Below are 144,179 nucleotides of genomic sequence, written 5' to 3' on the forward strand. Positions count from 1 at the left end.
TGCTGTGGCCGAGTGAGCAGAGGCGTTGCCGATACTAGCACGAGGTATAAAAGTCTGAAAGTGAATGTAAATTTGGTTGCTATATTGATATAATTGTTCTTGCCAAGAATCTCCAGGCAGGCGAGTTGAACAAGAAGTATATTTTGAGTCGGACAGGCATGTTGAAAAATAAGCAACAGTATTAAAAAATGCTTCGTGTAAAATGGGAAAGTCATTTGTGACATTTGTGGCATTTGGCTTTCCATAAAAATTGAATTTCACTGGCTCAATGATATAAAAAGGCCATCGAACCTACAGAACCATTATGTGTGTGCCTAGACACCACTTAAAACAAGTGCTATGAGGTGGGAGACTTCAACACCATCATTAACTTGGTCTTAAAGAATGCCCATGTGATCACACTCGGGAATTTTGAGATGAGCTGTTTGGCGCCTGGGCTGCAGATTCACAGGCACCCGAGTCCATCGTTTCTCTGCCAAAAGAGCTGCATCTCTCCTGTCTCCCAGAAGCAGGTATTTCTCCCTCTTTGCTCACCGGACCCTTCACCGAGCCATGTTACCTTACTAATGTAGGAGAAAACCATCCAACTTGTTGGCTAAGTAAGTTGTGGCGTGAGCAAGTGAAAGCTCTTGGAGATGTCTGACAAGTGCTGAGGCCAAAACAAGGCCAGTGCCAGGAACTGCAGTTTTGGCAGCTTGGGGAAAGATCATTATGGTTCCTGTAAGGAAAAAAACCAAATGTTATCCTATTGCTGATAACCAGCTGATGATCTGGAATACTATTCCAGCAAGCAGAAAAATACAAAAAAGGCCCGAATGCATCTCTGATCTGAGCATTCCTGTAATATTGTCTACATCACTAAACAGAGAATGGATATTCATGAAGTTACAATAACTCCAGCCACTTGCGGTACAAGATTCTATGATTCTATGATTGTTGAGCTGATCATCATCAAATCAAGATTCAAGTAGTACTAGCGACAGTCTCTAATGGACAACAAATTACACCTGTACAATAATTTAAGCTGACGATTCAGGTATTGGCAACAGCAGGAATATCACTAGAACCTAAATTTCATGCCTGGTAAAGTGACAATAAGAAGAAAATTTCCAATTGGACTGAATTCTTAGGAACCAAGGTGGACAATGCAATGCCTCAGCTTTGTTAAACACAAACCGTCTATGGTTTTACATGAACGTCTGTGTCCAGGATGGCCAGAATGGTTTAATGGTGTCTGGAGGCAAGGCAGCAGCCAGCTACAGTCTTGCCAAAGACACAAACATTCGAGTCTTTATCTTCCCTCCCTATATTATTATACAGAATAAGACAATTCCTTGGAGATTTGAGAATGGGAATAATGTTTACCTTTACAAAGGGAAAGTGGCTGCTTATATCCCACTCCTGGTTTCAGCCTTGCTTCCTGAAAACTAGATTGGGCAAATAGCTTATCGTAGCAAGCCTTAGTATTGTGACAAGGAACCAGAGTTTATGCATCAAGACTGTCTATACACAAAGTGGCAAAAGCCCATTCACCTTTCAGAGAATTAAAGCATCGTTACTGGAATGGCAGAAGCATCTAATTTTCAAGAAAAGTGCAAGTATAAAATAATACTGTCATTATCATAGAATGGTTAGGGCTAGAAGGGACCTTCAAAGGTCATCTAGTCCAACCCCCCTGCAAGGAACAGGGATATCTCCAACTAGATCAGGTTGCTCAGGGCCTCGTCCAACGTGGCCTTGAACGTCTCCAGGGATGGAGCATCCACCACCTCTCTGGGCAACCTGTTCCAGTGTTCTACAACTCTCATGGTAAAAAATTTTTTCCTAATATCCAATCTGAATCTACCTCCCTCTATTTTAAAACCATTACCCCTTGTCCTATCACAACAGGCCCTCCTGAACAGCCTCTCCCCATCTTTCTTGTAGGCCCCCTTGAGGTACTGGAAGACCACTATAAGGTCACCCCGGAGCCTCCTCTGCTCCAGGCTGAACAGCCCCAACTCTTTCAGCCTGTCCTCATAGGAAAGGTTATCCCTCTTTCTTACCATTCTGCCCAACTTGTCAAGCCAGCTCCACAGCCACTGTGCCCTAGTTAATACGGGCAAGGTGAGAGCCCAGACAATGCCATTTTGTAAACCACAAAGGACTGAAACAACAATCCTGCAGGTTCAGGTATGCAGCTCCCATGGCCATGGAAGGACTGAAAAGCAGACAAATGGCACGTTTCAAGGACATGATTCATGGTAAAACCTTAATTCTGTGAACTTAGTGCCATAATAGGAAAGATTGCCTCTAAAAAGCATCTGCCCTGGCAGGAATCAAGCATCAAAGCTGCGCAAGCCTGCAGGCAAAATCAAACTGGCACAATGAAGCACAAAAGTTGCTGCAAACAAGTGAGTGCAGTGAATAAATACATATACCCACACCCCTACGGTTGTTACCATTGTGAAAAATCAGCCTAATTTCTCACCAAAGAAATGACAAAAAACTACATTCAGTCTTTCCGTGCTAACTAAAACAACACCAAATAAGTACTTTAAGCTGTCTAGCAATGGGGAGTTAAATTCAGAGGAAACACAGTGATGTATTCACAGACCTATACTTTCTGTCTGCTCAGTCATGCCAATCAGCGTGTCTGAACATCCAAATGCTCCTGACAAATTGCTCACAAGTAATCCCTAATTGCCATCCACAGTATTTGAAACGCAGTTTTACACAGAAAATGTCAAGAAAGCAATTTTACAGGTAACAAAGAGAAATGAATCAAATTCTAGGCATAAGCCAACTACCCATAACCACTAGCTACCCTGATTTGACAGCTCTAAGAAATATTTGAATTTGCCAACTCTTCTTTATGAAATAGTTGAATTTTAGAAACTCAACTGTAATCTGATCAGCTCAGTCTCCAAAAACATAAGTCACCAGAAAGAAACCTCTCAGTTCAACGATTAATATTAGCCAGATTTAATGAAAAGAATCCGGTAAGAGTGCTTTCAGATCTAATGTCTAGTTCCACACTTGCATTCAGGAATACAGAAAAAGCATAAAAACAATCCTATCTAAAAACTCCTAAATTTAGGCACAAACTAAGGCATAGACAAGATGCCTTAAGCTTGAAGAAAAGAATATGTATCTTAATTTTACTTGCAACCTGGAAAAAATAATAGAAAATTTTAACCACATATAGTTGAATTTAAGAAGTCTTCCTGAGTCTTCAGATTTTCCAGTGTACGGAAAAATGATGGGGGCAGGCACGGGAGTGAGGAAGAGAGCTACTTGGCTCTGCACTCCCGTGTCGGAGCTGAATGAGCACTGGCTATTTGTGTGCCTGCGTTTGCAGTTCTGCTTGATTAGAGGCTGCACCATCTGAGGGGTCATGGATTGCTTCAGTTTTCCTTCACAGCACGGTGTGTCCTCATCTTTGCAATACACTGCACACACTGTTAGCCCCAGTCCCGCTTCTGTGGGCTGCGCACGTGGAGCCATCTGCTTGAGATGAGAATTCCTCTCTCCTTTACGGAAAGGTGCAAGAACTCTAGAACACATTTACATCTCAAGAACACATTTACATTAAAATCCCATCTTTTGGAATCAATAGCAGGATTCCCACTCAACTCAGTGGTTTTATGTTAGCTGGAGATCACAGCCCTCCTGCTTTTGAACAGCCTTCGCTTCTTTAGCTAGTTCATGCTTCTGCACAAAGTCTTAATCTCTTTCAAAAAGTATCAGTAGCAGATTTACTTGCTCATTTGGGGGCTGAATTTCTCAAGACACTTACAGGTTATGCTTTTGTTACTGGAAACCAGTGAGACGCTTCATATTTTGTTACCTTCAAGTCTAAATAATTTCCCTATAGTAAATGATACAGTGACCATTAATGAGTATTTATTAGGTAAAACCTCACCAATTATATTTTGTAGTAATGTAGTGCCATGAATGCAACGTATGCCCTCTGAGTTCTTAACAGTATACAACAGTAAACTAATTTGTGATGTAGCATCCCATTTCTGATTTCATTTCCTTATTTACTGAATCATCTTCAACTGAACTCCAGTGCTAAATCAGTCAGATTCTACTGTAAGATATGTGAAAGGTAATATTAAAAAAAATCGCTTGCTAAAAATAAACTTACTATGTTAGCAGTAAAAGATCAAAAGCATCTATGTAATTAAAAATTATTGAGAGTGCATACGAAACGTACTCTGCATTGTGCTTTTAATTAAAAATATTACCCTGTAAATTAAAACTGAAGGCTTAAAAATAATAATCAAAGTCAAAAGAATTACTGGAGAAAAGTATCTTTGAATAACTTTGAAATTTCTGAGTAAATTTATGATTAAACACAGGAAGTTCTACTGGAAATAAAAAAGGGCAAAAGGGATCTAGACCAAACAGTTGCTAAGTAGATGCATTATTCTTTTTAAGAGAATAAAAAGTTTCCATTTCAAATTGAAAGATGTCACCAGCATACTGCCGCAGAGCAGGCTAACAGCTGTCTGTAAGAAATTACTCTTGATGGAGGGAAAGGGGGGGGGGTACCTTAGCAACAGCTTTGGCAATTTTGACTCTGTCGCCCTGCAGAAAGCTGCTTCCTGACAACAGCAGAAGGAGATGAGGAAGGAAAACAAACAAACAAAAAAATGCTGTCCTTGCTCAAAGTTTTCCTCTTATATAAGACAACAGCAAATTCTTCTCGTCTGATAAATCCAATGTTGGAGCTCAGTACAACTGTTGTTTACAGGATTAAGAAACAAGGTAAATAACACTGTCATTTTAAGAACAGTGTTAGCTACCCTGAGACTCTAGGAAATCAGAGGATTTATTCCCTGTGGGCACCCCAGAAGGGTGTAACTTGTGAGGTTTCAGTTGTCTGAGCATCAAAACTGAAATTAGGAAGCTTTGCCTAGCTGAGGTGGTGGCTGCCTGGGTAACCAAAAACTCCCCACGCTGCTAACACAGCAGCTTTACGGTAAGTTGTCCCATATATTTGATATTGCTTTGGGAGCTGGGAGAAAAGGCAGCAATTTCATGGTGGATGGGTTTTCTATTGCAACTGTGAACATCTGAACATTGTGCCCCGCTACCGAGATCAGCTTGTCCAGCAAGAGAAAGGAGGCATTAAGTACCTGGTGGCTGGATTTCTCCGGGTTCTCCTCGTGTGATCATCCACAGGTATTGGACACGTGGTGACGTCAAGATAGGCAAAGTTTTGAAGCACTGCTTCTTGGTGAGTTGATTTTAGTAGCTACTGCCTGTATTCTTTCATCTCTACCAGGAGATAAAACCTCTGTGTGTTGGAAGACACTGGGCTGACTGCATTAAAAGTTAACTGTTAGCATAATTCTAAATTCAAAAATATATTGATGTATAAATGAAATACTAGAACTCCAAATGGATCACATCTGACCATTTTAATAGCATTTCAGTGAAGACTCATTTGTAAAACAGAAGAAGAATAAATCCATCCTCCATAAATCCATAAAAAACATCGTTTAAAAATACAATGGGCTTTCTAGAAGCTCGACAGTTGGATCTCCTTCCCCGCCGATTATGAAATGGCACCTGACATTTATTGTCCTTTTTGAGAAGTATTCTTGTTAGAAGTATTCTCATTACCTGTGACTGGCTGGTCAACAGAGGGAACGTGGAACAGACTGGGACTCTTACAAAAACTATGGCTAAAAAACCCCCACAACTCTCAGCACAGAAATAGTATCAAAACCAAAACCATCATCTGTATGATTTTCCAAGCCATACTAAAACCACTTCAACTCAAATACAACACATAACGTCTTTATTAAAGAGATTGCTTTATAATAGGGAAACACTTCCCCGAAAGTTTCAACCTTTCGCATGCCAAGAGTCAGCATTAGTCTGAGATCATAAATCCATTTGTAAATTGGCAACTTTCTTATTATGCTGGCAATTCTTTCCCAGAAACTCTCACCATATGTAGCAGAGAGCAGATGACACGTTATTTATGCTCAATAATTTTACATGTGCACCACTTTCATTCTTAACTTTTGAAACACAGAATAACAATCAATATTCATGTACCCTTTATTTGCTTTCAGCATAACATTCCATGCTAATGGCAGATGTAATATTCATGAGCGTAAATATAAGAATTAATGACTCAGGGTTGGTGTTCTTTTTGTTTTTACATGTGAATATTTTGGCTTACAAAATTAACAGCATACAGTAAATAATCCTCCCATTCTTTGTACAAACTACATGATTTTGATATACAAGGATTCTGTTTTTATTACAGTGACAATATACAACCATGTCTATTTACAATGCAAAAAGTATATAAACCACATTTTAAACATTCTGCTACTGGCAGCCACTATTGTTTAGGAGGTAGCTTTAATTAACAAAATGAACTGAAGCCACATTTCCCCATCATGTGTTCTATCAAATAATTTACAATACAAAGATAAAAATTCATTGTATGAACAGTATATACAGTTTAATTCTCAAAACAGCAATCTAGCTTTAAATCTTAACAAGAATGTCTCCAGAGTAACTGGGATGGCAGTGGATTTGCTCTTGATTCAGCATATTGTTCGAGAAACATATATAATTACTTAATCATGCATTCATAACTTTATTTTGATCAGATTTCAAACTAAATATAGATAAATGGATCACCGATTGTACTTAAATCATTTGGGTCTCAGGACTTGAATGGTTTAGAAATGAGGCACTGATTTACATGAAAATCAGTGACTTTGCACAGTGTACTTCACTCTCAGTAAAATCATTTGCAAAAATGCTTTTGTTTTATTGCAAAATTGCTTTCTGTTTTCCCTTCCATTTGCTAAAAATCTCAGTCTATTCATAGATATTATTGGAGTGCTGTAACATTCACCAGGCTGCAGAGTATTAGCCAACCTTTCTACAAAGACATGAACTGTCTACATCGACAGTACTGCTAACCCCCCGTGCCGATGCATCGATATTCCTTCCGACAGTGTGACCCAACTGTGTAATACTGAAGAAAGTTGCTGTGGTTCACCTGAAGTAATGCATCATCACTGGAAAAATGTGTTCAACCCTTTCATTCCTGACAGCTGTTAATACCCTTATCTCATAGTCTACAGGTATTGTGGATTACGAGTGCTTTATTGCAACAAAACCTTTTTTTAAAATTGAACGTTGGCTTGAAATACAAAACAAACACGGTATTCCTATATTGCTGTCACAGTTACGTATGGGAGAATTAATCCCTTTTTTGGCCCTGCAGTAAAAAATTCATCCTGAGATTCAATGCTGAATACACTATACAAAGCTAGCAAGAGAGTATTTTGCTTAATTATAGAAAAAAGTCACATTTAAAAATAATTTTTTTTCTATTAAACAGCTGTCCTTTATATTGTGCTTTGGCAGAAAAAAAAAAAAAGAATCAACAGAACTTACCTCGCCAACAGCAGAAGCAAAGTACAACGTGGAAACACACCACTAGCATGTAAAAAACTGTATAAAAGAAACCACTATCGCGTGGAAAGAGTAAAAATATTGGGTAACAAATTTGGTTTACCAATGATTTACAGTCAGGGCAATCAATTTATTTGTTTAATTTTTTTTAAATGTATGGCTCAAGAAGTTACTGCCCGCTTCCCTTCTTTACAAATGACGCTAAACGATGATTACAAAAGTGCTTCCTGCTCGAAAAGTCAGAACAGGCAACAGTCTACGAAGCGTTATACCTCTTTATTCGAGCAGCTGGTGGCAAAAAGCCTTTCAGTCTTTAATTCTCGGTATGTTGTAGGCGTAACGAACCAAAGGGAATCCTCGGCTTTGGTAGAAACACGCACGGCCGCAGGCCTGCACTTGGTCTGAGCTGTCCGACACGAAAGAGTCGTCCTCGTCCGCGTAGTCGGAGTGGGCTGACTGGGTGCCGCAGTCCGACCAGTAGCCATCCGGCCTTTGGCAAGGCACCACTGCCAGCGCGGGGCAGCTGTGTGATTTTATTAAGTGTTTACAGGGCACGGGCTTGGACAGAAGGAGCGATTCGCAACATTCACACACAGCGATGTTGCCCTGCAAGTGGGTGTAGACGCCACAGTCGTAGTAAAAATCCTGCGTCACGCAACCCCCTTGAGCGTTGACGGCGATTGCTACCGCTCCGTTCTTCCTCGTCATATGGCGCCTGAGCAGCTTCCAGTCTTCCTTGAACTTTGGGTTGAAGAACACGTACAGAACGGGGTTCAGGCAAGCAGGTAGCGGGAAAAATATCAAGGTAACAGACTTCATGATCTCAGGGCTGATAGAAATCGCAGTGATCAACGGTGCAAATGAGAAAAACGCAACAGGGCAGAAAAAGATGCAGTTCGTGAAGATTAGCCAAGCGACATGCTTAATCATGCTGGACTGCGAGTTTTCGGAGAGGTCCTCTTTTTCCAAGTTGCAATACAGTTTAGTGTAGATAATAGCCATTAGCAAAAACGCTAATGAATTCAGGAGCACTAAAGTTACTGTGAAACCTAACGAAGGTGTTTCTCCAGTGGGGAAGGGCAAGCAAAGGGGTGATGCCGAGTACTCCGCTTTATAAAAAAGTGGTAAGCATCCCGCTACCACAGCACACAGGAAAGCAAAAACTGCCGCAATTTGAAATTGTTTTTGGCGATTGCTTTTCCCTTTTTTAATGATCTCCTTTGCAGAGAAGCTCCGTTCGACAGCTGCCAACATCAGGAAAAAAATGGCACTTTCTGACGAAAAGACTGCAAGAAACCCAGCAACTCTGCAACCACTGCCGGTCTCCCACCATATGCCAAATTCAGCAAATCTTCCCCAAGAGACAGCATCCAAGAAAGTTAAAATACCAGTATAGACTCCCATAAATAAGTTAGAGACAGAAATCAGGCCTATAAACAGTTTGGAAGATGGCAATGGAGTACAGGATGCAAATATTGTTAACATGACAAGCAGGTTGAAGAACAAAGCAACCAAAAAAATAAACCAGACAGTAAGTCGAATCATCCAGCTGCCCAATAAATATTCACAAGGCTTAAAAGCACCTAGAAGAAAAAAAAAACACACACAAACAGAGGGACAATCAATTTAGGAAAAAAATCGTGCCTTAGTAAGCAAGATTTTCAAAAGGTTGTACAAGAGCACTCCTCATTAATTCATGAATAGAGTACACAGCTGAACTGCTAAATAGGTCAGCTGAAAGTAAACTATTCTGCTGAAGCTATTTACTAATTAATTATGCCTGAAATAATAATTATGGCAATGAATGGTCACTTGAGAATACTTTGTACAAACAAGCTAGCTAAACAAACTTAATTACCTTTTAGCTACTCAAAATAGCTTTTATTAGTGCCACCTAAATACTTTTTATTTTCTTTAGATTTTATACTTCATTTTAAAAAGTTAGTAAAAAAATAAAAGCAAATGTTCACAAATAACTTATAAGAGGAAAGGTTTTCAGGTTTTTTTAGAAGTAACATGTTCTCCCAAAAAAAGATTCTAGAGTAACTTTTGGTCACAAGGAAACATCTGTAAAACAGCTGACAAATTAAATTTAATCAGCTTTAATAGGGACAGGAATTCACCCCAAATCCTCTCCCCCACCCTCATCACTGAGAGGCACTGTGAGCTTGAGAAGTCATATAAGGAAAATGATTTTTTTTTTTCTTCTTTTGCCACTTAAAAAACTTAAAGAATAAAAAACGTTCAAGAAGGAAAATAACATGAGGCAAGACAAGGAGAAAAGGTCACCACTTCTGCTTACCCTTCTAATCCTTCTAATTGCTATTTATTCCATGGGGAAATCCTACTGATTTTAAGGAACAATTAGAAGAGTTTAACCTCTCCTACATCCCCATTAGGCACTGCTAATTGTCCAAAGCACAATAGTTGGGATCATTCCCTGCAGTCGGGCACTCTGGGAGCTGCAGGCAGAGCAGAAAAATGCCAAACTGCACTGCTGCCTCGGGCTGGAGCTTCGGAGCCGGATTCAGCCCGTGACTCCCGGCTCTGCACAGCTCGTGCCCTCCCTTTAGGGAGGTAAAAGGTAAGTAGAGCCCATCCCTAGCGCGGGCTGGAACAGCAACTGTGCAGAACGATTGAAAGTCAGTGCAAAAATCTCCCAAGGCCTGAAGCAACTTCCAGAAATTACCAAACAAACATGTCAAACAATCTTTTTGTTTAGATAAGCAAGCTTAATTTCTGGGCAAGAAATAACGGTGCTAACTGGATTATCAGACCAGTAAAATCAGCAGTAAAATCCCTTTTTTTGTATTCCTGAGAAAGGCATCCTTGTCAGAATAATCATTTTTACAGTACATTCACATGATGCAGCAGTACCTGTTAAGCTGAATCTACTAGAAAATAAAAACAACTTCCTACTTAAGAAATTGCTTAAGTCAATGCTGTGCTTCCAGAACAAATCTGAAGTCTGTTTTCTAGTAGCTGTACAGTGAAGTATCTTTATACAAACAATAAAATCCATCATGCTTTCCTGTCTTTCTCTCAAGGCCAAACTGTCCTGAAGAGCTAGAAGTGACCCTTCTCCCTCGCTAATATTCCCAGCCCACCAGTGTAAATTCATGCTCGGAAGGATGAGTTTCACAGCTTTCAGTGCTATGCTACTCAAGTGCCACTGTTCAGCAATCCAGGAAAGTGGATCTACGAGATGAGCAATGATTCAGAATTTACACAGTGGGTGGAGTGTCCTACTTATGACCAGACGACAGCATGGCATAGAAAATAAGTTGTTAGTATGGGAGCGACTGGTGAAAAACAAGGCAAATTGTGAACTTGTAAAACAAGCTCGTCATTCCTTTTAGAGCTACAGCCTCTCTGGCATGGGCAAAACGAGAGAGCTAAAGGTTTTAAAGATTTAACCCATGTAACACACCATCTGAATTCTCATTCTGTGAACAGGAGATCAAAAGCAAATAAGCAGCATTGGTCGAATTAATTCTCAGATCACGTACAGTTACATTAATAATGTAAGTGACTTTCTGACCACAATTTTTTTTTTTCTCTGTGATCAAGAAATCCTTGTGATATTCTGTATACTAAAGCTGGAGCTAGCCCAAAAAGATGAAGAGCAAACAGATTTTCCTAATGGATGTAAAATACCAGTTTAGGAGAAGAGGGTGAAATAAGACTTGGAAAACATGTGCTCATCCAGAAGTAACTTCACTGGAAGCATACTGTTCCCCCCACTTATGTGTTCCTGTTTATGCAAACAGGAGGGTACAAGATGTATAGAAGGAATCCTGTTGGAGAGCCCGTGGCAAACGCAAGGAAGTAGGAGGCACCGCAGCAAGCGCTTTAGGAGCAGAGTGGAACTGTGTGTGGAAATTTGCAGTTTGAGAAAGATAAGCAGAAGGGCAGCAACAAAGCTGCCTACAATGAAAATATTTGTCTGCAAGACCAAAGACTTACAACACTCCTGGACTGTTTAAGCCTGAATTGGAGTAGTTCTGGTATGCCAACAAAACTACTCACTGCACAAATATCTGTAGCAGTTTAAGATGCTACTGCCTGCTCCAGCTACTTGTAGCAGCCCTCTGCTGTCAGTTTACGCAGCTATAGCAGGGCTGGGAACAGATCATGTGAGCATTCCTCATTCTCTCTCCTCCAAAGACATCAAGCTTAGTTGAAACCACCAACGTCAGCAGTTGGAGTTAAGCTTTTAAAGCACAGACTGACTTCTCACTGAAACAGATGAGCATTCATACAGTCTGCTCCACAGACATCTCTTTGGCAAGAGTGATGCAGAATTAGGGGGCAGTGCATTAAACACAGCAGGCTCCAAATAGAAGTATTACAGTCTTGACTGTTCTGCTTATGGAAACAAACTTCTGTTTTTTTTTTTTCCTAGTGCAGTTCTCCAATATAATGCTATGTGTCTAAAGCTGGGCCAACTCTTTGTGATTGCTCATCCAAAACAACACTGACATCAAATGAAGTTTCACCTAAGCATTGTAGAATTTAATCTTCTGTGTACAGAATGACTACGAGGAATGAAACATGTAATTCTGCAGACAGCTATTTGCATAACACCATGTCTGAAGTTCACAATGCAGCTAAAGCACATAAGATTTACCTGTTGCTGGTGTACAGTGAATAATAGTCTGTCCCAGTTCCTCACTTTCCTCATTTCTTAGAACATCTGCATCAGCTGTATCCAAGTAAAAATGAAAAACAGATTAGTTGCAGGAAGAAAATAAAAGCGAAATGCAGTGAAGCTGCCTAGGATGGAAGTACTCCTTTGAAAGATCAAAGGTCTAACACTTCATCAACGTTCAAGCCTTTAACAGGAGGAGCTGTTCTGGTTTGCCACATAAGGCCGAATGCTCAGTGCAGAAATGTCTGCAGTAGTTTGAGTTACTGCTGCCTGTCCCAGCTACTCACAATGTCTGTAACAAAGCAGTAACATCCTTCATCACTGGAGTAAGATCTATGGGCCTTGAAGTAGACAGTGGAAGGACAAGCCCTTTCTGAGCAGGAAGGTCAAAAGACTGAGAATCATAAAACATTTTCTTTCTGGCAGAAAATGACAGAAACAATACTAGCAGTTTAGAATCTAAAAAAAAAAAAAAAAAAATTTTTTTTCCCCTTAACCAGGCAAATCTTACACATTTAGAAAGAACATGACACTGCCTATCTGTAAGGAGTCACTAAGCACTTTCAGAAACAGCTTTTGTATCTGTGTATGGATTTACATTTTCAAAATTTCCTTATTCAAAGACAATACACACTGTTATTTGGTTTAGTCTGGCCCAAAATAATACCATTGGTTTAGTACAATGAACCACTTACCCTTCTCACGATCCATCAAGGTACCTTGATCTTGGTGACTGGAATCTTCAGCATTAGAGTTTAAGTAAGAATCACAACCCCAAAATGCACAGCACTGGTAAGCGTACGGTACGGAGAGTGACCTTAAACACAGGCAGAACAAAGAGTGTTACCCATTGTAACCTGAGTTAACATTAACATCTGTTAACAATATTTAAGTGGCACACTTCAGTACTTAAACCGAAGCTTCTTTTTTTCATGGTGACTAATAAAAAAACATTTCAAATTGGAGTAGTTGCAATCATTTCTGATGAACTTTTGCACTGAGATAAAGGACAGGTGATGCATCCAACTCATCTGCTGCAAGGAATACAAAGAAAATTCTGTGATGTTTAGCTTGCTCTACTACTTATTTTACTCCATGCACAAAACAAATGCTGATCAGTTTGTGGCACTGCTGTACAAATGAAATTGCGAACCAATTAAGCAAGTTAACTGAAGAGTAACTGTTTTGTAAGAAAGTTAATTCCCAGATGACCACAACGCTAAAATTTACATCTTTCCTTCTCACTCTTTGTTTTCTGGCCCCAAAATAAGATTTTATTTTTTCTATTTTTTTTTGGTGTATTTGACAGAAATGGTACATACTATTATTCCTGGTAGAGAAGTACAGCTGCATATAGAGTTTCAAAAAGTCCACACGAACAATCAGATAATAGCAGATTAGAAGCTAATTTTTCTGACTCAAGGCTATGATATCAACTATCTGCACTATTGTTCCTGAATTCTGTTCTTGTAAATATTTAGGAGGATCATCAGTCTAAAGGATCCACAGTGCATTAGTTCTCAAACACAGATCAAAACCTAAAAACCAATCTGCTGTTTCCACAGAACTGCTGAGGCTGGACAGTATGGGAAACAATTTTTAACTGCTTCTTGAGGACTGAAATATTAAAGTGCAGAAAGATCTTTGAAAATGCAAAGCAGTTAATCACTTTCTGATCCACCTCCCACTGAAATCAGTACCAGATTTACATTTGAATGATTACTGTTACTCTTATCATTTGCCTCCAAGAATAAACAGTACATGTATAAAGCGTGGTGATTACAGAATCAGGCACCTGCGCGTCTTCTCCCGTCTTTCGCACTCTGAAAGACAGATGTGTTCAGTTCAATACCAAAAGGAATCCACCCTAACCACTACCCAAAGTCAGATGGTATCTGCCTGAAAAGCGGTGCAGGAAAAATATAAAAGGTTCCAAGAAAATTGTCTGCAAATGGTTTCTATATCGGAATAGTCAGATGCTCTTTCATATCCGTCAACATTGAGGCCCTACAGGACTCAGCAAAGGGCCTGATTATTTGTCATGAGTATTATCTAAGCCGGCTTTGTTTACCGTCATGTTGCTTGTTACTGTTGAAGTAAGCAAGGCACTCTGTAGTGTTATTTACCAACGTACCGGAGCTTTGCAAAGTTCTTTGCTGCTAAAGCTTCTTTCAACTCAGAGTTGCCTGCAAGTTTAAGCTGGTTCAGTCCACTCAATCCTTCAGTTGGAACTGACGTGAGTTCGTTGAAACTTAGGTCTCTGAAACATCAATATTAAGATAGTCTTACAACAAAGTAGGTTTGAAGGTCAGTCTTAAAACAAGTTTGAAAGTCCTACAGCATATACTTCATTGGAGTAGGGAAGCTTTTTAAAGCTTCACACTGAGGCTATGGTCTGGCAAGCGCCTACCAGTGCAGCAGGCACTTTCACGAAGCCTGCCCTGCGTACATTCAGCTAGTGAGAGGTTGTGTGATCCACGGAGATCAAACATCGATGGGCAAATACCAGTTTTCAAGCTAAAAACATTTACTATCTCAGCAGTTTAATGACAGAGAGAGGAGGTCGCTGCACAGAATCACCTACTTACAGGTTAACAATAGCTCCAAGAGTGGCAAAAGCTTCCTTGTGGATCTGACGGATCCGATTTCTACTGAGGTCACTGCAATGAATGCCAAATGACACTATTTTAGCAGTTTCATTAGAGCTTTGTAACAGCCACTGTACTGAGAAAAAAGCTAAGGTGACAAATACATGATGCTTTTGACAGAAAAGCTGAACACTGCTCCCATTTCCCCTCTCCCCCCAGTCAGCCAGGTGCAGCAGCAGCCCATTCCCTAGGTAAGGCAGCTATATCCTGCTTCACCTCATCCTCAAAGTGGAATCCATCTCCCATTCCTGTCCCTTCCCTTCCTTCCGATAGTGGCTCAGCCTGCACTCCCAAGGCAAAGGCCGGTTCTGGCACCAGCCGTTCCCAGGCTGAAGGGGCCAGGATGATCGCTTCGGTGACAACCGCATCTGTGACAGGGCACGTGGGCAGGGGTAGGGGAAGACAATAAAAGAACTGGCAGAAGGGCATCTGCTTTGTTGGATTTCGAAATCCAGGTCCAGCTCCTGCCGGACCACCATGACTTATGCCATTCCTTTTAAAACACTTGTCAACTTGTGGATTTTTTTTTTTGTTTGCTTTCTGATCATGTCGGTGTTCCTATATAATCCTCATATAGCTAGAGATGTAAGCGGAGGGGATAATTTTGTTTACCGGTCTGCTCCTCTTGAGGAAAACAGATAGGATCTCTCCAATAAATACTACATAATGGAATAATACAATAGTAATATAATGCAAAATAGTGGACTACAAAAAAAAAGCTCCTTTTTAAAGTCCATATAGATATATAAAAATATCTTTATAGTCTATAAAAGCAAAATGGAGAATAGAAAGAACAGGACTGAAACTGGCTGCTGATGGTATCTCTTGTATATGGTTTGCTTCACCTTCAGATCCAGCAGACATGGCCTTTTGCCGTCAATTGGATTTGTAGCATCAAACTCTGACACCAGTTTACACGGCAATCAGAAACATTATCTTGTTTTACTCAGTATGCAGCTAAGTACACTTACAGGACACGAAGGGAGGACAGTCCTTGGAAGGTATCCTCTGTGATTTCATGGATTTGATTATGCTGTAAGGAACTGCAAAGTGAAGAAGTAGAAACAGAACTTTATTGGCAAACTGGGCCAACTTCAAACCAAGGGATAGCTCCACGCCTGCTAATACACAAATTTAGCCTTACCAGTGGCAAATTTTTCTCATTTTCCCTTGTAGGCAAACTATTTAGGCATCTGCTCCACACTTCGCAATAGCCACATTAATACCAAGTTCTTTCCTGGCACCGGTGCCCAATCCCAATTTCCAAATTAATTTAATTTAGAAGAGACTGTTAAGTGCAGACTGAATTCTTTCCAAGCTAAAAGTGACACTTTGTGAACTGTGAAGAGTCACACTGAGATGTAAAACAAATCTACTTAATTCTGCAAGGAATCTCTAGGCATATTCTAACCCTGGGTGCACTTTTATTTCCCAAAATATGGATGTATTAAAGGGAAGAGTTGAGAAATGCTTCAAGAGCTACCAGGCAAATTATACTTCCAGTTCACTAGCTCTCTTTACAATGAGCCATGTGTGCAACGAGCCTGAAGATGTCAAAAGTACAACAGCAAAGGCCTGTGAGAAGCCTATTAGCCCCACTGTGGTTAAGGGGAAAGAAGTTTGAGTGCAGTAGAGGTGGAAGGAGAATTAGGAACATACATGGGCAGAAAAATTGTGTAGGGTCTGGAAATTAAGCTTAGGAAGCTTTAAAGCAATGAAGTAAGGAAAAGCAAAGATGGGGTTTGAACGTGTCTTACAGGTACTAAAGGAAAAAACATTTTACAAGAGCATAGGCTGATGGCTGGAGGGTGGAAGAGATAAGAGGCAGGAAGGAGAACAAATAAATGTTCATTCCATTTACACGTATAGCAATACAACTATGAAATGCAGGATTAAGCTGTCCTTCATTCTTTTTTGTGCCACAGGAACAACTGAACTTTACCTAATTGAGGAAAAAACAAGTGGTTGAATTGTCTGTCCAGCACATTGCTCACGAGATGGTCATATTATTTCTCTCTGGCCTTAATCTTAGAATTATATTTATGATCAAACATGAAGCAAAAGTTGTTTCTGGAGACTGGGACTCAGCATACTAAGGAGGTAATAAAGATAAATAACATGTATTTCTACTTACATTTCTTCCAAGGACTGGCAGCCCTTAAAACTTGGGAGGTCTTTTATATTGTTATAAGACAAGTCCCTTCAAAACAGAAAATGGGAGAAAGATGCTTAGTTCAACTCTCTTCTACTTGAAACATCTCATCACTCATAACCATTAAATGGATTGGCAGAAAAAAAAAATCTTCCTGTTAGGAACATTCTGTGGAAAAACTAAGCACAGCTTAGAGAAAATCATGGAGGGAATCACAAGTGTGATCTCTGCACAGTCATCTTAACTGGCCCACTATGCATTTGATTATACGTATATACACTCAAAACCATAGAAAGACATAACTGCTATGTCAAGCTTGCAACAGTCAGCAAATAGCAGAAATAAGGCTGTCTATATGTAATGTTGATTTGTTGCCTTTTCTTCATACTATTCATGTAACTTGTTTAAAACCTACGTTTCTATATCTCTTTCCCTTTTCATCTCTGAATTCAGTGGACAATTCATTGATTTATTTTTTTTTTTTTTACTTTCTTGAAATATTCACCCAGTGACATCAAGAAAGCGTGAAAAAAAAATTAATTCCAAAACTGTCTTTGGCAAACATTAACAACTGAAACTAGTGTCCTGTAATTCAAAAGTAACACAGAAACAGGCTGTGCCTTTGTAGCGGCTTCAATAGCTCCTGAGATTCCTCCCAACCAACATTTTTGATTTGATGGGCACTGCTTTCAGCTCTGCATCCAGATATACAAATACCCTAAAACCATACTGTACAAATTCTGAGAGAGTTGTAATCTAATAAGGTTTACTGATAATCTACTTTTTTCAAATAAACTGGACATATGGTATGCATTGCAAGAGTTTGGTGCAAATTTTGATTTAGTGTGCTGGTTCCAACCTAAGGGGAGCTAGGAATTTCCTGTGAAACTATGCAGCAAAAAAGGAGACTAGAAACTTGCGAACAATCTTCAGATTTCTGTTCAAAAGATAAACTGCCATTTGAAAATAAATCCTATCTCATCATTCTTTTCTCCCAGTTTTTCTTCTATTAAAAAAGCCCATATTTTTCTCCTCAATTTTTCAACACTTGCTTTTGTTCCAAATTTTCCTGCGTGTATCCTTTGTAAGCATGGCTTTGCCTCTCTCCCACAACAGTTTCATTTTCCAGTTTGGGTTTTTTTTGCATTTATTTTAACACATCCTTACTGCTTTTTCTGTCTCACTTTTCTGTATCACTATCCTTTTCCTAATCCTCATTTCATTTCTCTCGGTTTCTAATGCTCTCTCCCATGTTCCCAAACACAAAAAGTCAAAGCACTATAACTAAACTCTTCCTTAACCTCTGAACGTAGATGTTTATTGTTGTGTTAAGAATGAGAGGCGGCAGAGTGAATTTGAAGATGCAAAGACTGTTCAGCAGCACCACTTTACATATCTTTTGTAACGTGAAAGAAATAAAGTGCACAAAGGGCACCCCATTTCAGGAATATATGGCATTACATCAACTCTGCCATAAATCATGATTTGAATAATCAAGAAAACAGAATCAGACTTCTGACTTTGACAGAACTTTTAGGACGAGCAATTCTAAGCCATACTTTTGCTTTATATTTCTTTTAAGAACATTTTGATGCAGATGAAAATAGGAGCACAAAGTGTATACTTACAAAGTTCGTAGCACCTTTTGCTCTTGACATAAATTAACAGGAATGCTGTTTATCTTGGTCCCTGTTAGAGTTCTGTGGAAAAAAAAAATATATAGAAATGTTTGCATTGTTGATAGTAGATGGTATAACAAGCACATGTAAGAGCAGAAGAAGGATAGTGTCTCAGCTATCAGGGCACCAGATTAACCCACCATAATATTTTTTTGTTTGGTTTGGTTTTTTTTGGAAGAGATTAACTTTTCTGTTTTTCAGTTCTGTGAGAGGCAGTTTAGTATGGCCTTTTCATAGGCTGTTGGCAGTTTGCCCTATTAAAAAAAAAATTAAGATGCACGCAGGTATTACAGTAAGGAAAGCTATATAGTTACATTTATTGACAGGAAGACAAGATATCTCCACAGTTGCTCTCCAGATTCACTAATCATATTTCAATCACTTCCCAAGAGGCCAGAAATTACCAGAAATTATTTCTGCAGAAGATACTTACAGACTCTCCAGATTAACGGTTCCTGTCAAATTAGGAAACCACTGCACCATGCTGGCACCCCGAATGACCCTAAAAAAATCCCCGTGAAAATCAGCTGTATTATGTAAAGAATTGTGACGTTCAGTGCTGCTTCAAGTAGATATTTTCACTAAGGAGACGTTCTAACATCCTTATTGCTTTTGATTAAGTTTTACACGATAGTCTGTTCACTGCTTCTTATACTAGTAATTTGCTTAATAAATTACTCCTCCATTAGCAAACAACTGGAATTCATCAAGCTGGAATGAACCGTATCAATACATGTATGAAAACTCATAGGTAGTTTTGTAGTTCAGAGTTTGAAGTCTCACTCCATTTTGCTTTCTCCTCACCCCTGGAACTGATATCTTTTGAGAGCATGCATGCACTAACCTGAAAAACATTCTCACAATGTACATCCCTGTTTAAAAACCACCCAGGACATATTGCAGTTTGTTTAAGTAAGAACCTGAGCATTTGGCCTGAGGTTGTGTGTCTTATGCAAGGTAATGAAGATTAAAAAAAAAAAAAAAAAACACCACCACATTGTAGAGCGTATTTACTAGAGCTTCTTAAGAAACTGGATATTCCCAACAGTAACAACGTTTACTAAAGCTTACTGCAAAAAAATTATAAGGTAAGAGGCAGTCAGAAAGCTTAGTTATTTTGAGTTCTTAGCCACAACATCTCATGTCCATCTACTGTACCATATAGTTGAAATGATACTTACAGGGAATGCAGATCTGACAGATTCTGAAACGCTGAGTTCCCCACAAAAGACAAAGGATTATCATACAAATGTCTGGGAAATGAAAAACACATTTGAATCACTGTTCTTACAGTCACTGTCTGCTAAAGACTAAAAATAGATGCACGAAAATTACTTACATCGTTCTTAGAAGGGGGTTTCCTGCAAACGCACCATCAGGAATTATGGAAATGTAGTTACTGTGAAATCCCCTAAAGATATTAGCAAAGAAGAAAACCAACATTTAAAAATATACTGCCAGTAGATTCAACCAATAGTCATTTTCTTCACACCTACTCAATTCCCCGTCCTGCCAAAAACAGGACTGTAGTTAAATAGGAATAAGTCAAACTGTAGGAATAACTTGGAAGGTGTGATTTCTGTCTACTGCACATCAGCTAAACTGAAAACATTTCATTAGAAACAAACTATTCTGTCCAAAACATGATCCTGTGCTTTCTTTATCCTTCTTCTTTCCCTCTTAAGGAGGGGACAAGGAAAACATGTTTGATCAGTGAATACTTAATTCTGCCACTGGAGGCCAAAATCAGCTCATGATTAATATCTATGCTAATCATTCTCCTGAATAAATTGCTTGCTTATATAACTCCAAGATCATTTTCAATAGGTTCCCTCTAGCTGATGATTACATTTTCCTTTAATTATAGCATCACTTAGCATAACTTAATCTGATCTAGGCTGCTGCATAACGAGGCAAGCATTCTTAAATCTGGGAATTTATTTTCTCTTTTTATTTATGGAAAGGAGAAAGAAAACTGGTGAAAAGGAAGAACAAGTAATACTCACAACTCCTTTAGACTTGGGAGGGATTTTATGGCTTCAGGGAATTCTACCATGTTATTATAATTTAAATCTCTAGAAAAAACAAAGCAGGAAAATTATAACATTCTTAATAGTGACCATGAATTGTTAAAATAATTTTTACTTAATGCAATTCAGTGAAAGTCAAAAGTTCTCATAACATCTTTAACTAGACCATAGAATAACTTGATTTTTAAATTAAGATTTAGCCTGCTGATGTTTTACATACTTTATAACTAGCTAATAACTTAGGTAAGATATTTAATAATGTCTAGAGGATTATTCGTATTAAGTCAAATGACATTTCCTTACAGCAAAGCTTAGTATTTTTCAATACCTCACAGATCATTCCTCAACAGAATTTACATGGAAATGAACTCAGATTTCAAAAGTTTAGGGAAAAAAAAAAATAGAAACAAATGAGTACTATTTATTGGCTTACTCAGAAAACTTTTCTTTCAGGTTTTAGAAAATAAACAGTAAATAAGTCATTAGGTAACAGCAGACCTTGTAGCAAAACCAATTATAAATACTGAACAGAAGCAGAAGGAAATCTCATTCCACTGAATCACTACACGTCAGGGATAGGGATCTGTTGAAATCTCAGCTAACCTGTCACTGTTCTAGCAGATTTTTCTGCAAAAGCGATTCCTTATGACAGGGAAAAACATTTTGAGAGTCCTACATCAGCTGTGCATATTTACATAGCATCTAATCATTACTTAATAGAGGTTCTAAGAGAATGACAAGATAGTCAGAGGAAGCAGCATTCCTGGACTCATTCAAACTCCTCATTTTAAAAGAGGCTGTCACTGGCTTGCCCTTGCTCTCCTTCTTTTGTTTCATTTATTTAGCATTCTCCTGAGCATAACAAAATGCACCACCGAAGGAGATACCACTTATTACAGTCACTGGGAGAGCTGAAGGGAAACAGAGAATGCAACCAAAACTGCTGAAAGCCATTCCTCGCCAAGGAGGCACTCCGGAGGTTGAAAAGCACTGTGGAGCTAGGATCTGGACACTACGGACACCCATTTCAGAGGGGGGATGACAGACATGGGGTGAGGGGAAGGTGATGTTTCCCAATCCCGTCCCCTGTTTCTGTCCAAAGGAACATAAGGCTCACTGTTTCAGATAAACCAACCCATCATCTTAATCTTTGCCAGTATTCAGAGTGAAGTCAGGTGAACCTCTTGTACGAGAGGCCAGGAACCAGGAGCTGGGCTGTTTTCTACCAGCCTGCACAGCATCGGTTCAGGAGCTGCACGGACGCATGAGTGACAGCCTCCTTGGTAGGCAGCGGTGCCTGTCCAGTTAGAGAGGAGCGGTGGAGAAACAGCTCACTGGGGCCCTCTGAGAAACCACCTATTGTCACACAACAGTTTTGGCAGTCTATTTTAAATACGCTTAATCCTACAGTAAATCTGAGAAACAAATATTTGTCCCTTATCACCCACAGGGCCACTCAAACACTTCTGATATATCCATCTGACTCAGTGGAGTGCTATGCAAAGATACACCGGTTAGATCAGGGCTAGGAACATTAGAGTCACATCATCCAGCCTGACATTTCACCAAGGCTAATATTTACCCGCTTCTCAACATAGTTAATTAGCTTTGGTGGAGCACTGCACTGATACTAGCCTACAGTTCCAAAACTTGAGCTGGATCTAAGTGTCCATGGTACGTGGTGCACACATGCCTCATTTGCAAAATCTTGACCGTACCAGTAAGGTAACCTTGATTAAGCTGGGAATGAGACAAACGCTGAACAACTAATTACTTTAAGAAGCACACTTACAAGGTTTCAAGGTTGTCTAATCCGTCAAAACAGTGTTTTCCTATAGTTTTTATTTTATTATTATGAAGATGTCTAAAAAACAAAAAAAGAATGAAAATAAATGAATGATTTCATATAAATTGATAAATTAGCAGATATTTCTATGAAATCAAGATAATTAAATAATTTAGAAAAAACATTGCATGGGGTGGATTATGCAGAAGAATGCCTTTCACTTCCAAACAGAAATATTTCATCCTCATATGGGAACAGAATAGATTGCCTGCAGTCAAGACAACCTATTTTAAACCTTTACTCGCTATCCAGAAGTGCAATAAAAATGTAATTTAAACATATAAATGAAACTAATTTTTGGTATTCATCCTTGGAGATATTTAAGACTATGCAGAATCAGGTCTGTGGCAGATAATATTTTCTTCTTTTAATATCTCTGAAAGTTTTCTCTGACAACCATTGGTTTGAAATACTCGTTACTGAAACGAGATGTCAGGAAAGTACATTTCAATCTCACTACCCATAGCCCATTTGACTTTCTGTTTAGGAGAAAGTCTTTAGCAAACCTTTAGCAGGTTGGCTAGTATGCATGGTATCATCCTGTATAGGCTGTTACTAAACAACTGAGCTAAAACATAGCAAAATACCATTTTCAGTGCCATTCTAGATTAATCAGAACTGTAACTGAGAAGAGAATCAGTGACCTATGAAACACGGTTACAAATACTCACAGAACAACAAGACTCGAAAGGTTTGTAAATGCATAGTCGGGAATGTGCGTTATTTTGTTGAGAGCCAACGTTAACGCCTGCAGAGAAGGCAGGTTGCTGAGCGGATAGATGGGAACTTCTGTCAAACTGTTGTCATCCAGCCAAAGGTGACGCAACTGCACCAGACCCTCAAAACTGTCTTCTGGTATGGCAGTAATATGGTTCGCATCTAAACGCCTACATTAAAACAGAAAGAATTCACATAGTAAACTCACAAACTACAGGCAAGTAAAAATATCAGTTAAAGTCCTATTACTCCTGAATATTTTTAAGCTCAAATATACTTTACTGAAATAATTTGATATCAGAAGGTTTGAAGGTTTACTGAATGATGCATGAACACCCTTTCAAAGTAAATGAAGAGCCCATAAAAGAAAGCTTCATAAAAAAAGCTTTTCCTCAGACGTTTTTAATAAAACATTTCACAAATTCTTATGCTTATAATCAGCATAAAATGAATTGGTAACTCTATAGACATCTCCCCTCTACAAAACCACCAGCTGCTAATACTAGAACAAGTCTTTAAAATGGTAGCTTGATAGTGTATCAAAGATTGCAGAGGCGTGTACTCCTTTGAACTGATTATCCCTGTAGCTACTTGTCGATAGCATTGTGTACTCTCACATGCTTTGTTTTGTGGTACTGCCACGCACCTTAAGTGACTACTTTAGAGAACAGGATTATTAAATGCAGTTCTTGAAGTCTGAAATATGAATGACCCTGGCAAATAAAACATTATATCATCAACTAAAATTGAGAAACTTGTTTCACTCTTGCACCTAATCCTTTCTAACATGCTCGACAACAAAATGCAAAGTAGCACATTAGCCCTGTTGACTATCGTACATTATTGGATTTGCCATCACGTTTTTTCCCCAAATGAACTCCGACGGCAAACGTTAGCGCTAGTAACACACATGGAAAGCGACTTCACTACCTTTCATACAGAAAGTCAAACCGCGTGCAACAATTAGCTCTGCTCCAGTTACCGGCTCACCTCTGCTATTGAGTTTCACAGCTTCTTCAGGTTTCAAAGCATCAAAACCAGAACTCCACACCTGGAAACCTAGGAGGCTAAAATGCACGTCCTCAGCTCCAGCTCCAGATGTGAAGCCCTCACGATGGGAGGGCGCAGGTGTTACTGTCAAGAGTCTCACCCAGAATCCTGATCCATAACAAGTGACAAACCTGACACCGCAACTCCTTGACTGATGGCTTTGTCAGTGACAAAACTCATGTAAAATTACTCGTGCTTTTTCCTCATGCACTATGCTCTAAACCAATTTGTTTCTAAATCTTCCTACCCTAGCAGTGTAGTTACTTGGATAGCATCACTGGTAGGCAAAAGGCAGAAACGGGCATGGGTTCAGGTTTGCCTACACTACGCCATGCAACTAGATGTGTCAGGGACAAACATGGAACACCACCCATGCTAAAGGCTTAAGCTTGGATTTACACAGATGGAAGCCCCAGGAATGTCCAGCAGCAAGGGACGACCCAGGAAGAAGCAAAACATTAATAAAGCACTATTCTTCCTAAGGCGATGAGAAGTAAGGTCGGCAATGATAGCCCAAGAGATAAAAAAATGGACTGTAACAGACCCAAGCCAGTGCAGGGCTCAGAGCAACAGGCTATGTTTGACTGTCCTCTGACCTAGAGGTTGTCTTCTCTAGGTCAACACACAGCTGAACCGTGGTGACTTCGCTTCAAACATGGAAGAAAACACCTTGCATAACTGCTCTGAAATGACTGATGTACCAGCCACGGAATGTACGCTGCTGTCTGGGGAGACAAAACACGTACAGGCTCCTCCATTAGCATTGATGTTCATTACGATACAAATCAGCACAGGTTTTGAGTTACATTAAGCATTCACTCCGTTTCCAAAGCCATGATCAGACACGCTCTTGAAAATCTAGTTGGGTTAGTTTAAGAAGTCATTGCCTCCAGCTGTTCATCCCATCCCTCTCTGGGCTGGCAGAGTGGACCAAGTGACTGCATTACTTTTGTCCCTGGGCACAGCCTTGAAAGCTTAACCAGTAGTGAAAGAGCTTCTAGACCTCGACATTTAGAGGACGTGCTGAATTGAAAGGAAGAAGACAAGCTCGATCAAAAATTGATGCACTTAATCTATTTCTGTGAAAGAGAGTTTTGTTGTTGTGATGTACATGGTTTAAATATTTTGAATTTTTAAGGAAAAAAGTAGGCAGCTGAATTTCCATGTAATAAAAAGTCAAGGAATACATCAAATTAGGCAACAAATAAATGAATACAAGTGGGAACTTAGAAAACTGTCTGCAGACAAAGGTTTTCTCCTCAGATGAGTGAGGTGCCATCAGTTCTAAAGCTAGACATCAAAGAGCTAATTCCTAGGGTTCATATACTGGCATTCCCTTATCATTTGCCCCATGGTCTGACAGGTGTGTACGCTATTTTGTTTGAATGCTTTTAGGCTGCACTAAGACTGGAACGTTTCAGAGAAATGAAATGTATGATGATAATAAAGAAAAAAAAAAATCACTAAGTGGGGGGAAAGAAAAAAGCCTGCGGCTCTGCTTCAGAAAAAAAAAAAAACCCACTAGAAATTACCCGTCTGTCTTCTCTCTCCTAAATTCACACACCTCCCTGAAGATCAAAGGAATTATTTTCCAGTGGAATAAACATATCCGAGTCTTCTCTTCAACTAATTTCTCTCTGCCTCCTCGTTTTTTTTGGGGGTGTGGTTTTTTGGTTTGTTGTGTTTTGGTTTTTTTTTTGAGAGAGAGAAGCAGTGTACTCGAGAGGCAGGACTCAGTCCTTGTGACTACTTGTCTACATCTATGATTGTACTTTCACTGTGCTCCTTACTAAATTTCTGGAGACTCCGGAAAAGAAAAGCATGCACCGAATCCCCAAGCCCTGCTCCTCCCCTCCCACTGTTAAAGCAGAAGATGATCAGAGGAAGGACGGATGCATGCAATGAGGGAGTCGAACTCTCAGCCAGGGAGAACAAAGAGGGTCATGGAGAAGATGATGGACCCTTCATCCCTGGCTTGCTTTGTCAAGACCTCCGTCTCCCAGCACCTAGGTAACTCTGCATCTTAAACTGATGACTCTCCACAGTCATCCAGTCTGTTATGTTCATCTTCTCCTGCCCACAGCAGTAAAACAGAGGAGAGAAAGACCACCACCACCCACCGCTGCCACTGAGCAGGAGGGTTTGGAAGGTGAAGGAAGGTGCTTTTCTGTCTCTCTGTCATTTCTTTGCAAACACTTGACATCAACTTAACAAATACGATGTCTGAATAGAGCTGAAAGCAATTAGTAATGTCAAATCATAAAGCCAAAATCAAGGAGAACGACAGGACATTGTGCCCTGATTATTTGTGTCTCCCACTCTCCATTTGCATAGCGACTTCCTCATCTCTGTGCCTGAAGACCACTGTGCTAGCCCAAGCTTTTCCCAGAAGCTAACAGATATATCAATAAAACAGTTGAAAAGAGTTTGCCCGGAGTTTTCATTGAGCTGCATTTACAGTTTTAAAGGGAAAATATGTGATTTACAAATGTTATAGGAACAAACACAGCATCAAAAGAATCAAAGTAGGTATTATTACCATCACACAAAAAATATCTATTGGTGCTTGATTTCCATTACTAGTTGCCATATCTCAAGACTTATTTTTAACTAATTCGGTCATTTCTGCCTCATCCACATTTTTTGTGTTCCTTCATGCCTCTTAGTGTAAGCCTGATGTGCCACAAGTGTTTTAGTTTTGTTTTTTTTTTTTTCCTCTTCCCAACAGTCAAAGCTTATCCACATTATGTTTGATGCACGAAAAACTCAGATGAAATGCTTCTATTCAATGTGAAATGCACATAATGGAGTACTTTGTGAAACAACTGAAAAGTAAATCTAAAATATTTGGCAACTTCCACAAAATATTACAACTAAGGACCACACCTTTTCTTTGAGATAGGATAAGGGAGCATTGACTAGCTTCAATAACTAGTAAAGTACAAGTAATATTCTTTGCTTGGAATGAACTTTTACAAAGACTGTCTTTTTCCATCGAAGTGTTAAAGATAAGACTATGCTCTTTAAATTCCAGCTTGCAGCATGTACTTAAATTCCTTAATATTTCAGAAGCTACTTCAATTCCAGCTTCCCATAGGCACTGGCTTGTGAGACCGCTTAACTTTTAGTCTATAAATTCAGAGATCACTTGCAGAGCTGTCATCGTCACTTTTATTACCTGTCAGGTTCCCTCCTTCCACAAACTCCAACTGCACAAGAAGAAAGAGCAGGAGGATGATAGAAACCTATATATCCAGCTGCTCTTATATCAGTATTTGACATATTGTTAAAACAAGTAAAGAACATAGTAACTTAAAGGTCTTCAAACAATTAACTCAGCTTTAAGGAAACTGTAAAACTAGTATGAACTCCTACCTCAGTTCAAACAAATAGAAATTCCAAAGTCTAACACACAGGTATATATGATTTTTTATATTTACATAGTAATATAAACACACACAAAACTACCATTGCGACTCCAGCATATTTCAAATTTTCATCATGTTTTTTTGCTACTAATCTCAGGCCAGGCCTGCCAAGAGTACACTAGTGCATGGAGAGCATATACCAGGGAGATGGCATGGCACAGCATCCTGCTTTGTTAATACATTACAGTTGAGGGAGGCCAGGAAGAAAAACTTTGATAAATTTATTAATTTCTGGAGCATCGAGAGCTTAAGGAAAAAAAAAACCCACCCAATCTCCCCCAGCATTTCTGTGGGAGCTCCCAGGATCCAGCCAAGCCCCCTCCTGCCCTGGTGTCAGCAGCACCCCTACACCACACCAAACTGCAGCTGAAACTGCTGTGCCAGACACTCACACAAAAGCAGGTGTTTGCCAACGAAGTGGGCACAGCAGCACTGTTACTGGGCACAGTGTCTACTTACAAGGCTAAAAAGTCTAAAAGGGAAGGACATTCGTGACCTCATTTGGGCTGGCCAGTGGCACTGCTTGGAGTAGGTGCCCTACAGCCTCCACCCCTCGTGGGTGGCACCAGGGAGGCATCCAGGACCACGCTTGCATATCTCCTCCAGCTGCCAAGTCCTTCCTGTGCTGCTTCTCTGGCTTATTCTTTTTCCATCCTCCGAAAGATGCCAGATGCTCAGCAGCAAGCGTGCCTCCCCATCGGAGTGGGACCAGAGAAAGCAAGGCAGAGCATCCCGCGGCCGCACAGGCAGGGTCATGCTGCAGCCAGGCTGCGAGACCTGCAGCCTTGCATGATCCCAGCCAGTCTGGACGAAGCAGGAACAGACTGGGGAAAGCTGAGTACACAGCTCACTAAGGGGAGGGGAAAAAAAAAATAAAAATCCTGTGTTTTACTCTCATCCTCTAGTCTCTCCAGGTATGCCACAGTCACCCCTTGCTGTACTGGGACAAGCCACTAACAGCAGGCCAGTGGCCATTGCTGTTGTGGCATCCTCACCACGAAGCCTACCTGGGCATTGTGGATGCAAGATATATCTCATAAATGTCATCTTCATAATAATATTCATTATGAACATACTGCCATACATTTTGTTACCACTATTTGCCTGGGAAGAGATCACCACAGATTTGTTTGCAGCTACTGTCCCAGCCTCACTAGTTCTCATCTGTGACCACACTCAGCCTTCCAGGCTTCAGCGACTGCCAAATTTTAATAGCCTTGTACTAATAGCAAGAGTTTAATGTTAATGTTAATAAAAGGAAAAAAATCACTCCTGACTTGTGTTAAACCACTTCTGCTCAATGGCAATCATTAAAGAACTTTGCTCTTTAAAGTGCTCCTTCAAAAACCACAAAGAAATCACTCAAATAACACTGGAGTAGATTTTTAGGTTTTGAAGTTGAGTACTGATAAGCCTTGTACCTAGGAAATTCTGCTACAATGCAAGGCAATAAACCCACCATGTTAACAGAGGTACTTTAAAATACTCAGCGCGTTTGCTCACTGTGTCGAGCAGCAGCTCTCTGTACCGTATGTGTTGAGAGCATCAATACAAGGATTTGCTTTATTCTAAGACAAACTTAGAGCGGCTCTCAGAAACTAATGGTGTGTGCCAAAGCTATTTCAACCATCAATATGGATGTGCCAGCACATCTATTTTTTCCATTTAAATGTCTAAGAGGGTACCAGTCAGAGATCACACAAAGTTTGCTGCAAATTACCCATAGAGGATTCAGCTGATCTTTACCTACATGCTGTGTAACTTCCACCATCCTAATTAAGTTTCTGATTATTCTGTTTCTAAATAATTTCCTACATCTTAAACATTAACAATTCCCTTAAGCAAGCCCAGGCAGTTAAAAAGGCTACAAACATCCCAAAGATTCCTGAAGCTCACAAGAAATGTCCATACGTCACTTTCAAGAAAACCAGAACAGCCTCTCAAGATGGACATGGCGTAGAAAAATGAGATTCTTGTCATTCAACAAGTAAGTAAATACACAGCTTCATTCAGGAAGCAGTATATTTAAACTGCTGCATATTTAAAGATTTTTCAGCACAATCAAATGTGCTCAGGAGAGCTCTTACACATTCTTTAAAAAAAAAAAAAATCAAGGGAGAAAACCATATTCAACATATTGAAGTCTGTATTGTTTTCACAGGTTAAAAAGAAAATGTATGTGAATTTTTTCCTTTCCCATTCCAGTGCCAATAGTTCAATCCTATAGCTTAACACAGACTCACTTGAGGGCAGATCTCCTTTAAACCTTTAATAACAGCAAAGCAAGGAACTAAAAAACCTCTGGAGAAGACAACCCATTAAAAGTTGGTTTGTTGAAAAATCACCTGCCACTGTTAAAGGTGCCTACTACATATAAGACCATATGATGCTTCTTAACTTCCTCTAGTCATTGCTGTTAGTGAAATCTTCCACAGTCTCCCACACAAGTTTATCCCTGCAGATAGCACTGTCCTTCAAAACTCTATACTCCAGAATCACGAAGTTATCAACAGAAGCCACAAAACACACTTTAAGAAAAATTAGCAGAATTAGCACAGAACTGTGTATTTTTTGTCACAACACAGCGTTTGCATTGTCCTCTTTCAATGTGCTTATGATTTACAACACTAAAATTGTCATCATCTATGTGAACTCCTGCTTAAAGCTGAGTGGTTTCATTATAGTACCAGCAGAATGTTTCTAGATTTGATTCGGCTTTTGTTTTTTTTATATAAATACAGATAAAACTTGATCCGTATAAGGAATTCTTCCTAAAATAAGAAAAAACTAGAAATGCAAGGCTATAGCAGATATGTGCTATAGCACATTTAAAACATACTCTGACTGACTGAAATATGCCTCCATCCTCTGTCCCCACTTTTTGTTTTGGGGTTTTTGGTACATTTTTACCCTGCAAAGCAAGATCCTGCTCTCATTTCTCTCCCAGTCTTTCCTGTCTGGGCCAAGCCAATTCCCTCTCCGAGAAAATATAATCACGTTCCAGATCGGCACATTCATGCCTCCTGCTGCATCCTGCCTCGAGCCTGCTCCAGCCTTCTGAGATAGGAAGGCAGATTGCAAAACTGGTTATGATCCTGCAGCGGAGGCTGGGGAGCCAGAGCTGCTACCGGGTACCGTAGAGAATTACTGCTGACCACACGCATGGAGACTCTTACCCTGCAGCTCAGGCGAACACCCACGCAAAGAGAAAGGCAGGAGCTATCGCGGTTGAGTACCACGCTGGCACAATCCCAATACCCACCATTTGGCAATCTGGCATCACAGCGTAGCTGCCGTGCTTTGAACTCCTGCTGCAGAAGGCTCTGATGTTCCCTGCATGTGGGCATGTGCACACATGTGTGGGGACAGTAACTCGGCGATTCTTGAACTACTATTATAGTAAATCGCCTCCAATACGTTAGCAGCTATTGACAAGCTTTCAAAAACGACTCCTGGGTTTGGTGGCAACTGTCCACTAAAATTAGCATCAACTATGTTTTTCTGAGTTGAAACGGAAGACAGTTCTCCTCCCAAAGCATCTTTGTTTAAATAACGTAGTTCCAGTATTCATCACATACTGAGGATTTTACTAGAATATTCTGTTCTATGACTTAAAACCCCTATGTAGCTAGGGTTCTGAGGTGAATTAGAACAACTCTAAAAGTTGCTGTAGTTTACAGAACCATTTTGCAAATCCCCACGTTCTGGGTCAAAGCTCAGAATAAGCAGTGCCACCAAAATAAGTCATCGCAGTCAAATATGTTGAGGCACTTGAAGTGACCCTCTGAAATGGCTTCCCAGTCCTTTCACTTCACTACCTCCAGCTCTCCCTATGACCCTTGGATGGCCAAAAAACTCACCATTTCTAGATCTAAAGTATGAAGTACGCCACTTCATTACCTTGTGATAACCAAAATGCACTGTCGATGCTTTGCAGTAATTGAAATGCATCAAGACGATCATTTACATTCGTGAAGCTCCTTATTTGTCAGGTTTTTCTGCTACCAAAAGCCGCGGGCACAAGCTGGGCAACCAGAGTCGTCTGTCTCAGTAGCGCAGTCCCACGGTCCCAGGTAGCACGGCATCTTGCAACAGGAGAACACATCCTGCCAGATAGAAGTTTCCTAGGGTGCTAAGCATCCAGTTTCCACTCACTAAAACTCTTTAATTTTGCTAAATTTCACCTCCATAAATAAGGACTCTATTCGAACTCTCTTTTGAAGGCCGGAGTTGGGAAAATATCCAATGTAAACAGACAATAAAGATCTGTCGTTTAGTATTCTGAACCAGGCTGGCTACTTGCCAGCTAGAATATAAACATTGGAGATGATGAAGCTCCTGTAACCATCATCTTTATTTCCACCCAGGTATGTTTATGGGGCTCATTAATACATACAATGTAGCAATCGTCTTCCTACGCAGCTAGAAATTGGAGCACATTAAGAAAGAAATTGGATAGTTCTACAGGAGTTGCAAACCAAATGATTATCAATATACCATAAAGTTTTATGAGCAAGTAATTTGTGTCTTCATCAAGAAAAAATCCCCCTAAAGCCTACTTCAGAGCAAACTGGGAAACTGCCAGAAGAGAATCAGCTAAATGATGTTTAAACTTGCAGATTTTGGATGGAGATTATATATTAAAAAGGTAGAAGCAGGTTTTCTGACATATATTCTGCAAAGAGTTATCTGGTTTAGAAGAAGGTCACAGCAGCTCAGGAGCTTTCATTCCACTTTTGACACAAATTATTTTTGGGCAAAAAAAAAGTTTTCCTTTTATCTTTTTGTTAAATTAATAAAGGAGCAGGTTGGCACTTATGTTTCCATGCTCACACAAAATTCAGAGGACCAGTCCTACATTCCTTTGCCAGGTGGTGCTCCCTACATTAGTAGGAGATACGGATAATTACATTGTAATTTTATAAGTGACGTAATAAACTGAAAGTTTTCCTGAAATTCATTAAAATGACAGAAATGCATTCTGGTGAAGTAAGCAAACTGCATAGGAAAAATGCTTTACATTTCTTACCACACTTGTCTCAAAAAACAATTTATTCTCAAACTGCTGCCAACTCTAACAAATTATGGTGATCTTGCAATGCAGACATATCCCTCTTGGGAACAGAGAGAGGGGCAGCACAAAAATCCACATCCATGGAAGAAATATCTTTCTGAGCTTCTGACTATGATACTCAACGACTACCAGACTGGATTTGCCCACTATATTTCTAAAAGCAATTCCGAAAATATAATCTGGTTTTCCTCAGAAAAAGAAGTAACAAGTAGCTTGCTACTTATTAACCCAATTTACTCCTTTTTCACCTTCCTAAAATTGATACAGTTTATCATTTGCCTATGAACAATGAAGCTCCAAGAAAGGGAAACCTCACCTCACCACACTTTAAGTTGTTACTATTATATTTTAATTACAATGATGTTATGTCAAGCTATTATACTGGTCACATTATACAATATTGAATGTATAATGCAATTCCACAATTTTTTCAACAACTAAAATGTCTGCTTTAAATGGCTCTAACATGATCTTCTTTCCAATCATATTAAAAATGTATCAGTTTTTAAAAAGAGAGAGATGCCAGCTTAATTCATACACTTATTATGTTTCCCTTAATTTTGTCCCTTCCTTTTTGCACATAAAATTATCATCAAAGCAGCAACTAGAGATTTAGTATCTTAAACTTTAATTAGAGAGCAAACATTACCGTAAATAAGTAGAGGGGAAAAAAGCACATTCATTGAAAATGAAACGGATTGTTTGTAGACGACAAAAGTATTTACTCAAGTAGTTTCTTTTTTGGCATCTCAGAAATGCTGGAAGCCAGAAAGGAGTTTTGTTTTTTTAAATAATTATTAAAGAGTTATTCACATCGTGTAATTTGAAGGATTTTTATTACACTGCACAGTATTTGCTCAAAGCAGAATACGGCCCTCAGACCGAGGCATTCTCTCTCCTACACACACGCTCAAACAAGAGGGAAATGTGCACGTCAAATTCACAAAACAGCTGCAAATGGAAACCTGCATCTGTCCTGCTCTTTGAACCAAAACCCTGGAAAAGTCGATGCCAACTTGTGCCATCAAAACTCGTTGCTCTCTTCTGCCATGAGCTTCCCTGGCTTCCTGTCATGGGCAGGAGACCCTTGCTGGTCAGCAGCCCAGCAGAAGGCTGCACTGGGAGGTGGCATGTCCGTCCCCACACTGCACAAGCTCCTGCTTCCCAGTGGGATAACCTGCAGCCCATTTTATTCCACTTTGTGCTGTTCAGCATGCTTTCTTGAGACCGAAAAGGTGGGAATACCCGAACAGCTATGAGAAGGTGGTGGCCAAGATCCAAGTTCAGGGAATGCAGTAAGCACCTTTGCAAAAGTCACATAATAGTTTGCAAAGCTATTTTGAAAAACTTTTTTTTTTTTTTTTTTGGCAAAACTACTCCAGAATCTGATGCAACACAGAGAAACACGATTTTAGACCAGAAACCTGAGTTTTGGCACAGAGGGAATAGATTATCTGCCCTCTCTCTCTCTGTAGGTAAGCAGAAAGGAGGAAAAGTTTTGAAACCCTTCCCCTCTCCACCGCCTCCTCACAGTGATAAGCATCTACCACCTTAAAGCACTGTAACTAACTATTAAGGTCTGATTAAGATGCTTTATAAAACATAATAAGCCATGAGATAGTATAAGCACGTATGAAATATCTTATGAGCAACTGGCAATAATGGCTGAGGTGTTCCTAACTGTTTGTGTGATTTCAACACCTTCCAGTAAAACCAATACTATGCATGTCTCAAGCAATACTCCTTCCCAGAAATCCCTTTTCCTCCTCCAGATACAAAAGACTCGTGCATGATTCATTTTTGCACAACGTTTTTAAAATTGCTTAAACACCTTAGGACATGCAAGAAGGATGATAAATGTTTAACTCCACCACCACCGCATTTGTACAGCAATCTTGTTACCTGCATTTGGGTTTTGAAAGAGTTTGGATTTGGGTCACCCCACCAAAGCCGACAAATAAAATTCCTTATGAACTTTACTTGAGAAACTTTGCTCCAGTTGCAATTGCAGTATCAGAAAGTCCAGGGACATTGTTACACATACATGATAATACTTCCATACTCTGTAGTATGAAGCAAACAAGTACAAAGTGACTGAAAGCGGAACTTGGAGAAGAAAACAAGAAAAAAAAAAACACAAAGTAAGAAAACTTACAAGGACTGTAAACCGCTTAATCCTCTGATGGCCTCATTAGGTACAGTCTTCAGCTGATTGTTCTGTAGAGTTCTGTAAAAATCCACTGTGTTAGTAAAGTAGAATTTGACAATAATACGTATCAACAGTAAAGGTGACAGAAAAGCCCACAGTCATGTTATGGTTTCACAGATTTCCAGTGCACATAAAAGCATGTAGAATTATCAAGGCCAGGTACCCAAAGGCAACAACAAAACAAGAAAATGGTCTATTTCGGTTTTATTCATAACTCATTAACTAACTGCATTAATTTGCAGAGAACGAGCTTCTGACATAATACACTGAAATTTCCCTGGGAACTCACTGAAGAGGTTAAACAACTTAACACTAGCACAAATTTGCTACAATGAATGATATTTTATTATTTTCTTGTGAAATCATCCTATATGTGCTACAAAACACAAAAACCCTCTAATTTTTCTTAAAGCCGCATCAATACACAATGCATTAACAACCTAATTTACAAAGCATGTTCACAACAAAGCACCTCTGGGCACAACATTAAAAAGACACAGAATGAAACTAGAACCAAGCTGAATTAAGTTATACTGGGTGGTTGGTTTTTTTAAAATAAAACTTGTCTTATGGGACAACGTACTATTGCACAATGAGTTATTTCATAAAGAGAAGGCAAATAACTGAGATCTCAAACATTATAAAAAATAATTAGATTTTGGTGCATATTGGGGTAAAACACAACTGGACAAGTCAACTTTTAATTAATATCCAAGTCGCTAATTTTTTAAGAATTGCTAGAATTTCAGGCACCTCCACAGTGTTGAATATCCTAACGGAGATAACCTTCAAAAGCCTTGACGTGGCATTCAATCTACAAAATATCATTAAGCAGCACTGCAGATAGGCAGTTTCCTAATCTGTACCCTGCTTACACTGTTTATGCTTCTTTCTTTACAACCTCAGGTTCTTTTCCGCTAGTTTTTTTAAATATCTTTTTAATTAACTATCTATTACCATACTAGCGATTGGAAATATTTGCATCAGCATAAATACTACAATTTCTGGATACAGGTTTTTGAAACTCCAAACAACAGAAAGCTCTTTTTATCCTTAGTTATGGGAAAACAGTTGAAATGAATACTCTTATCCCAGGAAAGAAAAGAGGATATGGAAAACAGGGCATACAATTCTAACTCATTTTTATTAAAACCTTTTTTCTAATAGAGACATTTTCACCTAAAGAAGCATCAAACTATTGAAATTATTTCTAACACCAGTAGGGGATGATTCCAAGTTCAAACAGTGTTTTACATCTCTAATTACTAGTACTACCTGATAATGTCACGTCACCTGATGGAGTAAGCTGAGAGGGTGGAGAACAACAAAAAGCTTTACAATGTCCTTTTTAGAATTTTTCCTTCTTGGGACATTCTGCTACCAGATACACTCCGGAAGCAAGTATTCTAATTAAGTAAAGTAATTACAGTTTAGTCAAATTCACCACTGCTCATCATCACCATTTACAGTGGGCTTTATTAAAAAAAAAAAAAAAGTAGCAGAGCTGCAATTTGGGGAGGGGGAGTAGCAGCAGAGAAAAGGGAAAAAAATTAATCCAGCCTACTAGTAAACAGGCTGGCTGTGCACTAAGAAACATACAGCTAGCTATGAAGCTCTAAAACCCGATTACTTACAGAACTTTGAGTTCTTTCAACCCAGACAAGGCCTTTGGATGGATAAAAGAAAGGTCATTGCCAGCCAGTCGCCTGGAAAAAAATTGCAATAATAATTTCGGTCACAAAATACAGTACTTGTACAATCGTCTAACAATGAAAAACACCAATGTATCAAATCTTGCAGGTAACTATGCATTTTGCATCCAATTATGGCATATTCATGATCTTCCAAGTTTGCATTGGTTATTTAAGTCATTGCACATTTTTGACAATGAGAACACAGATACACTTTTGCAAACAAGCTAGAAAAAACACATCTTAGAACAATAAAGAATCTTCTTATGGTACTAGGTTTGAAAAGCACATTTACCAACTATTAACATGATCCTCCAGCTTTCAGTATTGCTCTGCTGAAACACATGCCCTGGTACCCATGTTTTTTTAATCTATACAGTAGTTTCTAAAGAAACTAAGCAGTTAAGCAAAAATAGCTAGATGTTGGTGTGAGGCAGGGAAAAGTTTCTATGAGAAATCCAAATGTGAAGATGATATTCGCAAGCAGGTGGTACGTTCATGGTGCTGACAATTGACAAGACGCCTGCTGACATTACGAAGACGCAATCTTGGTAATCTTTCATGGTTTTGGTCAGTTATTTGGAGAAACTTTTCAGGAAAGAAAACTGTTTTGGGGGAGGAAAAAAGGGAACAGGATCCTCAGCTGTACTCACTCCCTCTCAAGACGTGGCCAGTTTCGAACTTGGACTGCTAGACACTAACACAGAGTAAATTGTGAAAACCACCATGATATTAAAAGTAATAAATACAGGAGACACTGTAGAAGACAAAGCAGCAACACAGAAATAGCAGCCAAAACAGCTGCTTTCAAACAGCTCATTCCTCCTTCCTCTCTTCCTCTTTTTTCTTCAACTTTTTTACCTCTATCTTGACCAGCAGACCATGTGTGGCCCAAGCTTTGTTGAGCTGCTAATAGTTGTGACAGGAGGTATTTTATTAGGGGTAGAAGACAATGATGCAGAACACCTGGTAATCCATAGGTGCCAAAAGATGCCATCACTTCAGCCAAAGTATTTGCTTTCAGAGTTGGTTTCATACCCGAGCTAAGCAAAAGCAACGTTGAAGAAGGCTGTACAATGAAATCATCCGGTGGAAATACTACGTACAATGCAGGAAGTCAATGTGCTTTAAACAAAGGTTACAGAATATCAAAACCTACCTCTACTGTTAACAGGGCACTGTGAAGCAGGCCAGCCATGCTAAGTGGAAAATATTCTTTCAAAGAGGCAAATGAAGGCAATAACAAGAGCATCATCTAAAGTATTGGCTTGCCAGAACATAGCAATGTTATTAGGTTTTTATCTTAGTCTCTGTTTCTAACTACATAAAAGAGATTATCCAAAGCATTTGATGCCTGCATAAATCTGCTTGCAACAGAATTAATGACTTAATAAAATGCTGCCTGATAGAGAGCATGCTAGTTATGTTTATCAAATCCATTTTTCAAAGGTAAACGGTTTTATTAATAAACTAAGGGAGAAGAGGACTGCTTCTCATGAACAGGAATGTGACAGCAGCAGCAGACAGTACTCAATTTTAGAAAACTCTGTTACTATTTGTTAGAGTAATCTTGGTATTCAGTCCTTATGTTCTCACGCACATCCCAATTGCCACAGCTATGGTTCTGATATCATCACAAGCGTGCTTAAAATTCAGTGTTCTGTCCTTAAAAAAAAAACAAAAACAAAAACAAAAAAACACCTCCTGACTGCTGAGAAAAGTTTGTCTGCGTGGCTTATGTATAACCAAACAGCTCTGAAACTAGAAGAAAAATAAAGATAATCAATGTACACTGAAGTTTTGGAATCTCCTGTTTGCAAACAACCTTGGGATTTTGAAGCTTTTTCAAATTTTCAAATTTGATTTTTCAAATAATTTAAATTTTTAACATGAATGAAAAATTCCAAACAGTAACTAAACACTCCCTTAAAAGTCATTTTGTTTTAAGTAGCTGCTCAAGTCAACTATACTAACTTCATCTGGGGGGACACGGAGGGAGGTTTGTAATACCTCAGGGCTTCCTTTTTAACGATTTCCTAATTATTTCATTGTAAACAGAAAGAAATAACAATGAAACATGCTGGGTCTCTACACCAGAGAGCCAGTGATCTGCAAAACCCATTTATTTTAAAAAGCGTTCAAAACATCCAAACACAAATCCTTAAATCAAGCAAAATTTAACTGAGGCTATAGCACCGAACTATTTCGGCACTCAAGCACCAGTTGATGTTGATTTCCTACCAACACACACATCAAAAAGCAGCAGTTTGTCAGCTCTGTCGAGGCTCCCTGTTAAATTGGCCAGCGTGCAGCTCATTGGGCATCTGCTGTGACCTCTCCCTCCTCCTGAAGAGGCTGGGCATTATGATTTGTTTTAAAAAAGCTAAACTAAATCCAGTTGAATAGCCTCACCGACTGTCACTAACACAACTTACAGAGCACTGGAAACAAACTACAGCTGAGCCAGAGCAAGGCTTGCGTGACTTCAAATAGCAAGGCTTCGCTTACCTCAAGGCAACTCCTGTTTATTCAGCCTTTTTTGCAATCAACCAACAGGGAAACAAAAAAAAATAAAACACACCAAACAAGAAAAAACCCAAACCCCAACCTGCAATCCATTCCATTTCCGTTTCTCCTCGATCTGGCACCCTTCCAGGCAACAGGATACAACTAGCCAAGTGTGCGAAGGCTTTACTAATCAGTTTGCCAAATATCCATTTATCATTCCCGTCCTAGCCTTGGGGAAGGTGGCTGCTCCTTAGGAGGTTTCAACTGCAGCTCTCCAAGCAGGCAAAGACCAACGTACCATACGCCGCTTTCAACACGCTTCCCTCTGCCGCAGCATGCAGCAGCTGGGAGGACAGCAAGATTTCTCTTTACATAACCAGGTTCATTTTACAGAGAGACAAAAAAAAATTCATAGCATATAATATAGCACACGTACAGCATATAAATTAAGACATCACTGAAATCATCCAGTTAGGTTTTCCACGTCATCTCCTTTCAGCGTGTCTCAAAAATAGTCACATTCAGATTTTCAAAAATAATGCTTAAAACAATTAAAACATGTACAAAGCACCTCTGTTTCTCTCACACATACATATGGCAAATGGGCTAAGGAAAATCACAGCTTTACCATGCCCTAAACTCTAGCACAACAGAAAGGAAACAACTTTCATCTCCCTGCAACAAGACTCACTGGCCTGCTTGGGTCCAGCCCATGGTGCGACAACTCCACGCTGCTACAACGCAGCACGTGAACATGGTGCTATATTTACGCTATCGAGAGCTGAGAACCCATCCTTCCCTTCCTCTTGACTGGAAACAGCCTCAGAGACCTCGTCTGAAAGTCCATCTATCATCACTGAGTCAAAGTGCATCACTGTTAGTACAGAGCTCTTTCTCCAAAAGACAGATTCATCCACAAAAATAATAAAGACTTAATTTAATAGACTACAGTAAAGTGCCCTGCTATGTTATAGGCCACAAAAACTCAATTTCCTGTCTCTTACTTACTCCTCTTGTTTGGAAACTCTGCCCAGGACTGCAGGTATCCTGAATTAGCACATCCCAGTTACATCTTGGAGGTTTCTGCAGTGGAATCACAGTTCTAATGTGTGACCACACCAGGTGTCTGTCTTCTGAGTTGGCAATCTCCTTGTAATTGCTTAGTATTGAAAATTGTAGCCCTCTACTTTTACTTTAAAAAAACCCAAACCTAAATGTTTCAATAGGACAAAATTTCTGCAAATTTGGACCAATGCAAATAGATAAAATCAATTTCAGCATAGCAGAACAACAGAGTAGGACATACAGAAGACAAAATACTTCTGCTATCAAGTCATATATGGTAGGTGAGCAATACCCTCTAATCGTTATTTTAAGTGACCCAGTAAATGATCTCCAGATGTAGAGGGCATCTTGTTCCTATTACAGAAATCCGGATACAATCTGGCTGGGGAATAATCTTCCACGGTATCTCATTCCCAGAGTACACAGCAAGCATAGCTTCTTGCACTGAAACTCTTCTGAAAGCAGCAAAGACTGTTTTCTCTCTTTTGGGAAATTAAAACTTTTGCAATTATGAGTCTGGCAACCCGGCTGCATGTTAACCAAGCCAAGTTAATCACTGGTGTCACTCCAAAATCAGGGAGGATGTCCCACGGATACATCTTTGTCTGTAACAATTAAAACCATCACTCTCGTTTTGACAGGATGCAATACAAACTTCCTGGAAACCTCTCTGCTTGCCTTGCAACCCAGATGGTGGTGAACCTCAGGTTACTTGAGCAAGGAATTAGGTCTCCTTCTGCCCTTCTGAAGATCTTGCACGCACGCGCGCACACACACACAGGGAGAGAGTGTTCTTCCTATGGGTTGGTTTGTTGTTTGTTTTTTTAACCCTTGGTGGTATTGTGGGATCCTCCTAACCTTAGCTTTCTGTCTTGTCTGAGACAACAACACATTGACTACTTTTTCCATGAATCAACTGTAATCCTACTTCCTCACTGAAAATTCAAGTATTGACACAGACTGCAATCCTGACATGTCATAATCAATCAGGTGATTTATTACTATTATCTCTACATTAGCTGCTTTCTAGTAAGACCCAAGACTCCTAATTCAAGATCTAGCCAAGGCTGAACCTTCCACAGACTCTTACAGACTATCCACCACTGCCTCTTCGCTGATTCAACATCTCCTTTTAATTCTCCATTTTTTATTTATCTATTTTCATCCCCCTGGAAAACACTCCATCGCTTCCCCATGTGCACTTTTGCAATTTCTCTACTTTTTGCCTGTCCTTAACATGAACTTTCTCAGGGTTCTTTGTGTTTCACACAACTTGACTTCTTCATGTTCTCCTGCAACAGAAACAATCTTTGAAAATGCTTGAAAGACACGTTTGCTGGGTATCATGGATTACGTTTTCCCTAACCTAAGAAAAGAACTTGAGGTTCCACCTATTCCAGAAAAGCAGCCACTTTGGAAGAGAATTCGGTTCTCTTAACAGATGAAGCATAATTACGCGCTACAATTTATTCATCAAGGTTTGAAGCTTTACACGAGAGGTACAGCCATTTGCAGGAAAATACCAGGGGCTCGCTGCTTCACCCAGTGCAGAGAGATGTCCTGCCTGGCGCGGGCACGCGCCTCTGCAGCCAGCTCTGACCCCAGCTGGGCAGCTGCAGAAGGGGATGGGTCGGTAAATGGAAGCCGTATCGCTGGACTAAACTTTGCTTTACTTACCTGTGATTAGCAAACAGCCCCTCTGGGACTTTTGTCAGCTGCAGCCTGCTGCACGGCTGTGAAGCCAATCAATAACCTACAGATTACTTCCAATTCTTCCACGCCAATTTAGCATAACTAAATGGATACTTTATTCTGCTGCTGCTAATGGAAAACGCGTTTGTCCCCTTCTCCTTTTCTTGCCATAGTTTCAGTATCGTACAACCTCAACTGCTATTTACAAAACCATGAGTATGTAAGCCAAGACACATCAGGACTGAAAAAGGAAGCCCGTAACTACAACCAGCACTGAAACTGCACCAACTCCATCCAGCTGAGTAGGCATTTCTCATCCCAAGTCTTCCATCTCTAGCAGTTACAGCTCTCTCAAAGTTATACTGAACTTCAAGGTAAGAGTTTGTTTTCAAAATGCGCTCCTAGTCTAAAAATTTCAAATGTCTAAGTAAACCAAACAGATTGATTAAAAGAAGTCTAAAGCCTGTCCATAAGCTCTGCTGTTAAAATTGTCAGCAAGAGTCACCAGCACCTACTGCAAGACAAAACATGGCTCTATAATATTCCTTTTCATGGATTATCAAAGAATATTTATAATTATATTTTCTTCTTGTTAACAGGAAATATGTTCTATCACTCAATTTGCAAGCAGTATCTGTACTGGGGCAAGACCTCCTTGAAGTAAAACCCACAGGCTACAACACACATGCACCGAAGGAAACACATATAACCTAAAACAATTATTATACAATATGAGCTGTTGAAGCAAGCTGTCTTTGTAGTTCTAACCAGTATTCTCCAAAAAAAACCAACAGAAGTTTTCACAAACTTTCTAACATGGACATGTCTTAAAAAAAGCAACAACATTGTATTGTCCTGAAAATTGGTAACATCTAGTCTACAGCAGTAAAGGCAAGTTGTTGCAGTTTGCAACTCTGATTCCTCTAACCTCCACAGAAGAAAGCAGAATAAATTTTATAAAATGCACCTTCTCCCTAATTGCCTTTGCACATCTTGCAGTGTCACAATAACCTTCCTTTGCTCTACCATAGGCCAGGTAGACCTTTCCATCAATGGCTATCTCAAGGCACTTGGGTAAGTCCGCATATGCTGATCTAGGTTCTGCCACTCTGGATTTCTATTTGCCTCTAACTTGTCGCTGGACAAATAGCAATCATTACAGGTGCCATAGTATTTACTGGAGAAGGAGCTACCCGAGACAAATATTCCCTATTCCTCACAGTGATGCAGAAACTTAAACACTTCAGTTGCAGAGTAGTGGGGAGCTGGGTGGCTTTCAGGATTTTATTTCTTCTTCCTGTCTCCTCAAAAAGCCAAGTCTTACATTAACTTATACTTTTTGCTGTGGATGCCGAGAGATCAGGGGCACTTAGCTGTACTATGGGAATGATTTCACACAGCAGTGAGCCAGCTGCCGAGAAAGCAGAGGAAGAATTGTGGCACATAGCTCCAGTTCAGAGGACTTCAACAATTTGAGAGGGATTTGTGGATTCAATACCAACTTCATCACAGGTCAGTCCAGAGAGCGGCACCGCAAGGGAGACAGACTCTCTGTTGCTGTGCAGATCAGCAGATGGGCTGCTACAGTGAACCAACAGGAGCTCTTCCAGCATCAATGTGCTCCTTCCTAACTATAAATATGTTTCACTTACCTAATCTGTAAAGCAGAGACACAAATATGAAAGTAGAATCATAGAATGGTTTGGGTTGGAAGGGACCTTAAAGATCATCTAGTTCCAACCCCCCTGCCATTGGCAGGGAAATCCTCCACTACACCAGGTTGCACAAAGCCTCATCCAACCTGGCCTTGAACACCTCCAGGGATGGGGCATCCACAACTTCTCTGGGCAACCTGTTCCAATACCTCATCACCCTCAATGTAAAGAATTTCTTTCTTATATCTAACCTAAATCTGCCCTCTTTCAGTTTAAATCCATTGCCCCTTGTCCTATCACTACACGCCCTTGTCCTATCACTACACGCCCTTGTCCTATCACTACACGCCCTTGTAAAAAATCCCTCTCCAGCTTTCCTGTAGGCCCCCTTTAGGTACTGGAAAGCTGCTATAAGATCACCCCAGAGCCTTCTCTTCTCCAGGCTGAACAGCCCCAACTCTCTCAGCCTGTCGTCATAGCAGAGGTGCTCCAGTCCTCTGATCATCTTCGTGGCCCTCCTCTGGACTCGTTCCAGTAGCTCCATGTCTTTCCTGTGTTGGGGACTCCAGAGCTGAACACAGTATTCCAGGTGGGGTCTCACAAGAGCTGAGTAGAGGGGCAGAATCACTTCCCTCGACCTGCTGGCCACGCTCCTTTTGATACAGCCCAGGATATGGGTGGCTTTCTGGGCTGCTAGCGCACATTGCCGGCTCATGTTGAGCTTCTAGTAACCAAGCTTAGTTTTGATCAACTGGGATGCAACAACTGAATCAACTATAGATTTGTGCTTTTAGCAAATACTGCTGTGTGGATGCTCACAATGTTTCCGAGATCATGAAGTATATTGATGGTTAGACATGAGAGAGGAAAAAAATTCGAGGTAGTAAATCCTCAAAGTTGCTTCCATTTGTCCATACTGGCCATCTCCTGCCCTGGCATTTATTTGCTTTCCAGGCATGGGATCTTTTGAATGACCATGCATCTAGCAAGCGATGCTGCAATTTATAGAAGTGGATTAAATCTATACATATTTGGCAATTAAACCGCTGTTACCAGTTTTCTAACCACTCCAGACACATAGTGGATAAATACAAGACCTAGGTTTTGTAGATGTCTCCACAGTGAATGACCTTAGCGAAATGGAAGTGATTTTCAATATGACACTTTGTTTCAGATTTAGGTCAACAGTTAACTTTCCCCTAGCTGATAAAAAAGCAAGTATTTTATCAGAATCATCTAGAATTTTACTTTTATATAGGAAGGGCAGGACAAGAACATCACAGGAGTACAGGTTACTACTTCTGTGTCAGGATAAAATCTGCCAATGCTAATTAGGCAAGAGTACCTCAGTACACACGAAAAATATGCCAAAATACAACCACTGAATAGGAGGGGAAGAAAGGAGGTAAAAGAATGACTTAATTCCTTACCATGTCTTCTTATGGTAACATATAGCATCATACCGAGACATTATGATGACAGAAAGCACTCAATTACTTTCTCAGAGTCCAGGGATAACGCATTTACCTCCAACATATAGGATTTGCTTTTTCTGCTTTTCTGTCTGAATACCTAAGGCTTTTGCTACTCTTCTTGAAGCTTGAGCCTGGAACTGGCTGCCTGCTCACTTGCATACTTACATCTTCTGTCCCATACTCTTAACTCTTGAAACAGAAAAGAAGAGATGGGCTGCACAGTATGAGCACTGTTTGGGGGACTCTACCTGGAGAGACCCAGCCTGAGAGCTTCTGAGGCTACTGCTCAGCCTCCAGAAGTTTCTTATCTGGTTTATATGTTCAGACAGCCCCAACCTGGCAGCTCAGGCAGTGTAATAAATTCAGGCTCGTAAGACGGGTCTTGAATCGTAACACCGAACAGTTCAGCCCCCAGGCCACTTAGCTAAGCCAGCTTCTGTATGCATGCGCACGTGGAAATAACGCCGAACACAAACTCAAAGACAACAGATAAGTAAAAAGTTTTGTTTCTCTCTAAATGTACTTGCAGTAGAATAATCAGTCTTGGGATCCTTATACACAACCATGCCAACTTTTGAAATTAACACGTAGAAACAGAAACTGGAAAGAAACTTCATCTTCTAAAAACCAATGGAATTTACTCAACCTACTAGCATCTATCCCCGCAAACAGCAAAAATACGCAACTGTTAAGCACAGCGAGAACCTTCTAAACTACAGAAATATTATTCTCGTACCAGCAGGATTGAAACTCATCCAGAATTAAACTTATTTAGGACTTGCACAGATAAGAAAACAGTAATTAAACACAAGTTGGCCAACATATTTTTAAACATCATTTAGCATCTAGTGCAGACCAAGTAGGTGATGTTTAAAAATATCTTAGCTGACTGTGGTTAATTCTACTTGGGAGTCTTTGCCTAAAGGTTTGTCTTGACTAGAATTTGAAGGTGCAAGTTACAACATGCTGACGTGCTTTCTAAACTCTGGCGCACACAAGGCAGCAAACGTTTCTAATGTATGCTAGCTGGTCAAGTCGAAGCTTAGGCTCTTGACTTGCTACCACACGTGAAACCTACACCTCACATTTTCTTCATTAGAACTTTACCTCTTGGAATTCAAGCTGGAGCAACTGAGGAAATTATCTCCTCCAGCTGGACAAATATTCAGAGCTGGCAGACAGATGAAGAGCGTTCATCAGCTTCCAGTCCAACATCAGCTGGCTATTTTTGAAATACCAACAGAGGACATCTACAGTGGCTGCCTTTATAACACCACAGCTGAAGAGAGCTCTTGGCTTGCTCCTCAGTCTCTGCTCGTGGAGCTGAACAAACAGATATGAGGTGGCAATGTCTCCAATTGTACCAGCTAGTTTCACAAGAGGATGCTTAACCACAGCCTCAGTTACCACACGTCAGCTAACACAAGGCATCAGGACAACTTTTCTCATGAAGATTCATTCTTACCTTTTCTACTCGAAACAAGTCCTTTACCTCCAGCCTCCCACTACAAACCCTGGGGCTGCTCACGTTTATGAAAGGGAGAGGAATTATACTCTCTCATCAACATCTGCATGCTACCTTGAAAATACTAATTTAAAAGATCTCGCACTGAAAGAAAAGAGCTTCCTTCCACCAAATGCTCCACAGCCAGGTGAGGAAAGACACTGCATCCCAAACTAACAGCTCAGCCTTGGTGGCCTTGGCAGAACTTCAAGACATGCCTTACTCATAAAACCAAACTAATAAAAAGATAATCACTCCTCCTTCCTCCCCAAGGATAATACAACTTGGTGCTGAAGCAGAAATTAAAAGGAAGGGGACCATCTAAATTACATGCTGAAATAGATACTACAAAAGCAAGCAGCTGTGACATTTCAGCCAGGTGGTCATCTTCAGCTGCAGTCAAGAGGAAAAATAACTCTAGACATTTCCCTTGCAGATTCTTCCTGATTACAACCTTATGGCAAAACCACCTCATTTTCATTGCCAGTGTGTGTTTTAATTAATCCTTATGTTCTTAAAATATACTTTGTCAATTAAAAGCCATGTTCAGAGACTCTGGCTGAGGGTGGGGAGAGGAGTTTGAGATGTTTAGGCAAGATCTCTTAGTGCTGTAATCAACATGGATATAATAATCAAACAAGCTGTCGGTTGTACTACTTATTTTCCTGAAAAATCAGTTGCATACGTGCTGTCTCTTGATTACTGTTGCTTCGTCTCTCAAAAAGCAGATTAGGATTGTCTTTCAGAAAAGAAAACTTTTATTGATCTAAATCTTCCTTTTATCACTTTATTTCCCTAACCATTTTCACCAGCCATTAAAATAAAAACCTTAATAAAGTTTTACCCTTGACTGATTAAAAAAAAATAAATATATATTTATATATTAGAAGGTAGTGTCACAGAAAAGAGACTGTTTCATATTATATATGAGCAAAAACCAGAAACACAACAGACCTTGGCATCAGCACACATCTGGAAGGTAATCGAGCACTGCTGTCTCTTAGTGCTTTCAGAGGGGATTATTTTCCGTGGGATTATTACCGGGCATGAGATGGTCTTCAAAACCCCAACAGTGAGAGAGCAGAGCGCATCCTCTCTAGCCCTCACTAGAGCCCTTCCCCAAGGCTGACTGGCTGGGAGGTGATTGGTGCTCCCTTTCCAACAACCATGTGCTTGCGTCACAGGCAACCTACAGATGGACAGCAGGACAGCTTGCTGTCCTCTGCCTTCCTACCAGCTCCTGCATGGACCAGCAGTCAGACACCCAAAACCTTATCATCTAAACCTTTCACCACTGCAGGGCAAATAAGATAGCAAAATTTTAAAGGGTTAGGAGTGGAAATCAAAACAAGGTTAAAAGGTCACTAAGTCGAGGAGACTTTTGTTTTACTCGAGTGGTTTGAGTTTCGGAAGCCAGACTGAAAAACCTGCCAAGAATAAAAACAAATTTGATTTGCCTTCCTTTATGAGAGTGTGCCTTTTTAATTAATCCAGCAGATCATTCAGCAAATATAGTGAATGGAAATCATATCATTAAAATCCTTCAGACTACTTTAGATAACTCTAAACATTAAACCGAACTGCAACTGTTTAGAAGAGCATCAAAACATAACACACCCTAGCTCTTCTAGTTAAAAATTCACACTGGAAAATGGTTTCTGCTTTCTAAAAACCCTGCATTATCTAACTATATTTCCCCCTTCTAGCTTTCTATAAATACTTTAAGGTGTGGTTAGAAAACTGTGGCCAAGTTCTTCAAGGATTTCTAGTTTCCATATCAAGTTCAGGGTTGCAGTATATTTACATTAACATTTTCTGAAGAATACACTTCATTAACTGCTGTGGCAAAACCCTTGGTGGTCTGCTCCTCGCTGACTCTGACCATTGCCGTTTCAATCGTTTGCAAATTACTTCCAGATGGGTATCGGTTACACAGAGATGGAGCATTTTTATAACATTTATAAATAATGCAAGAATCCTACAGACACACGATAAGCATGCACTGCAGTGACACGCATGACAAGGCTTTGCAGAGGGGCACGTGGAGCACATAACCCAACAGGCGGATTTTGCCCACGGACAAGCTGGAATCCCTTTGCTTGTACCTCTGAGTAACACTCAGGTAGGACACCATCTCAAAGGTACAAAATCTCAGATTATACCTGAAAATTTTGACTTTGCCAGGGATCGGTTCCCTAAACACCGCCGTTTAGTGTCATGTCAGATGCCCTCTTCCACCTGGCTCCAAACGCCATCGGTCTCCCATCTGCGTCAGACCTGCCGGTCTCGTGTGGGTGTCTCGGATAACCCAGCACATCTGAAAACAGCATGGGATGTATACATGGAAGCACCCAGGTCACTGTCCCTTAGGTGACACAGAAGGCGCCTTTTAACTGAGCAGCCAGCTTGTACAAGTCTGGTACATCACTTCTTTCGCTTTTATTCACTAGTGTTCATTGTAGGATTCGGAAAATGATCCTCTGAAGTCTCTACACGCTATCAAATAATTCCTTGCATTAAGGAAATGACAACCCCCATTTTAAATGTCTCCTACTGCATTTTTTAATCCCATCCTCTTCATATGTGCACTGTGTAAGACTGTTGCCTACATAACACATTTAATTGCCTCTTACTTACATTCAATTAAATTCTGTGATTCTCTTTTGCAATATTAATTAACTAACTCTGTCAGGGGGTAATCTCCCAGAGCATTTGACAAATGGCAGGTTTAAAGCATGGTATAAAGACAACGGTGTCTGGGGTTGCCTCCTGGATGAAGAGCTACTACAGTCCATGGTGGTGTGGGTACTTACTGCATTCCCATTACGATTGCGGGATTTTCATTTGCCTTGGCATGTAATTCTTGGAAAAAGTTCTAGACGGAAAAGTCACTTCTAGCATAGATCTCAACACCACTTTGCTTTAACTCTGTCTCTTTTTCTTTGGTGTGGAGACTCATAGCCAGGTTTCTGTGCTGAAAAAGCAACTTTGCTGGTGCCTGCCAGTCAAAATTTAGATCTGTTCAACTATAAATAAAAACCAGGAAGAAGGTTTGAATATTGTCTTAGAGTGGAGAGGGAAAATTGTGGTTGTACAGTGGGAAGTACCAACAGTTTGTTTTTTTTCCTGTCTGCAACCAACAAAAATAAAGCTCAAAAAATTTCTGTACTCTGTCCCATAGGGAAATACGAATGGGTAGAATGAAGCAAAAACACATCATGTCTGGTGGTGGTCATTTCTAATAAGAAGGTAAGCTGCTTTTGTTTCAATCTACTTTAATCTATAATATTCCTTCTAGGAAGAATGTGAACTTAAGCAAGGGAACCTGGAGTTGACTTGTGCACAGATGACCGTAACCAGGTCTTTATAGACAGGAAGAAACCTTCCTTATTTTACTGCTGGTGGGCACGGCCAGAGTCTCTGAAAATAGGCTTCAAATTCGAAGCAGGCTGCTGCTGCAAAATATTGCTAACAACTCACAAGTCTCGGTTAACGTTTTTCAGCTGAGAAGTGCATTACACAGATATTGTCTACTTATGGCTCTGCTCTCAGTCATTTTCCTGTCTTTCTGCATCCATAATAGCTGTTAAATTGGAAAGAGTGTTTTTCTTTTTAATCTTTCTGGAGAATCTCCCACCTCTGCAGCTGTAGGAGGTAACTCAAACATTAAAATGAAAATTGTATTTTTTTTCTATTATACTAAGGAATTATGACTGTTTTGAACACACCCAAACAACTGGCAAGTATCGTTTTTACTGTAAAGTTGTTGGGGTTTTGTTTGTTTTCCTTCCATCACCCCTGAAGTTGCTTTAACATACCAAGTAAGCAGGCTAGCAATGATTTAAAGCTTCTGGATGTTCACATATAATTCTGAGATTAATGCCTGCCTATTTTTTTTTTTGCTAACTGAAATGCTAGAATTCAGGGGGACAATGAGGTACATGTAGCAAAGGGCTCTTAGGCAATAAGTACAATAGATGATGGCTGAAGGCTCTGCCTTTTCTCTTTACCTCCTGACACACCCCAGGGTTTATGGAAGTTACACAATATGCACACCCACCAGTTAGGTTTTATTGCTTAATTACCTATAGGGGAAAAATGAAGTCTCCCACAGTCACCTGAAGTTGCGAAAACAGAATTGTTTGGTTTTTCAACTTTTAGTGTGAAATATGACTGTAAAGAATATATTTGCAGTCCATTTTTTTTTCCAAAGTCTAACAAAACAATACACAGACATATAGCAGCGCATATTATAAAGCACACAGGGAATGCTGGTTAGTACGTATTCTGAGCCAAGCAAGCCTCCCCAGGCCTAATTTATTTTTTTTAATTGACTACTCATGTCATACAGCCTTTCTTAAATTGTGTCAGTTACACATGTCCACCATCTGAAATCCTGGTAAATCTGTTTTCCTTCATGAGGTATTCTTGACTATATTGCAAATTTAATACCTAAAATCAGAGGGAATAAGCCAGAATCTGCTAAACATGAAATAAGATACCACACATAATTCAACTGACAAATAAGTTCAACTGCGCTTCACAGTTGTACTGACCTGAGTAAAGCTACTTAAAAAACAGGGGAAACAGTTATTTAAGTGTATTCATAATGGTAGCTGCTATATTATCAGGATATAAGAAAGACCAAAATCATAAGGAGAGGTAGAACACGTTATTAGACCAACCAACATAGCTAGGGTGCAAGGAAGAAAAACAGAGCAGCTTTCAGGAACACAAGCCTTTCTTCAGGAGCAAGTTGTCCATCTCTTACAAATTTCTCAACGTCCTTGTTCCAGTGAGGTGCAGTGGTTGTATTAGTTATAGCAGATAACCAGAGTCAAAAGGTTCTGGGCTTTATCTGTAGTTTTGTTACAGGGTTAATTTATCCTGTTGCCCTCTACAAATGGCTTTCATTCTTTGCTTCAGTTTCCTCATCTGTAAAGTCCGAACAACACTTCCCTACTTCATCAGGGTTTATCTCTTTGGAGAAATGAGCTGTTCTTTCCCTTAAGGTGCATTTATTGAAAAACCTCTCAATACAACATTCATAGTTCCAGTCTAGCCAAAGTCACAAATAAGGACAGCCTTACTTTGTATTTTAAATGCTCTCTGTCTTATCTATTGCTTATTACTGGAAGTTCTCAATGCTCTCTGACAAAGGTTGAACAATTACCCTCTCTTCATAGATAAGGAAACAAAGGCACACGGAAATCACTTGTCACATAATAGTACTTACTAAAGTAGTAATTCAAAGTCAAAGTCTTCTCCCTGTTTATTGACTCTGAAACCCAATCTAATTTAGGGTTACACTCTGAAAGGGTGCTTCCAACTCTGCAGAGACATCTCAGTTAAGACTTCAGTTCAGCAAAACACTGGGCACATGTGCCTTAGCACAGCTCAAGGATTCAGAAGCGCAAGTATTACTTAAGTTAAAACCTAAAAATAAATCTAGAGAGCAGGACAAGAGGGAAATGGAAACTGGAGAGAGAATTTCTGCAGAGCAACTAAGAACAAGAAGCCCTGTACTACAGAACTTGAATTTCTAATGCAGGTCAGGATGGGCTTGTGAGCTCTGCATCTGCAGCCTACAGGGGCAATGGGAGCAAGCTGCTCAGTAAATGAAACAACGTATATTTTATGGAACTTATGCAACGGCTATACTGTAGCTCCTTTGGAAACAATGGTAATTACACACCTCTCGTGTTATCTTTGGATAACACTGTAATTAGTATGTGTCATCACTCTAGCCACGATTACAATAATTACCGTAAAAAGTCCCTTATAAGTAACATTTACTGTTCCGGTTTCCAAACATGTACAGGATTATTTTTTTTTAAGTATAATTGCTCTCTCTGTTCACAGCTCAGATCAACAGTTTCCTCACCCACCTTCCACTTTACGCAGCCATCTAACATTGTAGCAAAAATTTAACGTGTGTGAAATACTTACAGCTCTTCCAAGTAGGGAAAGTTCTTGAACGCATCCTCTGGTAGCCTTGTGATGTTATTCATGCTGATATCCCTGGAGAAGAAGAAATACAGGTTTATCAATAAACAGTAAGGGATTTTTATGCTCTAGGAAAGGATGAGGAAAAAAAAAGCCCAATCAGATGGTAAGTTAACAGAAAAAAGTATTCTAGCATTACACAGTAATATCTCTTTCTAGAAATTTCCACGCTAAACTTTCTAAGTACAGTAATTTAAGAATCCAGTCGCAGCAGAGACGTATACAATAGAAAGTTGATAAAAATGTTTTCTGACACCTAAGCCAAAAAAATTTATGGTAAAACTACAGGCTATGCATGCATGTAAGACGCTCTAAGGTACTGTTATCCCCAGCACTAATTTTTACCAACTTACACATGCATACAATTTTAACACAGAGATTAAGACTGCTCTAAAACCACAGCACATGAAAAAATAATAATAATAAAAAAAGATTGTGACCACCCACCATGACAATTTTCATCCCACAATGTCTTTAAAAAAAAAAAAGAATACACACATTGAGACTTAATAAAGAGCTTCTGGCAAACATGGCTTCTGGAACAACTGACAACAACAGCAGAAACATGTCCTAGCTCTACCACAGTCTTTTTTTTTTTTTTTTTTTTTTTTTCCTACAAAACCTGTAGAAGTCCTTGAGGTAATAGTTTTAAGCAGATTTCATTCTCAGTCTGTGAGCAGAGACAGGCCAGTAGCAAGTGCTTACACGATCGGTATGCAGACCTGTTTGGCTCTTTTCTTTCCGAAGGAGCAGTAAGTGGCAAACGTGATGCCATCACCTCAGTTCACACCTACATAACCATCACAGATAATCCAGTCCTAAAGCAAGTTATTACTCAATGTGAGTAAAAGTAGCACGAAAACAATTCAGTTTGATAATTAAACTAGTAACTGCCCAACAACTAATGACATAACCCAAGTTCTTACTTTCCACTTGGTTACTGTTTTTTGGGGGTTTTTTTTATATGCAGTTTAACAAGCAATTCTGTGAGACTCATTAGCACAGCCCTCCCAGCTTCCTTCTGCTCACCTTCTTCCACACGTTATTCTCCAGCATCTATGTGCCACCTCCCCATGTACTTTGGGTAAAAAGTAACCAAACAAAACCAAACCACCCTTTCCATCTCACTGATGGTCAACAAACACCACTGAAGCTCCTGCATGAAGATCTGAAGGGCTGGTGACTGCATGCAGGTCAGTACATTTTGTTTGCCACCCAAAAAGCTCAACCTTGGAATAAAGTACTAACCCTTGTCTACTGCTGGGGCAGATGTCCGTAGCCCACTCACAGCCACCACTGCTTCGCAATCATCTGCCTCAACTAGAACTATCACGTCTTCTGATGAGACAAAGAAAGATCAATTTAGACTTTTCCTGCTATACTGGAAGGGCACAAATCCCTGAAGTACCATTCTGCAGCAGCAAAAAAAGCCCCCTTGAAAAATTAAAAAGTTTCACATTCAGGGTATCTTCCATGGCTCCCACCCGCAGCAGGACTCGGTACTGATCTTGGGAGGTTCAGAGTCAGGTGCCGAGGATGGAGCACGTGGAGGGGTTGGTGCCACTTCTGAGGAAACGGTGTCTCGTGACATTTGTGCCTTCTTTCATGCTGTGACAAACCAAATGCCATGTCAGTACCATATAACCTACCCAAAATGTTGCAGCAGCTAATTAAACCACTTTCTGCAAAGAGTGGCCACATTATTCCTCCAGTTGCCAGACCATAATGCCTAACACAGCTCATTAAAAAAGTTTCCTTATTTATACTGACAACAGAACGCACTACGTAAAAAAACCTCACAGTTACAGCAGTTGACAATGTCAACTGATGTCAGTGAATTTATGTTGAGATTAACAAGTAACTGGCAACCAGTCTGCTGGCCCCGACCGAGCAGCACCGGCCCCGGCTGCCACCGACACGAACACCACACTCACAAATCTAGAGGTGACTGTTTCTTTGCACTAAATGTTTATTAAATAGCAGGCTGAAACTCCATTCCTCTCATCCCAGTGTAAACCAAGAGAGTTATTGCTCAGCAGCTGCTAAGGGTACAACTAACGTAACTCAAGAGCGATGGCAAGCAAAATAAGGTTCATGCACACACAGAACAAATCCAAGTGTGAGGGATGATGAAGAAAAACCACTGCGGGACAACAGGCTCCTTCACTAAGCTCCAGAAGGAGCTGAACTGGAGACGATTTATTTCTGAATTCTACAGCCCATGTGTTTTAAAAGGTGCATTTGTCTCGGCAGCAGCTTGGGTACCCTGAGATGCTGCAGTTGCTGAGGGGGGACGTTTTTCTTCTTGGGCAGGGAAGTAAATACAAGTATCAGATACTTGAATCGTCAGCTGTCTGCTCCATGGGAGACTGCAACTTTTATTTTCCCTATCCCCCATATACATTTTTCAAATTGTCCTGATTACACGTTTCACACATCCAGGTTAGTCCTCTCCTTTCCAGATGACTATGCATCGCCTTCCAGTATCAACTGGGAAGCATTTATGAAGGGAGCAGGAGGGTAAGAAGGGAGTGGAGACCCTACGTGAATCTTAAGAAATAGCAACCTGTGCAAGAAAATCACAACTCTCACACAAGACTGTCCAGGTGATATGAAACCCTAAAATCATATATACCGTATTAAATGATGGTAGTAAAAATAAATCAACAATACATACTGCCAGAAAGCACTTTACAAATGGTTACACATCGCTTTGTCAAGGATTTTGACTGCAACCACATTTGTTGCACAACATGATAGCTCTTTAGGACAAAAGAAGAAATCACATCCATCTGAAAGCAATAGTCTTGAAGTTTCTAGGGCTCTAACTGCCTGATTTTCAGCAGTGTCATATGCAATCCTAAATGAAGTCAATGGAAATCATGTAGGCATACGGCATGGCTGACATCCAAATTCCACATAATTTTGGCTTTCTCTGGGATCTGAAATTAGCAAAGAATGTTTTTTGCCTGTAGCTCCAAGTGTTAGCATCTACAATTTTAATATGAGCAGCAGACTCTTTGGGTGTAAGCACAGAACATCTTAATAATGATGATTTGAGAATCACCATCAATATCCACAAATTCTACTGAAATTCATTTTCAGCAAAACTGCATTTATAACAAGAACAGGCACAAAGACTCATTGCAATTCTGTTTTTAGCATTATGATGTGAATCTTCAGGGACCACTTATCACAATGCCTCGGTAAAAAGCTGAAATTATTACAACGTTTCTGTATTTGTCTTCATTACATGTGAGAGTAACTCTTGCTCAGTAAATAAGCCAATCTTTATTGCACTGATTCGCGGACTTTGGGAAAATATCAAGACACCAACTTTCAAAGTTTCTTAATGACCACCATACAAGTTTAAAATCGGGTTTTGTTTAACTAAAAACATTACTTAAAAGCAGTTTTGCTGCAGAAATCAAACTGATTGGTGAGGCATTGGCAATCATACTTGGGTAGGTCACACTTTGAAAATCTTCTAGAAAAAACTTTTAAGTTTCAATGTGAGGGAAGAGAAGGTCAAAATGCACTAATCTTATCTGAAATGCATTACCAGCAAAAGAACAATCAACACAGAAGGAAAAAATCCACAAAAAATTGTAAAAGCCAAAACAAGAAAGTTGGGTTTATTTGTTAAAAATATATATATAATTAGTTTTTTTTTTTTTTCTAGTCTACAGAATATCCTCAAAGAATGAGTTCATGGGCATTATTTTGCTGGTAATAAAATATTAAGTAGCTCATGAGCTTCAACGCAAGCATTTACAAACAGCATTAGCCAATAGATATCCATATCACTAAAATAAGATGAATTAATAACTACTCTCTAAAGTTTGCGTAGTCAATTTGGAAGATAGTTTTGATAACACATGTTTTATAGGAGAACTACAAGGGAAATGGACTAGCACCATGTATTGTGACAAAATGATGTCAAATACTCCCCAAAAAACATGCCCAAAACAAAAAAAGCCCTTGCCAAGTTTCTACGGCTTTTATTTTAGAAAATATTCATTTTATTATTTCTACAATTTCAAAAAACAAATAAGCGTCTGCAGAATCAAAGAGGCTGTCCACATAATAAAGATAAAATATTACTACAGGCCTTGGATACATCAAAGAAACCTCCACTGAGAAGCTGTCCTACTCCACATGTGTCTCCACCTCTACCAGAAAGACCTCAGGTCTACAAGCCCAGAGCTCATTTAAGGTCCTAATATATAAAATTAATTTCTAAGAACAAACAAAACAAATACCTAAGAGCACTTTCCCAACCTCTAGCAGAGTCCACGGGAACAATGCTATCACACAACAGAAGGATCACATCAGCAGTTTCCTGATGCCCCATTTCAGCAGGACTATGCTAAAGGTCCCATTCTGGATTGGGTTATTATATCCAGACACAAGTGCCCTAAAAACAGCAACACACTTACAAACCTTTTGATCACTACCAAAAAACAAAACAAAAAACACCAAACAAAAAACACCAAAAAAACCCCACACTCAGCCTAAATTTTACTGGTCCATTCAAGTTCAGACTCAGTATCTGAAAGGCTTTTCTTAAATTTATTGTTCTTTCATCGCTTTGCAGTACGATCTGGCAGCTCAAGCAACCTACAGCTCCCTCTGGAAATTAAACCCAGCCCCACGCTTTTATCTGGGACATTTTCCCAGGGAAGCGCAGAGCAGACATGACAGCTTTAAGAGGGGAGACATGAGGACAGCGATGCCGTGTTTTTTACACTGTAGATTTGGAGAAGCCAGGGGTAGACCTGCACCTTTCAGCAGTTATCCATTAACCAGGCTTATCTGTACTACGCAGCCAGGCTAAATCTTCGCTCGCTAACCAACTTCAGCTGAGGCAGGTCAGGGCGTGATGGGGCAAGGAGCTGGCATCGAAACCGAAATGATGAGCAGCTGAAGGTGGTAACCTCTTTAGCAAGAAGAGGCTGCATCTCAGGGATAACATGAATCACAGACTTAGAGTTACAATTAGTTTCGCCATTTCAGGTAGAAGAGATGCAATGCCAGAGTATAAACACAACCATGCTCCCTCCTACAGTGCTATTGCTGCCCTGGCTGCAGTTTTCAGTGATAAATAAGGTTCTCCTGCTTGGTCAGAAGTTTCGGCCTTTTTCCAGGAAGATACTACAGAAAAAAAAACCAAACAAAAAAACAACAAAAAAAAACACAAGCAGCTCGAAGAAACCTACTGAAAATGTTATTTCACCATCCCAGGTACTGCAGAGACTAATTTTAACAGGCCAAAGGTGGAAAAAAAAAATAATCAAGCCATGGTACTCCAGTAGTCATTTGCTGACTTCAAGCCTGCTCCAGTAAATCCCTTCAGGTTATTCTGACAACTACTTCAATCTCTCTTTCCAGCTTAGTTTAGCAAAGTCTCCTGCTTTCACCTAACATAGAAACACTTTAAAGTTTTTAACAATGCTTGAATGTACACTAACCAGCAAGGACGCTAAAAGCAATGAAAAACTCCTGCTGTTGAAAATAGGCACCAAAGGAGATAAATTAACTTGGGAGGGGAAAGCACCTTTGCTGGACACAGTAAAAAAACCACACAGCACCACATCTCCTCGCTGCATAAAGCAGGAGATTTAAACTATTCTTAAAGAAACAAGCAGCAGAGATTTCAGAAACCTGAAACAGGCAATAAAGCGAATTTAAACTTTTTTATCACACTCTTGTGAAAGAACTCCAGTTCCTAATGGAAAGTTTTGGTTCTTTTGGTTTTGGTGGGTTTTTGGTTTGTGGTTTTTTTTTTTTAAGGATTCTTTATTTCCCGCTAACCAAAGTCAAACTTCCCAAGGCTCCAGGACAAACAGAAATATTTCATATCTTGAATGGCAACTTACTAACTCTCTCACATTTAAAAAAAAAAGAAATTCTTACTTATCTTTAGTAAGTGGCGTCAGTCACAGCTGACTGACTTTGCTTTCACAGTCGACTTTGCTTTCACCAGTGCTATCATGCAAAAGAGAATTAGATAAAACTCACAGCATGTCACACCATCTCCTGCACAACACAGATCGCTTTCTCTCTCATTTTAAAGCACTGCCTCTACCATAAAGTAGCCCAACCCTTCTTAGATTTATCCTAAACATCTTTCTTACCGATTGCCAGAGCGTGATTCTGGCTAGGAAGGACAGTTGACTGGGGACAACAGAAACGCAGGAGAGGGACAATAATTCTCACAAGAGAAGAAGAGTTGCAATAACAAAGAGGGACCACAAAACGGAAACACAGGCTTCCTGTAGAGGACTACAGAAAGGACAGGCAAAAATGATAAATAAATTAGCCCAAGATATAGGCGGAGAAGGAAAGCGAACGACCTACAGTAACTGACAGGCATTGAAAAGGAAAACAATTATGGTCTTTCTGGACTGAGCGACATTTAGCCACAATAGTTTTGTTCGGGGTTTTTTTGACAATACCTGCTGTTCTTCACTGCACCTCCCCAGCCAAAAGATGTGCACGCTTCAGGTAAAGAAATTTCCCTCACTACCCAGCTCTGGTGTGCTGGCTTGTCTCCTAAAACCCACAGGACATGCTGGTGCTAGGCTTTCTATCCTGCATTGCAGCTTCGGCTATCAACGCTTGGATCTGCACCGAACTTGGGCTACACTCAGCTTCCCACCACATTCGTGCACTGCATCCGAAGGCATGCTAACAGCATAAAATCATCCACTTTAAAATCTTAAGCTGGAAAGACATGGACATATTGCTACAAAAAAGAAAATCAAATCTCAAACCCAATCAAGACTGGCTGGTTAAATAAAATCAAAATACTCCCTGTCACTTCATTGATAGCTAACTTCTTTTTGGCTCTCCACCTAACCTCTACCTTTTGTGAAGTTTAGAAGGGATGGGGGAGAGGGAACGGGAGGAGGGGGTAGTGTTTGTTGAAGGAAAGAAGATCATGTTTCAACAAGGCACCTTTAAAATCCTATAAAATACTCCCTCTGAGCAAGCTTAACCTGTTTGCTGATAGATAATAGCATGTAATACTGTAGGCTCCATTCAGTCTTTTCCAAGGTCTGGGCCCTCTGCCACTGAGTTATTTAATTATAACACTTACGAAATGAACTAGGCAGAGCTATCTATATTTGAATAAAGCCCTCCTACCTACTTGTACAAAACCATTAGGTAAAAGGTCTTAATCTTACGTATAATTCCCCAAGTAGTAACCTGATCCAGCTTCAGCAGTACTAGGAAAAGCTGGAGTTGTTAATATTTTTAGAAACTATGTTAAATAAGCCAGGTTATTGCACATGCAAGTCAACATAACACTGGAAAATACTTATCAACAATTAGCCATCCATAACCTCTCAGACCATTGATACATAGACAATGCTCCAATTGCATTAACATAGGTGAAGATTAACAAGACAAAGCAACAGATATTTTTCTTAGTATACCAAATCAACAATTCTTCACTGATTATCCAAAAAAGGGGACAGAAGTATATGTAGCTGTACTGCAACAGCAACAGTCAGTGCTTCAAACTCAGTCCAGGTCAACCACAACTGCCTGGTGTGCCGGTGGCAGGGAGAGGCAGAGGAGCTGGAGTGGAAGGGGGGCAGCGGGGAGAGGAGAAATCAGAGAAGCTCAAGGTTAGATCAATCTAAGTTGTACTACAGTGCTACAGTTTTGAAGAAACACATTTGGTGCCGAACTCCTTGTGGGAACACGCTCACATGATGAAAAACAACGTAATTTTCAGCCAAATCACATCTCAGCAGCCAGTCCCAGGGAAGACCAAGAGCTGAATTACATCCCTGGTTTATAGATCTACTGTCCCCATTTAGCCAATTCCTTCAGGATGAACAGAAAGCAACTGAATGGATGGAGTCAATGAGTTTGCACTAATACTGTCCCATGTCTTAATTGTATTCAGTATGTAATGAAGGTATAGAAAGCCTAGAGGATCAGCAAATAAATTAAAATCACACATTCATTCCACTAAAAAGAAAAAAGTTTCGTGGTTTGGTGGTTTTTTGGGGTTGTTTTGTTTTACTGTATCTTCCTGATAACAAGAAGCAAACAATTCACTTCCAGAAGCACCACCTCACGACTACTGCTTTGAACAGTAATTCCCTGCACTGTGAATCCAATGAATGCAGGGGAAATTCAAGAATATGTATTACATGCAGACATGCCAACCCCAACAGATAGAAATTATGAACAGGAGGCAAACGAATATCAGGCAAAGGAAAGATGATGTTTACAGAGGAGCCTACACTTGCAAAGTGTTTGAGCCTGCAATGGTGTTTGAGTTTAAAACAAAAGCTAAAGTAATACACTGAGCAATTAATTTCTTAAATTTTACATATTACCTACATCTATCACTGCAAGGTTTGGCTACCTCAGTCTGTACTATTAGCTAACATTTCTATGGCAATAGCACACCAATGCCCCAATGTGTTAGACTGGTATTGTATTTAAAATTTACATTCTCCCAAATTCTGACAAGGTCTGCACGACTACCAGCACCCATCTCCCAGCAGGAAGGGCCCAGCTCAAGGGCACCTCTGGGTATGCCAGCAGCCAGGACTCTGCAGTATGAACTATCCCATATCCTCCAACCCTTACTGCCATGCCCCAATGCATTTTTCTCCTTGTGATCTTCATCTATTGCTCCTTTTAACATGGACAAAGCTGTTTATGACAAAATAAAACATTTTTGCATTATTGTAGATTTTTCTGCTTGTGATTCCATCTCTCTCCAACAATCTTAAATATGGTCCTACTGCCTCTGATGTGATCACAGATACCTCCAACGCTTAAAAAGCACTGAAATGTGTTCCGTATCCACAGCCCAGTTTGCAGTCCCAAAAAGCCTATCAGCCATGCCATTTTTTCATTTATGAGCATGTTTCCTTTTCCTCTTCTTCAAGGAAACGTTCTTGTAGGAAAGGAAATATCCAAATACCTAAAGCCTTAGTCAACAACTGCTGTGACTGGCTAAACAGGACACAGGTTGCATTCCCACCCAGCAAATACACTTCCCATTTCCTAAGCACCCATGCTATCTCTCCAACGAGCACAAAGTCTTATCATCTGCTGTTTGTATTGCAACAAGAAGCTAAGGGCTCTAGTTCAACGTGTCAACGTGATTGGCACTGTACAAACACACAGTTGGAGACACTCCTTACCTAGAAGAGTCTGAGGTTTATATGGACAAGACAAACAGCACGGGAGGCAAAACAGGCATGCAGAGGTGAAGTAACCTGCCCAAAGTCACCAGCCCAGCCTGGAGCCCCCTGCAGTTGACCAGTGCTGCTCTCGTGCTATGCCCAGCTACTGCCCATCATGTTCTTTTCAGAACAAATCAATTACCTTTATTTTCCCTTTTTTTTTTTTTTTTAAGTAGAGAAACAGGATAGGAAACTGCTCCGACAGTTTCTTGTTTGATAAACGTGTAGTTTTCACTCCATTTGGCAGCAATGGAAAGAAATTACACTCTAACAGCTACGCAAGCAGTTTATAGGCAGTGTTTCCATAACCTGTTTTTTTAAGGAAGCAATCAAACTTCAAATCTCCCACCAAACCTGGCTATTGGAGGGGACAAAGACATTCAGAAGCTGTAAGAAATGGGGTACATGGAGCCCTTTTTCAGTAGAAATACTAAAAAAGCATGTAAATCCTGTTCATTCCAGTAATCCTTTAGCATTTTGCTGAAGCAAGAACTACAACATTTTCACTGACAGCCACAGAAAAGGCTAAAAAATTTCAGGCAGGTCTATTCCTGCAAGAGAAGTAACATCCCCCTCTTCCCCCACCATATTTGTAAGCTATTTCTCCTGCCTCCTCCTTCCCATGTCACATCAACCTGGTTTGTTTTTTGGGGTTTTTTGTTGGTTTCTTTTTTTTTCATCCAACGTGATGTCTAAGCTTTCTTTCAGACACAGTAACTAGCTCTAATGTACCCCATTCATGTGCCAATCAAGCCATCATCAAGATCTTAGAGAGAACAATACTTGTATGCAAAGACCTATTTTGAACTGGTATTTGAGTCACTGCAGGCCAACCATTAAGCAATCACACATACGGTTAATGGCCTATGTTGACACATGGCGGGGAATTAACCCAGAAAAAAAATTCCACCGCATTATTATGAAAGAGATCGTATCCTGGAATAGGAATATAGCAAGTCAACATGCTCTTCGGTTAATTTTTAAGAGCCACCCGTTTTGTGCAGATTATAGGCTGAAGGAAGGGTTTATTGTAAGCTAGAGAAGGAAACAAAACGTCTTTCAGTGCAAGAGTATTTCCCTTACACAGTTACAGATTATTTACAGCAGAGAGTAAAAATATGCATTATTCATGGTTTTATAATTATTTACTCTCCAGAATACAGTAACGCCAGGGAATTGAGTAAAAAAAAAAAAAAAGTATCAGGCTGTGTGACAAGCACACTAGTGAAGCAGTCTGAGGGGCAAGCCTATGCCCAGATATCCCTCCTATACCTATCAGCGTCCATCACAAAACTCGTAAAACCAACCTGTGCAGGACCATGAAGAAGTCCATGGACAAAACTGAGCGGGAACTCACATCATCCACGTCCTCGATCTGTAATCAACCTCAACATGTCCTGCTACCACCCAAACTCCTTGTAGTGAAGCTCTCAGCATGGTTACATCACAGCTACCCTCTGACTTGAAAGTTTCTAAAAATCATTTAGAAAAAATAACATCATTATCCAAAATTCCAAGAGTAACTACAGATTAAAACATCGGAAAAGTCATCATAAGCATTTGGTGATAATTCCCTTGGATTCATAGCCACTTCAGGTGACACAGACTACAGACAACTTCAGGAGAACAGCAGAAGAGTCAAAATCTGTAAGGACCAACATTTTTCAAAGGACCATCTTTGCCAGGCAGACTCATCATGCTCTTCAACTAGCATGGCAACTGTTGAAGGGGATCAAATCTAAGCAATGTAATTATTTTATGCTGATTGTGTGTCTTCTGCACTTTATCCAGCTTGTCTCCTGCCTCCAGGCAGCATGGCTGGGCTATGGGCAAAGCTACAGCAAGGTGTAAACCTGGAGGTGGAGCCTTTGCGTACAAGCATTCAAAATGCTGTCCTGCTCTTACCGATACTTTTCATTTCACTGACACGTCTTCCAGACACGGGAAACCACGAGGAATACTTTAATGCCTTCATCTCATTTAACAATAGTCCCAGTAAACTGGCTGGAATAACAACTCTCCAGGTAAGAGGCATGAACCGAGGATCATCTTAGCCCAAACACGTGCATCGAAACCATTCATTACAACCATCATTTTTGGCAAAATTTGAGATTATTTGTGAAAGCTAGTAAAGGTAAGCAGAAGGGTTGTTTGTTTTAATCCATAGCTCTTCACACATGAAGGGAAAGGAGAATGCAGCAGCAGGTTACATGCTTAAGGCTTTGACCTATGGTGCCCACCAGAGTGGGTTGCATGATGTGTTTTCTTTCTGACAAAGAAGATTGGTTTATATTCCCATCATTTTCCACCTCCATGGTGGAACTGTTTATGGGCAGCATTCTGTAATCAGATCACTACGATTATCTGGATTTAAACAAAAGTATTTCTGAGTTTTGTTGTTTTTTTTTTTTTTTTAAATCAGAGGGAGTTAGCTGTCTTCTATATAGCATGGCCTCAAAGAGTGCTGTATCAGCACAAACATGGGGCAGCAGACTCCTAAAGTAGCAGGAAAGAGGAAAAGTACTGAAAGAGACAGTGGAAACTTTGCACTAAAAGAAAACATAACATGTAGCTACGCCTTCAATGAACTCAACATCAGACCCCCTGAAGGAGTTTTACAGAAAGGTATTTGTCATGTTTTAAGTAAATAAAGTTTAACAGCATGTTTGCAACCAAGTTAAAATAGAGCAGTATTGCCAGGTGCAACAACTGTCCTTACCATCACGAAGTCGTACTGAACCATCAACCACAAAGGTAACCATGTCATTTTTAAATGACTCTATAGCTTTGATTTTTCTTTAATGAGTTAAGTCAGCCCCAGGTTAGGGAAATATCAGAGTTTTAATTTAAAGCACATATTGCTAAACCCAACACAGGCACTTCACACACGATCAAGCCAAGGTTTTGTTCGTTACTATTGAGGAAGTTCTCAAGCATTTTTTGCTTATCAAAAACTTCTGTGAACAACCATTGCTGAAACACTAGGAACATCACCAAACTATGTAATCAAACCAGTTTAATGAGATATGGGTTCCCCTCCCCATGCTAGTCTCAGGTCTTTGCTGCATACCCACAAACACCTATAAGGCACATTTCATTCCATTTAATGGCTTCAAGGGCAATTCCATAAAACTTAAACTGCCTCAACAGGCATGTAAGGAACCACACTCACCCTTTGGACTCCAAGGACACATCTTGCTCCACCCAGCAACACAGTATTTACTATGACAAACATTTCACACCAAAAGCTCCCCATTACATCTCTGGACACAGATCCACTGAGGTTCAGTTCCTTGCCCCAGCACAGACTCATTTGGTGGGTTTGGACATGTTGCTTCCCCTCCCCAAAGCCCAGGTTCAAAGCAGAATAACACTTTCCAAGAGGAAGGGGGAGGATAAAGCTACGGATGTTTCTGAGCTATCCAGACAGAGCTTGGCACTTAAATCTGTTTATACTGATAGAAAAGCAGTGCTATCATTAAACTCATATATTCATATAAAAATCTTCTGTTGCATTTTCACCCTGTGTTTTTGCTCTGTTGCAAAAAGAGAACACAAACATCTACAACTCCAATTGCATAAAAATGCCAACTTTAGAAACTCTAAGTACTTTGAATTTTATTCATTTTCTTCTTGTTTATTTTGGTCTCCTAGTCTGTCCCACCCAACGTTTAGAAAGCAACCTGAGCCTCAAAAGTCTGGGTAAGCCCTACATTTTTAGAAGGCTGAAAGCAAAAAAGCAAAACAAAGTTAGTGTATGAACACTCACTGATAGAATGAAGCCAGAAGACAAAATGTAAACATCTCAATCAGTTCAAACCTATATACAAAAGCTTTAGCATTTAAGAATTTTTTTCACCCACATGTAACTTGGATGTAACTAAAAATTACTTCTGAAAAAAAAAAATCTTTTTCTGCAATATGGAGCTATAATTATCTATATACAGTGGGAAAAATAAAAGCACACAGTACCGCTTTCTAGGGCCAAAATAGATTTCATGGCAGCACCTGGAATGGTCTTCATAGAACCAAACATGCTTTTATGCAGCAATTTTCAAGGCATCTTAAAGTAGCGGATGAATCATGAGCAGTTTTGATAAGATGTAAAACTTAAGATTTTTGGAAATTCTTTATCACCAATTATTGCACAGCATTTCAACAAAAGAGCAATTTCCACTTTATGACATTTGAAGGATTACAGTCTGCCTGAAGTCTTCTGAGTTTCCCACATGGCAGCATTCAAGTGCGCCAACGTACAATCCCTGCACTTCACTCAGGGAATGGTACCTTCAAACAACGGTAAAGCGAGGGTGCTGTCTACGGACCAGACGTATATCTGAACACAAGAACCTAAACAGCCTCACTAGCTTCCTATGAGCTTCTCATCCTCTTGAGTCATATGCTGGTTTCAGTTTCTGGTTGCTCCATTGCTTTCTAAATTTGGCCACCAACTGGTCTCCTCTCCCAGAAGATGGACGGACTAGTTCTACTTCTGCAAGTAACCCTCGGACAAATCTTCTCCCCCCACCTCCCACCAGACAGAGCAGGGTCTCACACCTAGGGACCTCCCTCTGACAGGCCCCCGCGCCCAGGAGACGGTCACCCTTGTCACCATCGACACCTCTACACGGGCAGCCATCCCTGCCAGCGTTGTGCAGGCGACTTCACAGCACCACGCACACACACATCTCGTAAAACTTTATTTACACGTACACATTTCCTTATCTCTAAAATGGAAAGACGTGGTTTTGATGGATGGACCACTCGGCGGATAAGGAATTGGCTGGATGGTCACACTTAAAGAGTTGTGGTCAACGGTTCAATGTCCACGTGGAGGCCAGTGACCAGTGGTGTTCCTCAGGGGTCAGTACTGGGACCAGTGCTATTTAACATCTTTGTTGGAGACATGGACAGTGGAATTGAGTGCATCCTCAGCAAGCTTGCAGATGACCCCAAGTTGTGTGGTGTTGTGGACACGCTGGAGGGAAGGGATGCCATCCAGAGGGACCTTGACAGGCTGGAGAGATGGGCCTGTGAGAACCTCATCAAGTTCAACAAGGCCAAGTGCAAGGTCCTGCACGTGGGTCAGGGCAATCCCAAGCACAAGTACAGGCTGGGCGGAGAATGGATTGAGAGCAGCCCTGAGGAAAAGGACTTGGGAGTGCTGGTGGATGAGAAGCTCAACATGATCTGGCAATGTGCGCTGGCAGCCCACAAAGCCAACTGTATCCTGGGCTGTATCAAAAGGAGCGTGGCCAGCAGGTCGAGGGAAGTGATTCTGCCCCTCTACTCAGCTCTCGTGAGACCCCACCTGGAATACTGTGTTCAGCTCTGGAGTCCCCAACACAAGAAGGACATGGAGCTACTGGAACGAGTCCAGAGGAGGGCCACGAAGATGATCAGAGGGCTGGAGCACCTCTCCTAAAAAGACAGGCTGAGAGAGTTGCGGTTGTTCAGCCTGGAGAAGAGAAGGCTCCAGAGTGATCTTATAGCAGCTTTCCAGTACCTAAAGGGGGCCTACAGGAAACCTGGAGAGGAACTTTTTACAAGGGCGTGTAGTGATAGGACAAGGGGCAATGGATTTAAACTGAAAGAGGGCAGATTTAGATTAGATATAAGAAAGAAATTTTTCACTCAGAGGGTGGTGAGGCATTGGAACAGGTTGCCCAGAGAAGTTGCGGATGCGCCATCCCTGGAAGCGTTCAAGACCAGGTTGGACGAGGCTTTGGGCAGCCTGGTGTAGTGGAGGGTTTCCCTGCCCATGGCAGGGGGGCTGGAACTAGATGATCTTTAAGGTCCCTTCCAACCCTAACGATTCTATGATTCTATGTTCTCAGGAACTTGGCAGAGGTACGCTGACACCAGCCAACAGATGACAAGTGCCCTCAGAGCCGTATCCTCAGATGGTTTGAGAGCCTCAAGCAAGGCTGCCTGCACCATGCTAAGCCCAAAAGAAGTACAACTAACTTCAATCAATGTGGGCTGGCAATATATTGGGACCTGGCAGGAGCATTCACATCTGCAGGCAACAAACCATCCAGTAAAACAAAAAAAAAATAAAAATAAAAAAATCTGTAAAGGAAAATAATAAGTCTGGATGAAGAGAAATCAACCGAAAGCACAAAAAACTCCTCTGTATGCACTGAGAGATGAAGGAAGGATGTCCTCATAGCTTCCACCTCCAAAGGTTGGAGGACAAAAGGCAGACTCTCCTTTCACTTGCAGCAGAAAGCTACGCAAGACGAACATCGTCCTTTTTTTTAAATAATACTGAAAATATGAAATATGAAATAGACGAAATATATGCCTGAAATATGAAAAAAATATGGCTGAATGCAGATTTTAGAAGGCTATGCAAACAGGCCACCACAAGCAACCTACCACGACCACTGACAGGCCTCCTGAGCAGCTAACATGCCAAAAAGTCTTTCAGCGTAACAAACTGAGATGGACCAACTCTGAGACATGGGTCCTCACTCAAAATTTGCCCCAAACTGGAGAGGACTTCTCCAGAATCAAAAGCATCAAGGAACCTATTCTTCATCAACCAAATATTTTCATGCATTTAAACTACAACTAGAGGCTTGAACAAAGAAAATTTAAGAGGAAAAGAATAAATTTTGAATTATAAAAGCAAGAATTGTGGGAAAAGATTTTATAATGTACTGGACCAATCAATGGAGATGTGGGAGAAGGGGTGGCAAGTTTCAGGCACAGAGACACTTCCTGCGCTCCCTAATGGCATACAGACACCAATTTTGCTGTCGCAGGACTTGCTGCTAACCTGCAGAGGTTGTCCCTCCGTCACTCCAGCACACAAAGCAGCCAGCACAGTCTGAGCTGGCAGCCATAAGATGGTTCATGCACACCAATTAGAAAAGCCCTATAGTTAAAATTAACAGCAAAGAAAAAAAAACAAAACAGAGGAGAAAAAGAAATCCCAAAAACCTCACACTCTCACATGCCCACAGAAAAAGCCAAGTACGCTGTTAGCGTGGGGAATCCAGCCCTTTACACGTTCCCATTCCACATCAGCACATTCACAGTAGTTTTCAATAAATATCTACACAAGCCACTGGAGGGGGAAAAATAATAATAATCTGCTTTCTTTCATACAATTCCACAAAAATAACTGTCATCACAACCATCCTTGTGGCAGAAAAGTCCATATTCGCCTGCAGTGAAATCCGTCTGCAGCTGCCCTGTGGAAAAGACAGCCAATAATTGGCTTCTTTCACCTCTGTTAACCACGAACAAAAGTGTCATTCAGCTCCCAAATGGACAGAAGGCACCAATGGATGGTCAGCTCGCTGAGCCAATGGGCTGGAATAACAATAACCCTGTAGCATTTTCTTTTTCCTTTTGTTTAGTCTTTCAAAGCCCTTAATTAAGACCCTCACAAAGCACCCCTGCAGACTGCTTTCAATGAGGCATTACACGCCTGTTTTCTTGTATTTAAGGAAGAAAAGTAACAGGGATTTCTGAAACACATTAAGCAGTACACACAATTTCCATGTATTCACAACTGAAATACTGTTACATTTTCACTTTCAAATATTATCGTCAAGAAAAAGAAGTTCAAGCTCACTGTTCCCGCTCTTTGCTGTACGTCCCTTGCTACATGAAGAAAAAAGGAAATAATTAATACAGGCGGTCATAAACACGGCATAACTGCAACAACTTGCCCACATCCATCGCAAGCCAGAGCTCCCAAAACGGAGGCAAGTGGAACAAGGCATGTTGATGAAACATCCCTGGGCATCCTGAGCGGACAGCTGAGAAAGGACCGGGTTACACAGGGAACTAATTTGTTGAGACTGCACGTGACGCGCCGGCATTGTCTGAAAATGAGAGCTGGTGAAGGCTAAGGTATATACCCTGCTGGGTTTAGTGGCCTTGTGTACAATTAAATATCTGCTTGTGTTTAACATACGTGAAGGTGGTAATCTGTACTCCGTTATTTATGGCCGAACTGGTGTAACACTGATGTTTGCACATTAAACAGGACATTTCAGGACTACCTCTGCTCTTCAGCAGCGTAGGCAGTCTCTGCTTCACAGAAACACTATAGAAACTTCCAATATTTGAGCAAATGACAGCAGCTCTTTTCTTCAAGGGAATTCTCTCCCCACCATGAATAGAAAACAAAACAGTTTTAATAAAACACCATTGAAATATCATCGCAGGTGGTGTAGGCTAGCTTGGTGAAATCCAGTCATCTAGCCCTTTCCCGCTCCAAACCAGCCTGAGTGGCTGCGGTTAATGAGGCCACTGGTTTTTGTGGGGCACCCAGGGAAAGCAGTGAAGGGTGCAGGGGCAATCAGAGAGCACCCAGGTACGACCACCATCTAAGAAAGCCATCACCCAGCCAGCAACGGTCCAACACCTCCAGCCCGCCGCCATCTGTCTCCATTGTCTCATAAACGCCCTTATCCCATGAAAGGTGGCACATGGGCAGCTTCCTCGCAGGAGACCAGACCAGCAATAGAAGATGCAGCCAAAAAACTACCAAAATCATTAGCAGAGGGTAATTTTTCACGTCAAAGAACCACAGGGTGAGGGTCTGGTCATCTCCAAAATGCTCCCTCCCTTGCAAGAAAATGGAAATAGCTTTTCTATGACTGAGAGAAACCTCACACAACACGAAGAGGGAACGGAACAAAGACATTTTTATTACTAACACTGATCTGAGCGAACATAAAAAGCAATGGTTTAATATTCTCCTCTCTACACTACCTACATATCCAGCAGACATTCTTTAACAAGCTACTTGCTAGAAAGACTTAATGCATCTAGGCAAAATGCAGCTGGGTACAAACCAAGTCAGATCTGGTTTCCTTGATTTTTTTTTTTTTTAAATATACAAAGGAGTTAGCTGCTTGTATTTGTACTGACATAGGCAAGGAAGTAACTCGCCTTTCAGAAACAGTAACCTAGCGGCAGTACTCAGTGGTTCTGCTTTTCAAAAAAAAAATCAAGACTATTTAGGTATTATACACCAAAATCTCTTCTAGTCTTACCTTAGACTGTTGAATTAAGGCCCTAACAAATAATACATAACTATCACCTGTCCTACATGGTGTTCTTGTTTCCTCCTACCACATGATGTAACTGTACAAAAAGACAAGGAAAAAAAGATGTCTGCATTACTTTGTTTGGAAGGTCTAACTCCAAGCACACATTTTTGGAAAGCCTGTTCACAAGCCTTTATCAGAACGTGTTGTATCACTGACCTTGACAGAACTTCAACATCAATCAAGCAGGAGTTTGCTCAAGTTCTGTTCTATTATTGACAACTTCTGTGATTATTTACCACAGCAGTTCAAGACGGACTCCTCTCCAGCAGCAAAGAGCAAGAAAAGTAATTTAAATTCTCAAAATGAGCGTGAAATGTCATCCTAAGTGCATCCAATGCATCAGCTATAATCCCGATTCATACCATGTTGATAAAAAAAAATCTCACAAAAGTATCTGATATAACTGCAAAATAATGTGAAAACATGTCATTGCAATATAATATACAAAAGCAAAACAAGACCCAGCCCTCTCATGCCTCGCAAAACCCCAGACACAGCTCCAAGTAGCACACACAAAGGGTAAGGCTTGCCTCTCACTAATTGCATGGCTCAGCATCCAGGACAGTGAGGTCTCAGTACCTGAGCTGCTATGGTCTCAAAAAAAACACCAAAAAACAACCACCCACCCTCACCATCCCCCCCTCCCCCCAAAAAAAACCCTCAACAACTCAAAAAACTGTCCAGACATCAGAGCCACTTGGCATCCTCACTCTGTTGGTTATGAATCGCATCTCAAACTGGCTACTTGTGCTAACCAAATTTAATAGTACGGCTCTGGACTTCTGGATTCTACCCTGACATGAACAAAAATAATAATATTTACATTACCCAAGAATATAAACCAATAAAAAACTAGTGTATTCTCTTAATTTTTACACAAAACATATACAAGCAAATGAAATCTTTCACAGAAACCCTCAGTCAAAAAAAATCTGATAGTCATCGCTTGCCATTATAAAGAGGTCAAAGAAGCACTTATTACTGGTAATTTTCTTGAAAAGGTTAAGTTCTCTCTTCGTTTTAACTCTGTTCTCAGTATTCACATGACTACACCTATTTAAAACTGAGTAGATTTTAATCACTAAACTGTCAAGAAAAAAACAGCATACTGAACTCGAACAGAGCATTACAAGTATTTACATGAAAAACAAAGACCTACCACATGAACTATCCAGCCTACACTCCTAGCAACTGAGATTAAGGCTTGTCAAGTTTAATCATGTATATAGGATCAATTCTTTTATATAAACACACCTACCGCGCATGTGCGATGGAAAAGCAAGAGACCCACAAAAGGCAATCAAGTGAGCCGCTGGTATTTCTTGTAGACAGAAATAGCACATGCATTTTCCAGATGAACTCCAAGAAGAAAACTGGCCTTGTGTACCCTTTCTCCTTGGCTATCGCCACACAACACACACAAAGGCATATTTTTACTTCATCACAGCTATCCTATAGGCAAGGAAACACACTCTCTCTCTTACCTAAAAGCCACCAGTCAATATAAATTCCTTTTTCATGTATAAACCTATGTTGCAGTGAAGACAACTATAATGGATGCAAGGTGGACAAAGAATACCCCTCCCAAGCTCCATTAATAAAAAGATCTGGTTTTTCTTGTTCTCACCTATTTCAAAGAAGTCCTGTTTCTTCTGCCTTGAAAGACTATGGGCTTTACTGAATCAGTAAATTGGGGCCAGTAAAACTTGCCATGCAGCTTGAAACCTGCCCCTAATACGGACAACTTAGTGCTACTGACACCCTGTTTTCCCCATTACCAATTTCATCATTTACTACCATCAACCCATCAATTTTTCCAATCTATCACCAGCAAAATTGTGAAGATACTATTGAAAAAAGAACTTGACCCCCTGAAAGTTAAGAGGATGAAAAGGTTTTTATTGAAACTGGCAAAGCATATCCTCTTCATTTTTAATAACAATACACCTATTAACATCAATATTTAAGCTACCAGAAAGAAAGTAGTGCTCAGCAATTATGGTATCAGATCCCACAATAAATACCAACACATCTTATATTCGCTACCAATTCTGAAAAGTATGACGTAGATGTAACAATTTATTTTGACTTTTGAGGGACAAGTAATCCCACAAGGGATCAGAGAAGAGCTTTAAGAGATTACCTTAAAATAAAAGGTGAGAAAACATTCAAAACATGATCACTTTTTGCCTGTGTTTAAACAAACATCAGGATATAAAGGAGAAGGTAATGTAATGTAAAAACATACATAGCTTTGTCGTGTTCAAAACAGTTTATTTTTTCCATGTACATGAAGATAATCAATTTCACAAATATATTTACCTACTCTCAAATTCATAGTAGAGTTAAATAATTATTCCATCTTAATAAGCGTGCTAAATATTTAGAGGTCCAAGACAAACGGAACCTCAAATCCAAAGCAGGGTCATGAAGATGATCCGAGGGCTGGAGCACCTCTCCTAAAAAGACAGGCTGAGAGAGTTGCGGTTGTTCAGCCTGGAGAAGAGAAGGCTCCGGGGTGATCTTGTTGCAGCTTTCCAGTACCTGAAGGGGGCCTAAAGGAAACCTGGAGAGGAACTTTTTACAAGGGCGTGTAGTGACAGGACAAGGGGCAATGGCTTTAAACTGAAAGAGGGCAGATTTAGATTAGATATAAGGAAGAAATTTTTCACTCCGAGGGTGGTGAGGCATTGGAACAGGTTGCTCAGAGAAGTTGTGGCTGCCCCATCCCTGGAAGTGTTCAAGACCAGATTGGATGAGGCTTTGGGCAACCTGGTGTAGTGGAGGATTTCTCTGCCCATGGCAGGGGGGTTGGAACTAGATGATCTTTGAGGTCCCTTCCAACCTTAACCATTCTATGATTCTATGATTTTGCTACTTTCATTATTATCTACCACAATAGTTATAATAACATAAGGACTATTTAGAGTAAACATGGTAGAGAAGGAAGCATCCCAATCCCTTTGACATACCAGATTCTGTTTTGTATAACACACAGATTAATTTAAGTTACAGAAGACAAAGCTTTTAGAACTAATTCTGTACCACCCATTCCAAGAAACTATCAGTCATACCTCCTCTAACAACCATTGACTTAACATAAAAAAGATTTTAACAAAGAATTTATGCACTTTATTCCTGTTGTTCTTTACTATTTGGGTTTTTTTTTCCTCTTCTTTCTTCCATACCATGTATTAGGAAGGGACAGCAAGAGGTGCAATCAAAAGAGAAATTTCCACAAGATGAAGTATGTATTTCTTTGCTATCACAGGAGCAATCAGTCTGGCAGCATTGCATCACATTGATCTCATGAGGAGTCATTCTCTTTTGACATTTAAATAGCGTATGACTAAACAACAGCTGCTAGTAGAAAGAAATGGTTGAATTAATGGATGTTCTTTGCTAACTTAAACATCCTTTCCTTTTTACCTGTATCACCCTACTACAGTGTCAAACAGCAGTGTACACTGGTGCTTTTCTGCTGAACTCGTACCACCTCTAGTTATAGAGAGAAAAAGGTTCAGAGCTTGCTAATTCAGTACATCCAAGTAGTTGAGTTTCAGCAAACCGAAGCTTAACATGCTATGTAAAAGGTATAAATTACGTTTCCAAGACAGCTCCAGGCACTGCCTTGTTTGGAGCTGCTTACTGAGCAACTATGTTTCTCCAAACAAACTAATGCACAGAAGGGTAAAGGGCAGTGAAGGTAATTATTGGAAGGAAGTCTCTCCCTAGGCCAGAAAAGAGTAATTAAGCTTGTGCGTGTTAAATCACATAGGGGAAGTGAACGCTGAAGTAATCGAGTGTAAGCGATAGCAAGACCTACCTACAATCTTCTCGAAAGGAAACTAAGGCAGGGGGTAATTTAAATCAGGATTGTTTAGGCAACATGAAGGCAGTATCCCCAAACTTCATTCACAATTCTTTGTATGAATGTACATGCTTCCCATACACACGTGTGTACCCACCCCCCACAGCAGAGAAAACGTTCAGTAACCCCGTAATTAAATGAGTGTGCTGAAACACAAAGCAGTTAAACTGCATTCTGCAAGTCTGGATCCAACAGTTTACTTACTGCTCATTAATCTCTCCACAGATAATATCTTTTTAACAGTTAAAATTGCTTAAAATATGAGCAAGATTATCAATGTTTAAGATGCCTCTTGTGCTTCGACCACCACGGTGTTTTGGAAACTGCCTTGTCTAAATGAACGCAACATATGGGAATAAGTGTGATGAGTTTCCAGTCTAGTCCTTCCTCGAAAGCCTTGGGCTATTGTGTGAAGACTTAATGAAAGTCATTTGCACAATCCCAAAAAGCTGATAAAGAAAAGCAGCAATAGAATCTCTTCCTTCTGAACTTCTGAGTTGCCCACCTGGGGAAAAGAGCCCTTCTAAGACATCAGCAACGCACCGTTACTGCTGACAAGATGGCAGCAGAATGGGGGTCTTCTGTGTTTTCAATTGCACACGCTCTTGCTGTTATTTGCTGAAGCTTCTTGAATGATCTGTATATATTCTCTGAAAACATACTATGTACTAACTGCTTTTAAAGTATAAAGCAAATACAGAGGAATACTCTGTATTTCTAACCACCTATGCACTTCAGGGAGATCTAAACCAAAAAGAGACTACTTCATAATGATAGTTCAAGAAGCCATCTCATTTAAGGCCATGCTTGTGCATTTGAGCTCTGAAATGAGAGAAGCAAAACGTATAACACAGACAGACCTTAATGCTTTCCCTACAATTCTGCAGATAGGAACTGTTAAGAGATCTGTTATCAGTCTCAAAGAAGCGTCTGCTACTGCTGCTCTGCTGCGAGAACACTCCTGCCCTTCTTTACCAAACTTTTAAACTTGTCTCCTAACCCTTTTAGCAAAGCCCTTAGACTAACTTTCAAAGCTGGATATGTCTATGTACCTACCAACGGATCACCATCAACGTACAACAGAGCTAAACAGAAGGGTGTCTGGGCAGGGAACTTCACCGCTACCACACATAAGGCCTGCCCTGCAATGCAAACATACAGGCAGGGCTCAAATCCCCAAAGCAGGGTGCTACTACTCAGTGGCTTTTCTTTCTTGAAATCAGAGATGCAAAGGACTTTTGTAATACTGAAAATGGTCATGTGTAAAAATATCTCTGCGTTTTCACTATTGATTCACATTGTAATTCACCTGTTCTCCTAAAATCAGGAGCTACTTTTCAATTTGACATAGTAGTTCAAGAATGGCACCAACAATTAAAACTTACTCAGCACACAGGATGAGGGATTGTAGGTACTACATACTTATTTTATCTCTGTAACAGCACGATGCAACTAACGTATCGTCTTTTAAAAGAAGTGGGTTTTTTTAAAAACATACACATATCAAACACCGAGAAGAATCCTCAGTTTCCCCAGTACCTCTAAGGTGTGAAAAAACAAGCAGCGACTGGTTGCACAGGAGCTATCAGTGAAACTCATGTTGAACCAGTGCCTGTTGAAGTACTCAGGAACAAGGACAACTCCTCGGTGACGCTGTCAGTACTGAAGGCTGCAATACACAAACAGGGCAGGAGAAAAAGGCACAAGCTCTTACTTTAAAAAGCCAGCTAAAGTTCAGAATATCAGTATCTGTTGCATCTTTAGCCATTCAACAGGTCCATCTCCATGTAGGTGACTCCACAGCCATTTTTGCCATGGCCAATATTTACTACTCCAAAACTACAGAAAAAAGATCAAAGTTCAGCTGTACTCTCAACAACTGGAGGGGACCCCAGTGACCGTAACACACAGTTTTATCAGGCATAGGAAAACAGAGACATCCACAAACGTTTGCCAACTTGCACAGCCCCAAACCAGAAGGAACCTATGGAAGTAAGTGCATTTTGGCCAAGGAGACAGTTGGCCAGTACAGACACGATGCCCAAGTCCCAGGTAGTCAAGTACACATCTCGGAGTCACTAGGAAACAAAGCACGTGAACTAAACATCGCCCCTTCCATACTGTGGGACGTTTATAACTACCTACTCTGAGCTGGCACAACTGAAGTCCATGGAGGAAGATTTCATATTGCCATGGTATGGCAGAATTTCTCAACTTGGCGATTACTTGCACATTACATTCCTTATGGTTTGAAGCATCTATTTTTATTGTATTTATTATGGTAACAAAGCTTAAAAAGGCAAAAATTTATTAGTCTGGCATGGACATTAAGACCGCAAGCAGTCAAGGATCAAACTGGTCAAAGCTCCCCCAGGCCTCCCAAATACCCTATACAGAAAAGCCCGACGGTCTGAGCGGCTCCATACCAACTGCAAGCGAGGAGTAAGCCCTGAGCCGTGTCTCGTGCCAGGCACTCACAGCACAGAGGTGAAACAGAAGCTGTATGTTCCTAACGAAGATGCCAAAGAACAAAGTGGTGGGCAGAGCACTCTGCACAGCAAAGTGTCCCCCTTACCAATCTGACCCTTTTATAGTAAAATAAAATCAGACCGGACTCCAAATTCGCTGAGCCCAATTCAGTCAAAAATGACATTAAGGAATATTTTTTTATGTTTCTGTTGCTATTCCACTATTCTCTATTCCTGATGGCACTGAATCAAGTCAGACCAGGTGATGCACTTTGCCGGAAGGAAATGGGGAATATATTTGACGAGATAAATATCCAGGGTATTTGGAAATGCGCAATCTGAAGTACATTATGGAAATTCTCCCATCAACACAGTTAGTTACTAGGGAAAAAAAAATATCTTACGTGAGTGAAGAGACAATGATAGCGCAAGCTATCCTTATATAAGCTATCCTTATAGTCTTAAGTAGGATTTCTGATATATTATTGTTTAAACAACGGCCTGCTCTCTTGAACACATTGTATATTTATTTTACTGGTCCAATTACTTAGGAAAGTTGAAAAATTATTTTTTTTTTTAAGGAGGAAAAACTGGCCTTGCTGCACAATTGCAGAGGCTTCTGCTGAAGCAATAAAAAACTGTCATTTATTATCCTCAAAACAAATCAAAACCCTGCTTAGAACTTCTAAACATCAAGATACTGTACATTTTTGGTCTTGAAACTAGAGACTTGTCTTTGCAGTAAGTAGGTTAAAAAACAAAACAAAACAAACATGTAAACAAACTAGTTGAAATTTTGGAAAACAAGATGTCAAGCAAGAACAAGTCATTTCTAAATAAATGATTAATCGACCTGAATCTTGAAGAGATTTAATGTCTCCACTAAACACTTAGCACAGAGCCAGCAGATTTGCCCTTGGAAAAGATATGGATTTTCTACACCTAGCAAGACTCACACTAGTTCTGTGAAATATTAACAGTTTGGTCAATATTAGCACATCCATTTTATTATTTTTTTTTTAAACCCAAGTGTTAAAACCAACAGCAGTAAAAAATTACCAAAAGGCAAAAGCCTGTCCAGGTCCAAAACACTGGGAGCTACATGCTCAGGGTAGGGCCTCTTAGAGAGGATCATAATTTTGTTCCCTCCCCAGCTCAGCTTTCCACTTGCAATCCCATGAAGACCACCAAGATCCCAAGGAGACAGCCAGAGGAAACGTAGCAGGGTGAGCATTTAGTGCCTTAAGAGGGCAGCTACTGAATGAAACTGCAATTATAAGCGATGAGCAAGGAGTCTATAGAATGCTGCTGGTGACAGCTTTGCACAATTCTCTTAAAGAACATGTAAGTCTGTGCCTAAACACATCACCTTCCAAACAACACAGGGCTCTCTTCAGCAGGTTCAAGGCTTCCTAATTTGGAGGAGCAGCTCAGAGAACTGCTGAGAGCTACAAGTGTGTTTTCCCAATCTGGGCAACATTTCCCGTAGCTAAAAAAAAAACCCACAAAACAACACGTTTCTAGGGGTTTCAGTCATAGCACCTGAAAAGAAGATAGCTCCTTCACAGCTTTTATGTGCAAGAATTGAGCGAAGGCCAGATCTACCGGTTCTGCCAAGTAAAGAACACCCACAGAAAGACCCACTGCCCCAAAAAGGGAGGCCTGCACAGTTAAAAGTCACAGGTTTCAGCGTCTCTTCACTTTGCCAGATGAATCAACTATATCCACTACTGTTACAGATCAGCATTTAGAAAAACAGCATGGAAAGGAAACTTCTGAAGTAAGAGTTGTTTTTCAAAACGCATGAAATGGAATTTTAAAAAGGATAGCCAGGACATCCCTTACATGAAATTTTAGTAATGAAGAAAGGATTGAAGCTAGATACCAGCAAGTCCTATTAGCAGACATGGAGCAGCAAGCTTCCCCAGATGTCCTCTCCCTGACTAAGCTTCCCCAGATGTCCTCTCCCTGACTCACACCACCTTCTTCTCCAAGGTGGTGCTGCAACAGGAGCAAACTGTCCCCACCTTCCTGTCGCAACCCCAAAGCCTCGAATGCAAGAAAAACAAACTCTCACTTCACAGGCTAACACACTGTGGTGTCCTGTTCAGACAGCAGCAAACGGTTGGTCCCATTTTGTGCTCTGAAAGGGGAACTAATGGGCTTAGGGGGAGACAGACCCCGACGCACGTTGCAGTGGAACCCTCGCATCTGCACTCACGTCTTCTACACCTGCAGAACACCAAATACCAACCACCACAGTGTCCAAACAGCTGAGGAAAAAAGCATCACTTAGTATTATGTATCAGGAAGAATGCAACGCGACCACGCTGAACCCTACATTATTCGTATTGCATTGCCAAAACGGCTTCACTCTACATCTGGGGTTCTGGTCCCACAGCAGAACACGGCGTCACGTCAAGCACCATGCCTTCGACGAGAGTGTTTTGATGGCTCACGACAAACCTTGTGGCTAGGTTACCAATCTACCACGAAGTTTGAAGCCCCCAGCCCTCTGTCCTTACAGCCCCGTACACTGCTTGCAAAGACGGGAATGAAATATTCCATATGTTTCCTTTGTCAGTGACATGCCTATTGAAAGCCCAGCCACGCCGCTCTCCCCGCTGGGGCACTGGGTCAGGCTATTCATCCGTAACCATGCAGATGTCAAGATGGTAATGGGAAAACTCCCAAACAAAAACACATTTTCACAGAATGAGGTTCTAAAATACACAACTGCATCTGCGGCATCATTAAGCTAAATTAAACAGGTTTAGGCCTCCCCTGCATACCTCAAGAATTGCACATCCATTTATGATTCATTGCTAATTGTGTACCATTTAAAAGTCCGAATGTATTTGCTCAAAAATTTTAGGGTGAAAAGAAGTCCTTGCAAGACCTAGCATTCCTCCAGGATTGGCTGGGGAAAGAAAAGGAGGAGGCACACCACTTCAAAAAAAAAAGCATTCATATTTTAGTAAGAAACTGCTCAACTGATTGCTGCAAAGATGGCCGTTTACTCTCCAAGGGCCTGACTTCTCAGGGTGCTCTTCAGAAACTCTCAACAGCTCCACCTGACTTTGGATTTTTCTTCATCTTTTCCTCAAGATAAAGAATTAGTTCTTGCTCTCTTGGAGAGAAGAGTATTTTTTTTCTGTCCCAAAGGCATCACTTCTGCATCCCTTCTATCTCTTCTTCTAGACCATGCTCATGGTTTGAGACTCCTCTTGCATTTTTAATGCAAAGCTTAGAGGAATCAGTTACTATATTTTTAAAAAGTGATAAAAGTTCTTAAGCTTCATAACAGTTTTCCTACCTCTGAAGAAAATAATTAACTTCAATATTTTTCTTAAATTCAGATCAAAATATATATAAAAAAAATCAGACTCAAAAATTACTTCCATTATATCTTCACTGTTGCAAAATCTTAAGGCTGAGTTGTCAAATCAACCATTGTCTGAACTACCTACAGGTAACAAAGTTATAAAACAAGATTTTTAATTACATGTGTACTTAATATTAGATTTGATCAACATCAACAAAAAAAACCTGATGAAGACTGAGCATCAAATTTCAACAACAGACTTTACATGTTTCAGAGTTCTCATGTTGTACCAACAAACATCTGGCTACATTCAAAACTACTATCACTTAAGAAACACGAGAAGCTTTTTTCAATAGTGAGAAATGTATTGCTCTTATCTTCCACATGCTCATTACTTTTCTGGTTTCCTTACTGAATTGTATTCATCACATAGAAGTGCAAAAGGCACACAAGGACAGCCTATAAAGAATTCATTTTCATTTCTGCCATGCTATGAAGACTGTTAGTCCTTTGAGAAGACATTGAATTAAACAAGATATATTAAATAATATCCTTTTTAATAAGTTTAAAAAAATGAATTGCAAAAACTTAGCCAACAGAAAGTTTTACTGACTCCAAAACACACTGTAGGATTGAAACTGGCCACCTAAAAAAAAAAAGTGACTTCCCTATAATTCAGTAAGTATAAACAGAAAATATAAAAAACACACCAGGAAAGCGAGGCTGACAAAAATTCATGAAGTGATATTCTTACTTCCCAAAGATAAACACGTCTCTCAGACATCAGACCCCAGTCCACCAGGGAATATGTATCAATACCAGCTGTTCAAAAGTAGCTATCTGCATTTTTAAAAACATGTTATCATATTGACTGACATTATATATAGTGCCATCAGTTAGCCATTACATATTCAAATTCAACAATAGTTTTCAGACACCTACTTTAAAGTGTTATTTTTGAGATCACTACAGTCTTCTGTTGTTTTGTAAAAGATGTACATCATTAATAATGTAAGTTGACTGGCTGCATGCAGAACGTGCTTTCCAATTAGGGTGAAGCTGAAATACAGCTGCCTTTTCCCCTAATCTTTCAGCGACAGTAATATGTTTCTAGGAAGTGGAAAGTTCTGACCTTGTCGCAATCCTGTAACAGTTAAATCATTCAACGGTAAAATAAAATGCATTCTGCTATTTCAGCTATGTATTTTAAAATAAACGACATACAATTTGAAAATATTGGGAACTTTCAACTTCAGTCAAACTCACTGACAGCTGTGGTAACTCAGCACTTAAAAAAAAAAGGCAAAACAGTCAACTGTTGTGCCAGGTAGATCACATGCTATTTCTGCATGGTTTAATTATGCTTTTCAGGCACCCACACACTAATGTTAGATGTTTCCCATTTGGACATACCAGCTTTATTTGGGACACAAAATGGAATAAATCTGGGCTTGATTCTGAAACAAAGGCTTCCAAAGATGTTTATAGTGAAGACAGTAGTAATGCCGAGATCTTCCTCTCCTCTGCGTGCGCGACGGAGACACCCATCGCCACGTGCAAGTCTACACCGACTGAACCAGCTGCCTGTGTATCAGTAAAGGAAATACCAACAGCTACCTCCACGTCTCCAAACGGGTCGTGCAGGGCAAGCCGGCAGTGGGAGAGCATTAAGAACCAACATCACGTGACCAGAAATCTCTTTTCAGAACAAAGTTCGAGAACATCTTATCGGAAAACTGCAGCGGTACCTGAAAGCCAGGTACAAAAAAACTACGGGAGTATTTCCCTGTAGGAAAACCCCAGGTCACCGCTGCAGCAGATGGTGAGTCTGTCAGGAGGGGAGGATGGCCAGGGACCTCTAACCCATGAAATGCTTTCGATACCTCTGTTAACAAAGGTCTCATAACATTTAAGTATCTGTTGCCTCAGTTTACAGGATTCTTCAAATAGGGTTGGCTTCTTCTCCTCTTAGCCTATGTACCCTCTCCCACCTTTGTCCGCCATGTCTAGGATCATACAGATCTCTCTTATTCCTCCTCTAGCTATTTTTGACCTTCTGCTTCTTCCGTAAAGAACCCCAAAACCACAACTTGGCAGCACAGAGCTGCAGCCTGAAACACATTCATCCCTTAATAGAATAACTGCTGGCCATGGAGTCGCACGTGGCCATGCTGAAGCTAACCAGCCCCATCCACTTCATTCCCTTGCTTATTTGCAAAACAAGGAGCAGGCAAACATGAGTTGTTGGCAAATTCTCCAGAACACAAACACAACATCAGCTCATGCCCATTCCCAATGAGGGGACCGCCTTTAGGAATGAGCTTTTTGGAGAAGTGCAAGGGTGACCAAGAGAAGGGAGAGGAGGGTCTCTGACATTCAGAGACGTTCCTGGAGCCCCACAACTCCCATGCTGCCTAAAATGAGATATGGGTGCTCGGCCCTTCTGAAATCTAGGCCAGTAATTTTCTCTGGGTAAATAAGAGCTTGTGTTCTGCAAAAATTGCTGGCTTAGATGTAGAATACAAAACAAAGATCTTTGTGGAGGAGGTTTCTTTGGGTTTTGTTTTGTTTTTCAGTCCTTATATTACAGCTTCCATGTTTTCCATCTTAAGCAGACAGTTACTAGTGAATTCCTCTCAAGAACTGAAAAGGTAATTATTTACTAGCATAATCTTGCTTACACTGAAGTCCAACTTTTTTCATGCTGCAGACTTATCTCAATATTTATTCCTCAAAGTTATTCTTACAAGCCTCTGCCAGTAAGCATCAAACAAGAAATGACGTATCGCTGATACAAACGAGCTCGACGTACAAAATAAATGCCAAATACCTGACAAATTACGTGCTATGGTAAAGCACTGGAGTTTTTTTGGAGGAAAGGAAGAAAAGGAAGAGGAAAACACCAAATTTGTTGCCAATAGAGAACATAAAAAGGGTAAAAAATATTTAATAAACTTTGAAACAACAACAACAACTTCACTTTTCTGTGCACTATCTAAGAATGTTTACTTTTTTTTTCTTTTTTACAAGACTGACAAACAAATCAGCCAGTTTAAAATGAATCATAAAGACTCCAATCTTTAGGTGAAATCTGCTAGAGACTGCCACTGGAGCCACTGGGCTCTGGTCCAGTCGCCAGGCACTAGATGCTGCACCAGAAAACTCAAGTCCCCCCCCCTCCTGCCTGTACGATTTCAGGCCTGTACAAGCACAAGGACATCTCTGCTGAGTAACAGGAATATTCAGATTAAAATGACATGATTGTGTCTTTCCAAAAGACGTATGGAAAACATGTTTTTAAAAAGACAGAATGAGCCTTTTTTTACTTCCCATCACATCACCAATACACGGCATAGGCAAGTGAAAAACTGAACAGTGTAACTGTAAAACCTTCAAACCTCTAATTAGATAAGGCTTTTCTATCTCAGGAGGACCGCAATTATGCTACATTTTCCAGACTTAAGGTCATGTCTGGATATCTTTACTTTTCACCGTAACTCTGCTAGACAGTATTCACAAAACCTCAGCCAGGTCCTTACTGTGCTTATCTGACCATAGCGAGATGCTGAACATCTGCGTGTCAGTACTGGAGGTATTGAAAGAAGACATCTCACATCTACCTACTGCGTTTCATCACCATTCTACAAAAAATAAAAGTGCCAGATGAAAAGACAAAACAAGAAAAGTGCAAGCACTGCTGAATCCAAACAGAACCATATCATTTCGTTGTTTATACATAAACAGAATAGGAAATTAACTTAAACATGAGACAGTGTAGGTACTTTCAGATAGCCTGCACACTGAAGAGAAGATAAGCAACCTTCTGCAATTGCCAAAGCAACCTGTGGAATGAAACAAGTGAAAAAGGATCCTTCTCAACCACCACATCTTCATCTTATAAAGCTAGTGCATAACACAGCACACAGAAAGACAGACAGCATTAGGTTAAATGAGTAATAAAAAGCAAAAGACCAAGACAACCATTTCATCCAGAAGGTCTGTCCTCCAGGGCAGATGGGGCTTGCAAGCCCTCTCTTCACAACTCAAAGACAGTAAGATTAAAGCAAGGGACCCTGGGACCCTGCCATTCCCTGAAAATACAAGCAAGAAGCACTAGAAGGAAAATTATCTGTACTGTTTTCATATTTTAACTGCCCAAAATATAATATCAGGCACTGAGAAGGGACTACATTCCTCCTGGTTGTCAGGCAAGCCCCTAAATCAGCCAGGCCCATGTAAGATGTCTCCAAAGTCATTATCTAGAATTATCTGCTTTTCTTCTCCTGCACAAGACTCACACAAGTATGAAACCCCCAACGCTGCAATTTCGGTTCTCAAACTGACACCCATGAGAAACACAAACACAAGTATGCTCTACCATAACTTTCTTCCAAGATGGATGTTTTCTAGCACATGGCATGTGAAATATCATAGCAAAGATCGGGAGTGTACTTTCATCAATTAAAAAAACCCAAACAAACAACATTTTCACATTCTTGCATAGGCATCTCAACTTGCTAGACAACAGTTATTTTGCAACAAAGCAAAATCACAACCTTCATAAACAGAAAAACAGGCAGCTGGTAATTAAGAGTTACATAAACACCTACCTAAATTACACATAACAAATGGCCGCCTACAGTAAAAGTATCGAGTAATTACCCCTGGTCGAGTCCTCCTGACTCCCTCTGCGTTCCTTCCCATCCATCCTATCCCCTCCCCTCCAGCCCCTCAGAGGGTCTGGATCTAGGACTGCCACCCCTCTCTTTTCCAAGCACTTGTATATCTCCCAGAAATCTCTTCATCAAGATGACTGTGGTTGGGATGAGGTACTCACCTTTCTTTATTCAAATTCCATCACTCAAAGTGCAATGATGACTCAAAAAGTAATGAGCAGATACTCTGTCTTTCCAAGCTGCTCGGTCTGATGCAACTGCCTTCACGTGATCACATCTTACACCGGTAACCATATAACGCCCCTGTTATGACCCCAGTCCTTCTCTCCCTGCACCCCGGCATTATGGTTATAAAGCATTTAGCTAGGTATGAATGCAGTGGAGTGTCTATTGAATGCTCATTCTGAAAAAAAAAAAAAAAAATCTGTTGTGTTTGGAGGAGCTTTGGAACCACCACAGTAAGCAAGGGATGAGCAGCGGATCAGTCAAGAGCTGAAGAAAGAGAAATAAGGAAAGAGGAGAGTGCTTTTGGATATGCTTTTGAGGCTCTACAGAAATCTCCACCTGGCTATTCACAGCAGCCCCGAAAACATAGCTGTATTTTAAAAATATACCTTGAAAGTTCCATTACATTATTAAAATTAATGCAGAGAAATTAAGACTGCAGGAAAAGAGAAGAAGCAGAAATTAAAACATCAACCTCCTTCCATGGGTCTCAATTACCTCGAAACTCATTCACTGCCAACTTGGGTTAGTTGTGAGCAACTTTTCCTCATCTGCTCTCTCCTGGCCAAAGCCAAAACATAGGCGCAACTTTGCTTCAGTAAGGCAGAACATCGCTTGTAACACTCTTTCCACCACCTCCACACTACGGACTCTCTGCTGCCATGGCTATAATCAAGAAGAGCCCTGTAGCAACGCTAAGGGGATTTCCTCGCATCGTTTTGCTGCCTGACACGAAGCACAGAAAAGCTTTCTTCTCTTCACATAGCTAAGACACTTTGCCATGACACACACACATCAGCCAGGGGCTGCGATTTTATTTTCTTTTTCTTCCCTGCTCCACACAAGCCAACTCAGCTTCTCTGGCAAAACTCTACACTGCATAGCCCAAGCAGGTCAGGAATGAGGCTTCTATTGCCTGCAAAACTGTTTTCTACACATCCTAAACTGTCAGTGGCCTCGCTGCACAGAGACTATTCAAGAGCAGAAGTGTCAAGAAGTCACCCATTTTTTTCCTTCTGTAAATAAGGAAATGGGAACACAACTGAGGACCAAAAGTATCCTTCACTGCCGCAGATCAAGATAGCTACAGAGTTTCTGCTCAACTTTAAAGAACACAATATCAACAGAGACACAAATCCATCCCAAAACACACTGAAGCATCTGCAGGTCTCCTCTCACTTTTTAAGCCTTAAGTCAGCTTCTGGAAATTCACCTGCCCAGTAAGGAGGAACTTACAAACTGAAACTCTTTGGCAATCTTATCTCTAATGGGTGTGGGCTATGACGACTTGTACCCACTAGACAACGAATGCCATGTTGCAGACAGGCAGGGACGTACAGTGCCCATTTTACAAGACAGCCAGACAACATAGTAGCCATAAAACCTCACGCCTAAATGCAGCTTTTACCAGAGAGGCGTCAAGTACTTTATGAAATTGGGTAACATCCCTGTTTTATCTGCGGAGGAAAGAGAAGACAGTTTACCAATGACTCCAAGGCTTCACGGCGGCAGCTCCTGACTCCTTGCCCCAAACACTCACAAAACACTGTTTCTGCCACAGAAAAAAGCCACCACGAAGTCAGCTCCCACTAACATCATACCAGCACAGAAAAGAACAAAACATTTAAGGGCAAGTAACAACCAAGAACTATAACTTTTGCCATTCATCGAGTACTACACAAGCGAAAGGCCCAGTAATCTTTCTCCACCCAGCCTGAACAAGAAAAAAAAAAAAAGTCCAAACAGGTAGGAGAAATTGGAAACCTGCTCAGTAAACAAAACCTCCCGTAACTAAGAATCAGACTCCCTTTGCATATTAAGTAAGTGTAGGCAAACAAAGAGGAAAAGGCAGTGACATTTTTTGAAGGCATACACTACTACTGTATTTTGACAACGCAGCAGGTCAGGACCAATCTGAAACCACGCACCGTAGTTCGCTGCAGTGTGCTCTGCATTATACGTTGTAAACACAGCGAAGCTTTAGCAATAGCAGACCCGACCACTGGCCCATGCAAGACCTCACTCCAGCCTGCGAAATCTTTGCTGAGACGCGGGACAAGACTGACAGGTTTTATTGTGAAACTTCACAGGTTCGTGGATTAACAGAACTACCACATTGAAGGCTGCAAATGCCTCTTTGGTTGTGTCTCTACGGAAGAGAGTGCTTGCTCCTCAACTAAAGTCCTGTTTTAAAAACATGCCAAAACTCAACATAAGATCCACCAGTCTATGCCTACTTCATGGTATCGTAAGACACTGGAGAAAGTGTTTTAGGAGTTTATATTTTTCTCCATCAGCAAGGAAATGACAAAGCACTCGAGCCTTGTTTATGCCGTTTCCTTAATGTTCAGCTGTGCATCCTATACCCAGAGATTTTGTAAAAGCAAAGGCACCCTTGGTTAGCTGGATTTATGCACGCTGCGGACTGAAGACGCCTTGACTTTTGGGAGAATATCTACCAGCCTAGGGACTGGTTCCTCGAGCAAACTGAGGAGAAAGGCGCTTCAGTGCACGGACGTCGCGTAGCAGCGCACACATGTGCGGGCAGCGGCTTCCGCCCCCCCGCAGGACCGACCCGGACCCCACCGGGATTCTCCTCCCTCGCTCCCACAGAGGCCACAAGACCCCAGCAGCTCCCCCCGACTCACTCCGCTCACCCTCCCGGCCTTTTAAACCTCTGAGGCCGACCCCTTCGGGGTTTCAGAAGGCTTTCCCCAGCCGCCTCCCCTCCGCCCACCGGAGCCCAGAGGCACCCGCCAGGCCGGGCCCAGCCCCCCGCGGGGCTCAAGAGCGGGACGGCGGCCAGGCCCGGGGCCAGGTGCCGCCTCAGGGCCCGGGCCGCCCTCACCTGCCCCGGCGGGGCCGGGCCCTGCGTGCGGCCCGGCGGGCCCCGCCGCTCCCACAGGCCGCCCCCCGCGGAACGCGACGGGCCGGCGGGGAGCGCGGCGACGCCGGCCGTGTTACACCCGCATCAGCGACGACAACAAATACATAAACAAGCAATTATTGGGGCTTTCCTTCAATAAAAGGGGGACAAAGCCGCCGGCCTCGCCGCGGCTACCTGCCCGCCCCAGCCCCGGCCCCGGCCCCCCCCCCGACTCACAGGGCGTGCGTGAAGGCGCTGAGTCCCGGCGGCACGGCGGCCAGCCCCCGCCCGGAGCAGTCCACGCCGCGGTCGCCGTCGCAGCTGCAGGAGGCCGGGCAGGGCGGTGGGGACGCTCCGCCGCTGGGCCCGGCCCAGCTCCCCAGGCCCCAGGCGACGAGGCCGAGCAGAGCGAGGCACCGCATCGCCGGCCCCCGCCGACCAGCCTCGCTCGGCTCGGCACGGCACGGCCTGCCGCTCTCCGCCGGCGCCCTCCGCGCACCGAGCCCCCCCCACCGGCTGGCGGAAAAATAGATAAAAAAATAATAACAACAACAAAAAAAATATAAAAATAAAAAGGCGCCTCCGGCCGGCGCGGCGCGGCCCTGGGGCTGCCTCAGCGGCGCGCCCGGGAAGCCAGCCCTCCGCCGCCCGCCCGCCCCATCCAACGCCCGCAGCGCCCGTCGCCGCCGCTCATCTCAGCCCAGCAGGTACCGTGCGGGGGCGGCCATGGCCGGCTCGCCCGCGCCGCTGCCGGCGGGTGGCGGTCCCCAGGGAGCGCGCCGGCGGCCGTGCGCCCCGGCCCCTGCGGCTGCCTGCGGCGGGGCTGCCCGCGGCGCCCGCCCGCCCCTCCCGGCCCTCGGTCGCTGCGAGCCGCGGCGGCGGCTGCTCCGCTCCGCTCCCGGCGCTGAGGTGCATATGCTAATGAGGCGGCCGCCCCCGCGCCCCTATTGGCGCAGAGCGGGCGCGAGGCTGATGAATATGCAAAGCGCAGCTCGGCCGCAGCCAACGGGCGCGGGGGGCGGGGCGGGGGGCGGGGCTGCCCGGCGGCGGGGCCGGCACCGCCCCCCTGCTCCCGCCGCGCCGCCGGGGACGCTCCGCAGGCGCCGCCGGGACCTACCGGGGCGACCCCGGCCTGTCGCTCCGGTGCCGCTCGGGGTGCTCGTGGTTACGGAGACGTGATCGAGCGACCAGAGGAGCCTCGGGACACGGGGCCAGGCCGGCCCTGTGAACGAGGGCGGCGCCGGGCCCCGCCGCCCCGGGACACCGCGGCGGGACCCGTGCCCGCTCCCAGACCCTCGTCCCACACCGCAGCCGCCAAGCACGGGTATGAAGTAACCCTCGGGCCTGCAGTGAGAGGTGACACAGGCAGCAGCCGGCTCCTGTGCCCCGTACGGGGTCCGGTACAAGAAGATCCCAACTGGCATCGCACGTCCGTCTTCCTGGAGCAGGGACACGGGGCCACCTCGTCCCTCTCCCTCATAGACCTTGAGCGTTTCTCGCTCCCGTCACCAAAGCAGGCGAGACTGCATCACAAACTCTTTTCAAAACCGATTTGCTTTTAAAAGAACAGTTTCCCTGACCCATGAAACACCGATGGCATCTGGCTTTTATAAAACCTATACCTGGCAACGAAACTTGTGCCCACAGCCAGTCTGTGCCCTCTTGTCCTTACTTCCTGGAGAAAATAATAAAAAAAAAAGAACACCCATCTATCCTTGCAGTTAGGACCCTCCATCACCATGTGTGTGCTGCTTTTCTCTTTAACCTTTATTTTTTTTTTTAACATGCTTTCTTTTGAATGCTTCTAACCTGCAGGGAACAAGCTTCTAACTGCCAGGAATGAGCCTGTTACATATTCAGCTCAGCTCCCCCATACACCATAATCTGTGCAATCACCGTATCTTACCGGGGATGTCACAGCAGCATGCAGGTAACACCCGTTGGCACCTCTCACTGTTGGCTTCCCCTGGCCCAGACCCATACAGGCTCTGGGCAGATGGACCAGGCTGAAGCAAGCACTGCGAAGGCACCAGAGCCTGCCCTGATGGCAAACACTGGCATCATTTATTTTACATGTCTTGTTTGGAGGCTCTGAACACACCTGGGGAGCTGCCTGCCCGGCCCCACCACCGGCACAGCCCCCAGCTGCTGCCTGAATCACACCCGGTCAGGTGCCTGCACGGCTCAACCTGAACAGCGCAGGTACCCAGAGCCCACCACAGACAGGAGCTTTCCTAAGCCCTTCTGCCGCTACCTAGGTAGGTAGGTGTCATTTTGTCCATTTTTTTGGATGGGTGGTGGAGGAACAGAGAAACAGGTCAGTGACTGACAATCCGCCTCCGCTGTAGCAGGGAAGAGGGATGGACCATACCGCCATGCGCATGCCAAGCTCCGCTGACTTACCCGAATCCAGGAGTGGATTTGCAGAGGTGACTGAACCCTCAAGCCAAAGCAAGAGCAACTGTGCAAGGGTTTCGCACAACACAGTAGAGCTTCCTTCAAGTTGCTGCAATCGTGTCCAAAAAACCCCAAATACCCACGCATGCACGGTGAGTCAAACGCATCAGGGATGAGACACGCTTCCTCCCAGCAGACACACAGTGAAGAGGCAGCATTCACAGCAACCCTGGCCTGGCACCAGTGCTCCAATGCACATGCAGGGGGGTCAGGAATTGAGGGGCCCATAGCTTACACCTTACCTCACCAAGGACTGCCCTTACCGACATGGACATCACAGAGGACACTCTTCACGCTGGGCTGAGGTCTGGGCTAATCACGCATTCCTTGTGCTCACTGAGATGGGGGCAAAGAAGAAAAATGTCGGCCTAGAAGCAGTCATTTGGTGACAATTAAAAATCATGCATGTAAATGGTGGAGACCTGAAGATCTAAAATAGTTTGTACTCAAGAAGGTAAAGTGCACAGTGAAAACACTAGAAATATAGATCTTCCAGCCACCATCCCCTATATTTCTCCCCATTGTCTTTTCAATGGTTAATTCCCTTCCAAAAATGCTAACACTGTTTTACCTAGTTGCTAAAAATATTATTCTCCTCCATACTGGGAATCCTCTTCCTGATACACTGATTTTGTATGATCATCATTCATCACTGCAAAAATAATGTCATTTCAATAACTTGCTGTGTGCTTGTCCTATACTTTGTGAGCAGTACAAAGTTCCAACTGAAGCCGAATTTACTGCTGTATAATAAGTTTTGCCATGGGTATATAGACAGATCTGGTTATCTCTTGTCCTTCTCCCTAGTTGATCTTGGCAGGGGAAACGCATCAAGACAAAACCATGTTGTTCTAACAACTGTCAGGGCCAAAACCACTGCACGTTCATGTCACTGTCTCTGTGCCTGCACTCACGGACAACGCTGAAGGAGTAGCAAGCAAAATAGCAGGGGAAAAAAAATTATAAAGAATGATTTTCTAGACATGCTTCTACAAAACAGACCTGAACCAATCCAGATAAGAAAAAGCGACCTTTTTTTTCCCAACCAGAAACGAAAAATCATAAAGCGCTTAAATTCACTCTGCAAATAGTCTCACTTCACTAACCAAAAATAATGGGAGCAGAAGTGGCCCTCAGTGCCTGCCTGGCGTTTGGAAGACGAATAGTAGCATGGAGCGTACTTTGTACTGCAGTCGTGGCAACTTGCAACGCCTGCAGAACTTCTGGAAAAAAAGGACAAAAAAATTCTAGTAAAAGCAGAACAACAAAGCACTTTTTTTTCATCCTTTGAAACACTGGAATAGTTTAGCTTTTCCTTTCCATCCTTGCCTGGTTTTGATCTTTACATCTCTTTTTCCAGCATTACTTCAGTTGTTTTTTCCTTATTGGGGCTATCTCAAGTCTCCATCTTCCAAACTCCTGTCCTAGGAGCAATATACTTGTCTTTTCCATTCCAACAATATTGCTTTGCTTCTTCTAGTTAATTCGTAACTCATTCTGGCAAATTAATGTCAATCCTTTCCTTATTTTTTCACCCTCTGCCTCTCCCTCACTAGCACTGTTGGAGCCCTGCTGTCTCCTCTCCACCAGCAGCCCACAGTTCTCTTTCTTCTTATGCAGCCACCTGTTTGCAGGCACTTACCGGTTTTATTTTCCTTTATAAGGAAGCCCCTAATGTTTATTGTAGAGCTGGTTTATTTGCGTAATAAAGAGGTACATGCTAAGGTATTTTTAAGCTGAAAAAAATAATGGGTGCATTTTATTAAATGACCTATTTAAATAAAAATTGTACCCATGGACTTCGAAATTATCATGGTTAAGAAATCTAGTCTGAAACAGTCCTCAACGCCACAGATTCCAAGAAGAATCCTCCAAAATACAGCATAATGCAGCAACTAGCTTGTTTAATAAAAAAAAAAAAAAACCTGCAAAAGAGAGAAAAATCCCAAGATGTGTTCTAAACCAGGTGAAGGAGACGAGGACCTAATAACCAAGTCAATTAAAAAAAAAAATAAATGAAGGATTCACTTTGGTTGAGCTGTGGAGGAACTGTGCTCTGCTCTTCTTCAAGGAAACTGGAAAGCACCATAAACTGGTCTATTGCTGCATATGATCTTCAGCAGTTAAAGCTCAATGTATAGGCAGGTGTTTGTGAAACGTCTGTCAGGCATTTGCTGAAAAGAACAAGGGGCAATGACTTTAAACTGAAAGAGGGCAGATTTAGATTAGATATAAGGAAGAAATTCTTCCCTCTGAGGGTGGTGAGGCACTGGAACAGGTTGCCCAGAGAAGCTGTGGCTGCCCCATCCCTGGGAGCGTTCAAGGCCAGGTTGGATGGCACAAAGCAGGGAGGCTGGAACTAGATGATATTTAAGGTCCCTTTCAATTCAAACCATTCTATGATAAGGCATTAGGAATGCTTGAAAGACATAGGGAAAAATTACCAAAAAATCTGAGCATTGGATTTTTTCTGCTGTTGCCACAGAACTGACTAGCAACACTTCAAAAACACCAATTCATTTGGATTTGATGGGAGTTCGATGTGAAGGAGCATGCAGATTAAGACCCAAAGCACAGACACAAAAATAAAGGCAATGTGAAGCTTGACTGGAGCAGCAGAACCCCTCGAGGCTGGAGCTGTGCCATGGGAGGGTGGCAGGTGGGCGAAAACGTGAAGCTCATGGTCATGACAGAAAATTTGTTTTGCTTTAAAAAACAATTAGACTTTATAAAACAAGTAGCTCACCGGTATTGGACCGGCAACATCATCCTCAGATTTTTTTTTCTCCAGCGTTGTCTTTGTCAATTGATGCCATGAAAGCAGCACTGATTTAAGATGGAATCATGCAAACGGTTGATGCTAATATTGGTCCAAAGGAAGTGAGAGGTCTGGCAGAGGGAGGAAGGGACCGACTTGCTGTTGGTGTGTTGATCCTGCATTCTGAGCTGCTCCATCCCCCCATTCGAGTCCCATAGTGTTGAGAAATTAATTAACACTTTGATTCCAGTTCCAAGGAAGTTAATAGTAATGCCAGAGAACATCACATAGAGCTGCTGTGAGTAGAAAAAGCCCAAAGTTTGGAATATCTGCACTGACAAAGCAAGTTCTCTTAAAAAAAGAAGTATACTTCTTCCCAGAAAATAGACTGAAACTTTTACTCAGTTGGAGTAGAACTGAAATTTGCTTCAGGAAACAAGTGTCAAATGAAAAAGGGAGGCTAAACCAGGTCCAGAGTGTTTTTAAGAAAACAAAGGTAAAGATCCAAACCTTGGCAGACCAGAAACACAGAAACAATTTAAGACTTCAGAAAAATGACTGGATGGGAAAAAAATTGAGAATTATTTTGGCAGAGCCAAGAGCTTGCCCAGAAAATTACTTTGTCAACACCAACTTTACACCTCTGTAACAGAAAAACTAATGAAGTCAAGCAAGACCACTAAGATCCAGAGTTTAAAAACAGTACATGGAGAGTAAAATAAAGAAATATACAGCTTAAATATTGAATAAAAACAGGAGAGAAAATTAAATTTTAAAATGCTTATCATTAATACTACCTTTATATGTAAACAACAGTTAACTTCCAGTGGTACAGTGCCTCTAACACTGTTTCTGTATGTAGATTGCCTACAAGGTCCAGAGTGTAACGTATTTTGCAGCCTAGCCTGGTTAATCTGTCCTTGCTCAGTTATCCCAAAAGCTGCCTCCGGAATCCAGTGAGCTGGGCTGTGCATGGAAAAGGGATTTTACACAACCGTAAATACAAGAGAATTACACCAGGCAGTTTATTCCAACACCTCTGTAAATTGACTAGAGCAAAACTAAGAGAGAGGACAGCCCAGAAAGTGAGGGTTGTTTTTTGTTTGGTGGTTTGGTTTTTTTTTTTAACCTAGAAGTGTCAGCTCCTCTGCCATCTAGAATTAGCTCCGGAAGTTCTCCAGTACCATATATTCCCTTTTAAATAAAAGGGAGACCAGTTCTCACTATAACTTAATAGCGTCATAACATTACAAATTAATTTTATCTTAGCACTCTAACCCAATGATCAGCTGAAAACAGGTTATCTATACATGAATGAAAAAGCAATTTAGGGCAAAATAACTGGGAAGTAAGGTTAGGTTTTAGCCCAATATTTGTGTCAATTTCTGTTCCATCTAGAAAGTTGTTGTAACAAAAGGTGCTAGAACAGGCTTTGATTTGTATTGTGCATCTTCTTTTAAAGGCAGTATGATATTCTACTGGTACCCTGGTTTAGATTTGAGCATCACTTAGCTTTGTGTGCGCTTTGCAGTAACTCAACGAGCTTCTTTGAGTTACACAGAGCTAACAGACCCTCACTCATGTTGAAGAAACAGGAATGATCTGTGCTAAAACGCAGGTGGTTCTAGTTTTCATTTTCTTCTATAAAGTATTCATCCCAAACACAGCGAGACCAAGGTTTTCTAACTTGAAAACCTATTTCTACTTTTAATATGAAGACAAACCAAATGCTAGCTGAAGTGAAATCAGCTCACAACCAGGCGGTTTACACAGGACGAGCAAATACTTTGCAGAGAAGGGGTTACCAAAGACCACCCGTAATTCAGCGAAGGCAGAGCCACTGTTACCAAGAGCCGAACGAGGCAACAACCTGCGAGAACGAAGCTCACCAGCTCAGAGTCAAGCCTGCCCGCTCACTCCATTGCTAAAAAGTCCGTCTCCACCGATGCCTATTTTAAGCATTTTGGCGTTTTTTCACCATGCGTGGCCAACTGAACGCTTTCGGGGAGGGGACAGGGGCAGGGAGCCCCGGCCGCAGCTCTCCGGCAGCATCTAGCGGGGGCGAGCGCTCGCCCAGCCCGCCCCGCCACCCGGCCACAGCCGCTGCCAGCCCTTCCCCAGACATCCTCCGTAAGAAACAACAAGAATTTTATTTTTGAAGTCCCGCAGCCTATTTTTAACTTTTTTAAAATAAACCTCTAGAGCCCTGACCAGTGTAAAATTTCAGGCAAGACATTATACTAGGAATTAAAAAACCTAAAGAAAACAGTGCTTTAAGGGTGAAATCTGCCTTTGCAGAGGACCAGTTTAAGGATTATGTAGCTTTCAATCTCACTTAAACCCTATTTTGAAGAATTATAGTCGAACCCAAGTGATGTAAAGAAGTAAACTTAATTTTAATGATGAATTATTCCCAGAACATGCCCACAATCCTAAGATGTTTAGCAAAATATTATTAAAGATCCTGTGTTACAGTGAATAAAATCCTTTTGTTTAAGTTCTTTATCAAAGAAAACTTGATTTGATACATTACCTATCACCGTCACAGAATAATACTCTGGAAAAAAAAAAAACACATATAGAAATAAGTAGGATCTTATAAGTGAACAATTACATACATAACAATCATTTGTTAATGGATAATTTTCACTCTCAAAAATTCTGCAATGTTAACAAATTAAACGATTCATATTTAAGTCACAGGTATCAGAATATCCCTGATGAGGACCTAGGGGATACACAATAGGTTTTGAGTTGGATTTTTGTGTTAGTATAAATTAACCTAGTAATATTCCCGGATGTAATGTATCCATCAAAGTCGTATTGTACGCATGCCAAATATCTTATTTGGCATGTTCTCTGCAATAACTAGGTCACTGCATGAGAGTGATTTCTTCCTGTACCTGGAGCCCCGAAGCTGAATAGAAGCATTGGTTTGTTTTTGTTATGGCAGGCGATTCCTCATCGCTCTCAACACCGTGTCTGTATTGTTCTTTGTCTCTCACTCAAATGCTGCAGTGGAACAAAAATTTTGGTTTTATCCATGTTTTGAAGCAGTATAAACATTACTAATCTGTAGGTGCCTTAGTTTCTGTAGCAGTGACTTTAGCTTGTCCTTTAGAAAAGCTTTTATAGTATATAAAAGGACTCTTCTTATAGTATATAAAATGACTCTTTGGCAAAGCCCTTATTGTCAGAGCAACCGAGGAATCCCAGCCCTATTTTTAGTTTATATTTTGTGGAGAGGAAGGGAGAAGAATTGCTGAGAAATTAAGATTTACCATCAAGTTGAGCTGTCAGATACTATGCTATCTTCAGAATTTGGTGCCTAAGCATACACTAGTCATCTTGGGCCTATTTTATCTTATTTTATCCTCCCTGCCAATTTTTTATCCTTGTCTTTTTTGCTTGCTGCTAAGTCATTTCCCGTAATTTCTGCCTGCCTTGCAACGCAAAGGCTCAAGTTTTGTTCTGTATCACGAAGCTGACACAGAAACAACTGCACCTGCAAAACAAACCGAAAAGCTGCAAATGCCAGAGCGCTATTGTTTGCCCAGGGAACAGTCCTGCTTTTAACTCACAGGAGACGGGCTGTTACAGTTCTTCTGCCCGGCAGCACCCCTCGCCAAGCAGGGCTCAACTCAGAGCTTGCCTTTGGTATTTGCAAATGGGGTGTATGCCGCAGAACAAAACCCAGACAAACAAATCCTATAGAAGCCATGAGCATTTCTCCACCTTGGGGGATCAGCTTGTTTGGAGGCAGCCAACTCATTTCTGGAAAGGTTTTTATGCGATCTTCTCTGTCGTTAAATATTGAGAAGAGTACATAAGAGCTGAAACAAATTCTTCAAGTTTTGAAATCACAACTGATGCTAAAGGTCACAGTATGTATTTCCACTGCAGAGGGGCTGGTGCCGACAGAAGAAGTGACACACGCCAACACTGATGCTCTCCAAGGGCATTGAGCCAGACAACCTGGCCCGTTTCAAAGATAATTCTGGTGGAGGGAAGCAAACGTACCAGCCACTGACAAATTGCTGCTTGGAACATATATCCACTGGTCACCATACCAAGAATGGCCTAACATGATATTAATGCTTCGCATGCCAGATGGGACATGGAAATTAATGGAAAAACTTTGAGGGACATCTTGGATGAAGCAACAAACCTATTTGGCAACGTTTAACAGATGACAGAAGCTTCAAAGACTCAACCATCACTTCTCCTAAATAACTGTAATCCTTTATCACCATGACCCATTTCTTTTTTTCCACTTACCTTGTCACATTCGGCTTGTCTAATTAGAATTACTCTTGCTATTTCATTTGAGTATGTCCTCACATTTATCTAAAGCTGTTGTTGTACATGGTTAAACTGCAGCGTGACCAACATCTAACGTCAGCAGCAGCTCAGAGAGACACGTTACACACATTTAATACTTTCACGAAACAGCAACACAAATATAGTTTCTTAGGAACTCCACATCTATCATGGAGATGACGGAAAAAAAGCACAGCTACTGCAGGCTCTCTCCTTCAGTCAGATTACAGTCAGGACCCTGCCAAAAAAATAGCGAGTTTTAATACAAATACCAGAGTGAGTATTTGCATCTCAAACTGTCTGCTTGTGCTGAGGGGCAGGCTCACTTTTGTAGTCCTCAAAGCGGAAAAAAAAAAGTAAAATTTACCCCAAATGAAACAGCACAAGAAACTGCAAAAAGTCTTATTTCATTTTCTACCTATTTTTTTTTCCCTCTCCCACTTCTCAGAAACTTATCTTACCATATCAGCCACAAAACCTACAATTTCTTAGCAATAGATTAAGGCTCTCTGGAGCCAAACTACTTTTTCTGTGTTTGTACACTTCAAAATACAATAGGATCCTGATTCAAACCCGGGACTTCTAGGCGCTACTGCAACGCCAGTAATACAATAAATCACCAACTTTTGCCTTTTACTTACAGCTACTTGAAGTAGGTGAAAGGCCTGACGACTTATTTCCCTGCTGTCAGCCATCCAGTCTCCAACACAGATTAGATTTTATTCAGACAATGCTACTGTACTGCTCGGGCAGAGAAGCGGAGCTGCGATTAGATAAGAACCAGGTACAGGTGGTTTTATTTACCTTTGGAAGTAAACAACTCAAGTCTTGAGCTGTTCGGGAAGACAACTTTTTGGTGGTGGTGGTGGTGTTTTGTTTTGTGGGTTTTTTTTTCCCCCTCTACAGATCTGTTTTCTAGCAGGCCAAGGAGAAATCAGAAAGCGGCATAGAAGAACACATGTCTGAGTGCCTAAAACAGATGATACAATGGAAAAATACCCAGTAACTTCATACAAAAACCTGGGTAACTCTTAGCTTGCCATGTTTGCCTCTATGCTATCAAGTCAGATTAACCAGCCAGGAAAATACATTCTTTTAAAAAAACTGGTGAAAAGATGGGGGGAGGAAGGGAAATTTAGTTTAGAGTGAGAAAATGACTGTTTAAGTATCACTGTTTCTCAACAGGAGACACCATTTCAACATAAGGTTTTATAAGACTGAACATGAACACCCAGCAATACTGGAAAGTATCCATCTTACTCCAGCTTTCATATTAACAGAAGCCTGTCTATATAGGCAAGATTTATCAATACATCAAACTACACAATTAAACAGATACAAAGATCATATAGGCATCTAAGGATTGTTGAGCTTAGAATGAATAAATCCAGTTTCCCCAAGTCTTGCAATGTGCCATGAGGCTCCTTAATTTTCCTTTGAGGAGTGAGGAAGAAACAGTTAGCAAGTGTCTGAGCAGAAGACTATTTTAAACCTTTCAAGCCTTTGCTACCAATAAAATTGTCAATGAAACAAACAAAAACCACCCCAGCAAAACCCAACAAACAAAGATGAGGGATGCAAATAGTTTTATTTTTCAAGATTGTGTCACCCTAGACCTAAGATAGGTGTCTAAACCAACAAATAGTAGTGCATCAAAACCTCACATTCAACGCTAACTTAATTTTAATAGGCTTCCCTGGAACTTTTGTTGCAGTTTTCTTGTTTTTGGTTTTTTTTTTTTTTGCTTTGGTTTTGTTTGAGTTTTTTATGACTAGAACTAGCTACCAATTTTATCTTGAGGCACACTTCTGAGTTTCAGAAGTCTTTTGTTGAGTGTGCTGCCTTAGCCTCAGACCCTCTAGGCAAAGGACAACTTCCCTATAAAAGCGAGCACTCCGACTCAGACTTCTCTCAAAAAACAGCTTCTAATCAGGACTTTAAAAGACAAAGGATCACAGAAACTCAGACTGCTCCGTCTCTTGGTCTTCCACGTAATCCCAGCCAGTTTGCCAACCCACCATGGTCTCACGCTTTTCTTGTACCAGTGCGATTCCTTTGACCACGCACTTTGTTTTTTGAGTTCACTTAAGGTAATGGAAATAGACTCCAAAAACCTGGTACATAACTCATTGGTTTCTGCTAGCTTACTGAACTGAAATGGCTCCGTATGCGGTCAAAACCCAGTGAATGCCAGCACAAGTAAGTACTCATAGCTGAGGACAAAAGGGTGACAGGAGTGCAAAGTTTTATAGCTTTATGCCAATACATAAGCAGCCTCAGATACATAGTTTTGTTCTTTCAAAATAGCACTTTGGGTTTAAATTTAAGATGAAAACATGTTTTTGTATCCAGCATCAGCCTACAGAATAAATGATCAGAAGAGAGGAAAATAATTTTTGCAGTGAAAGATTGAAGTTGCTTCTTTGATTTAGTTAATGAGTAAGTTTGGTTCTGCTTGGTCCATGCATGTTTAAGGTGGGACACTAGCTTGGACAAAATTCTTTTCCAGCTTGTTTGGATACTGACTGCTACAAGCACAGTTGAAATCAGTAGTCAGAAATAAACTATATTCCACCAACTTTTTTCAATTTAAAATCAGTTTTAAAATCAGTTAAGCCTGTAATTCCAATGAAACACATAAGGTCAATACACTACTGGTTTTTTTAAGACATTAACTTCAGTCACTCTTTGGTTCAGTGTTGTAAGCCATACGTTGAAATTCAGTTTATCTCTGTAATTCTGAACCATACTTAGCGGAACAGAGATATCCACTGCATAAGCCACATTTCATGTGTTATCATTGCTCTACATCAAATAAAAATATTAATATAAATATTTTTGCATATATTTTTAAGTTGCAGTCCAGCCTACCTACATTAAAAAAAGTCTTTTTACATTCAGAACTGAAGCATTTTCTCTTACCTTTATCTCAGTTCACAACTCCAGGCACGTTTTTACACAATGTTAAAGGGTCTTTAAACAAGGAATTGCAGAAATTCAACATCTCATTACTCGAGATACTTGCTTCAAACAATTAAAAATAGTATCTGACTCGGAATAATACGCATCAGGTAAGTTTATGCGGCTGAGACCAAGGAGGTCACAAAAATGCAGGAGGTCCAAGGTACTACAGATACTTTATAGCATTCTAATTTTCTTCCCCAACAAATCACAAAACATTGAGGTTGAAAAGGGAAGATCCATAAGCAATCAGCAGAACAAACTAGCAACAGATTTAAAGTTTTTCTCTTCAGACACCCACACACATGCAAAGTGTTTATGTTATGCCCTAGAGATTATAAACATCCAGTTACAGCAATCTGAAAACAGTACACAGAATGGGAAGTCAGAAGAAAAAACACACAAACACAATGCATGTGAAATTTGACTTTTATTTTTCTGTTGATAAAACCCAAAGATCCCTCACAGCAGCAACAGATGCAGAAGTTATCTGCAGAAATGATACCTCTTCTTAATCTGTTTGCATATCCAAGTATGCCAAGTGTGTAGGGACTGCATATTAACACAGTACAGGCACTGCTCAGTAGTAACAGAGACCAAGTTCCTTGGCACATTTTAATCCATCCTTTCCTTAATATTATAGGGTTTTCATAGTATTAAAGATGACTGTTAATAAGTTGCCTGTTTATTGGATTTTTTTGTTGTTGCAATTTAAAAACTTTTTATTAAATTCTACACGTACAATTTACATGCCCAGATACACCTCCCCACATTCTGTAGTAGTTGACAAATCGTATCCAAATGCTAGAGTTCAGAAAGAAAACGCTACTGCATTTAGCAGCTCTAGCTGCACTAGAGTAAATATTTCCGTAGAGTAACAAAACACACCTCTTTGTTCAGTATCACTAGGGATACAGGTTTTAAAATGCACATTGCTATCATGTATCCATACCTTTCTTTAATATATATATATTTATATATAGCTCTAAACCAAAGCTCTACTATTTTACAATTAAATTAAACACATCCACAATTGGTTTAACTAGTGATTTTGGTCTCAATACTTTAAACATTAGTTGTTCCATAAAAATATACAATTCAGCAACATGGTTGTATCAGTAACATGAGGCCTTTTGAAAGAGGCCTGTGACAGGTACCAACCACGCAATTCAGTGCTCAATGCCATCTAACCGATAAATATTTATACTGCATTTTCAAATTATCAGCATCTTTAAAATCCAAATTTCTCTTTGCAGGCTTACCATGCTTACAAACATGCAGAAAGCAACCACATTTCCCACTTGCCTGTAGCAAACACATTTTTTTCTTTTCCAATCAACTGACAAAGCACAAACTTCATGCTGTCATTTTTAGATCGCTAACCCTTTCCTTTCTTTCACCAACCAAATTATTTTAGAATGGATCACAGCGCTCCATGTGAAAAGACTAGGGATTAGCCACACAGTAAGAACTGCACTTTTCAGTTTAAGCCTCTGAGAATCAAACTACTAACAGTCAATTAGGATGCACTCATAGCTGCCATACAAGTGAACAGACAACCAACAGACAATCAAGTTAATTCTAGATATATATCAAAAGGTGAAGTTTTTTAAAACAAACAAAAAACCCCCCTAATAACCCAAAACCTAAACTACACAAGTACAGCCTCAGTCCTGGGAGATTCCAAGAAGCAGACCTCTGTCCAGAAAAAGCTCCTTCAAAAGGGCACACAAAAACTGTGCCACCATCAGCCACGCTTCAGATAAGATATTAATCATTTATAGTTAGGTATTCCCTTATTACCACATAAAAGTTCAATAGCAATGGTGATGTAGTACTTCTGTAGTACAAACAAGAACCCTCCAAGTCAGAAGCAGTCAGTACTAAAACCCCAGACTAGTTCACATGTTAGGGTAACCTGGCATATAAGCCTCAGAACACTTACTTTTATAAATGTAATAATTAATAATTTAGGTACTAACTATTCCAAGACCAATACAGTCAGTCTGCGGATAAGACTACGATAGAACATGCTAAAAACACAAGAGAGGTATGACAATTAAGATGAATATTTCTTTTAAACAGCAGGAAGTCAGGGAAACATCTGGAATTCTTTTGCACTGCATTAATATATATTCTGTTTCTGAATATAAAAATACATCTAGAGAGTCAATCCAGAACTGCATACACAATTACATTTTTCCCCTAACTGCTTTAAAATTAGTACAAAATAATATAAGTTACAGGAATGATTGTTGCAAATTTGCAAATGTGAGCTATTATAAAATCATCATATGAGAACAGCAGCTGTAAATTATTTACAGGCGAGGTAATACAATTTCCAGAGTAACGAATTACAATTTAGCAGAGTGTAAAAATAATGTACTCACCAAAACATTACAAAATCTGGTATCATTATCTGCTACACAGTAGATCGTGATTAGGTTTTGTAGTTGATACACAACATATTCTTAAGAAAGTGCCAAAATACTGCTACATAAGAATCTTTTTTTCCAAAATCATTCAGAAAAAAAACCCTGCAGACTCTATGTTAATGCCAAAAGAAAACAGGAAAAAAGGAATGCCAATTGTCTAGGTATGTCTTATTAAATGCTTTTGAAAAATCTGTAAATTCACTTTCATGCTTAAAGGTCTGACACGAAAGAGACTTATTTAAAAAAAAAAAAGAAATATCAACATCAGGGTATCTTAGGCCATTTTAAAACTACACATTCCTCTGAAACTATGAAACACATGGAGACTGAAAACATTCTAAAAATGGCTGAATTGCCGAGGGCTGCTGTGATCAGCGGCACAAAGTCCTGCTGGATGCCAGTCACTACCGATGCACCTCCCCCAGGGGTCTGTACCAGGGTCCGTACTGTTTAACATTTTCATTACCACCAGGGGACAGAGCACACTCTCAGCAAGCCATTTAAAGAGATCTGGGCAGGCTGGAGAAACAGCCAAACAAGAATCTCATGAAGTTCAGCAAAGGAAAGTGCAAAGTCCTACTCCCAGGGAGGAACAACCCCATGCACCAGTACAGGCTGGAGGGCTGACCAGCTGCAAAGCACCTTGCAGAGAACGATGCCAAGCTGACTGTGAGCGACCCTGTTGCAAAGCAGCCCCGCAGACTCTTGGTCTGCATTAGGAAGAACATTGCCAGTAAGTTGAGGGAGGTGATTCTTCCCCTCTGGTCAGCCCTGGAGAGACACAACTCAAGTGAAGAGTCCAGTTCTGGAGTCCCCAGTTCAATACAGACATGGACATACAAAAGCAAGTCCAGAGAAGGGCCACAAAGGTGTTTCAGCGATTGGAGCCTCTGACAGACAAGGAGAAGCTGAAAGAACTGGGATTGTCTAGCCTGAAGAAGGGAGGGCTCAAAGGTGATCTTACCAATGTGTATAAACACCTGATAGGCAGGAGTAAAAAAAGAGAGCCAGACTCTTTGCAGTAGCATCCAGTGACTGGACAAGAGGCAATGGGCACAAACAGAAATACAGGAAGCTCCATTTAAACATAAGAATGACGTATGTAGTGTGAGGGAGATCAAAATGCTAGAACAGGTTGCCCAGAGATCTTCTGGAGTCTCCATCCTTGGAGATTATCTTAAAGATCCAGCTTGTCACAGTCCTGAGCAACCTGCTTTAGCTAACCCTCCTCTGAGCAGGGGGGTTGTACTAGATGATCTCCAGGAGTCCCTCCAACCTTATTCATTCTGTGATTCTATGAAAAGGACAGGGTCTTTTGTAGCCTAGGCATTGGACCAACTGAGTCACAAAGCAAACTATAAAATGTAAATAGAATATATTTTAAGTTATTGCATACAATGTTAATTTTGCTGCCTGCGTTTTGCCGATCTCATTTTTTCAAATCTTGACTCCATTTCTTCCAGGACTTTTGGTGTGTATCGCACAACTAATTTAACCTTTCCTTGAGCTGCCTTCAGCAGTTCTACTGCTTTTTCATGGTGTTCACCTTCGACACTCTGCAAAGCATAAACCATTAAGAACAGCATTAGTAAAGACACACACTGAAAACAGATTATTTTTTCTTTTTTTTCATACAACTTCTACACAATCAAGTATTGAAGTATTCTAGTTTGAAGACTGCACAAGGACAATGTCACCCAAGTTTAGGATTTATTCTTCAGCAAATCAATAAGAGGTGATGATAAATATACTAATCAGTATTAACAAAAGAGTAACAAAACTTTTGGTTAGGTTTATGCTGAACAATTAAATCCTCTATTTACATACAATAATTCTCTATTTACATTAGGCAATTATGAAATCACGCTTAAAAATCAACAATTTCAGGAGGACACTTAATTCAAAATTGTTTATCTTCTTTCAGCATGCATTTTAAATTCAGTAGTCATCCTTAATTTGCCTAATAAGTTGACACAGATGACTGCAAGATAGCTGCCTTCTTGATAGCCGGTGCTAGGACAAGGCAAAACAGTGCATACTGGGCACCTGCAATAGAGCAGTTAACGTGCAGCGTGTTGCTAATCTTAGTGCTCCACATGTCTCTCAGTAAATGCAAGATTTTCAAGTTAATTTCCTCTAAACTGATTAAGAACAGCCAAACCCAACTCAGTAAGAACCGAATAAAAATACTTTCCTAAAACAACTCTCAGAATTTTATTAGGGCTACATTAGATTAATCTAATTACAAACTTTAAGCAACAACTCTCAACAACTACATCCACATATACATTCCTGGACAGCATATATTTTATCAGCAAAACTTATTTCTCCCAAACTTATTAAACACAATGATAGGACTACCCCAAGCCTACCTCCCACTGGTGCTATTAGAAGCTAGAAGGCAGGTGATGTACCTGTTGATTGGAGGGTTTCCCCGTTACTATAAAGTTACTTACAGAAAGAAAGACAACAGTTAAAAAAACCCAAGTTATTTCTCTTCTGTCAGACTTAGACAACACATATATTTGAATGTTTTCATTTGTGTTATTCAAGTGGATGTGTAAGCTGTTCTGTTTAAAACTGGTAATAAAAGTTTTGTAAAGCTCTATGTTTAAGTATAGTAAAACACCCAATATTCTGAAGTACACTGAAAATCTCTCAGTTAAAAAAAAAACCCATGTTTTAAGGCACATTCACTGCAGTCTGGGCAGTGTCAATTTTTTTTAAGTATTAAATTAGAAATTACAATAAGAAGACAATGCCTATCATATGTATTAAAGTGACAGGATTCCATCTGGAAACAGAAGAGGAAGATTGTTCTTCTGAGACCACATTAGTATTCTCAACAGCATTTTATGCACTCACTTGCTGTATTCTTACAACGATTATATATACTTACACATGTGCACGCACACACAGGCAGTCATTGTTAGCTGTACCAACTGACTGATAATCGGTTTTGGGTGGAGCAGTGGTTTTGTTTTCTTTAAGAGGGTCTGCGAGTGAGGAAGGCCTCATCTGAAGAGTTCTACACCTGTCCCTCAATGCTTCAAAATAACAGGAAGGCCAGGCCAAGGTCAGTTGCATTACTACGGCCACAATTTCTCTGGTATCTCCTGAAAAGGACAGCTGGACTCCCAGGTAATAGTCAGGAGCCAAGTATGTCAGAGATCTGTGCTAGCAGGGACTTCCCATACTACAGACACCCAGTAAGTCTCTATTCCTTTCCTGTGTCAAAAAACCTCACTGGGGTTAAAGAGCACAGGACTTAGTTCAACCCTCAGTCTTAAAATAAAATAGAGTTTGCAGATGTAATGACGAAAACATTAATTTTAAGCTAGCATACAGCTTCTTTGTAAATAAAAGCAAGAGTTTGAGGGATATTCACATGCATTTGACTAGCAGCTGCCTTAACTCAAAGCCTGTCCACAGCCACCTCTTTCCAGTCACCCTGTGTTTGGCTTTTGTCTTGTAACTCTTCAGAAGAGGACATTTACAAAAATAAGTATCCACAACAGCACTTCAGACATATACTCCTTAAAATATGCTAGAAAGCCTCTGTTTTTCAAGCTCAGTACACTTAAGTGAAGAAAAAAAAAAATAATCACACAACTGACGATAATACCACCTTGTAGTTCCATCTTATTACACCTTTCATTATGCAGTAGTGTTTTTATCGGGATAATGAGAATCTGGTCAGTCTAAAGCAACATAGCGTAACTTACTACTTACCTTAGAAGGTGCAGAAAACTACATTAATTAAAACCTGCATCATGAAACTTGGATGAAAGAGGAAGCCATAACGGCAGTTACTATTTCAGAAAACAACACTTTGGCTAGATTTACAGAGCTCCTCGGAATCTGAAATACTGACATAAATAGCACAGTTTTCCAGTTGAGATAGATAACCAAAGTATAATCCTAGAACTCTCAATGCACACAACTCTACAGAAACCTGACCAAGTTGTTCTTGCAAGGACAAAAAGAAGCTATTTTGCCGAGATTAAAAGACGACACCGAGCTCGTGCCATGTATGTTCTCTGTACGCCCCCACGTGGAAACAAGGAGTTACTGCTACGTAAAGTGAAAACCAATTCCTACCACTCCGTTTACAGAAAGCAGCTGATCTCCACGTTTCAGGCCTCCATGTCTGTCAGCTATACCGCCAGGGATAATTCGAGAGATATAGATTGGAGAATTTTGTTCTTTGCCTCCCATAATGTTGAATCCAAGACCTTCTTCGGTTTTGGGTAGTTCAACCACCCTGGGATGGGAATGACCTTCGCTAGCAGCAAATGCAGCTACAGTGGCCTGTAAGAAACAAGATTTTCCCATTTATAAGAAATTAAATACAGACTCCTTAGCTAGACACAGCGAGCAGGCTGAAAATGTATTTTTATCTCAAAGTACTTAAATATTAAGACAAATGAGATTAAGTCCCTAGATACCAACACTAGCATGAAAAATTCAGAACTCCAAGAATAAAATTAAAACGGAAGAAATTTAAAAATATTAAGTCTTTTGTTATATCTTTTAATAACCTGTGAAGCTTATCCATTTTATCAGGCATCTAGATAATATCCTCCTGAATTTTAAATAATCTTCTTCTGCTTCTAAAGTAGCAAACTACTGTATTTTACACAAGTTATAATTTGGCTTTTACCTTTGCTGTTGCATTAGCTCTAACTTCTGGGCTACTGCTGATATCCACAGTTTCGTACACGTGTTCATACACCTTTAGAGACAAAACAGTTTAAGTCTGGAGAAAACAGGTATTTTTCTGCTTAGATAAGACATCAAAATATCAGGTAGAACTCAAAAATGCATACATTAGAAAGTATACACTTCCAATGAGAAGTTACTCCCCGATTCACTACAAGGTTGTCAAGTGACAATCTACCATACTATGAAGAAACAACTCAGCATCTTTATTGCTCAGTTAATCCATTCATATCTAGGTCTTAACCCAAATCTTCCCTCCTTCCACAACATTCAAGACCTCACCATGAATTCAAAAATGCTTAATAGCTAGTCTAACACACTTGACTGGAGACACAGACGACTACCTTCTCTTGTTTGATTCAAGCTGCAACTCTTCAATAAGGATGCATGCAACATCACTTAAGGACAGCTCTTCAAAGCCCTCCCAACAACTCAGCCCTCCCCCTAAACCCTCCTATTTTCCTTCAATTGATGCAACCGACTGAGTATCTTAAGAAAAAACGGTATTGAAAACACAGAGGCACTAAGAATACTAATGCTATGGAGATGCTCGCACTGAGAGCTAACCCACGTCCTCACATCTACCTGCCAATCATTTGGACTTGCTAAGCAATAAACACACTGTCCTCAATAGGATGAAAACATTAAGATGACACCTGTGGTCTACAAACAGATCTTGCAAAGCATTCCAGGTGTTACCGTCAGTGGTAGCACCAACAGCAATAGCAGGGCATTTTCAATCACCCCAAAATCTCCAAAAGAGCATCTGGAACGAAGATGAGGTTGTACAAGCTTCCATCTCAAGGTCATGCTCAAGGTGATATGGATTTAGCTTAAAAGAAACAGAGGCAATTGGTACTTTGTCCATTCTTGCATTCCAAGAGGATAACAGCCTGCTAGCTGCCAGTAAAGACAGACTCTCAAAATAACCTCAAAAAAGTGATTTGCTCCTGAGCCACTATTTAATACACCTATGCTATCTCAAATTATTTTCTTTGGAACTCTTAAAAATAAGTCTTGTTCTACTAAGCTCTGTAAGTCAAACTCAGCTTTTAGAAAGAACAAGATCAGATTTTTGCACTGAACGCAAAAAGGAGAGTAAAGCATACTGGTTTTTAACTCAAGGTAACCGTTTACATCAAGTGAACTTACCTCTCTTACAGCATTGCAGAATTCACTTTGAAGGACCCTTTGCAAAGCCTGTAGCTTTTGTGGTGGCACTTCTCCACTTCTCTGTAATTTTTCCAGCAACTCAATTGCTCTGCAGATGTCTAGAGAAAAATAAAGCACCAGTAATGAGGAATGACTGAGGAAATTCAAGGCGTTTTTTGGGGAGGGTTTCTTTTGTTTTAAATTAAATTAATGAAGCAGTCTGTGTGCACCTGTATACACCTTAAAACTAAGTATTAGTTTCATTTCTCCCATAAAACTATGTATCTAGAAAAACGTTACAATAGAACAATGTATTTTCTCGCTATTTTTAAGTCAACCATAGCAATTCAACCCTGTAACATATCTGGAAGTATCACTGCCATATGTATGTATTAAAGACAATCTGATTTTTCCATGAAGTTTAAATCAGACTGAAATACTTCATTGATACATACACTATCAATATATGCGTAACTTCATAATTTATCTACTGCACAGATAACATTTTGTTAAAAACGGTTAGAATATTGTCAAATGTGCTAACATTCCTTTTATATTCAAAAACATTAGTTCAACAAGAGTACACTCAATGCTTTTACTACAACAGGGCTGAGAACTATCTGGCCTAGTGTGTGGGGGGGTGTTTTTTTTTTCCAAAGTGCTTGGAAAACCAAACAAATTCCTTCTGATATTCTCAGTTCAGAAATAGTATCTCTGTAGTCTAGAATCTTCAACGTCAAACCAGTTCCTAGAAATTTGTTCCCAAGAATTCACATTGTCCATATTCTCATAAATGCAGATGCTGCTTTGTGAAACTGAACTCCCTGTGAAGGATTTGATTCCAAACCAGTACAACTCAAGACAGGCATCAAACATGACATCAAAGGCTACGTGACATGCCCCCGGCAGCTCTACAAGAATAGAATACATTAATATCCGTCACTTGTATTTCCAAAGTGTTACATTAGTGACAATTCCAAATCACGCGAGTTCTTCAACAGAAGTAGAACAGTCTCTCGGAAAAGCAGATAGAAAGGATTAGCTTCATTACCACAAAGGCAAAGAAGCAGTGATTAATCCGCGATATAAATAAGGTACAGGATATTTTAGAAAAAGATGATGTCTGGGACACTGCTATATCCCAAACACATTACTTTTTTCTGTAATTAATCCTTAGGCAATCATTTTTCATGTGAATGTACACCTTACTCAACGGCATCGTGTCAGTACCGAAGACGTGCAATAGCCACGAGCTTCTCCTAAAGGCCAAGTGTAAGAAGAGAGAATTCGTTTAACAGGATAAAACGAGAGCGAGGTGCATGTTCCGAAATGAAGGTGAAGTGCGCTGGCAAGAGACAACCCACGGTGATGTTCAGTCAGGCACATCTTACTGACTACCACACTGAGACCAGGTGGTGTGGTGTAGTGAATTAAATGAGGTACAAGTTAACCTCACAGACTGATCAGCCAGGGACTTGAAACAAATCCTTCACAGAGAAACATCCAAGTATCATCACCACAGTCAAAAACCACAAGTTATTTCAGATGAGAGTTAAGGTTTCTACATGCCATGAGAACTTGGTGTTTTTTGGCAAGTGTTTCCGAACTTTACAAGCATCAGTTATCTAAAGTAAAGAAATATCAAAACCTAAATTTTATCTATTACTAATCCCAAGTCTACAGAGAACTCATTTCACACAGGCAAGCATATTTTGCTATTTGTGCAATCACAAAATGAAAAAAATGCTTCTAAAGCTTTTAATTTCCTAACACACATTTTGTATTTCATTTGACATACAAAACAGTTGGGGAAATTAAAGAGATTCTAGAAGTGATTGTTTACTAACAACCAGAGATCAGGTTAGGAAAGCTAAAGCCCTGATAGAGTTACATCTGGCCAGGGACATCAAGGGCAACAAGAAAAACTTCTACAGACATGTCAGTGATAAAAAGAGATCTAGGGAAAACGTAGGCCCTCTCCGGAAGGAAACAGGGGACCTGGCTACCGGGATATGGAGAAGGCTGAGGTTCTCAATGACTTCTTTGCCTCAGTCTTCACTGGCAAGAGCTCCAGCTGCACAGCCCAAGTCACAGAAGGCAAAGGCAGGGACTGGGAGAATGAAGAACCGCCCACTGTAGGAGAAGATCAGGTTCGAGACCAACTAAAGAACCTAAAGGTGCACAAGTCCATGGGACCTGATGAGGTGCATCCGTGGGTCCTGAGGGAACTGGCAGATGAAGTTGCTAAGCCACTATCCATCTTATTTCAGAAGTTGTGGCAATCTGGTGAAGTTCCCACTGATTGGAAAAGGGGAAACATAGCCCCCATCTTTAAAAAGGGGAAAAAAGAAGACCCAGGGAACTACAGGCCAGTCAGTCTCACCTCTGTGCCCAGCAAGATCATGGAGCAGATCCTCCTGGCGACTATGCTAAGGCACGTAGAAAATAAGGAGGTGATTGGTGACAGCCAATGTGGCTTCACTAGGGGCAAATCCTGCCTGACTAATTTGGTGACCTTCTATGATGAGGTTACAGCATTGATGGATAGGGGAAGAGCAGCTGACATCATCTACCTGGACTTGTCCAAAGCATTTGATACTGTCCCACACGACATCCTTGTCTCTAAAGCAGAGAGACATGGTTTTGATGGATGGACCACTTGGTGGATAAGGAATTGGCTGGATGGTCGCACTCGAAGAGTTGCAGTCAACAGCTCGATGTCCAAGTGGAGGTCAGTGATGAGTGGTGTTCCTCAGGGGTCAGTACTGGGGCCAGTGCTATTTGACATCTTTGTTGGTGACATGGACAGTGGGATCGAGTGCACCTTCAGCAAGTTTGCAGATGACACCAAGTTGTGTGGTGGACACACTGGAGGGAAAGGATGCCATCCAGAGGGACCTTGACAGGCTGGAGAGATGGGCCTGTGAGAACCTCATCAAGTTCAACAAGGCCCAGCACAAGGTCCTGCACATGGGTCGGGGCAATCCCAAGCACAAGTACAGGCTGGGCGGAGAATGGATTGAGAGCAGCCCTGAGGAAAAGGACTTGGGAGTGCTGGTGGATGAGAAGCTCAACACGAGCCGGCAATATGCGCTGGCTGCCCAGAAAGCCAACCGTATCCTGGGCTGCATCCAAAGAAGCGGGGCCAGCGGGTCGAGGGAGGTGATTCTGCCCCTCTACTCTGCTCTCGTGAGACCCCACCTGGAATTCTGCGTTCAGCTCTGGAGTCCCCAACGCAAGAAGGACATGGAGCTGCTGGAGCAGGTCCAGAGGAGGGCCATGAAGATGATCCGAGGGTCAGAGCACCTCTGCTATGAGGACAGGCTGAGAGACTTGGGGCTGTTCAGCCTGGAGAAGAGAAGGCTCCGGGGTGATCTTATTGCAGCCTTCCAGTACCTGAAGGGGGCCTACAGGAAACCTGGAGAGGAACTTTTTACAAGGGCATGTAGTGATAGGACAAGGGGCAATGAATTTCAACTGAAAGAGGACAGATTTAGATTAGATCTAAGGAAGAAATTCTTCCATCTGAGGGTGGTGAGGCACTGGAACAGGTTGACCAAAGAAGCTGTGGATGCTCCATCCCTGGAAGTGTTCAAGGCCAGGTTGGATGAGGCTTTGAGCAACCTGGTGTAGCGGAGGGTGTTCCTGCCCATGGCAGGGCGTTTGGAACTAGACGATCTTTAAGGTCCCTTCCAACCCAAATCATTCTATGATTCTACGATTAATATTTCAAATTTTTAATATACAAAATCACCAACATCCTCGTGTTCTGCAACGGCAGTACAAATTATCTTAATTTCATGAAGCGTCACACTGAAGAGCTTCTGTTCTACAGAAGTAGAACGATCAACAAATGAAAACAGCAGCACTTCCAATCCTGCAACACTCCATATATTCATGAAAAAATCTAGTGAGTATGTCAATTACAATACAGCTATCATTTAAATACTTGCAGATGTTTGCGGACAAATGACTATTTCAGGCACATGAAGAGCACAGTTGTACGCAGCCGTGCTCGAGTCTGTGGCCCACGAACCATGTGAAGCTGCAAAGTGCATGAACTTGTTACCTAGCAGTCTGATTAGGACACTGCAAGAAATTTAAAAGGGTGACAGTAACCTACTGATCAAAAGAGTAGCTGCAGAAATCAAGATTCCAGAATTCCATTTGCCAATTTCACGTCTTTTTTAACCTCCACGTTTCATCAATAAACTGGATATATTTCATACCTGGATCTCCTAAGAGGCAAAATGTTTAACTACATAGTGTTTTATACCTTAAGGTAAAACTGGCTAGGTTTGGGAACCAGCTGTGTCTTTCATTAAGCGCAGAATCAGCTTGTCAAAAAGTGACTGGGATTCATCTAAAAGGAATCCGGTTCAGTGTAACTAAAGTAGAAGACACAATTCAGCCTGAAACACTGTTTTTATTAAAGGACCAAGCTGCTACTGTAAAATAAAATCCCAAAGCAGACAAACACAGCATGAAAGTTAGGTCCTCAGCACTCCACAGATCTCCTTTTATCACACTGCAACTCTTGCTCAGGCAGATACAGGTAATGGATCTCATTACCAGAAAAGTTTTTCTCCAACAGTTGTTTTGTTTTACCCTGTTGACAGGACTCCATTATACCAGTTTGAAAATGAAATGCGCGTAACTTTCTCCTACTGAACTGCATTAGGCACTACTAGTCAAAAGCCGAAGATTCAGTCTCTCCCAGTAACATTCTGGAAAGGAACTAGTTCGGCTGGGAACAAGTGGCGATACACACCTCCTTTCATTTTCAAGTAAAGACTGTTGACTGCTTTGCTGATGTAGTTTGTTTCCCCCTGAACTACTATCAGCTCGAGATACTACCAGCTGAAAGCTCTCTTCCTCCCAATATTAACGATACAGTTTAGCCAACTGTTCAGCACCAGAGACTGAAATGAACATTACAAAACTGTTTCAGTGATGGATTTCAACAAAGATCAATGTAGAAATGACTCCAGAGGTAGGTGATTAAAAAAATCCCTTGAACTCATCATAAAATGCAATCCACACATAACTAAAAAATGGATTTTCTTTTAACCTTTTCACCCTTTTTACATCCATCACTTGTTCTTCACAAATCATTTTTTCTGATGACAGGATACTAGAGTGAAGTCCTGGGAAAAAAGATACATTTAAACTAAAAGAATGTGGGAAAAAAAGCCAGCAAGATGTCACCACTCCAAGCATATGTGTGAACAAAACACAGAAAGAGGAAAAACACAGCGTCCTCACATATACTCCTGGATTAACCACCTCCACTGCTTATGTTCAAATAGTCTGGATTCCTAAGGTATATGCAGAGTTATCACACATCACCACCAAACCATAAGAATAACTTTGTAATGTTAAATGTTGTTTCATTCCTGCCCTCCAGTGAATTTGGGGGGTGGTGTTTGCAATGCATCTTGGAGAAGAGAACAGACAGCGAGAACTTTCAATTGCCCTGATGGTAAGCATATGGTAACCACTTTAAATCAGCTTGTTTTCTACACTATTCTCTCTTTTCTTATGCTATATGCCAACAACATTAGCCATGCTCACTTTCAAGCTGATGATGATTCATCATTAGGTTACCTGCAGTCAACCCCACACAATTAACAGAGGTTATTTCTGTAAATAAAGCTCTTGCTTTTGTAGGTCCATTACACTGTGTTCCCTTTTTCTTAAAAAGACCAACATGCCAGAAGACTAAATAGGTCCTTTGTTCCACTGATCCCTAAGTAACTCTGCAGATTTGTTTGTTTTCAAGGATAGAGCACAGTGGCAGGGTAATGAGGTGGAGAAGGATGCTGCCTGAGCTTCAACTCCACAGACCTACCAAAAGCAACTAATCCACTGCCAAAGCAGCTGCCCTAATTAACAAGCTCTGGAGCAGGGAGGATAAATGAGCAGCCGAGTGGAAGCAAAGTCCTTACATAACTCACTATTTACAGGCCTTCTCTCACATATTACAAATGGTTCACTTGTGGAATGGGAAGGAGGGTAAGGCAAATAGAAAAACTTAATTCTGTGGTAGGTAACCTGTGACAGTACCAAACACAATAAAGTGGGTTCATACAGTGTGTTATACACCCACAAAAAAAGCATCCTAGCACTGTGAGCAAAGACGGTGGTCCCAATGGGAATGGCAGTGGGAAAAGTCAGTTCGTTCAATCATCTACCCTCCACTTAATTACTTCCCTTTTCAAAAATACAGTTTCTCATTCTCAGTATTCTTTTCCCATTTAAATTCCATTTTCTGATCCCTGTTTTCCTAAGTACGCACTAATAAACATGTATCTATGTGTTCACTGAGCTACTGCGGACTTTTCACAGTTCTGAAGAACCATCCTGAAGGAAGTTTGTCATTGTTTCTTAAAAGTCTTGGATAAAAGACACAAATGTACTACAGAAAAAATACTCAATTAAGTTTCGTATTGCATCTGTTTCTGTAGTAATTCTAGTTACACGTTGCACAATATTAATACAAATTAAGACCATAAACTGGAAAATGGGAATGAAAACATAAACACAGCAGGGTAACAGAATCGAGCAGAACCACGAACAAGCACTGAGGGATCCCTGCATGTGCCAGTTGTCATCCATAAAAACAAGTAAATTATTACGGCTATGACACAGCCTAAGAGATTGAACTTATAGCTAAAAATTCAGCGGTGCTCAAGAGGAAGCTTTCCTAGGAGAGAAAGAGAAACAGGCACTGGCAGGTTGAGTAAAGAGCTGGCAGAAGCGTTGACACTAGCGAAGGCACAGCAGACACACCTACAGAAGGTCTGGGGCGAGCATATCCATGGAAAGCCAGCCGCAAACTGAAACCCCAGAAAAATCTTCGGGGGCTGCATAACGAAAAGGCCAAGAAGCAAATCCCCCCGACACAACGACAGAACCAGACGCGAAGGAAAACATTTTCAAATGTTTTTTGAACATTGCTGCCGCACGGCCGCTCGCCGGCTGCCTCCGGCGGAAAAGAGCCGCTCGGTGCCCCGCGGCGGGCCGCGGCGGGCAGTACCGCCCCCGCTGCCCCTCTCGCCTCCCCCGCGGCCGCGGCCCGGCGGGGCGCCGCTTCCCTCAGGCCTCGGGCCGGGGGAGGCCGTCCCAAGGGCTCGGGGCAACATGCCCCAGGGCCGGGCTGGGGCAGCGGCTCCACCGCCCCAGCTCGCCCGCAGCAGAAAGCCCTCAGGAAGGAGCGCCTGTTCCGCGGCCGCGGCCGCACTCACCTCGCTCCAGCCGCACCGGCTCCCCCAGAGCCGCCATCTTCTCCCTGCTGCGGCCCGCACGGGAAGTGACGCAGTGCTGCCGGAAGGGCCGGGAGGCGGCGGGGGGGGGGGGGGGGGGTGGCGCCGGAGCGTGTTGGCGCCGGCAGGGGGCGTCATCGCGGCCCTGGTCGCGACAGCAGTTTTGGTCGCGATAGCGGCTTTGTGAGTGGCGTGGGCGCAGCAGTGGGGCCCCGCGGAGGCGGCAGCTGCCGCTCGCCCGTCACGGTGCTGGGACAGCGTTCCCGCTGCCGGCCAAAGTCATGGCGAGTTCACTGGAAAACACCTTCTCCTGGTTTTGGGGTTTTGTTCGTTGCTTTTTTTTTAAAAAAAAAATATATTTTTTTTCCTCCCGCCCCTTAACATAGCTGAAGGGTCTTTACGCTCTAAAAGCACTGCACAGGGAGCGCGTATCTTTCTGTGCACCTTGAGTGCTCCCGGAGATGGAATATATATACACATATATATGTGTGTGTATATATATATATATATATACACAAACGTTGTTCTGCCTGTGTGAAACGCGAAGCAAATGCTTTACATTTCTTTTTTTGACATCAAATTTAATCTACGTGTGGGGCCAATGTAGTGCGTTTACCTTCTGTATTAAATCGATGTAAGTACAAGTATGACATACTTAATTCTGTGAAGCTTTTTCTCGAAAAGAATAGGAGACTACTTCAGGGCATGTGTTTACATATTCTTAATTTATTCTAAGAGTCGAACTCTTCATGTTCGACTTTGATTTTGTCTGCATTTTATTTTGTTTTTTTTTTTCCTTTGGAAGAGAGTAGTTCTCAACAGGTATCAAATTGTCAGCTAATGTGACAGTGATGTACTCCCTCCTTTCTGTGATTCATTTTAATGCCAGTGCCTCTCAGTTTGAAGGATGCTGCGTGTGCGTTGCAATGAAAAGGTCATATGAATGGAATTTTGCAGGTGAACGAAATTAAATCCTCACAGACTAGTTTCCAGTGAGAAAAAGTGCTTTAGCAGCTGGAGCCGTAGAATGTTTCTGGAATAAAATCCAGATGTTTTTATCATAGTGGTGCAGGAACTGCCATTCTCTTACAAGTGATTGAAATTGTAAATAGTCTGTTCTGACTTTGGACAGATGAGATGATGGAGAAAAATGAGTGTTCAGCAATATTTCATAAATCTTAAGATCTTTCCGAAAGATGTGTGATAAGAATACGTGTTTAAACATACCTTTAAAGAAGCATATTCTGACTTCAGTAAAGACTAAAGATTCAGAAGTTAAAGCAGCTGCTTTCACTTTCCTGTAAACCGAGGGAACTGGACAATGACGTTATGAGAACTAGAAAATCTGAAAAGCAAATTTTATGTAGTGCTTCCACTGTATATTTCACAGCACTGTCCAACTTAAACCATATTGCCCCAGGAATTTGCACTGGCTTATGCTTGCAGAAAAAAAACCAACATTCTAATTTGTGATCTGTGAAGAATGCTGATAATGTAATAGTTACTTGTTTTCATTTGGTCTTTGTTTCCAAAAGGAAACTTACTTTATCTGGCTATCTTTTACTTGAGAAAGTTAGCTCTTTTAACACCAGTTCTGTGGATAGCAGGAAAACTAGTGGGGTTATTATTATTAAGAATGGAAAAGAAGCAGTTGAAGTGACCACTTACTGTTTGATGATTGCTTTTTTGTAACACTTGTGGAACTCAACCGACTGAAAATTTCAGAGAAATAAAAATTTTGTATAAAATTTGACATTGCTGTCTTTTTTAATAAAAAAAGCTAAAAGTTAGCATGTAGGCATTTTCTGTGTCCTCCAGGAGAACTGAAGAATGAAAGGTTTGATATTCCAGTGGAACAAGCAGTGGAATGCCAGTGCGGGACCACAAGAGAGGGAAGGAAAATAGAGCTACAGATTATACAGAAAAAGTAGAAATAACCGTTTGCTTTTTCCTTTCTGAGGTAATGCATTTGAATGCATTGCTGTATTTTTGCAGGACTGCTAGATTTTTGCAGCAGTATCTTAAATTACAAAGCTAGGCATTGCTACGGCAGAGGTATTTTAGTGCGTTTTTTGTCTTAAAAAATAAGAAAATGTATTTGAATTAAAGAAATAGTCACTATGTAAGTCAGAAGTCTAGTCCTGTCCCACTAGAAGGGAATGAACTGCTGAGTCTATAGCATGCTATATTTTTTCTCAGTAAAAATTCAAAGCCTAGGTGGATACTGACAGATTCAGTATTAACATGACAAACTGTGCCATCCTAGCCACGAAATCCCTATCTTGGTAAGTGTTTGGAGGAAAAACAAATCCCAAAAGCGATTCCCAAAGAGTGAGGGGTGCTCCTCCTGAATGACTAGGATGTATTTGCATAGTAGTGACTGAGAAGCATGAACGATCTAAGCATTAAACTTCGATTGACTTATTTTGCTAACTATAATGAAATTATGAGTTGAGACCTATTTGTCTGTGTCACTTAAGCTTGTGACATTTTTACCAGAGGTACTTTATTTATATCTTCATTGATGAATTAGCCTAGGTGTTACCAGCTGCACTTTAATGCCACATGAAATATTGGTGCTATGTGCTCAAGTATATGTCAGTAAGACTTCTGGGAGCACGGGCATCCTGCAGGTTTTTGTGCGTGCAGTGCCACTCTGGAGTTATTGTTGAAGGATTATCAATAATTAGGTGATGTAGCCTATGTCTTTATTGGAAAATAGTTATATTACCAGTCCAAGAGAAAATGGAAATCAGTCTCTAGCATAAGCTCTTAAAACGAAAAGACAGTTTGTTTCACGTGAGTGGTCTTAGTGTATAAGAAGTTAATCCATAACTGAGTAAGAGGATGAGCTTTCTTTATACATTAATTAGTAACGTCTTAAGATTTTTATGACAGTGTCTTAACGGGCAGCCAAATATGGGGCTCTTTTATTCTAGACGTTCGACACAGGTGGAGGGAATGCAAATATGACAGGACATGCTCTATGAGTAGCTAGGCAAAATGCAGGAAAGAGAGTGATTCAAGGAACTTTGTTCACTCTCCTTCAGGCTTCTGCTCAGGTGCAAGGTTTGGGCTCAAGCTTCACAGGAGAATGAGACGCTGTTTACAACTGTGCAAGCAGTCATTCTTATGAACCTCTCATGAGGATTTTTTTTTTTTTCCCCTCAAGAACAGCTTGATTTTGTTGAGCTTAAATACTTTGTTACTGGATGTGCTGAACCCAAAAAGCCATCAGAAGAATAAGAAAACGCGCATGGATTGTGGCTAGCTTTGTCTGCGTACAGCTCTATCAGTGTGCAAACATGTGTCTTGATTCCATTGGAAAATTACTTTCCCTGTGTATGGACCTATAGGTGCGTATAGGTGTTCTTGTGTTAACAGCACCAGTCTATAGAGGTCTTGTAGCTAGGTAGTATTTTCCTTCACGTCCAGCTGACATGAACTTAGTCACAAGGAGGGGCTATAAGATTCTTTAGATGCTATAGAAAACATTGGAACACAGTTTTCTAATATTTCATTGTCCCAATAACATCTTTAGAAGTATAACAGTGCTAATTATTGCATTATTTTAATGCACAGGTAGTACAAATCACACACTCACAGCATTTATTTATGCATGTTTTCACACGCATATGGTCAAGAACGATCTCAAAGTGCCTTTAACATTATTAGGCAAATGTTAAGTTCAAAATGAAAGCAATTTTACTTAAATAATTACCTGTCTAATTGCTGTAGAAGGTACCTATACATCCAGTTACCTTTAAGGGGGAAATGGCAATAGTGTGACACAGTACACCAGTGTGGAGAAAAAAAGATTTGGCTAGAAATGGGTATCAGGACACAATATATGCTTATGAAAATCACAGAGGAATCTGCTGTCCACAAAGAACAATGTCTGCCTTGGAAACCTGAAAGGCCGAATTAACCATGATAGGACTTTTATTTATGATTCAGAGCAGAGAAGAGAGTGCAAATTCAATTTTTAGGTTATTAAGACATCCCTTTGCCTCAGGACTACCATGTTGGTAGAATTTTATTGCTTTAATACCACTGAATTTAATCACTTTAAATCTTTGACAGTTGCATTAGTATTTGCAATTTCAGCAATACTTTGATTCATTGACCTTGTCCAGAGAGAGTTTCATGGTCTGCCACACATTGTGATTGATTACTATTGTCCCTGTCAAAGTTCAGGCTTCTATACCTATTGAAGAACTTGGTACCTTTTTAGTCACGCCCATACTAGCAATTTTTTCTGTCTTCATATGAGAGAAGAGATTTTTGCTTTGTCACATATGACAGAATATGCATTTTGATTAATCTCTCACACGCTGGTTGATTAAAATGTAGAAAAAGTCCAGCGTTTTGGTATGTGCCACCTAATCTCCACACCAATAAATTTCACTATGTGAGTTCTCTCTGAATTTTTCTAGTCACTCCCGGGGAATGTGGGAGCCCATAGCAGACATATAGAAAGCCCTGCCTGTTACTCTTTTTTTTTTTTTTTAATCTTGTAATTATCACCACTCCCCAGCACTGCAGCCTTTTCTGTAGATGAAAATGCTGTTTACTGATGATGAGGCTGACAGAGGAAGGAAAGTCAAACTGGAAAGTTAGTGATGCATCTAAATCCTAATTACGATTAATACTCTGAAATAATGAAATGCATCTGTTTGGTTTGGTTTTTTTTTCAGAGGCAAATACTTGATCTTGCAAATGCTCCTTTTGAATAAAATGTACAATATCTGTGAAAGGCCTCATACAGATGGGACGACTCACCTTACTGTATGATGTAGTCAGCATACACTCTGCAGTACAGCTCCGCAGGAATCCCTTCACCATTAAGTTCTGAAGGACAGCAAACTCCTGTTTACAAAACGGAAGAGTATTGTTATATAATAATAGTATTATATTAATATATTATTATATATTAATAGTAATATTATATAGTATAGTATTCTGTACAGAACCAAAATCTCCTTTCCAACACTAATTTGACAGAATTTACCACCTCCAATATGCAAGTGGTAATAATACAGTATTTAAGCTGGCACGATTGTCACCTATAAGGGCATTTTCCTTGGTACACAATTGAAATCATTCAGGGAATGGAACTGCGTTAATTGGTGAATTTCAGAAGAAACACAGGATGTTTAATTTCGGCTTGAATGGGAGAGGAATGTTTTTGAAAAGACTGCTATGAAGTTGTGTCCTTCTATACATTCACAGAGGTAAGTTAAGATTGCATTGGCAACATTTGCCTGCCTTTCAAGCGCGTTGCTTAATGTCCTGTTAAAGTGGCTTATGAGACAAAGCAGTGGGCAAACAGATGACAACTTAAAAAAAAAAATATCTAATTTTACTTTATGAAAAGTTATGTGAACCCTTAAAGGTTTAAGTTTATTTTTAAAAAGAACTAGTGTTAACTGAAGCTACCCAAAATAGATTTGGCAGAACAGCCTTTTGATAGAAGAATATAAACATGCTGAGTCTCCCTTGGCATTCATTACTGGAAGCAACATGTGGCCTCAGTCTCTGGGAAGGGTGGTCGAAAGAAGAAACTCTGCCTCTGCAGTATGCTCTTCTTCCCACTTTAACTTGGCAGGGCTTTCTGGATAGGAAAGGGGTGGAAGTCACAAATTCGGTGCATGTCCAGCACAAATACAGGCGTGAGTTAGCAGTGAATTCCAAAGATCAACTTTTATTGCATTTAGACTGCACGGTAAGGGAGTAGTTCGTCAGGAGAGAATGTTTCCCCCTAAAATATAATTCAAATATCCACAAAGCCTTTTATAAAGAAACTTAAGGAAAACTTTCCAAATCTCGATTACCACACACACATGCAAAAATCACACTTACAAAAATAATCTTAAGAACATACTTTTACTGCATATTAGGCAACTACTGGCTATATGTAATGGTTTCAGTGTTTTATAACACAGAGTAGGCTTTATGTTAGCCAGACTTAATATATTCTTTCTACAGCATCTATGAGAAATTTTCCTGTTTCAAAAGAAAATAGTGGAGCAGGCAGTACAAAATTTGCTATTTCACATCTTTTGAGAATAGCTACCCTGAGCACATGAACTGTTGCGATCAGCAAGGATCACAGTACAGAATAAGCATCTGCACTGTTCAGGACCTTGTGAGTGCTTGAACTGGAATTTAATTTCACCTTTTGGCTTTTTTCCCTGCATTGTGGTGATTTCTCCGCTGTCTCAGGCTGCATTTGAGTCTCACTGACTCCAGTGTTCCTTGGCTAGTCCTTCTGCAATGAACCATTTCTCTGTGTACCTTTAGAGCTACCTCAGAAGAAAGCTCACTGGGATCAGAAAAGTCTCTGGAAAACACTGGCTTGACTCCTAAGATCTGAATTTTTTCTGTTTAAGCTCTGCTTAAGTCATTAAATGTATCTCATTGACCTAAGTGGGAGTTGGAGTAAACCCCAAAAGATGATTCAAGTTCAATAAGGTGGTTCTTGCTCTCCTCTGGTGCAAGCGAGAAAATTTGAATAAAATTTATATATGTATATGTATGTTTAGGATGTAGGACTGAAGAGCAGATGGACTTGGCTGCGTGATGGGTAACACATTTCTGGCTTTGTAAAGAGACTTTTTTTCCTCTGGTGTTTTTGGCCAAAAAGTTTTGTAAAAATCCATTTCTCAAGGGTCTGATTGTAACAAAATGGATACAAACTGCTAACGTAACATTAAAGTGAAATTACTGTCAAAGTGTTTATGCTTACAAAAATGCATCCGCTGTTTAGGGTACCCAACAGATTCTCCGTCTCCACATAATGAGGTCCTTTCGTACAGAAAGGAATGTAAGTTTCAAAGACATTGACTGTGTTTTTAGTAATATCACAGAAGTTTAATGAGCTCCGGAAATGTTCTGTTGCACATCACTGCACATTTAAAACTCAGGGAAAAGCATTTAAAGTGTATATGTAAAATTTCCTTTTAAAATATTCAAATAATAAAAAATTAACATTATCTTCCTGTAGACTTGCATAGGGCCAGATCATTTGCTGGCTCAGACGCACGCAACCCTGCTGTCTAAGCCTCTGGCTCCATGATATCTTATGGCTGCAGTGACAATATAGGCAGGGTTTGGTACCTACCGTCCCAGGAATTTTGCTGTTAATTGCAGTGGCAGTGAGGCTGCATCACTCTAAATGGGTAAGAAGTAGGTATGCTACCTCTCTGTGTGTACAGTGCAGTATATACCATGAACATATTTTCTCCACATCAATAAGGATTTTCAGAGTTTACTTTCTCTATATTGAACATATAGTGATAGTTTCCCAAAATGGAGTCTTTAGCAAGACTTTCCTCTCCCCGTCAAAGGTGCCAACCTGGTAGTGCTAGAGATACATGAATTTTGTTTTGTTAAAATACCTGATCTTGTCATCTTTACAAAGCCAGTGAGTTTGACTAACATTAAATAGACTACGTTAGTGGTATCTAACTGGTACAGCCTGTACAGATGTAATACAATCTCCTTCCCTACTATTTTATCACACTACTCTGATTTCTAATCTTGCAAATATTCTCAAGAGGAATTACTCACATGCATAAAATAACCTCCGGTTCTTTAATGTTTGCAGGCTTGGGCCCCAGGTTACAATATCATTTATATTAAAATTGTTTCTGAGTGTAAAAGGCTGCTAATTATTCCAGATTCTGCATTTAGGATTATATGTTGAAAGGAGAAATAAGTCTTATTTGTCTGATTTTATTTTTCCTGTTTCCTTCTGATGTGTTTTGTGGTTGCACATATGGAGAGCATGATGCACATGGGAAAATATTTGGTAGTTTGGTGATAAAAGTGTACTCTGTGCTCAAAGAATAAAGGATTGTAACTGATTTGACATTTTATTTTTTTTTCTTGGTTAAAAAATGGAAGAAGCGATTCAATTCATAATATGATTTGTTAAGCTATATTTTAGTGATGAGTACAGAATGAAATTTGAAACACATTCATTTGTTTGCATTTGCACATTTTAGAAACATGGGGTTTAGTTTTCTTAAAGTGTGCTTCCTTGTGTTTTACATTTCAGCTGAAGGACTGAAATTAAATTTGTGTAGGAAGGCAATAAAAGGGGTTTATGAGTACATGCAACTGCTACTTATTTTCAGTCTATGACAAAGGGAATTTCCACATCAGCTTGTAAATTAATGAAATTTAGAACTTCAAGTAATGGCAAAAGCAAATAAATGATGGAAGAATCTAAGTCCAGCTGCAAGACAGTGAGGTTTGGCAACTTAGGCATTCTAGAACATTTTAATATGGGTTTATGCACCTCTGAATGTAAATACTTTAGTCAGAGAGGTGTATTAGTTTTACAGACTGGGATTGTGTTCCCTAGGTCCTATTTGTTCTGTGGTTTCAGTAATGCACGCCCCATAGGTTTTAGCCTCACAATTCAGTGAAATTATTCCTGCATGACGTCCCTGGCCTGCTGAGGAACACCCATGTGAAGAGTCCCAGCATGAGAAACCTTCAAAATCAGATTCTAATACCAGAAGTTGAGACGCAAGTTCCTGTAACAGCAAGGAAAACAGATTCCTCCAACCTTTATAAAAAAACGACCTATACTGTCTCTTGCTCTTGTCAAACATGTTAAAACCAGTGATTTGTAACAGATGGGAAGAAAGACTGGTTGGATGATTGGATGAAGGGAGAGCCTGACTTACAAGGAAGGGTGAGAAGAGAAGAATACTTTGTTTGAGTATGTTGGGTAAGATATGCTGGAGATTAAGGGAGGGCAACAGCGACAGATGACAACAAATAGATATAGATTAGCCAGTAGTAAAGTCAGGAATTATCAACAAGCTGCCTGCCATTAATGAAACCTGATTCTGAAGAAGCTTTGCAGCTGAAACAGGCAAAAAACTCCAAAATGTGCCTTTAGAAGGAAGATCAGTTCGTTTCTGGAAGGGGTTGTGACGTGGTTCTGAAACATCGAGAGATTGGATTTCCTACGAGACTGCTGTGCTTTCTGAGGCAGCGTGTTCTGCATCGGTTTTGCCTCTCTTTGGCCCCTGCGTGTAGCACGGTAGGACAGTTTCCCTTTCTCCTGGCAGGACAGTAGATAAAACAGTTGTTCTACTCAGAAGGCCCAAGTCCATGTTCTTCTGTGTAATGTTTATTTTCAGTTGAAAATATTTGCTTTTTAAGCTACATAAGCCTCCAATAGGTAGGTCCTCAGGACTCATGCCTGCATTTTAACTCTACTTTTTATGATTTTAGAGCCTCTTAGGCTACCGTGACAGCATTCAGTCTCAGTGTCCTTAAGCAAGTTTCCATCACTTCCTCTGAGAAGCTGTTCTAGCACCTTTCCCACAACCAAGAATTACCTTCATCCACAAGTACTTCAGCTTTACTACATTAAAAATTATGGCAGAACAGGAATGGGAACACTTGTCAAGGCAGAGATGTCTGCAAGGCAATCGACACAAGGTCATTCAGTCTTACCCTTTTCATCAAATAAGAAAGATCTTACGCTCTGCTTGTTGTATATTTACCTAATCCTAGTTATAACACTCTACAGAGTACAACACAACCACCTATGGCAAATTATATGACTATTTAAATGGTCTGACAATTCTTATTTCTCCATGTAGTCTCATCAGTATAAGCCAATATGATATAAATATCCTTTTTAAAGTAGTCTTTCATCTCTTCTTTTTAAGGTAATCTTGAAATATAAGACTACATTGAAATTATTTCTTTTTTTATTCTTCAGAAAGGTCTATGTGGATTTATCTTTCAAACTTGTTGTGTTGTCTGGTTTTAGCTCACACAAAGTAAACTTTATGAAAATATCTAAAAAGTCTTTGTATACTCAGTAAATACTCTTGAAAGTCAGAAGGCAGGTAATAGTAAAATACTTTCATTTGAAAACACAAATGAAAATAAAAATGAAAAAAAATCAGCAGATGGAGTTATCTGGAAACCTGAATGAGTCCCAGACCTGAAGACATGCCTAAGATTGTCTTAGCAAATACACGTATAGAAATCCTAAATTTAAATATAGAAGCCCTGATGAGATCCAGGCTTTATCCCCTACACTCAGTGAGTTTTATGGTGAGAAATCTGGGACCTCTAATATAAAAATAAAATAAAATAAAATAAAATAAAATAAAATAAAATAAAATAAAATAAAATAAAATAAAATAAAATAAAATAAAATAAAATAAAACCATACCATCTCTCAACTATGCAGGGGGGAATATAAGTAGCTTTCACCTCTTTCCTGCGCTCCTAATAATTTATGATGGTTCGAAAAGAGCCAGTTCCCGTCCCCTGGAGTGCAAACATACCGCCTCTTCTCCACACCCTGCCATTTCTGTTTAGCAAGAAATAAAATAGGATTTTGCACTGAGCCACACAAGAAATATGGAGAACACTAAAATTTGAGGCCAGCTAAGCTTGTCCGATCGCCACTACTATTCCTCCACAGCTAAAACAACTGCACCGTTAAAGATAACGCATGCTATTAAAGGGCAGCATAGATTTTAGAGCACAAGGGTCTTTTAAATGGCAACATTCAGCTGGCGACAATATATATCTAGACTCATTCAGTTTTTCTTGTTTTATAATACAACCTGGTCACAACCTGACCAATGAACCATCTTGCCAAATTGGCAAGAATCTTTCAATTCAGGCCCGTTTTATTTATCCATTGAGTTTTCCTCTATTTTCCAGGTGGGAATCTCATAAAGACAAAAGCTTGCTTCCTATTTATGTTATGCTTGTCAGAAAGTGCTTAAGAAACTCACAGGGGCTTCAGGGGAGCGGATGTGAGAAGTCCTGCTTTTCTGCAGGTTGCTTGCAGCACCCAAAGAGACCTCTCTTAAAAGCATACCTCCCCCAAGAACTCCTCAGAAGGAGGAGCTTAATTAAAAAGATTTCAGTGATATTCAGTAGCATTGTGCTTCGGATTATGGCTTAGATATCTTGATGCTATGGAGATTCTGGCTTAAAAAAAAGGAAAGGTACTAAGCATGAGCATAATGGTGCGATTTGTTGTTTTATCTTTGTTCTCACAGTGAAAATCCACCTTTTTAAAGTGAGCACATGCTTTTATCATTAAAATTCACCACGCATTAAAATTTACAGAAGGCTCTAACACAGTGAAATGTCCCATCTCTGCAGGTGTAATGACCCTCAAAAATCATCATCCTAAACAGGTTATCTTATGATGCCCTTGGGGTGAAAGATTATTCTTACGCATTAACAACGCAAATTTATTATGGGATGAATGAGGGATAAGCCTGAGAGGAGTAAGTGTTCATCAGTGGCTGGATTTATCAACCCTCTGGCATGCGGTAAGGCAGTACGGAACCTGACTCAACTCCAAAACACTCAGTGATAGACTTTATCTTGCTTTGTGTCCTTTTGTTCCCAAAACAACTGGGGCAAATCCCTTCAGCTCAGAGAACTGTGAAGAACACCCGACCAGAGCCCAAAGTCCAAAGATACTCCTCCTCACTTATAACATGTGCTAGTAGCTCAGAACCACAAGAAGTCCTAGTCCAAGCTATCACCCACAAGTCTGGGCAGAAATTCTGTGAAATTTCTGGCAGAAATTATAGAATCATAGAATCATAGAATGGTTAGGGCTGGAAGGGACCTTCAAAGGTCATCTAGTCCAACCCCCCTGCAAGGAACAGGGATATCTCCAACTAGATCAGGTTGCTCAGGGCGTCGTCCAACCTGGCCTTGAATGTCTCCAGGGATGGAGCATCCACCACCTCTCTGGGCAACCTGTTCCAGTGTTCTACAACTCTCATGGTAAAAAATTTTTTCCTAATATCCAACCTGAATCTACCTTCCTCTATTTTAAATCATTACCCCTTGTCCTATCACAACTGGCCCTCCTGAACAGCCTCTCCCCATCTTTCTTGTAGGCCCCCTTGAGGTACTGGAAGACCGCTATAAGGTCACCCCGGAGCCTCCTCTTCTCCAGGCTGAACAGCCCCAACTCTTTCAGCCTGTCCTCATAGGAAAGGTGCTCCAGCCCTCTTATCATCTTTGTGGCCCTTATGCAGATTTCTATAGCCATGCTTTTATTAAAGGTTGCATAAGACGTTTCAAACATCAAGAGAAGGATTAAAAGGTTAGTGGTGCTTCAAGTGTAAAGAATTTTCTAGAAGAGGAAAAACCAGAGCCCATGTCCGACACTCCGGCCAATCTGATGTGTTTAGAAGTGAATGCAAAGGAGCAGGCTTGGTCAGAAAAATTGATATTTAATTTAAATAAAAAAAACCCAAACAAATAAACAAGACTTGACACTTAATTTCATCTGCATCAAGATGAAACCAAGATGCTTAAAATATTTAATGATAAGCCAGAATGAGAGAAGGAGACTCCAGAACATCCAGGAATTTTGTGGCTAGGAAGCTCCCTAGGACACAGGGTAACAAAGCAGGGAGTCAAACCGGCGTGCGCCACATCTGAGGTCAGCTCACTAGCCACGGGGCTAGTACATTTTCTAAGGCTTTTCTACCATTGCCTTTTTGTAATCTGCCCCCTTTAAATGCTTCCTTTTGTTGCAAGGCAGATCAAAACCAACTATGAGAATCACAGATTTCTTCTTTCTTTTTTTTTTTTTTGTGAAAATAACAGTAATTTGCAGTCTTTGGCTCAATATATATCAATGTATGCATGGAAAATCAAATAGCTCCAAAGAAAGACATAATCATATCATCACTTACAGAAATTATATAAATATCTGTAGCCCCCACCTAGTTCTATTTCTAAATTAGGATTCTAAGCTACCTCTTGCCAGGTGAATAAAGTAATCACAAGCATGTTGCCTGTTGTGGAACTGCTCCATCATTTCCCCTCTTTCTCATACCTCTTCTTCTGACTAGAAGTTCTTGCTTGAGCCCAGCAACTTGGTGGCAAATATATTTCCAAGGAGCCTACTCCAAATTTGGTCAGTAAACCAGTTATTCTGGTTTATTTTTGTGGCAAAAAGACCATTCTAAGAAAGTGTCAGATATTTGTTGCTATGGGCTTAAAAAAGTGATTTCTGTATGGGTAAGGAAGGAGTAGCATGCTGAGCTTACTGAGAAGGCTCAGCAAAACGAGCCCTTTTGCCTCGCGCCACACACGGGGTGCTTGGGCAGGGGCGGTGGTGACCTCTCGCTTATTTTGATACCACTTCTCCGTGCTGTTTACGCAGTAGCGTGTTTGTGGGGCAGCGGCACGATTGTATTCTCTGCATTTCTGTTGACAACCTTTCTTTAAGTGCGTGCTTTCCCAAATCTTTGAGAGCTGGGAGTGGTACATGTGAAGTTGAGTTGCTCATGGCTTCAGGTGAGGTGTGATGCCATCTCGCATGGGGGTGTTCCCCAGGAGCAGCGCGCCCGAAAATTCAGAGCTGCAAAGTGAGAGCATGTTTTAACTCAATTTACAGTATTTTAAAGGATTGGAAATGCTGCTGTGCCCTAATGTTGAGAGGTTGTATTTTGTTTTCAGAGAGGGTTTTCCTAATCCAATTGTACTTAAGTTTAGAGCAACAGTTAGAGTCCCTCATGTGCCCCAATAAACCTTGGTATCTTCAAATGGGTATTTCGTGGCTGTTCTCTCTGCATGTGCCATTTTGCACTGAGCACAGCCAGGTGCAATTTCTTCCACAGCCCAATTTCTCAGAATATGCTTTTTTTTTTTCTCCTCCCAAGCCTCTTTGCTACCTGGCTTCTCTGGTAACTATAGACTCTCTTTTGTTTGTAGCATCTGTAATGTTATGCTGCTCCAAAACCACAGGTAAGAAATATTAACTAAAACTCTGACTATTTCTGTCCAGAGGAGTAAAAAGTCAGGATCTGGTGATGCATGTTTACGTAATGAAATAAACTCTGAAGTAATTCTGGCTGCTATGACTTTGGACTTACGCAACAGCTTTATAGAAAGTTCTCTAAGCACAAGTTAATTACCACATACCTTTAGCATTTAATGTTTTCTGATGAGGACATCTGAGGACGTCCTCTGTTCATGCCCGAATATGTTAGTATTTCAGAAGTGAATATAAAAAAATAAAATACGTAGCTGAAGGTATACTAAAGATTGTGTTTAAATACTGGAGCTGAAATTTAGCAATAAAGTATCCATTATCAGGGTTAATAAAACGATTTCCACATTGATGGAAATCAGGGTGATATTAATTTTTACTGACTAAAAGACATGTTTTTATTTAAGAAAGTACAGTAAAAAATAAAAGAATATCAGGATTTGTTGGAATAGCCAGCTGCATTTCTAGCTCTCAAATTTCAAGATAAACTTTTCTAATCTTTTCCTGTTACCTTCCCCAGGTGAGTAACAAGACCCTGCTGAGATGCCTTTAGCCATTTTGGCTTTGGGGAGCTCTTTGTTCTTGCCTCCCTGGCCCGGGCCAGAGCACGACTGTGGTGCCAGATGCCTGTGTCCGCTTGTGTCAGGCGAGGGCTCCCACTTGCCCCCAAACAGTGACTTGACGTGGCATCCCCAAAGAGTCTGTGATCCTTGTTTGTCTTGCCCTGTGTTGCTTTATATCCAGTGACTAAGCGCCGTTCCCTGCCACCCACTGGCGCATTTTCTCTGTTATTTCATACATTGTGAAACCTCCACTCGTTTCATTTCGAGGGCTGAGGAACGAGCTTGCCCCACATCGTTATCCAGCACGTTACGCAGGATCTTATCAGGGAACTCTCACGGCCCCAGGAAAAGTTTAGCTCTCGTAGCTGGCTCTTCAGCAAAGGCTCCGTTTTGGGAGAAGATGGCTATGCTCCTGCGCTCCGTTTGCCAGGCTCTCGCCGTCCTCCAGCAGCTGTGCAACAGCTTGGCAGCAATAAAATCCCACTAGAAACGCTCGCCGGCGAAGCGGGGGCACACCGCTGACACGGGGGAGCTGCGGAAATTGCCCCGGCTACTCACGTAATGAAAGTAACATTTACGTGAGCAATCATACAGGATCTAGGAAACAGAGATAATTGGAGGGAAAGCACTAAGGAATAGTTACCGGGTGAGTAACGAGCAGATGCTCGATGAGAGGTACTAAACAAGCTGTGGAGCTGCGCCGAAGCGGCCCGGGAGCGTCTCCGGGGCCAGACGGCCAAGGCAGCTGCTGGTATATCCCTACTCCGCAGGATGAAGAGAACCAGATGATACACACTCAGCACCGCGCCTTGACAGCCCTGCACTTCCACGCTGCTTTTCGGAGCCCGAGTACGGTTTGAATAGTCATTAACGCGAAGCAGGCACCCATCTTGTGCTGGCAAAGAGACAGACCACTCTGATTTACGGCCCTACAGGACATGTCCATGCTGAATCCGGGTTTAAAATAAGCAGACTGAATTGCTTAAAAGGAGAGAGCATGAACACTTATTGGATTTTTCTGAGGTGGTTAAGGTTTTTAGCTTGGAAGTCATCTCCGTTTATTTCTCCTGTTATGTTCCACCAGTCAAGGGCTTCACCTGTATTTTATGCAAGGCACAGCTGTAGGATTTGCACCTCAGAGGTTGCTTCACGGAGAGAATCGATGCAGTATAATAAATGCTGTTTAACCAAGCAGCCATCAGAAGCAACATACTACTTCTAGTCTTGAACATGCCATGCCAGTGACTGGACAAGGGAGAATCACCTATAAAAATGAGTCCGTTAGCAGAGTGACGTACCTCCTGCATGGATGTGGGTCACAGCACACCTGCCCCAGCCCCAGCAGGTCCCAGCGCTGGGAGAAGACCATGCACATGAGCACCATCATCTCTGAGCATGGAGTGGCAGTAAACACTTGAATCCTAAAACCTGTAGGAAGCTGAACAGCCTGGAGGAATCCCTGAGCTAGACAAGTGGATGGTGGTGGTGAAAGGTGACCCCATGGGACAAGGACGCAGTACAAAGCTTCCTTGCTATAGCGAATGTGGACCTAGGGTAGCAAACCACAAACACTTGGAAAACGATGGCTATTTCTCATGTGATGTAAATCTTAATAAGAAGTTAATTACTTTCTACTAAATTCTACTAATTACTTTCTACTAAATTAACTGACCAGGTGCTGCTCCTGACGCCCTCTGACCGTCTCTGATCAGAGAGAGAATTCAGTTTCCTCCTAGACAGGTTCAAGAGGACTACTGGAGGAACAGCAGTAGAACCTAAACCACAGGGCAGCAGATTTTGGGTACTAAAAATATTAAATGTAAGCATGCTCAGAGGAGGCAACTTTGGGTTTTGCTCGTGGATGTAAAAAGTTTAGTATCACCCTTTGAGAAGATCACCGTAGCTGAAAGCGATGCTAAATTGGAAAAACAGCGCTTGACCTATGCACAACGAGAGATCCCCAGAAACAAAGATATGCGATATGCGAATTGTACACACAGTATAAGCACTTCCATGACTGCAGACACGCTTTCTAAGGATCTGACCAGCTAGCAGAACAAAATCCAGAGCTGCATTCAACATACCAGCCTGACCAACGGCAGCAGACGAAGAAGTTTTGGCAGAGTAAGAAGCATTACAGAGACATTATTTATGTGGTTATGATATAGGACAAGTCAAACAGGAGAACCTATATGCAAAGAGGAAAAAAGTTGTCTCTGGAACAAAACAGAAATATATCTTTGCAATAAATTTTTTGAAGATACATTCTCATTCCTCTAAGATAGCCTCGCTACATGACATAGTATATAAATGAGGGATTGTGTGTATAAGAGCTACTGCATCGCTTGTCTAATAGTGTCACACAGTAGGGTCCACTGATGGTAATACATATGACAGGTGAAGTAACCCAGATCAAATCCATACCACAACCACAGCTGAAGAATTCACCACCATCGCACAGAGTGAAAATAGATGTTTTGGGGCAATACTTCCAGGCCCACATGACACAAAGAGGCTAAGGGACTTGATTAGTTTCGTTCAAGCTCTTCTTATACGTGCTTGAAATTTTGTATTATTTAAACATCAAAAACTAAATGCTATTACCATTTCTGTTTGATTAAAGACTGTAACTATAGGACAGTTGCCTGAGCCAAAGGTATCTTGATTAGTGGAGAGACCCTTGGCTTTAGTGATTTATCTTGAACTGTCCCAGAGGATTTGCTCAGCCTAAGCAGCAGTTAGAAGAGTCTGTTTCATTTGCCTTAGCCAAACTATAGCTGAGAGGGGACATGAAAAATATCTATAAGTCAAAGAAAAACCCATAACGACAAGAGCAAGAGATATAATATGAGTATGAAAAAAGTCAGACCAAAAATGAAGAAGGAAAAAAGAAGAGTTTCTAACCCAAAGAGAGGAACAAAGTTGTGAGAAACATTCTTAATGGGAACGGGAATGAAGAGCGTGAGAATGGGAGCAGAAATTCCTTTTTATTCTAAGAAGGCGCCCGGTGGATGGATGGGCAGGACTACATGTTATGATTGCTTCTGGGCACTGAGGAAGGCTGTACACAGCTCTGGCTCCTGCTTCTGATTTTGTGTCTCCACTTTATAAAGAACAGGAAGTGAAAAAATGTGTTTTATCTCAGTTCTGAGGTCAGTGTTGGTACTACAAGCTTACACTGTTAGTATGGATTGGACGTTCTCAGTATGTAGGCAGCTCTTGTTTCAAACAGCTATAGCAGAACTGGGGGGGGGGGGGGGGAGGGGAAACGTCAAAAAGGGGCAACAAGCATGACCACATATCAAAAGCTTCCCTACGAGGAATGAGTTGGTAGGCTAAAACTCTTTTGTCTGCTGAGAGGGTAACTGAGGAGATAAGCCAGAGGCCCCAAGTCATGGGAGCAGAGTAGGATCGAGAGCAGCCCTGAGGAGAAGGACTTGGGAGTACTGGTGGACGAGAAGCTCAATATGAGCCGGCAATGTGCTCTTGCGGCCCAGAAGGCCAACCACGTCCTGGGCTGCATCAAGAGGAGTGTGGCCAGCAGGTCGAGGGAGGTGATTCTCCCCCTCTACTCTGCCCTCGTGAGACCTCACCTGGAGTATTGCGTCCAGTTCTGGAGTCCCCAACATAAGAAGGACATGGACCAGTTGGAGAGGGTCCAGAGGAGGGCCACGAAGATGATAAGAGGGCTGGAGCACCTTTCCTATGAGGACAGGCTGAAAGAGTTGGGGCTGTTCAGCCTGGAGAAGAGGAGGCTCCGGGGTGACCTGATAGCGGTCTTCCAGTACCTCAAGGGGGCCTACAAGAAAGATGGGGAGAGGCTGTTCAGGAGGGCCAGTTGTGATAGGACAAGGGATAATGATTTAAAATAGAGGAAGGTAGATTCAGGTTGGATATTAGGAAAAAAATTTTTACCATAAGAGTTGTAGAACACTGGAACAGGTTGCCCAGAGAGGTGGTGGATGCTCCATCCCTGGAGACGTTCAAGGCCAGGTTGGACGAGGCCCTGAGCAACCTGATCTAGTTGGAGATATCCCTGTTCCTTGCAGGGGGGTTGGACTAGATGACCTTTGAAGGTCCCTTCCAGCCCTAACCATTCTATGATTCTATGATTCTAAGTGTTCGCAGCCCATCTTCCACTACAAGCACCGGGAAGAATCAAAGGGATCCAGAAGGACCCAGAGCTGAAAAAAGACACGGTCCTTCGCAGAATGTCCCTGGCACTCCCTGCACAAGGATGCAACGTCTGTGGGGCCAACAGGAGGGTCAGTGAGTATCAGCTCTAAAAGTTCTCTCATCCGGAAAAAGGGGAACAGTTAAGGGAAGGACGATGTTTACTCACTCTGTTCTTATTTCTCTGTAGCCTGCTCGTGGCATTGCTGGAGGCGGGCTGTTGACTCAGGGACCTTCAGCCTGGCTGCCCTGGTCTTCCTTTCTGAATTTGTTTATAAGATTGTGGAGGATGAATCAAAAGCAGCTTCTGGAATGAAGTAAGGTGGATGGAGAAAGCATGGATAGATTTGTTTTCCTTGGAGAGCAGCCATATGTAAATAGTGTAATTAATTCTGGAAATGAGGAGTGTGACTTAGCTGTGCTCCTGGCCACCTTCTCCTCGGTTCAGTCTTTGACGCCTTTCCAGGGAAACAGCCTGAAGTCATGGGAAATTTTCTGACTCTTCACCTTCTGCAGAAAATCACTGACAGCAGTCTGCTTGCTCTAAGTGCACTTCAGATTCTCTTGAAATAGTTTATTTGTAATTAACTTCTTTTGGCAGGGAATGAGAACAGATCTGCTGACAGTCAGAAGTGGTCGTAAGGCTTTTATATTTTCAGGCTGGATTGGAACACCTCAGAGAAATACTGGGTAAAAACTGAACTCCTGCCAGTAATTGCATGCTCTAGGCAAGATGTAGACCACCGCAATACAGTAAATATGGTGGTAGACAACACAAGAGAGGGAGGGAGAAAAGGATCGGGATGTTTTTTCCTCCTCATACCTTCCCATGAATTCATAATTAAAACCAAGTACATCATGCTGCAAAGAGAAAATGCTGTATTGTCTGCCTTATTTCTTCACCCCAAAAGTTCATTAAAATCTGGCACAAGGAACATATGACAGGAGTAAAGCATCTTCAGTTTGCTCATTTCTTACCCAACATATAGGGCAGGCTGACACCCGATATTCAAAATTAATGCTATAAATAATTCCAGTGATGTGTTACTAAGAACAGTAAGATTTTAATTGCTTTCCAGCAGTTTTAAATTACCCTTCGCACTGCGCTGCATCTGCGCTCTACAGATGTTTAAGCCCAGAGCTCTCTTCCAGCGGCTAACAGTTTGGCAGTGCTTGTGAAACAGTTGGTGTGTTAAAATTCAGAACATGTTTATAAGAGCCTGGTAGTAGAGGGGTATGAAATTTTTCACATTAAGTAATGATATATATGACAGTAATCGCAGTGCCTTTTCAGCAACCTATTTATAAGGATCAAAACCTTCTTCTGTCACCTATTCTCACGCTAGTTCTGCTGCTGCTTCGAAATCTATGAATAATCGACTACTAGCAGCGTCATGCTTTATTACTTGAGGGGAGCGAAAGCGATGGGTCTACTCTTATTCTTTCAGTCCTTCTCAAGCAGATCTCCACGGCACAGCAGTCATAACGGAGCCAGGATTTGGCTCGAAAGGTTGCTGCTACATTTGCTTTGTTTCACATGATTTCAAAGAGTTTCCTCTATTTTTGCGAAGGCGGCTGAGAACTTAAGATGTGAAGCTTAAGTTATGAAACTGCTAGGAATCTGGGAGACAAGTAGGACTGGCAAGATCAGTGCTGAGGATTTAATTCATCGTTTGAGCAGTTTTCGATGGTATATTCAGCTGTATAACTCTCTACCATTGTTTTGAAATAAATTAAAACATTTGTAGAATTATCTATCTTACTGACACTTCTGTATTGACATGGCTCTCTGCTGTAGCCATTACGATTTTCCCCTGGGAGGAGCTAGCTCGATAGCTTGCTAGTTTGAGTTAAATGACTTAAATGATAAGTGGCATTTTGTTCTCGTTACGCTAGGAAAAGTCAATCAATATAAAGCACATCAATGCATTAATGTAAAAGCAGAAACCAAAGAAAACTGATATTAAATGGAAATTTAGAATCCATTATATTGAACACTACAACTCAATTTCCTGAACTAGAGTTGACAAACCACCAGTAAATGTCCAGCTGGGAATAGTTCTGCACTGATTATACTGACTAGATGATTTAATAGGTCTTCTTCCTCTCTAAGACCTACGAACATATGAAAATCAATGGCAGCCCACTTAGTGAAACTACCTTCCCTCTTTCACCCCAGACACACGGTTTGAGCTACCTACACCAAGCGATGCTAAGAGAGAAGCCAGCTGTGCATCACCTCCGGTTGTGGGGGGTAAGTCCCATACAGAAACCCCAGGCCAAAATCCTGAAGAATTTCACTTTCAACTCTGGCAAAACCCCTCCTCCTTTCCCACAGAGGATCTTTGGACAAAGCTTTGCTCCGGGAGAGGAGGGTGCCAGTCCCCAGATGTAGTACAACGTAGGGACCGGCTGGCAGAAGTCAAAGGGAGGAGGGAGGCTGTGCCCCAGCATCTCTTCCCCTCCCACAGATGCTCTTGGGACACTGGTCCCTGCAAACCTATGGAGAGAGGAAGGGACAGGTATGCAGCTGAGACTGAGCACTGACTTGTCCCCTGTGAGGTCTTCTCCTCTGTTTAAGAGCCTCGCTAAAATCTAGCTGAGGATTATGCCAAAGGCTATCTGGATTCATCCGGGCTGGTCTTCCAATTGTGTTGTCCCACGGGCTGCAGGAAGTTTGTCCCTGAGGAGTGGAAGCAGCCACCTCCTCTGCACTGCCAAGGTTTTATTGTACTTTTCATTTCTGAGCTGTCATTTCATTTAATTTCCAGTAGATGCTACTCTACTCTAGATGCTCGCTGCAGCCACTAATCACTCCTTCCCTGAATGCCAGACCTTTACAGCAATGTTTCTTTGTGTATTTTCAGAATACAGGAAAAGAGTCTTTAGCCATCAAAATTTGATCAGTGGCATGAAACTGATTAATTAACAAGCGAAAAGGAAGGAGGAGGGCTACAAACTAGATCCGGTGCTATGCCTGCCCAATGAAGCCCATGGTGAAAGGCTAATACAGGACTGGATTCAATAATTTAAAGACATTTTGGTAAAACATTAGCAAGAATATGTGAAATCACATTATACATCAGCAGTGCTCGTAAAAAGCAAGTGTGAGTATATGAGAAGGAATAAAATCTTGTTATTCAGTCGTGAAATAAGGAAAAATGGAATAAAACATGCTTTCTGAAAGAATCTTTATGAATATAAACATGCAATTTTGACCACAAATCATTTCATGTTCCTGTTCACAATATTGAATGTTACTTGCACAGCTTATTGACCAATTTTGACACATTTATTCGCTTTTCTCAAAAAAACCCCGTGTGGTGGCATCCTTTTTGCTGAAGAAAGTGTCATAGGTACCCTTGCGAAGTCTTTTAGGGCAAAGGACATGGCTTAGCTAGAAATAAAATAAATTTTAAAAAATACATGTATTATTTATCAGCCGTTTTAACCCATATGTCCCCTGCATGCTCTGTGCTGTGGACACAAAAGCCTGCCAGCCATTAGGAAGTATGAGGAAAAAAAGTCTTCTTATCTGAGCTGGGCCATGCTGGAGAGAAAAGGTAAGTTCCTTGCCCAAATTTATATTCATGTTATTTGTAGTCATGCTTTTTTCGTGCTTGTACTGGAAGTACTGGGAGGATAAACCCTGATGCTAAGTGTCCCACAAAAGCGTTCCACGTGAAAGGAGGGAGGACGCTTAATTTCCACGAGAGCCCTGTCCTGATATCAAACCCCTGGCAGGATAAAGACCAACAGCACCTGCTTGCAGACATCCCCATGCAAAACCTTCACCCTCTTCACTGCTTCTGAGCAGTACGTGACCTAAAACTCGTTCTCCTGCCGCTGCTTTCAAGAAGAGACACTCATGCATGCTGACTAATCAAACGACACCAGCAATTCCGTGAAATGACCGAAAGGTAAAAAAATAAAACAAGGAAGTGTTGCTTCAGACTATAATTAGTGAAATCTACTGTGAATATTAATGAATGACACCGAGCAAAGTTTTAGAAACGTTGCGTATTTATATAGCAACTCATCGACAAAAGTCTTCACCTTCCCACCCCCCCGATATTTTCAGTAAATTTTAAAATAAGTGGTAGCATTAACTTACTCTTTTATTTAGCTAATAGGAAAAGGTTGCATTAGAGCTTTCCTGGAATAAATGTAAGTGTACTTTAAACCGAACACATAATGGCAATTCCCCATTCAGCTAGGAACTGCACTAAACACGGCTTTGTCAAATCTTGAGCTTTTATTGCAAGTGTCACATTATCTGACCTTTTTCTTAAAGCTCTAGTTACCAGAATCATGTTATTATGTGAAAATCTCAGCTTTTATTAGGGGAATAAAGGTTTCCAGCCCTGATGGCTACAGGGAAAATGTCAATTCCAAAGCCTCCCAAAGCAAATGAGAGGTACCTGAGCATCTACTGTTAAAAAAAAAGTAATAGTAGAGCTTCAGCTCTACACTTTGGGCATCTAAAATCACAAGTGTTACAGATGATGTAGAGAAAACATGCTACTACACACAGAGTTGGGGAAAACGGTTCAGTCATCCCCCCTTTACCTGAGCAGCCACCCTTTGGGATCCCTGCCCAAACCTGACGATGCGCATCTCCAGGCATCGTTATGTACCCAGGCTTTAACGCCGTTCAACAGTGAAGTCTATGGAGGAGATTTAACTCTATTGAGCTAGGATGAATTTAACTGCAACCGTCTTATTTGTACATCCGATAGCCTTTGAATCCCACCATTTCAGGCAAGGCTGTAACCTCACTAGAAGGTGCTGGCTTCCCTCCCTGCCCTCATCACCACCGTTTATGACCACTTTGCTGAGCCCTGGTCTTCCCTCACCCCGTTCCCAAGACAGTTTCTCGTTGGAACTTTATCTGCTTGAAGGATAACGTCAACTGCAATCGCAGTGGAGGCAAGCTTTGCAAGCAGGGTACTGTTGCTTTGCATAAGAGATAATGTTTGTTGAACGTTTTGCGTGGGAATCTTAATTTGGCATGAGGAGAAAGATGACTACAAAAGCATCCCAGGCAGCAGAGCGTACGCGCACCATGTGTCACACTCGCAGTATGAGTTACAAACGCACGATCCTGCTCGGTGCAGAAGTTACGTGGCAGAGTAGAGCCGCGCCAGCATCGCCTGTGCTGTTACCTCCTGGTCCCTCCTGGTGCCTCTTGCAGCCCAGGGCTGCCCGCTCCCCTGCCGACAGCCATGGGGACTTCAAACAGGGCAAACGCAAGGGGAGTGGAAGAAAGGAAGGTGGATGGCCACTGGCAGCCCATGGGGTACCAGCAGGTCCCTGGGCAGTGCCACCCTTGCCCTGTCGCTTGCAGTGGTGACCCCAGAGGGCTCAGCCTTGAAACCAGGCCCTTCCCTTGAAAACAGTAAGTCTCCTCATTGCAACACGAGGAAGGGAGACATGAGGGTTTTTTCATTTTCTTTCAAATGAAAGATGATGAGGCAATTTGGAAAAGAAATGGGATGTGGTGATTCTGCCATTACTTTGCCAGGAGATCATGAGCGAATCCCTTAAACACTCTGTGCAGAGTCTACCCAACCATAAAATGCCTGCGGACCTCACAGCAGTAGTCTGAGATCAACTGCGATTCAAGATTCTCCAGGATAAACTGCTCAAACAAGGAAGAGGATTATTATTTATTGATGACTTCCGCAGCATTTAGCACTTTCCAAAGGCCACGGCTCAGCCAGGAAAGACCGAGGATGCCGTGGTTGAGATCTTTTCCCCTTCCATGCAAATGGTAACCTAGGCAATATGCAAACACATCTGCTTAACTCAAAGCAGTTTTACTCCTCACCCTGCTCAGGCACAAATAATTAGGGGTGTTCAGGAATACCATTCAAACACAGACAGCAAAATATGGGAAGCACACAACTGCATATTTAAATAAGCTAAGATTAGCAAATAAAAGTAATGTCTTCTAAAAGGCCAGCTAATCCATTAGGAAAAACAAACAAGCACTTATTATTTGTTCCGTTTCACAAAAACGTTTTTAGCGCTGAAGCAATACTCACTCTTCCACCTTCTGCAGCATCTGTGCAAGACATTAATTCTTCAGTGATAAATGAGAAACTGAAGGAGACTTTTCCAGAAAAATGGCAGAGATCAGACTTCTGCCTCAGGCAGGCTATAATTAAGCCATCAATTACAGTATGCACTATCTAAAACCTATGGGGTTGGTTTTTCACTTTAGCACTGGACGCAGCATAAACAACGTCCTTCATACAACATCTCTGCCACTGGTTTTAATGGATTGCTGCATTGATGAGGTGCATGCGGATAGCTGGGGGTTTTCTCTGAAAAGTTTTTGATACTTTGATACAAAAGCAGCAAGCGCTCACAGCTCATGCGAGTAACGTTTGTGTCGTTACTCTATGCTACCCCGGTGAGTTTTTACACCCTGAGCATCCCCACAGCTGAGCTGGCTGCTGTGTGATGCTGAACAGCTGGTCAGTTTGCAGGAGACAGATAGGACCACAGCTCTGGTACCCCATGTGTCCTGTACACAATTTGGGTGCAGGGCGGGGTGATCTTACCAAGCAGCTCCAGAGCCAGGTAAGAAGAAACTGCAAAACAGGCAGGGCAGGTGGCTGGCACACCGGGAGCCCCAAATTCGAGATTCTGGGTAAGGCAGATTGCTGAGGGCCTGAAGATCAGAAATGGTGAGTAGTTTATAGTAGTAGCAGGGATTCTTTTTATTTATAAAGCTCTGGTTTCTGTACGCACCGCGAGATGTGGGGAGCGGCGTGAAGCGAGCGCTGTTGCACAACTGAGCGTTCAAAGCCGGAGCGTGGGTGGGGAGGGACTGGTTACACATCTCCAGCAGGAACCCCGAAGGATGTTGTAACAGCCGTGTGGAGAAAACATCTGCTCGTTAGCGAAGCTGCTCCGTTTCAGACGCCGAGAGCGTGCAAGCATGGGCAAGCCCTGAGCGGAGACTGCTCAGGGCTAAATCCCCACGTCGAGCTCATGGCCTCCGCGTTTGGCCTCTCCAGCACATCCATTCTGGCCTCTCACTGACCCGCTGTGCTCCACAGCATCCCCTGGGCTGCAGCTCGATGCAGTATTTTGAGGTTTATTTCTTTTTCCCCTGGTTGACTGCATCACCCTCATTTCTTTTTCTTCTTCCTGCAAACATGCTCAACCAGCGACCAGTGTTTTCTCTCCGGTTGCTCCGTCTAGTTGCCTCCAAGCACAGCATCCCAGCTGCTTCTCACCAAGGCCATGAGAAGCCAGAAAGGTGATTTCCCATCTACTTCCCAGGCTGCTCTTTCCTGGGACAAAATCCTGTCCCCTCTGCCTGAAATGGCTCTGTCCCCTTTTTTTTTCTTCCTAGGAAGTTGTCAACAGGTCTTACTGCCTTGGTCAGGTGCAGACCTACACAGCCATCCCCTCCAGATGTCCTGCGAGCTGTCCCATGGCTGCTTCATCCATGGGGAGTGGCTCTCCAGAGGTCTCTCGTGGAAGGAGAGTGGCTTTGCCCTGAGATGGCCAATCCCTGGGGCCATGTCTGTGTGGTGGCCCGGGCCATGGAGGAAGCCTATTCTCACCGCAGACTCTCCTCCAAGTGAGGAGTTAAAGAAACAGCAGGAAGAAGCAGGGCTGAGGGAATGAGACCAATGACGGTGTGATCACAAAGTAGCGCTAGATAATTATCCACAGGGACTTTCAGATGGGTAATACCATGTCCTGGTACTTTTCCCAGTCCCTGGCTACCCACACTCACGAGAGTCAGATGCTGGGACCCTCATGTGCACCCGTCTCAAGGGGCTGGTGTCGATACGCCCAGCTTTGAACTAGAGCCAAGGATCTACAGGAAGTGAGTGTGGAAAGTGCCGGATCCTGGCTGAGCTGGACCCGTCCAAACACCGAGCACAAGAGCGGTTTTGCGGTATACAGCCAGCTCCACACAGGGGAGGGCCGGATCCAGGGACCTTGTAGGAGATGTTGCAGCATTTGTTTGCCAGGCCAAAAAAAAAAAAAAAAAAAAAAAAAAAAAAAAAAAAAAAAAAAATCTGGAGCCCATATTTTCTGTCATTTCAAGCCTGAAGTGTACTTGAAGAGTTTGCAGTCTTTGACAGAGTTTTATACTTGCAGAGGGAGATTTTATTTTGAACATCCTTTAAATATTCTATGGGTAGGAGTATTTCCAGTTTTGGAGTGGTGCGTGTATTCTGATAAATAAAATCAGCCTACAAAGTGGACCTTTGCATTGGCAATCAATACAGCATGTATCTGCACTAGTGACTCACACAGCCTGTCATGGAATTGTTCAGTTATTTAATGTAGTGTTATATTTATATCACAAAATATTTATATTGTAGATATTTCAGTATCAATGAGCAGATATTTCACAATGTATATTTATAGAAAGGATAGAGTTTTGCGTCCAGTGATGTGCTGAAGTTGTCACAAATATCTTTTTTGAAACTAAAAAAGTTTTTGGCATCATATATTGCCCATCTCAAAAGAAAGAAAACCATAAGTCTAAAGAACGGTGGTAGTAGTTGGTACCAGCTGAAAGAAACCGTTTTCCTAACCACATTAATGTTTAGTCAAATCCTGTTATTCTTCCTGACCCAAATGGTGTCACTGGCCCTAATTCTTCTCCCAGGTACGCTCGTTGTGTCTAGAATAGATTTAGTGAGGAGTACTGTTGGGTTGGCTGCCCTTGTGGACCAAACTGGCCCATGGAGAGGACTCGGTGTTCCTGCCGTGTGAGGAGAAGACAGTTTTATCTCTGCACCTCAAACATTGTGTTTTGAATTCAAGTCCTTGCAACTCCCTAGTTACTACTCTCAGCAATCACAGCTTTGGCAGAAAGTCTTTTCTGTGTGGTTTTTTTTAACTACACGTGTTTGATGTAGTCCATTTCCACCTACAGGGGCAGACATCCCAGCACCAGGGAGTCTCTCTCCCTATAGGGAGGCCAAGCTACAAACATCTTCAAAACATTTGGTAGCCGCTAGAAAGGAAAAAGTTCTCCAAAATATCATTCTGATTTTTTTCCCCCTGAGACTTCAGAAGGACAGACAGTTAGAACTTCCCTGATGACAGAGATTTGCCAGCTTACACAGCACTTCGAGGGAAATCTAACTTCCTGCTGGCTGCTCTCAGTGCCTCGGAGAGAAGCTGCTCTTCAGTCCTGATCCTTTGAACCGCGATTGGTGTCTGGCATTTTGCATCAGACACCAACCCTTTCCCTCAGTCCTTTGGCTTGCAGGAGCCGAAGGACCCTCTTCCCCACCACCCTTGTGCCCGCTGCATGCCCGGCTGCCTCCCCA

General features: G+C 41.3%; 2 protein-coding genes across 2 annotated transcripts; both read right to left on the reverse strand.

The window, feature by feature from the left end:
* Positions 1-6,061: 6,061 nt before the first annotated feature.
* Positions 6,062-88,671, reverse strand: LGR4 (leucine rich repeat containing G protein-coupled receptor 4). The gene is made up of 18 exons (XM_086613163.1): positions 88,487-88,671; positions 52,464-52,535; positions 36,559-36,630; positions 34,871-34,942; positions 23,118-23,333; positions 22,393-22,464; positions 20,577-20,645; positions 19,910-19,981; positions 19,752-19,823; positions 19,004-19,072; positions 18,520-18,591; positions 16,874-16,939; positions 15,711-15,782; positions 14,680-14,751; positions 14,226-14,351; positions 12,787-12,908; positions 12,071-12,145; positions 6,062-9,023 (listed from the first exon to the last, which is right to left on the reverse strand). Exons 1-18 carry the CDS (start codon positions 88,669-88,671, stop codon positions 7,747-7,749), a joined length of 2,853 nt encoding a protein of 950 aa, XP_086469289.1. The 3' UTR covers positions 6,062-7,746.
* Positions 88,672-104,050: 15,379 nt separating this feature from the next.
* Positions 104,051-116,368, reverse strand: LIN7C (lin-7 cell polarity scaffold C). Its single transcript, XM_086613470.1, has 5 exons — positions 116,302-116,368; positions 109,055-109,173; positions 107,844-107,915; positions 107,282-107,491; positions 104,051-104,736 (listed from the first exon to the last, which is right to left on the reverse strand). Exons 1-5 carry the CDS (start codon positions 116,336-116,338, stop codon positions 104,581-104,583), a joined length of 594 nt encoding a protein of 197 aa, XP_086469596.1. The 5' UTR covers positions 116,339-116,368; the 3' UTR covers positions 104,051-104,580.
* Between the last annotated feature and the right edge of the window lie 27,811 nt (positions 116,369-144,179).

Source organism: Tauraco erythrolophus, chromosome 6 (assembly GCF_009769465.1).
Source record: "Tauraco erythrolophus isolate bTauEry1 chromosome 6, bTauEry1.pri, whole genome shotgun sequence".
Classification (NCBI taxonomy): Eukaryota; Metazoa; Chordata; class Aves; order Musophagiformes; family Musophagidae; genus Tauraco; species Tauraco erythrolophus.

Bases quoted from the DNA above. Each gene is read 5' to 3' on its own strand.
- LIN7C (XM_086613470.1), bottom strand. From the start codon at position 116,338: ATGGCGGCTCTGGGGGAGCCGGTGCGGCTGGAGCGAG. The intron at 107,916-109,054 runs GTAAGTTCACTT...TTGTCTCTAAAG, and splicing joins TCTGCAATGCTGTAAGAGAG to GTGTATGAACACGTGTACGA. The intron at 104,737-107,281 runs GTAGGAATTGGT...TATGCTTTGCAG, and splicing joins TGCTTTCTGTAAACGGAGTG to AGTGTCGAAGGTGAACACCA.
- LGR4 (XM_086613163.1), bottom strand. From the start codon at position 88,671: ATGCGGTGCCTCGCTCTGCTCGGCCTCGTCGCCTGGGGCCTGGGGAGC. The intron at 52,536-88,486 runs GTGAGTCGGGGG...CTTCTTCTCCAG, and splicing joins AGCGCCTTCACGCACGCCCT to GGATATCAGCATGAATAACA. The intron at 34,943-36,558 runs GTAAGTAATCGG...GGATTTTTACAG, and splicing joins TTGAAAGAACTCAAAGTTCT to AACTCTACAGAACAATCAGC.